The sequence below is a fragment of the Carassius auratus genome, chromosome 20 (genome assembly GCF_003368295.1).
Source record: "Carassius auratus strain Wakin chromosome 20, ASM336829v1, whole genome shotgun sequence".
NCBI lineage: Eukaryota > Metazoa > Chordata > Actinopteri > Cypriniformes > Cyprinidae > Carassius > Carassius auratus.
Window position 1 is genome coordinate 20,131,286 of NC_039262.1, and position 144,179 is coordinate 20,275,464.

Sequence of the window (144,179 nt, forward strand, 5' to 3'; positions counted from 1 at the left end):
AATAGAACTGTCCATTCAGTCAAAACTATAAAGACTAGAGTCTCCTATGATCTAATGGACGTGTAACTTCACACGTGAGAATGTGATCACTAATCGTGTGGGTGAATGGGGGATATAAACTGCACTCTTACTCTGCAGGATGTCCCATAAAGTGTAGGAATCCAGTTAAAAAGGTCATGACCCATCAGGAGGCTTTCACAAACACCTGGCGTTCTCCTCCTCATCTTCAGCGGGACATTTACGTTTGGAAGCACAGTTCCTGTTTAGGGAAAACGTGTTTATTGCCTTGTTGACTAGACAGCAGCAGGTGATCTAATGTTTCGCATACATTGTTTAAAGCGGTTTGAAGGGTGAAGTGAAAAGAGAGGCTTGTGGCAGATTTACCATCTGACAGAACAAAATCTGCTTTTTATATCATTTTGCCATATCCAGTGCTGTCAGAATGAGTGTTCAAACAGCTGATAAAAACATTTTTGTAGATCTTTTTGTTGTTGTTATTGGATAGTTTGACTTGTACAATTGTAAACACTTGATCCGTGCTTAAGATCACTTTTTCATTGGAGGAACAATATTATAAATAGAGGACTCATATTTAAACAACTGTTTAAAGTTACAAATATTTTAATGATGCAGTTGTTTCATGCAAACACACAGATCTTTGTTTTACAACACATGAACTGATGGACTGGGTGGTGTGGATTGCTTGTGGATTATTGTGGTGTTTTTATCAGCTGTTTGGACTCTCATTCTGACGGCACCTATTCACTGCAGAGGATCCACTGGTGAGCAAATGATGTAATGCTAAAGTTCTCCAAATCTATTCCGATGATGAAACAAACTAATCTAATCTTAAGTCGACTGAAGGGGAGTACATTTTCATTTTAGGGGAAGAACTCCTTTAACTGTAAAGAAGATTAAACTAAAACTCATCCTGGTGCACGTATGGTCTTGAAAACACATGTAATACAAAATAAAACGGCAGCATCCACTGTGGACACCATTCGGAAGTAAATTTGACCTCTGGTGAACTCTAATCTCCAGGACACATGGCAGGTGTGACCTGTGTCACGGTGTTGGAAGTCTTCATGACTGTAGGTAAACACCTCACTGGGAAAGATTGATGCTTCCTGCTCCATCGCGTTCAGCAGCTCAGCAGTGACTAATGCGTCCGGAGACATGGATGCTTGATTGAGGTCTGTTCTGCAGTCAAGGTCAGTTTGAGATTGATCAACTGCACCGGGAGTAAAGGAAACTGGAGGGAGGGAGAGAGAGAAAACAGGGCACGTTTTGACCTTCTCACCCTCAGGGCTTCATGTCACGAAAAGCATCTTGGACAAAGATTTAAAGCTCTGTGTGGCCCAATCACATCCATTACATTGGACAATTAAAAGGAAGATAAAATACTTAATAATAATATTTAGAATATTGTCTGTAAACTTTTGGTTGAACTATTCTGTTAAGCTAAAGTAAAATGAGAAATGTTGCCTTTTAGTTAACGATATTAACCTTGATGTGTATAAACAGGATAGTATGGATCTGCCCAAGTGCTTCTGGGACTCATCTATCACTGGTTTTGCCATTCATCCATCAGCCTTGCACCATTCACTCCTGTCGTTTACAATCCTTTAACCAAGTCTGGATTTCCATTGAGCACCATCCCATCAACCAGCCTGCCACCATTCCATATACATCCCGTATGAAATACTCAAATGTCCATCTAGAGGCCTTGACTAAATCTTCTGTGACTCTATCTCTCCTGCTCCCACTCTCAGGACGTCTGCTCATCTCATCAAGTTCATTTTAGCCGTTTTCATCGTGCTCCAAACCCTGGACTCTGACTGAGTGAATAAACATTAGGATCAACAGACAGATAAATATTTCCTTTTAGTGACATTTGAAGTCAAAGGTAATAAATCTGGTTCTTCATAAATTTTGGAATATACATCTTGGGTGTAATGATCTGTGTATTGATGTTATATATGTAAGCCATTGCTTCTTTTAGTTTCTAAGCATGTTCATAAGGAGAGATGTTAGAGGTTAAACTGGACAAATTCTGAGAGCACAGCTTTATAACTTACCTGAATTATGAACTTAAGTGTCCCATAGGCACATTAAATTAACCTGAAGGTCAAAGGTCACAGCAAAGCAAGACAGCTTTATAAACAGGGAAGGTTAAGAAATATCCTGCTATTTCGTAGAAATAGATTACTGGACAGTTCCATGTTAAAAAATATTGCTGTTTTGATTCGAAAAGCAAACATCTTGAGGCCAGTGACTTGGAATATTCTGAGTGGAATATTCAAAGTCATCCATGGCTTTCTCATTGTTTATGTGCTGATATTTCTCATCATTTTCCCATATCCTTCACTGTCTCACAGGAATCTGAAAATGAAACAATTGACAAAAGTCTGAGGTAGTCAGTATATACACAGATCTTTGCACACTCAACCTGTTGTGCAGCTAAAATAGACCAGACCAGATTTGTGCTCAAAAGACACATGCAAAGGAAACTTCACTTCTATGTCTGTAAATGCTTCCTTGCAGGGGATTTAAGTGCTAAAAGTGTGCACCTTGGAGAAGGACCTTTGGAGGGACACATCACCTTGTCTTTTTCACTTTGCGAAGCACCTTTTATCCCCTTGTGAAACATTTCTCAAAGTTGCCTGTTTTACAGATCATGCCTCCTGTAGCTCGCAGGACACATTCCGGGCCTGCTTACAAAACCATTTCTCCTCTAAAGAGCTGCATCACTCTGCGTTTTGTTCTTATTCATGTGACAGGATGATCTGAATTTATTGCTTCAGACGTTCCATAAATCATCTCAAGTCCTTGGTTATTTTTAATGTTTGTTTAAAGGTGTATGTCATATGATGCGATTTCAAGTTTTTCTTTCTCTTTGGAGTGTTATGAGCTGTTCCTGAATAGATAAGATCCATAGAGCTGCAAAGCCTAAAGTCTCAAACCCAACGAGATAGCCTTAATGAAAGTTTAGACTTGTCCATGCCCCCCTGAAACGCCACACGCCACAGATTTGCATAATGCCGCCCAAATGTTCACGCAAAGAAAGAAGGCGTAACTTTTATTCTTGTTGTTGCCGCCATCATCATGTTGTGAAGACACTGTGTGTTTCATTGTGAGAGAGAAGACTACAATGGCATCTATTCTGACTCACAGTCTGTAAGTACGTTTACATGTAAAGGATTTGCCACTGATGATTCCAAAGTGAGTTTTCAGCACTGTAGAGTAGCACTTGTTCTTTGTTGTTTCTCCGATCACAAATGCAGACATGGTTTTATGTTTACATGACGCGAAATACAACGCAACATGTAAAAAGACAGTATAATACAGTATAATCCAGAATTAGGTCCCCACTGAATGCAACAAATGGCTTGTTTGCAATGGGTTTTATTGTTATTGTCTCTTCACACCGGTGTTCTGACCGGGACATGACATCACAGTATGTTAAGGGGCGTAACATTTCCGTCACAAGCTTGTGCTATTCGGCCAATCAGAGCACACCTCACTTCTCAGAACCATGAGCTTTGTAAAAATCTACGTCTCAGAAGGTGAGGCATATGAAGAAACAATGTACATTATGTGGAAAATAATGATTCTTTTGGCCACTTAAAAACCACTTAAACCACTTGAACATATTTCATTACACCAAATACACAAAATAATGTTATTTTTAGCAACATCATATGATCCCTTTGTTTCATCAATCAGTCAGGGAATTACATAAAAAAAGAAACAACCTAAGTGTATATAACATCTTGTTTTTTTTTTTCGTTTTTTTTTTTTGTTATTCCCATACGTTCACCAAGGCTGCATTTATGGGTCCAAAATGCAGTGAAGTACAGTAACACTGTGAATTATTCACATATAATGTACAAATGTTATAATGTTAAAACGCAGTTTATTCCTGTGACGACAAAGCAGACTCCTGTCTTCAGAACTCGTTCTGGTCATCTAATCAGCATTACTGTGATGACTCACTAGATTAGTAATCACTCTATGACTAATAGCTGAGCTGCTTGTGATGATGATGAATGTGATGATGATGTTGATGATGAATGTTGTATATTTTACAATTTTACTGGATAAAGATAGGTCATGAAGATAATGCTTTTTTAGTTTTTATTATTATTAGATGACGATTTGTTGATATTATGATAATCTTTAATTTATTTATTTATTTTGTACAGGAAATGATTGTGGTGATGATTTTTATATTATTTGTTGTATTAGACGTCGACGGTTTTTCATTATATATTTTTTTACTTTTTTCTTTCTTTTTCTTTTTTTTTTACTAGATGATTTTTAAAATCTTATAATAGAAAATGAAGATGGTGATGACGGTGATGATGATGTGTCTGCAGGAAACAGTATCCAGCTGTTCTGACTTCCGCTTCAGAGCCGAGCGAGCGAGAGACATCGGTCAGCACCGGTTCGGATCTGACACTGTTAGCGGGACAACAAACGCGGTTCTTCCACACGGGAATCCACAAAAGCAAGCTCTCAGAGGTAGACTGGCCCGAGACGTGGCTCGTGAGGCCTGTGTGTGTATGTGATTGTGTAGCGGTCAGTGATGTAGCCAGAGGTGTTAGCAGTCATGCTAGCTGTCATTTCATCTGTTTTCACTTCAGCGTTTCCGTTCCTTCACAAATCTTCATGTTAACGCGATCATTTGATTTCATGCTTGTTGTTTTTCCCGAAACCTTGTTTTACCATTTGCTTCGATCTTTAATGTTTATGAGGTTGTTTTGACTAGCATGAAGCTCTGTTTAGCAGGTGCTGTACAGGAACATCTGCTGTTTTATTAGAAATGATCGGTAATATGCAGTCAGTCGAGTGCTTCATTGAAAACTAGTATATTTAAGAATTGTTTCGTTTAATAATATTAATAACTGCCATCATGCTGAAGCCCATATATACGGCATGGCGTGATAACTTGCCTTTCTAACGAATGAATGAATATACAAATGAAGTAACGTTAATGATGTTGTTTTTCAGTGTCATATTGTTCTCTGAATTCTCAAAGTGAGTGAATATTGAGTCTATCAGTTTCAGTTTCATGGTTTCGTCTCTTCTCAGTGATTATGTTAGTCTCATTGGTTTAGAATCGGATATTTAAACAGTCTTTGATTAATCCGCGGTTGTTGATGTCTTGTTTCCTGAATGACGGAAGTCCTGTCATGTGTTAGTGATCTCAGTGTTTCTTTCAACCGTTCCCTGACCTGTGTGTTTCTAAAACGTGATGGAGAGAACACTGGAATAATGCCTAACCTGTTAGTGTTGTTTGTGATCTGTTCCTCAAAAGGGATCATATGATGTAATTTCAAGTTTTCCTTTCTCTTTGGAGTGTTACAAGCTGTTCATGAATAGATAAAATCCCAAAAGTTGCAAAGATTAATGTCTCAAACCCAAAGTGATAGCCTTCATAAAAGTTTAGACTCGTCCATGGCCTCCTAAAACACCTCTTTTAAACACACCCCCACATGTCTACATCACAATGTGGGAAGATTTTCATAACGCCGACCAAATGTTTACGTAAAGAAAGAAGGCATAACTTTTATTCTCTCTGTTGCCGCCGGCGTCATGTTGGAGAGACACTGTTTTGTTGTGAAAGCGAAGGTACTTTGTTTGGTCTTCCAAAAGAGGACACAACTAGAAATCAGTGGTTAAGTTGTGTTTACAACACTGCTCCAGAACAGTTCAACCCAAATATTCAGGTTCGTAAGCTCAAACAAGCTTTATTTTAAGCTTTATTTCATGTAAACCGGATTAGATCGCATCTTTTTAAGCAGAACTGATTAGGGTTGGGACGATAGATGATGCCATTGTCCATTGCCGATGGCTGATAGACATCGTGGTGTTGCGCCGGTATATTTATTATAATCATTATTTATGTCCCCACTGGATGCAACAAATACGTCGTTTGTAATGGGTTTTATTGTTATTGTCTCAGTGTATCGGTGTTCTGACCGGGACGTGCATGCCAGTATGTTAAAGGGGCGTTACATTTCTGTCACACGCTTGAGGTATTCAGCCAATCACAATACACTGGATAGCTTACGATTCAGAGCACACCTCGCTTTTCAGGACGATGAGCTTTGTAAAAATGCATTTCAGAAAGGCAGGGCATAGAGGAGAAACAGTAATGTACAGTATGTGGAAAATAATGTGTTTTTTTTTATCTTAAACATGTTTAATTACACCAAATATACAAAATAATGTTCTTTTTAGCATATGACCCCTTTAAAAACGTGACGCATGTGAGGGTTAAATCAGTGTGTGATCATTTGTGAAGTCTGTAAACATTCTGCTATCAGAATGCTCATTGTGGTTTTGGTGGTTTGTATTGGAAACAGCAGGGGCAGATTTGTGCTTTTAGTTTTCATCCCAACTCTGTTTCAAACACCTAAAAATGGTCTCCCATCCATCCATCTTTCTATGCATCCATCCAGCCATCCGTGCAACCATTGCATAGTTGCAGAAAAAAAATCTGCTCATTTCCATGTTGTTTTAATGAGCAACTGTAATTTAACTTGCATTCCCCATATATATATATATATATATATATATATATATATATATATATATAGATAGATAGATAGATAGATGTATAGATATATAGATATGTGTGTGTGTGTGTGTGAACTGTGTATATTTATTATGTATATATAAATACACACATAATAAAAATACACAGTACACACATATATTATGTCAACAAATCTTTTATTTTGTATACAATTCATCGTTTGAAATTCAAAAAGTATCAGAGTGGTCTCAGTGGATGATGGTTAGATTCTCTCTTTATCTTGGCATTACTTGTTTCCCTTTTCATGCTCTTTCTCTCAAACCCCATGTGTCCCTCTCTTCTCTCCTTCTCGTTCCCTGTCCCCAGCCCCTCTTTCCCCCTCTGCTGCTTTCTGGAAAAGCTCTGCCGTGCTCCTGGATAAAGGAGAAGCCTTTTTCCGACAGCTCTTCCAGCAAGAGAAGCAGAGAGCAGTCTCAGAGAGAGGACAGTGGACTCAATGGTACTAGACATGGAGATTGGGTTGAGTGTGTGAAGGAACCAGTTTTGTTTTGCCTGTTAACGAAGAGAACAGATCATATTTCTTAACAATAGCATGAATTCATGAATATGTTTTTTGTTTTTTTTGTTTTAATAGAGGCACATCTGTTCAGGACATCATCTATTATTTACAGGAACACCTTTTACATAAATGTTTATCACATATTACTCACTCAAGTACTGATTGTTATGGAGTAACTCACTAAAACTAGGGAAAATGCAACATTTAACTACAATCTAATAACATTTTCAGTAGAGTTACTGTAAAATTGTGTAGTTTTTCTGGTAACAAGTTAGTATTTCCTAATCAGAGTAATGTGATGACACTGCATCTGTGTATTATGTCACATTGTAATGTGCATTAGTCATAGTTCTTTACTGGAATGTTCTAGCTTGAATGAGGCCTTAAATCCCGGAAATGAGTTCCAGTTCTGTCCCAAAGTCAGGGTTTTATGTGGAACACGTTATGTAAGGTCTGTGTTGTAAAAAAGATCAAGATATTTTAACTTTTTATCGATTTGTATTTTCATTTTATTTTTTCACTTCTACCAATGTATTTAGGCATAGAAATTCATAAAAATTGTGTTTATCGATTAACAAAACATATAAGAATTATAAACATTTGCTGGTTACAGAATATATTTTTTTCAAAAATCAAAATGCCAGGGGAAAATGGCCAATGGCTTTTTGTCAAGGGAAACAGGGTGATGCTTAAAGGGTTAGTTCACCCAAATATTAAAATTATGTCATTAATAACTCACCCTCATTTCGTTCCAAACCCTTAAGACCTCCGTTCATCTTCGGAACACAGTTTAAGATATTTTAGATTTAGTCTGAGAGCTCTCAGTCCCTCCATTGAAGCTGTGTGTATGGTCTACTCGCCATGTCCAGAAAGTTAAGAAAAACATCATCAAAGTAGTCCATGTGACATCAGAGGGTCAGTTAGAATTTTTGAAGCATCGAAAATACATTTTGGTCCAAAAATAGCAAAAACTACGACTTTATTCAGCATTGTCTTCTCTTCCGTGTCTGTTTTGAGAGAGTTCAAAACAAAGCAGTTTGTGATATGCGGTTCGCGAATGAATCATTCGATGTAACCGGATTTTCTTGAACCAGTTCACCAAATCGAACTGAATTGTTTGAAACAGTTCGCGTCTCAAATACGCATTAATCCACAAATTACTTAAGCTGTTAACTTTTTAAATGTGGCTGACACTCCCTCTGAGTTCAAACAAACCAATATCCCGGAGTAATTCATTGACTCAAACAGTACACTGACTGAACTGCTCTGAAGAGAGAAATGAAGATGAACACCGAGCCGAGCCAGATAACGAACAAAAGATTGACTCGTTCTCGAGTCAAGAACCGTTTCTGTCAAACGTGTCTGATTCGAGAGCCGAGGATCTGATGATACTGCGCATGTGTGATTCAGCGTAAAACAGACCGACACACAGAGCATCTGAACCGAACTGATTCTTTTGGTGATTGATTCTGAACTGATTCTGTGCTAATGTTATGAGTTTGGGTAAACCGAAGGCTTGAATCAAGGGCAATCATCACCAATGATGCCATTATGTCGAGCGCAAAAGAACCGGTGAACCATTTTCTTCAACCGGTTTATTGAATCGAACTGTCCGAAAGAACCAGTTCGCAGAAAAGAACCGAACTTCCCATCATTACTGGTGATCCGAAAACCGTTGCAACCGGTTATTGACTCGTGAACGAGTTAGTCTTTTGTTCGTTATCTGGCTCGGCTCAGTGTTCTTCTTCAGTTCTCTCTTCACAGCAGTTCAGTCAGTGTACTGTCTGAGTACATGAATTACTCCGGGATATTGGTTTGTTTGAACTCAGAGGGAGTGTCAGCCACATTGAAAAAAGTTATCAGCTTAAGTCATTTGTGGATTAATGCTTATTGGAGATGCGAACCGTTTCAAACGATTCAGTTCGATTTGGTGAACTGGTTCAAGAAGATCCGGTTACATCGAATGATTCGTTGGCGAACCGGATATCACTAAACTGCAGCGTTTTAAAATCTCCCAACAGACACGGAAAATAAGTTTCAGTGGAGGGACAGAAAGCTCTCGGACTAAATCTAAAATATCTTAAACTGTGTTCCGAAGATGGGAGGTCTTACGGGTTTGGAATGACATTAGGGTGAGTCATTAATGACATAATTTTAATATTTGTGTGAACTAACCCTTTAATTTCGAGTTGGCCTACAAAAGTCTGTCATCGCTGCACCGCTCTATAGTTTTCCTAGAAGTCCCTGTGCAGTCTTGCTGTTATATAGTGAATATTGCTGTTATTATTATGGCTTTGTTTAAATTACATAGGCTCAATATAGAATTTGGCAAACTACAATTTCAGAATGACTTTATGATCAATGTGAGAGTGTCAGTCAGAAGGTCTGTATGTGGTCCCGTCATTGTAATTCCATTGGTAAGGTTTAATCTGTCTGGTAGTTTCAAGATGAAAACCTGCTGTGGCTTCAAAGCTAAAGGCAACAGGTTTGTAAAAGAACGACCAAATGGTTTAACCATACATGAACAGCTGTGTGAATTTCAAGCAAATACACACTGAGGAAAGTTATGACTTTCACATCAATTGCTGGAGGTTGTCTTAAACTGCTCTGTTTGATGTTTGCAAGCAGCACATTTCAGTCGGTGTGGCTAGATTGATCCCCATGACCAAAAGAGTTAAATATTACCGGGTGGTCTCTCCCCAAGTCTGAATTACAACTGGATTTACTTAAAAGTAGTGCAGCTTTTATGGCCCAGAGTTCAGTCTAATGAACCGACCAACAGACTCCGATATATGGCCATTATAATTAAGCTTTCTCTTAAGTAACGGTCTGTTCTAAATTAACACATAAAGAACAGATGGTTCCAGCTCTGAAATCTGATTGGATCTGCTAAATGCACATCTGTGACAGTCAAATTCTGTAGTATTGCAGTGGTGCCTAGCAAGAGTCAGCCAAACCCATCCTACTTTTAAGCTAATGAAGGATATAACATTATTATTTGGGATGAAATTATTTTATGTGTGAAGAATGAGTCAGTGGAGTGACTCAAGATTCATAAACCTAGTCAATAACTGCTGTGTTTCCTGTGTTTGCTTGCAGAGGGAGCCAGAGCGGGAGGAGCATTTCGATCCCAGCATGCCCCCTAAATTTAAACGGCATCTGAATGATGAGGAAGTCACCGGCTCCATTCGCAGTGAGCGGGTAAGTCACTGAGGCAACAGTGAGTCAGTTCTTACCATATAGATTACCTGGAGATGAGAGGTCTGAAGATGCTCTTAGCTGACTTGCAGATTTCTGCACTTTACAACCCCATTGTGCTCCATGATCTGTTTATGTTGTTTACTGGACGAGTAAACAGCTCTGTCCTCAAGTTCTTCAGCGTCTGCAGGCCACAAAAAAAGTCTAATTTATATAACAGCCCATCTAAAACAGCAGTGTTCATGCTATTACACACAATCACACATCACATTTCAACTCTGTGTTGTGCAACACATCAGAGAGCAGTTTGTTCTTAACAACAAGCAGTTGCCACATGTCATAATAGCAGCGGATAAATGAGGTGGAAAAGAAATTAAACCGAGGGAGAGAAAAATATACAAAAAAACTCAAATAAAACAGAACATGATTTTGTAGAAATAAACAGACATAATATATAAACTGGTTTCTTTAAATGAAAAAAAAGAGTGTTTGTGGTCCATTCATAAGTCCAGGGTTCATACAAGGTGTTAAAAGTACTTGACTTTTTGAAATTTACATCCTGGAAAACCCCTGAAAACATACATATTTTTGAAAGGTACTTGAAAAGTACTTGAAGGGCAGTATATATGAAATAAGTGTTATTTAATTTCCTCTATAAAAAAATATTTTTACGCAAAATTAACGACACAGTGTGTCTGATATAAATACAGAGCCGTTTTGCCTGTTTTTTTTTGTTTTTTTTGTAGTGCACAATAGTGATGTGCGGGTCGGGGTTTTTTCCAACCCGCGGGTCCCACTTCTATGAAATTAAGTGGCCCGTCCCGCAAATAAAGTAAAATTTCTTGACCCACATCACGGAAGTTACATTGCTACTTAGACCTTCGTATCGTAAACTTATCAATATAGGCTATAATTGCACTATGATGGTTCGTTCATGAACAAATCTTTTATGTGAATGAATCGTTCTCGTTTACGAAATCCACTGACCATAGACAGTAAAAGACTAATTTCTCGTTCAATAAAGTTCCTCCCACAGCAGCGCGGCGCTATTAGCAGCGCATGCACAGCTTTTGAACAGCTCTGTGAATTTGAAAGAACCAAAATTTCCACCACTAAATTCCATGCAACATAAATAGATTTTTTTAAATTTTGTTTTTAGCCCACCCCACAATAAAGTGCCAATTTCTTAACCCGCGCATCACTATTGCACAAGCTCTTGCTATATTACTCCTTGAGGTGAAAAGTTGTGTTTGTGATAAAACTATAGTGCTTGCATTATATTGTTAAGTCTTTTATTCATGTATTGTTCGTTTGGGTTTCATTTGGCAATGCATATAAAGTCTGATGCGTTTTGTGTTGCACTGTTATCATTTACAAGCGTGGAGCGCATCTCCATCCCAGCAGCTCGGGACACAAACTCTTCCTTTGAATATACTGGGAGTTTGGGTTGGTTAACATTTATCTGGGAGAACAGTAATTGTTATCTCACTGGATTTTTAACTTAATCATTTATAACCTATGCCACCAAAGGAAAATTCATCAACATATTTCTAAGTATGCGAAGTAATTGTACAACGCAATTTCAAATTAAAAGTCCAAACCCTCGCTCTGAGTTTGCATGTGGCCAGATATTAAAATTACATCGAATTAACATCCTTGGATCACGCTGTAAAATGAAACATTGCCAGGCCATTGACGCCGTCTGCAGGTGTTTGCTATAATACATAATAAACTTATGTTAATTATGTTCATATTTTGTGTAGACATTTTACATTACGTAGGCCTATTTTATCAGGGTTGTTCAATAAAACAATGCAATTACTTGGTTTTGATACTTTATTCGAACCAATTATTATTGTCTATTTGTTAGTTTTGTAAGGGAAACAGGTCAATTTAGCTCAAAGGGAATCATTTAAGATTTTAAAGGGAATTTGAACAGAATCACTGTTTCACGGCTGTTCACGGAGACGCGCCTGCGGTTCAGTGAACGAGCCGTTTAACATCAAATCTGCGCTGGATACTAATATCCAAACTATAGTGAAAACACTATCAATTAGCACAGTAACAAGATCGGCAGTTTAAGACATTAACTTGTAAGCACAAAACACAAGATACTTCTCTTTTCAATATGAATAAGGCTTTATTAGATAAATCTTAAGACATATAAACTAATCTAACATATAAACGCACGCACGCACACATTCACACAAGTTGCAGGAAGGTTGAAAGTTAGGGAAAGATGAGTTTAAGAGAATGGAAATATGGAATCCCAAGTTTACAGCAATACGTTAAATTGCATAGACATGAACAACCATCAATCACGTAATTAGCGCTCGCATTGAGTTCCTCAATTTGACTAAAATTATATTAGATACACCAGCACAACAAATATCTGGGGATACGTTGCCTTAGTTTCCTGTGAAAGGGACTCCCGTTGAAAGGGGTATCCCGGTGTCGCTGATTGGCTGGAAGTTCAGTTGGCTGAAGTGACGTCTTGGGGAGCCCGTGCTTGGGCGTTGGCTGAAGCTGGAGTTGTGTGGCTGGTCAGAGTTCAAACGCGCAGACGAGGTCGACGTTACAAAACTTAACTCAGAACACGAAACTCTCAAACGGAAAAGAAAAGAAATAAAGTTTGACGAGACTAGGTTGTGTTCCTTCTCATTGTGGCATAAGTAGCAGCAGGCAGGCACGCTGGAACCGCGCTCAAAGAACCATGATGACTAACCACATGGCTAGATGCTACAAGCTAAAGCTAGGTAGCAAAGCTACAAGCTAAGAGCAGGCATGACTGATAGCACGAGCAAGGCTGGAACTAAAAGCCGACATGGCTAATAGCAGCAGGCAGACTAGAACTAAAAGCAAGGCATGACTAAAAAGAAGAAAAAATTACATCGTGTCCAAAGTATTTAAAACTTCCTGTTGGCCACCCCTCAAATGTTGCCTTGACCAATCAGATATGTTCTTGAGTCTTGGGTATCATAAATCATTTGTTTATCTTCCCAAGCATGTGGTTCTTGCCTCACAGGGTCTAATTTTGGACATGATTCCTATAACATGATTATGATATATTTTACAAATAAATGATTGTCAGGACAATATCAAGCAAGAAAATGCGATTATTTCAATACTAGACATGACTATCTATCCTATAGTTATCAAAAGACATACACAATAAGTGATTATACATGATAGTCAAATGTGTGGGTTACACATAAATGAATATGGAGTTAAGCAATGGAATGATTCAATCATAAGTCTTTTTTGAGTTCATTCTGGTCCATATATAATGTATAAAAAGGGTTTCTTTGCCATTCTCTGGCAAAGGACTTTTCTGTGAAGACAAAGGTTTAAAGCCCTTCCCCCTTAGGAATTTCAGTCTGGTTTCACTGGCTGGGGGGGGAAGTCAATGCAAGTATTTAACTTGATCTCCTGGGTTTACATGGGATGTCCAGCGTTGCATTCCAATCACGAACAATAAATTTGACAATCTCTTCTTTGAATTAAAATTGTCAATAATTGTTCTATTGGTGTTAATGTTGAAAGCTGTTGTGTGAACAAGTTGGTTGGTTGGTTATCTTGTTTGGTTCCTGTGGCACTAGAACTGATTTATGACTTCCTGAGGAATTCAGCTCATGTTTCAATGCACACAGCTCTGATAGACTCTTTGATTTGTCTGATTTGACTCATTTCTGCTACATATATCCCCCTTTCGATCGGCGAGGTGTTTAGGTGAAGACATCGTCGATCGCTGGAGAAACAAAGGCAGAAGAAGCAGACAAACACAGCAAACAGCAAGACAACACCTCCATGACAGTTACTGTACTGGTGCAGGCATCAGGTTATTTAGGTACACGTGGTTAAGTTCAATTAGTCAATGTAGTTTAGCACATTGAGGATAGTTTAGATGGTCTTGGAAATTGTTTTTATTTTGATTCATCAATCAAATTTGTGGTTAACTTTGTTTGGTTCTTCTAGGTTGTCTTACTTTACATGTTTACCATTAGTTTTCTAGTAATTTCATTTTCAATTCAATGGATTGACCTATCATGCATGGAGCTCTCTGGCTTCCATTCAGTTTAGAGTGGCTGGCGGATATTAGGTGTTGCGAGTCAATCCTAATATCAGACCTTCAACCCTCGCAGGGTGTCTAGGCATTTCACCTACTCAGGAAAGAGGGGAAGGAGAAGGATAGGTAAAAGAAGAACAAAACAAAACAAGGCTGCTGTGGGTTTTCCTAGCATGTGTTACAACTACTATTGAGCTAGGATGTCAGGTGCAGCTAGTGTGTCGTGAACCTTAACTTAGTGTCAGGTGTTCTACCTATTGTGAGGATGGCTGCACGTTTCTTCATGGTGGGTATGTGTAACTTTGTTACGCTAAAAGTTGGATATTCTACCTGTGGGAAGAATATGTTTGTTGACTGTGTTATCAGTAGATGTGTTTACCTCTGGGTGTAGGTAATGTTGTGTATTACTGGTGTAGTGCATGTGTGGTCAGATCTGTTCAAGTCTGTGTTGTCTCCCCCTTTTTCTAGCATGTCACTGAAGACTGGCTCTCTGCATCTTTGGCTTGGATGAGGGCGTGTCCATGGTCTAATGAGGGGTCAGTCCAGCAAGGCAGGAATTTCTTTAGCACGCCGTCGGAGGCAGTTTGGCATGGCTGTGTGAAGCTGAGTTGCAAAACTTGTCTCCTATGTTGCATTCTTCTTGTGATGCCTTCTGGCTGTAGCAGACTTTCTGACCTTCTGTGCTCTGGTGGTTGCTGTTGCACAGACAGGGAATGTGGTACTTGGAGTTGGAGTTCATTTGACAGTTTGTTAGTGACTGAGGTGATGTCCTTTAGTACCTCAGATTTTTCATCAACAGTTGGCCGTGAAAGACTTGTTCATTCTGGGTTGTTGTTGAACAGGTGCTTGTCATCTCTGATGCGGTGCACCAGGTGATCACCGGCCTTCCGTTCTGTCGCTGGTCACAGCGAGCATGACTCAACTTTGTGGTCACCTGCATGTAAATTGTCTTGAAGGAACTCTCTTAGTTGTTCCATGACTTGTTCCGTGTCTTCTAATGGTAAGCGGTTATGTTCTTGTGCATACTCAGCACTGTGCATGTCTGAGTGGTGCTGAGGTGGGTTTTGTTGTCGCTTACCCACACGAGTTGCTCTTGGATGAGTCAGGTGATTACCTTTGGATATCTGGTTAGGTTTCCAGATGTTATCCTTTTGGTTTCTTGAGAAGCGTGGCTGGTCCCATGGATTTTTCCAGCAGTTGGGCTGAAAGCGGTCGTGGATATGGGCGTCACGTTCTCTGTGCTCTTGATGGAAGACTCTGGTGTTGTGATGCCACTGGGTGTCGTCCAGTGCAAGGCTTGAGTCTTTGTTGACAGAGTTCAAGAGTGTGGATGTTTTGTTACCTTTCTTTGAGGCCAACTTCTGCTTGTTATAGGCCTTCTGTGTTAGGTCACGCAACTGTTGGATGGTCATGGAGTTCGGACAGGCCATGACACCTAGATGGTGACTTACTCCGGGGTGCAGATTCTTTAGGAAGAGGGTTTTGAAGTTCACATCCTCTTCAAGGTCAGGGCTGTTGTGTGCACCAAAGTAGGCTTGTCGGAGTCGGTTGTAATAAGCTTGTGGAGTCTCTTGACGACCTTGTTTGGTTTCCAAGGCAGTTAACAGTCCATGTTCAGACTCTGGGTCTGTAAACTCTTTAATCAGGACCTCACGAAGTCGCTGGTAGTTTGACTTGGTTTGACTGGGCTGTCGATCTAGAAAGTTTCGTACCTCGGAACTGGACGTGGCTCTAAGGAGGTATAACCAGTCTCTGTCAGTCACATGAGGTCTCACTTCCAGGTGAAATTCGATATCTCGCAGATAAGCTTGGATGTCGGGGCTCTCTGTGGAGTTCGGGTTGAACCTGCTGATGTTTTTAGACAGCTTGTTGAGGTCTTTGATGGTCATCCCGTGTGCAGCTTCAAGGCCTTGGACGGGAGGTTTTCTTTCGTTGGCAGGAAAGGGTTGTGTGGCGAAGGCAGGTGAGGTTTTGGGTTGTGGCCCTTCGCTCCTTTCGTCACATGCCAGTTCTTGGACGTGGGACTCTGCTCTGCTCAGCAGTGATGAGGCTAAGAGATGTTTCTCTTTTCTTGGCTCTAGTTTGTGCTTGTAAGCATTTTGGAGTTCTTTTCTGACCATGTAGAGCTCATCGTTGGTATCATCTAGTTGTTGGGTCAGATTGTCCATTTCAGTTCTGTACCTTTCAAGGTGGTCTTTCAAAGCACTGATTTCAGAGTTCTTGTTTCTGATGTCTAGCTTGGCTTTCTCTAGTAGCTGTTCAGCATACTGGAGTCTGTTTACCAGGTCTTTCTGAGCAGCCGTTGCATGTCGCTGGTCGAGCTGAGCTGCTGCCAGGGCTGCTAGGAGCTTCATAACTTGTTCTGTTGTATCCTGCTCCCTCTCGCTGGGTGCTTTGAGTTGATTTTGAACTTTCACTTCCAGCTTGTCTATGCGATGTTGAGCACGTGCCAGCTCCTCTTGAAGGTGGGTGATGTGCTTGTCGCTCAGTTTCAGCTGGGTTGTGAAGGCATAGCTTAGTGAGCTCGTGATCTTGACTAGCTCCTCGTGGTTGTTGTTCTGGCTTGAATCTTGTGTCAGGAATCTTCTCAGGATTAGGATTATTATTAAAAATAATAACAGTTCAAATGTCTTTGGAGTGAGGCTGTCTGTTATGCCTCTCAGCCAAATGTTCACATCTTCCCCATGGGCAATGGGGTCTGCAGTCTGCGGCATGTTGGCACGCTGGGGAGAAGAGAGACTGACACAGATCTGTGTGGAGTAAAAGCCTATGTGTGGTGGGACAACTAAGTGTTGTATCAGTGATTGTGAACCACTAGTGAAATGTGGTGATGACTGTGTTGGTCTCAGGGTGTCTAAGTAGACTAGAGATGCGAAGACTTTGTCACTCTAATGAGGAAGAGGAAAAGAGAGACAGAGGTGAAAAACAAATTCAAATGACAAGCAAAATTTCTGTTTTTCAAATGAGGAAAATTATTTTTTCCAATTAAATGTTATCAAAAACGTAAATAATATTATTATATTTCTTGCTTTGGACAAAAGAATACAATAATAATTCTGATATCTCTTTTCTTAGTCTGACAGGATTGACACCATACACCTTTCAGTTGGACCGCTCACCAGGGAGTCAGCGAAGGCGACAGTTGCTCAACACGTATCTCTATTAAATTGATCTCAACGATGGATGAGATGCTAAAACTTGGAATGCGTTTCCAAATGTAGGGAGGTTAGGAAGAACAAATGAGAGGATGATTACAATCAAATTCATAAGGATGATTCGTCGTCTTTGGCACGATTGTGTATTTACTTCACTTAGAATTGATTGATGGTTCTTACATGTCCTACAAATGTAAAAAGAGAAGAGGAAAGTAAAGGAGAGAGAGGACGGAGATGGTAAGTCTCAGAAGCGGTTACCTCAACTACAAGGAGAGCGTTGTGTTAGTTGCTGCACAACTAATCAAACAAAATAAACTTTAAATGAAAGAGAGTTGTCTTTCTAATTTATTTGAACTCGTAGTGAGGGATAACAATGTCTCCTTTTAGGGCTCAGGTTTGTCGTTCCCAGGCTAGGATACACAAAGTAAAGAAATGGTAAGAAAAAGTAAAATTAAAAAAATTAATAAATGGGCAAAATATGCAAAAATGAAATAAAAAAAAAAAGGAAATCAATAAGTAAAACAATAGTGGTTAAGTGTATAACCAAAATAGGAAGAGGGGTAAAACGCATTCAAATAATTAAAGGTCTGAATAGCATATATTCAGATGGGTAATAAATAAATTAGGAAGAATAAGTTTACTTAAACTTCCAAAGTTCAAGGCTTATTCATTCCTAAAATAATAAGACCCAAAAGAGAATACTAGAAATAAAAGATCATATGAAATGATCTGAGAGGGAAATTTTAAATGATTCAAAATAAATTTAATGTTTCAATTTGACAATTAATAATTGTGAGTCAGTATTTCCCTTTCTAGTAAAATGAAAATAAGTGGTCTAGTGAGAAAACAGAGCGATAAAAAGAAAGAGACTAACAAGTGTTAGTTAAGATGTTTAAAATGGTTAAATCACGTCAGCGTTGCCCAAACACACATTATTCTACCACTGGATGGTAATGCTAACGGCTAACCTTTGAGGCTAGTGGCTTTAGTATAGACTTCAATGTAAATGCAATGGTTTCGTTAGCTTAGCGACACCGCAGAGTTTGTGCGCTGCGCGTGCACAGTTCAGAGTTGCTCCGGAAGTACGTTAGGCTTCCGGGTCACGGTCGTCACTATGGCAACCAAAACACATTCTAGTGGATCAGCACATGAATCGTTGCATTGTTGCAAATACAGTTAAGCATGTTACATGAAATGTCGGCTCATTTCAACACTGTACAAATAACAACACCGCCTTTCAGTTGGTTTTGCGATGTGGCACTTAAACTCTCAGTTTGTATAGAGTTAAATTTATCTTAATTCAAATAGCAGCTTCCTGCTGTAGTTATTATATCAATCTCAGCAATTTGAATCTCCGTGCCAGTTTTTCTGGACACAAACATAAAAGTTTTCTTTCGCTGTTGGTACACAGTTAAAATTTACTTGATCAAGCTTTTAAAACACTCCCATTCAAATTACTCTCGGGCACACGCAGTGTTACGCGAGATTGCATTCACTTTGTGAACGGATACAAATGGACAAACATTGTTCTCTAATGTTTAACGTTAACTTAGGGGAGTCGAATATCAAATTTGATTCGGCAGTGGAACACGCACTGGCAATCAAACTATATGAAATATGAATACGGGGACTTTGATAAATAGATTGAGGAACCCGCTCAAAACTATTCTTTATTCACCGATTTATATCCCTTTTGAAACACTAACAGTTTAGCTCCGTTCAGCAAACAGTGACTGAGATAGCGTTTGAGACACTGGAACACGCAGTGAAATCAAATCAGCTATAAAACAAGGCATTACACAAATGAGGAACACGCTCAATTTCTACCTTATTGTACGATCTCAGATGTTTACTTTTAAGTTCACTTACTGCTGTTAACAAAGGGGAGACGGACTCGAGTTAAAGTCTCCTCTAGCTCCTTTCATTCAAGCGGGAGGGCGCGCGCTGCTTTCGTCACGCGTCACACACACATACTCAGGTCTCGGAAGCTTTTCTTCCGTCATTCCTTTAGCAAAATCAAAGATTAAATAACTTGGTTTATGCTCACAATTTAGGTTAAACTGCCCGCATTCTCCACCATAATAAATGTAAGGGAAACAGGTCAATTTAGCTCAAAGGGAATCATTTAAGATTTTAAAGGGAATTTGAACAGAATCACTGTTTCACGGCTGTTCACGGAGACGCGCCTGCGGTTCAGTGAACGAGCCGTTTAACATCAAATCTGCGCTGGATACTAATATCCAAACTATAGTGAAAACACTATCAATTAGCACAGTAACAAGATCGGCAGTTTAAGACATTAACTTGTAAGCACAAAACACAAGATACTTCTCTTTTCAATATGAATAAGGCTTTATTAGATAAATCTTAAGACATATAAACTAATCTAACATATAAACGCACGCACGCACACATTCACACAAGTTGCAGGAAGGTTGAAAGTTAGGGAAAGATGAGTTTAAGAGAATGGAAATATGGAATCCCAAGTTTACAGCAATACGTTAAATTGCATAGACATGAACAACCATCAATCACGTAATTAGCGCTCGCATTGAGTTCCTCAATTTGACTAAAATTATATTAGATACACCAGCACAACAAATATCTGGGGATACGTTGCCTTAGTTTCCTGTGAAAGGGACTCCCGTTGAAAGGGGTATCCCGGTGTCGCTGATTGGCTGGAAGTTCAGTTGGCTGAAGTGACGTCTTGGGGAGCCCGTGCTTGGGCGTTGGCTGAAGCTGGAGTTGTGTGGCTGGTCAGAGTTCAAACGCGCAGACGAGGTCGACGTTACAAAACTTAACTCAGAACACGAAACTCTCAAACGGAAAAGAAAAGAAATAAAGTTTGACGAGACTAGGTTGTGTTCCTTCTCATTGTGGCATAAGTAGCAGCAGGCAGGCACGCTGGAACCGCGCTCAAAGAACCATGATGACTAACCACATGGCTAGATGCTACAAGCTAAAGCTAGGTAGCAAAGCTACAAGCTAAGAGCAGGCATGACTGATAGCACGAGCAAGGCTGGAACTAAAAGCCGACATGGCTAATAGCAGCAGGCAGACTAGAACTAAAAGCAAGGCATGACTAAAAAGAAGAAAAAATTACATCGTGTCCAAAGTATTTAAAACTTCCTGTTGGCCACCCCTCAAATGTTGCCTTGACCAATCAGATATGTTCTTGAGTCTTGGGTATCATAAATCATTTGTTTATCTTCCCAAGCATGTGGTTCTTGCCTCACAGGGTCTAATTTTGGACATGATTCCTATAACATGATTATGATATATTTTACAAATAAATGATTGTCAGGACAATATCAAGCAAGAAAATGCGATTATTTCAATACTAGACATGACTATCTATCCTATAGTTATCAAAAGACATACACAATAAGTGATTATACATGATAGTCAAATGTGTGGGTTACACATAAATGAATATGGAGTTAAGCAATGGAATGATTCAATCATAAGTCTTTTTTTGAGTTCATTCTGGTCCATATATAATGTATAAAAAGGGTTTCTTTGCCATTCTCTGGCAAAGGACTTTTCTGTGAAGACAAAGGTTTAAAGCCCTTCCCCCTTAGGAATTTCAGTCTGGTTTCACTGGCTGGGGGGGGAAGTCAATGCAAGTATTTAACTTGATCTCCTGGGTTTACATGGGATGTCCAGCGTTGCATTCCAATCACGAACAATAAATTTGACAATCTCTTCTTTGAATTAAAATTGTCAATAATTGTTCTATTGGTGTTAATGTTGAAAGCTGTTGTGTGAACAAGTTGGTTGGTTGGTTATCTTGTTTGGTTCCTGTGGCACTAGAACTGATTTATGACTTCCTGAGGAATTCAGCTCATGTTTCAATGCACACAGCTCTGATAGACTCTTTGATTTGTCTGATTTGACTCATTTCTGCTACATTTATATATAAATAGTCACACTAAAGCCCGTTTTTCGCTTAGGTCTATTTGTATTACTAAAAAATATCAAATTACTCAGTTGTCAAAAAAGAATCTGTAGATTACTTGATTGCTAAAATAATCATTAGTTAAAGCCCTTGACAAGTTAAAATATTTCAAAATACAACTGCATTGTTTTGATTTGTGTGAAAAAATGACAAATATTTTGCCATTAAAAAAAAAGAATCTTTAAAATAGTATAAAAATGTTGTCTCATTTTAGTGAACAAAGTATCTGTATATCTCATGAGCTAAGTGCATTACCCTAGTGTTAATAAGTGGCAATAAAGCTCATAATTTCCAAGGTGTATGATACAATTTTCATTCTTCAGGTCAATCATATTCATGAAAAAAAATAAATCAGTTTGAATAAGGAAAGTGATAATTTTGCCATAATATCCTTTAAAGTGTTAAAGTTGCCACTGTCATTGCATACTTTTGTGCTGCACTTTATTTGTGGCATTTGTATTGTAACTTAATTAGAATTTGAAAGATAATAACAATATATATATATTTTTTTATCAAATAAATGCAGTTGGTGAGCATGAGAACTTCTGAATGGTAGTGGAAGTCAAATTGTCATAGCAAGCCCCACTCATAATAAATCTATATTTTATTAACTAAATCAGGCACTGAATGGAAAAGACCAGAAAAGATTATTTGAAAGTGAAGACTAATGTCATGATGTAACAGGCATTAGCTCAGGCCGGGGGTAATAAACTAGCAGAGCCCTACCCAAGAACCTGTCACTACCGATTTCATAATTAACATTCAATGTCTCCATCTTCTGCCAGTATTCGAGACTCATTTAAAAACCATTTTAAAAACCCTGCCAGACCTTACAGTCAAAAGCATGTATGTCTATGCCAGGATATGATAAATATGTGTATTTCATTTGGGTACAACTCCCGATTTGATGTATGTTTGGGAAAATCCATTGGATGGTTCAGACTTTAGCTCATCCAAAGAAAAGTCTTTTCTAATTTGCCTCACATTGAAGCTTGAACTCAGCAACAGTGAGAAAACAAAAATGTGTAATAGAGTGAAGATGAATGTGGCTTTCCACGTGCCGGTTATGTAACACTGTTGACCGTGACCCAAGGAAGGACCTGGTTCTTGTGTTTAAATATCCCCTTAGTAAAGAGCCAGTTGGAAGTGAGGAGTTGCAGGGTTACTTGCAGTCACAACATGAAATCTAAATTCAGGAGATCATTTCATTTATACTCAATCATTTATATGAATTATCCTAAAACCCAGCAGATAGAGTCCAGACCCAAAAATGTCAGTTCCTAAAACAGCAGCTTACATATGACGATGAGAATCAATCCTAAAATGCTTTAAAACACTCTGAGACACTGGTAAGTTTCATGAATAGCTCCTAGATATTGGGCAGTAAAATGAAATGCTAGCCTTAATGTTCATCATAAATCAATTTTAGTGTTTTTTCTGTCTTTTTTTTTATACAGTTTTGAACTGTCCAACAGATTCAATAGTTCAGTAGTGTATCTGTTGGACAGTGTTATAAAAATGTTACTTCTTTACTTAAAGCATATTCCCTCCCAAAACATTGGCTATAAATGCATTTTAGCTTTAAGATGGTCATAGTTGACATTAGTAATGATTTGTGATTCTCATCGCCATTCAGCCAAGTAACTTATGAACTGATGTAACATCATCCACCAACATCACAAGACTCATTGATTGTTGGAGTTGTATGCTTTCTTTTCAAGTTTATAGCTTTTTAATACATTAAAATGCTCAGTTTATTTGAGCATTATTTATTCTTTTGCTAAACACTTCATTTTTCTTTGGTAAGGTTGACATTAGCATGGACTTGTCCAGATTGAATTTTAGAGGAGTGTCACAGGTCTGGATGCAGTTATGGAGAGTTATATAACATTAGTCATCGAGATGTTGAAATGATCCAGTGAGGTATTTGTTAAATGTGATCAATCATGGACTTTTAAACAAAACTAATGGAAGGTTAACTAGATACCTCCTGATCTGTGATTCATTGCTCAAAAGATCAGATGGCACAAATGCAGACCAAATGGAGTTCATATGTCTTGGGCATCAGCAGTGTCTCCTTGCAGGAGATTGTGTTCTGAACGGTTTTATCTCCAGGTGAATTCCGTTCCGGGAATACTGCGTCACAAGCTGTGCCCACATTGTGCCCTTCAAAGGGTTCTGTTGTCCTTCACTTCTGGCAGACGACTCTATACTCTATACACAATAAGATCTTTATAAGTCTCAGTCTGGTCACTCTTATGTCAAACACCTGGTCTCAGTTCAGATGGAATTTTAGATTAAACCCGGCCTGCACCAGCTCTGACCACACTGACACCCTCATCTTCTTAACTTGCAGAGGAACCTTCTAGAGGAAGACTCGGATGAAGAGGAGGACTTTTTCCTGTGAGTCTGCATAATCATCCATATACATTGACAAATAAACAGGTCTTTAAGCAGCTATTTTTGTTTGCAGGCAATTTTCCCAGCAAAGGTGATTAAGACGGTTTTGTTTTTTTTCTTTGTTTTTTTGCAGGAGAGGCCCAACAGGACCGAGATTTGGAGGACAAAATGACAAAATTAAACAGTATGTATAAGTTTGTAGGAGTAATTTTTTTCAGCTTGCCCAATTTTTTTACTTGCTTTGCCTACATCTTCATTTTTAGCATCAAATGTTTTATTGTATTTTATATATAATAGAAATATTTACGTTAACAGTAAATAATGTTTAGCAGTAGTTTTCTCTTTACCTTTAAAATAAATCCAAATCTACATATATCCATAAAGCTGTCAGTGTTGCAGTTGAGATTTGAGTTTGAGTCAAGGCAAAGACCAGAGATGGTTGAGTCCGAATCAAGATCAAGACAAGGAGAGGGTCAAGTCAGAGGCAAGAGCGAGACCAGAAGAGGGTTGAGTCCAGGTCAAGACTGAGACCAGTAGAGGGTTGAGTCCATAGGCATTTTCACACCAGGGGAACCTTTTCATAGTTCCTAGAACCATTGGTAGTAGTTCCTGCTTTTTAGGAAGGATCTGGGAACTAGGAGCGCTATTAGTTAAATGAGCTCTTACTTCAGAATAGTGTCTTTTACAGTTTTATAGGAACTACCAGTGACATATGTGCACACTGATTGGTCAAATGCCTACTAAAATTAAAAGCAGTGTAAAAATATTTATGCCAAGAATATGGAAAACAGCGATAAGAAACATTTACCTATTGTCTGCAGCATTTTGTTCTTTTCTCAGCATTAATGATTATGATGATGTCAAGAACTACATGGTGCAACTAAACGGTGTAAAAGCGCCTTATGTCAAGAGTGAGACAAATATTGGTTTGAGTCCAGGTCAAGACTGAGACCAGAAGAGGGTCAAGTCCAGGTCAAGACATCCATGTCAAGACTGAGCAAGTAGAGAATTAAGTCCATGTCAAGACCAATACCAGTAGAGGGTCGAGTCCATGTCAAGTCTGAGATCTGTAGAGGGTTGAGTCCATGTTAAGACTGTCTCCAGTAGAGGGTCAAGTCCAGGTCAAGACATCCATGTCAAGACTGAGCAAGTAGAGAATTAAGTCCATGTCAAGACCAATACCAGTAGAGGGTCAAGTCCATGTCAAGTCTGAGACCTGTAGAGGGTTGAGTCCGATTCAAGAGCAAGTCTATGAAACCGATTCAAGAGCAAGTCTATGAAACTACATGAAAATATAGTCTTGGGCATGAACTAAAGGACTGAGACCAAGAAAATATGGTGCAAAACAAATTCTGATACAGCCCGGGTCCTTCTTTCAATGTGCTTCTGTAGGCCATTTTATCATCTGCCGGGTGAAAGCTATGCCTGATTCCTTTGTAAAGCAGTATCTTTCAACAAGCTGCACAGTTTGAGGTATCATTATCTTAGGGTTAAGGGGTTATTTTCAGAATTGAACAATTAGGGATTTACAAATACTAGGATGGGCTCAGTTCAGAAATGTGGAGAGCAATCATTTCCATTGGCATTGTGTTGTGGAAATCACAGTTATTGACTGTGCAGGCACTGCCCGTGCCATTGTCTCCTGCAGAGTTTATGTAACTCGTTATAATGACATCTGTAAAAACACCCACCCACAAACATGCTTCCCGTCCAAAAAGAAGGGAGGCACTGTAACCATCTGGGTTTCTATGACACAACATAATATTTGCAGGCAAAAGTAAACAGCTTCTCCCAATATTCGAAAGTCTGTGTACTGACGTAGCTGTAGTAGCCAGACTGTGAGCCTTTCTTTGTTCTTTGTTATGAAATTTGGTACATACTAATGCATTGCAGTAATTCTCCCAAGGGGAAACCCAAGAGAGCTTCGCCCGGTGTAAGCAGCCACACAACACCAGGTTTACATAACTATGCGCTGCACGGCGAAGTAACACATAAAACAATGGAATTTAATAGGGAACCCTTGGAACGTGAAATTTCCATAATTTTTTCTTTTTTACCTTTCCATGGAAGTCTTTGATTCTTGAGGTTACCTCATTTGTATCTGTGGGGTTTTGAAGTTGAAGGTGAATCACATATGGCAGCCACCCTCCCAGGTGTGAGGTATGTGGAAGGTTCTGCACGACTGGTAGTTTGGTGCAGATCATGGTGTGTTGTCCTAGGCTGGTATCCAAGAACAGAGTCAAGAGTCAAGAGTCAAAACATCCTGTGTTCAGTTCATTCACAGGGTAACCTGCGTCTCAAAGTCATGTGCCAGGTGTATGAGAGCAGCTAAATACCTCACCAGCTATTTAGTGCGTCCTTTGCATGTCACGACTATGAGATCAAATAGTTCAAACTATTTGGATGTGTCTAGACCATGTCTAGCGAAACGTTCTCACCTCCCCTCAACATTGCAGGGTCAACAGATCGTAGTCATAATGATATCTTAGAAATATTAGAATCACGGACTCAAACATGTGCTCCTAAGCTGTAAAAATGTTCTGCTGAATCAATGAAAACACCAGATTGTTCCTCTCATGTTATCCTCTCTGTCTCGATTGCCCTTCAGGGTGCAGTCTCAGGTTGATGAGGTCATCGATGTCATGCAGGAGAACATCTCCAAAGTGATCGAACGTGGGGAACGGCTGGATGAGCTGCAGGATAAATCTGGTAAGATGGACATGGACGGATCACTATGAATTCTTAAGCACTTTGTGATTTGGTTGGATTCATAGGAATCGAGACAGAAATAATTAATGAAACCTTACAGATTTTGAACAGCAGATCTTCAGAAGTTAAAAAGCTGGGTGGAAACATGAAGGGTTTTTAAATATTAGCTCCCCAAAAATTGCAGTATAGTTTAATTCAGTTGTTTATTGCAAATCGTCCTCTGATTATTTAAAAGCATGTGTGATATATTTCAGGTCCAGATTGGGAAGCCATGTGTAAACGAACTATTATTCCAAATTAATCATATCCACACTATCCAGCTCACTACTCTGGACCAAACTTGACCCAGAGAACAGTGGGAAAGTGTTTAAATTCCAATGCCATATGAATAAACCCTTCCATTAATTTAATATTTCATTATACCTGAACCTCTATTGAGTCGGCCCCATTTCTGTTATTCCATTTGTGAACTGCCTAGTGGTTAAAATATCCCGTGTCCCACAAGACGGTGTGGAATTTTTCTCATTTTAGGCCCAAATGTGAAAAATACACCACCTGTGTGCACAAGATGATGCAGATGGTTTTGTTTTCAAGCTGATCTGAGATTAGCTACTAGTCTCATAACATTAAGTAGTGGAGATAAATGAACTAAAGCAGGTTCAAGCACAGCATCCCTGTGATAAAAGCCACATGTCTGGTCCTGTTTTTGTATTTAGCTGTATATGAAAGCACTTTCTGAGACGTGCATGATGATTGTGAGGCTAATGTAACGGGAGCCACTGTGTTTAGAGTTGTGAATTATGAGCAGTTTTGCATTGATTTGATTTTAAAGAGGAAAATAAAAGAGGTGACGTGTGTTACTGCCACATTTCAGAGTTATTTTGGTTTCCATTGGTTAAGCCAGTGTGACTGTTTTAAACTGCTCGGGTGCTCAGATATCTTAATACACGCGTAATATTAAATGATGTTGTGATTTTTAGCGTGTCAGTGTTCCCAAGTGCATTCAGTTAATTGGAATAAAGCATCAACTATTAAAGATATGCTGTCAAAATTAAATATAAACATCAGATGAAAAAGTTAATTGAAAGATGAAGAAAAAAGTTAGTCTTCGCAAATAACTGAAATGTATAAATATAAAAAGATATAACTCAAGTTAATAACTAAAATAAAAATGAAGCATTAAATGTACATTTAAATTTTTACAATTTAAAATATTAATCAATCCTATAAAAGTATATAAACTATACTAAAATAAAACTGGACTGGCATCGAATTGAAAATAAAAAAACGTGCTGAACATTTACAACAAATTTGATACAGAAATGTTACGTTACGTTGTTAAATGATGAATCTTTGCATGTCAGTATAAAATCAAAACAGGACTGTTCTGAGCTCAAATCCATTGTCTTTGTTTATTATAATTACTGCGATTTGGCTTCCTTGCAGAAATTGAAACAGATTGTTTGCAAATAGAGAACAAGTAGCTTTATAGCGCAGCATCTGGAAGACATTGACATTACTAAGGGGAATGTTTTCCATATGGCGACTGCAATACTGTCTTTGTGCTAAAGTTCAACCTGAAGACTGATCCATAAGATTTCTTTCTTGAATTTTTAAATGTTTAAATGTCTAAATCACCTGCACCTGGGTTCTTTGTATCTTTCTGTCTCTACACACATTCATCTTCTGGTATTGTTGAATGGCAGTTGGTATAAGCTCAACTTTCTTGATTCTTGTTCTTGCACTAATGAAGCAAGTTTTAGTTGCTCCCAAATGTCGTAGATCTTAACATCCCAAAACAGCATTATGAAAGTCAATAAGCATCTCCTGGAGAAGAATATAATCCACATGAAACAATCTCAGTTGTTTAAAGGGGGGGTGAAATGCTATTTCATGCATACTGAGTTTTTTACACTGTTAAAGAGTTGAATTCCCATGCTAAACATGGACAAAGTTTCAAAAATTATGTTGTACGTTTGAAGGAGTATTTTTGTTCCCAAAATACTCCTTCCGGTTTTTCACAAGTTTCGGAAAGTTTTATTCGAGTATGGCTCTGTGTGACGTTAGATGGAGTGGAATTTCCTTATATGGGTCCTAAGGGCACTTCTGCCGGAAGAGCGCGCGCTCCCGTATAGCACAGCACTGAGAGCGCAACAGACGTTCACTGATCAGAGCGAGAGCGTCACGAAATGTGACAAAAGTAGTGTGTTTTTGGTTGCCAGGGCAAGACAACCCTGCACAGATTACCAAAAAAAAACAGCATTAAGGGACCAGTGGATGGAGTTTATTTTTACAGAGCATCAACGGAGTTGTGCAAGTGTTTTTGTTTGTTCCCTGCATTTCGAAGATGCTTGTTTTACAAACAAGGCCCAGTTTGACTACGGATTTGCGTATCGTTTATTTCTTAAGGATGATGCAATACCAACGAAAAAGGGTCACGATCATGTGTTGGAACCGCATGCAGTGAGTAAAACTGCTTAAAATATCTCTGCCTTCTTTTTAGTGCGTCCCCTCCCATCGGAGACCCAGGTTCGAGCCCCGCTCGGAGCGAGTCATTGCTTCTGTTGCTCTCGTTCAGTTTCAGCCTCGGGATCTGATTCTGGATCATAAATATACGCTGAATCTGACTGTTAGCCATGGTTTGTTTTGGTTGGTTTTGTCCTCACGGTGTCACAGCTTCCAAACGCTCTCAACGCCAAAGCCTACTGGCGCTCATGATTCTTTAGCTCCGCCCACACGTCACACCTCCAGCCGGTCGTGTTATTTCCGGGAAAAATCGGTACAGACTATCTTTTTCTTATGAATATAATAAAACTAAAGACTTTTTGGAGTTTTGAAGGATGCAGTACTACTCTATATGTACTCAAGATTAGCAGGATATTGAGTGAAAACGAGCATTTCACCCCCCCTTTAAGATTGTTAATAGTTATATAATAATAAACATGTATGGAAGTCAACCTTAGTTCTGATCCTCTTTTGACTTTCAGAAAGCCTTTCGGACAATGCATCGGCATTCAGCAGTAGAGCCAAGCAGCTCCACAGAAGGATGTGGTGGAGAGACATGAAGGTGAGCCTCTATCCCGATGGCCTTATTTGATAAGGTTGTTGTTGTGTAAAGACACTCTTTGGGTTCAGAAACTATAAGATTTTCTACATTAAATATATATCATTTTCCCGAAGGTGTGCCTTTAGTCACATTGTACACTATATAATTTTTGCCTTTGGTTTTCTCTTCTATCCCCAGATCAAAATGATTATAGCATTGGTGGTTGTCATCCTTCTCCTCGTCATAATCAGTAAGTCCACTCCAGACACACTCGCTCATGCTTACAATAATTAAACCATATGCTGATTTTGCATCCCTCTTCTTTTTGCAGTTCCTGTGATCCTGCGGAATCGCTAGTGTCTGGCCGGGAGGTCAGAGGCATGATGTACTCTTCCTCCCTCCTTTCCCTCATCTCTCTGCTGCCATTCCTCCATACCAGAGGGGGCGCTGCACAGGGTTGGGCTGCCAACTGTATTTGCCTATTTTGGCAGGGTCTGGAAACATAACAAACAGAGGCAGAGTTAATATTGTACGTGTATGACAACACAACATATCAAGCTCTCAAAATGAAGGCACAACACTGGTGCAGACCAATCTCTTGTATGCGCACAAACACAATGGTTATTTTGTTGTATATGCATTCAGAAATTTAAGAAATACTATACGCAATGATACATGGATTTAAAATTGTAGTGGTGGTATATAGTTCTAGTTAATTAGACGTTTGAGTCGTTCTGCTTAAACCATGATACCCATGTATAACAAAAAATCTGGATCCATTTCCAAAATAGGTAAGGTCTTCTCAGGTGGGTGGGGCCAAACAGGAGTTACGCTGCACCGTGGCTGTGATGTCATCATCTGTTTGTATGACTCCTGAAAGTTTTAACATGGAGAAAACATTGGGCATAATGTTACTTAATATTTGCTGCTATTACCTGCTGTAATGTTTTTTGCATATTTGGCTACTAAGTTTTAATCGACTGTGGTTAATTCTGTTGGTTGGTTATTTTGATATGAAGTTTATGTACAAATTTGAGTCATCTTCACTGGTGTAATTTTAACAGCTTGTATTGGTCAGTATTGTAATAGTTGTGTGTGATGATGATTTGGTTGATTTGCTGAAGATGACCTGAACACACCTGAACACTTGGTTTAATCCATATTTTACTGACTGTTTTCTTTTTTTTTTTCGGATATATTTATTTGTAAATATCTATTCCCTAAACAAGTCAGCACTGGCTTTCCACTGGAAGACAGTGAAATAATCTTTCATTTAAATAAAGTGCTTTTAAAAGTCATCATATCTGATCTGATTCATCGTTTTGGAATTGAGGTGCCTTCAATTAGGCATGATTTGACAGGATTACAGTGAGAAGCCATTTATCAAGCAAGAATCAACGATGACAAAACACTGCCTATCAAAACATTTTCTTTGGTCTTGTTTACAAAGACTAGTATTTAACTAGTGTGCACTCGCTTCTTTGGAAGCATTTCCCTTTCTAAAAAGGTAGTGCTCAAGTTACAAAAAGTCCAAAAAAAGTAAAAAGTTTTCTTTTTAATTCCACTGCCCTGTGCCTTTAATTTTTCAATGAAAAAAATATGTGTGTGTGTGTGTGAATGGTATGGAGCCTCTAAGTGGACATAGAAGTAGAAAAAAAATAGAGAATGGAGGGATTCTTTTGTACTCTGTCTAAAATTACTTTTTTTTCTCTCTCTCTCTCTCTCTATTCTGTCTTTTAGTTTATATCATGCAATTCTGAGAAAAGTGTTAAATTCTGAGAAAATTGATTTATATCTTGCAATTTTAACAACTCAGAATTGCGATTCTATATCTCAAAATTCTGAGAAGGCAGAATTGTGAGTTTGTATCATACAATTCTAATAAAAAAAAGTCAAATTCTGAGAAAATAAAAACACTGAATTAATATCTTGCAATTCTGATTTATCTCAGAATTGTGAGAAGTCAGAATTGTGAGTTTGTATCACGCAGTTCTGAGACAAAGTCAATTACTAGATGTAAGCTCGCAGTTGTGAGAAAGAAGTCATAACTGTGAGATAAAAAGTTGCAATTACAATTTTTTTATTATTATTATTATTATTCATTGGCAGAACTGGGCTTCCAGAGTTTCCCCAAACTCTGTGAACGTGGAAGTTTTTCAAGCAAATTTACCAAGGCAAAAACGTATTATTTAAGTCTTTTTATAGCACCATGTATTATATTTCCTTCTTTAAAGCTGAAAATCAACTCCCTGGTCAACCCTTAAAAGTTCTCCATTCAAACACCAGCTCTGAGTTTTACTGTTTTTACTCCCCTTTGAGTATCATTGCATTCCTCACACTGAATTACTTTTCTTGCAGTCTTTTATCCCTCCTTTTTTCTGCATTTTTAAAAAACTTTTTCTGTTCTTTTCATCTCAGTCATGCACTCTGGTTTCCATGTGTTCATGGCAGACAGCTTCCCTCCATCTGTACTGACTCTGGACAGAAACAGGCAAAAAAATACTGTAGTGGTAGACGAAATAATGAGCATCCAGTATCCAAGGCTTTCCAATAATCCCCCATCCCTGTGTGGCTCATCACTTCCAGTGAAGTCATAATGTACCAGAAAGGAAAAGTTCAGTGCAAGTAATAACTCGATTTTTTATGCTTTACTAAGAAATGCGAGTACTGTTTGCAGGTGCAAAAATCTAAAAATCACCATCACTATCAGCTGTGTGATTGCAGGGTGTTGGTGGTTGCTTATGTCTGGGTAAAATTTGTAATTCTGATACAAGCATGATTTGATTTCATAATATCATAATGTTTTGTGTGTGTATGTATGGAAATATTTAACTTGCATGTTGTTGGAGTGTCACATTATTCTGGTTTGTGTCAGCAAATTCCCCAAGAAGTCTTTAATGAGAGATGCTCTTCATGTCAGCAATTAATTACCTAACTAATGTTCTTCCGTTCACTTCTTAGGCAAGATGTTTTAATTGTGTGTGTGCATGCTACTCAAACCAGGCTTTGATCCTCTACAAACACAAAACAGACATTTTGCAGTCTTTTCGCATATTGTTTCAGACTTTTGCGAGACCGGAACATGCATGTGAATGGAAAGATGTATGTATAGTTGCAGAGTCAATAAATGCTATTGAAGATTTGTTGCAGATCTACAGTTCTGAACTTGCTGGAAATGTCTTCAATACACAGAAACAAAAGGCTAACAAGATTTTTTTTTTTATGCTCTTTTGAGACATATATCATAAATCCGGAATCCTATGTTTGTATGGAGCTTGTAAAAGACATAAGTGGGATTGCAGATATTGACTGGATAGGTGGAGAGAATGTTAAAGAATGGCATTGACTGAAGGAATGCACGCTTTAATTCTGGACCATCCTTCAAAGTAAGCATCTCCAGTTACTGCCATAGATTGTGCGTTTGACAGGAAGGATTTAGTTGAACATGATTTACAAGCATGGTCTTGTAAATACACAGTGTTTCTGGTAAATGTCAGTTTTCTGCAATCTCCAATAAATCTGATGTGGTAATAGATGAAGTGAAGCCTGCAAGGTGAAAGCTGAGAGCTCTGATGGTGGTCCTGAAGAGTGGCCAGAAGGTTGCAAGCAAAGGTGTTGAAAACAAAAATGATGTTAAAACTTGCATTTCCACTTAAGACTGATGTCATAACATTAACAAAATCCACGTGCTGTTCATTTTAAGACCTCAGGCACACTTTTCAAGCAAAATACCTCACAATAACAACTTTGACATTATAAAATAGGACCTTTGCACAAAAAATTATTCTTGTAACTATAAAATTAAGGTTTTATAACTGGTGTCACATGGACTATTTTAATAATGTCCTTACTACCTTTCTGGGCCATGAACGTGTCAGTTGTGTTGCTGTCTGGAGGGCCAGAAAGCTCTCCTATTTCATCAAAAATATTTTAATTTGTGGTCCAAAGATGAACAAAGGTCTTACAGGTACATGAGGGTGAGTAGTTAAAGACAGAATTTATATTTTTGGGTGAACTATCCCTTTAAGAAAGTATTTTTATGAGCACTGACAGAAGCAAGGAAGAGTGGTACAAGTTAAGTATTTTGTATTACTCTTCACAGAAGACTTCAGACATCACATGCAAACAAAACAAATGGCCACCATGAAGACGGATTCCAGTCCTGAATATCTTTGCCATATTATAAATAAATGAGTGTGAAGGTGTTTTGAGCAACCAGCAAAAACACCAAGTGACAGACCTATTGAGAGAAAATGAGGTGATGAACTGTGGAGAGGAGAGGGGTGAAAATTGCAGTTGCATGTCATAAGTAGATGAGAAAAAGAAAACTAAATATCAAGGGATTGTGAAGGTTGGTGACAGAACGAGAAATGGGCAAGGGAGCATGTTGATTCTGAAGACTGAATATTGAACCGTTACAAATGCCATCATCAAGCATGTAATATTTCAAACAAGCATTGACCTCTGTTACTGTTTGCATCACGTTCTGACCCCTTTAGCTAAACGCCACATGTAAACCAACACTGCAGACCTCCCCCATAGCCTGTCCGGTAGGGGTAACTCTATCCAAACTCACTCCCCCTCTTAGCAGCCTGTCTTGGGTTCCCCATAGCAAGATCCCCGGCTGTGAATCACCAGCAGCAAACCGATAGGTCTACATACACCGCAACACCCAAATTAGAAATCAGCAGAAAAGGTATGCACTCCCCCAGTAGTCACCTTCTGAAACTCTCACACACACGTAGCTCGTTTGTTAGGTACATTACATAAGTAATCACAACAATACCCATTGGGAAAACGCCTGAGCATACAACCCATTAAATAACACTGGGACAAAACCCCCTGTGTTCACCTGTGGTCGCCCTCGCATTCCTAGACACAAAGCTAAACAAACAGCACACAATCAATCCCACACATGCTCTGATATGCCCTCCAAGAGGAGGTGGCAAATGCAGAACTCTGGAAAGATCTTTTTGTTGGGGCAATCCCTCAAGCACACAGCATCCCTCCTTTTCTTCCGTCCCTCTTTCAGTCTCTCTTACTCCTTCCCTCCCTCCTTTTCCTCCCTGACTGTATAAATATGTCCCAGCGTAATGTGCCTGGACTCAGAGAAACTGCCTCCAGACCTGCAGACACAAACTGTGGGATCACAGACATCAAAGAGAAAATTCAACCACCAATCGAAACGAGGCGCTCCGATCAGTCCCTCAACTGAGAGAAAGTCAGTGGGAACGGAAGACTGAATAGACTCAGGTGAGAGGTCATCAGTGGAACGCCACAGAAGTGAGCCACTCTGGTTACGCTTGTGAGGTAAAAGGGAAGGAATAGATTAGTGCCGGAGCTAAAGAGGACAGGGCAGACAAGTGATATACAGAAAGAGTAGATTCACCTCTGCGAAAACCACCTTCCTGGAGGAAGAACCAGATAAAGACAGAAGTTTCCAGGTATCTGTGGTCAAGCTCAACATGTATTTCTTGGCTATGTTGTGGGCTTCCTGCCTACTGATGGGCACCCATGCTCAGGGCAGCGCAAGTTTTCGCCGGGCGAATGCTGGTAGTGGACGTTGCCAATACACCTTCATGGTGGACAGCCCTACAGAGGCCAGTTGTCCATCAGCAGGTTCAAGTCCCGAGGTAGAGGCACTGAAATCTCGCCTGGGGCTGTTAGAGGCACTGGTCGCCCGCCTCGCAGGAGGGGAAGCCATGTCAGAGTCGTCACATGGCTCCGGATCTCAGTCAGGTCTCCAGGACGCATACAACCAGGCGATGGGGGAGAACGCCCGGCTCCAGAGAGAGAAGCAGAGACTGGACAGACAGGTTCAGGACCTGCAGCAGAGGATGGAAGAGCTCCGCCAGGAGGCTGAGAGGTTGAGGAGCAGACCATGCATGCAGCAGCCTCCTCCAAGAGTGCCCCAAAATGACAACAGCTTCAGACCAGGATCAGGTGAGAACTGACAACCAAGCACCAAATTGTCTTTTAGCTATGTTTGGCCAAACGTTCAAAATGTTCAAAATTTGCAGAAAATGCACAAAATACAACAACTTGTCATTGGGGCAGTACCCTCAAAGGGACAACTTTGTACCTTTTTTTACATTGGTACCATAAGGGTTGATATAATTACCTTAGTACTCTAAGATGCTAAAATTGATTCTTTAGGGGAAAATAAGGTACAAATAAGGTACTGTCCCAGTGGAAAGTCGCTGTACCCATAAAGGTAAAAATTGTGCCATTGTGTACATTCATAATAAAGTGTGAAAGATTGCCTATACCTATTTTGTTTTGTCAACATACAGTCAAATACTGGTAATGATGGAAACCTTCACTTATTTTTGTAAACTAACAAATAAAATGTTTAGAACAACCAAGCCATGACAAGTAAATAGGTGTGGTGTCTGGAAACATGGAGGGAGTGAGCGAATTGGCATGCTAGTCACTGGCACCATGGAAAAAAACTCATACAGTTTATGTGTGTATTTTCACAGTTATACCTGCCTGGAAGTGTGAGTAGGTCACCGTGTTCATTTTAAAGCAGGAGGGAACAGAGAAGTTTGAACTAGGTGACAACCCGCTGTCATAGTAAGAGCAGGGCAACAGAAGCAAGATAGACATGAGGGTGTAGGGGCAAGCTACTGAAGCAGTTAAACATAAGTACTGTGCAAATACTCAGCAGTAAAGTCTTACTGACAGCTCCCAGCAGACCACTGACGGATGCTGCATGAGAAAGGGTGGAGGTCAGAGGTAACTGATCCCAACTGGGGTTGTTAGTGCATGTGATGGTCCCTTAAAAATGGTTAAGCTTTACTGACATATTCCGTTAACAAAATAATATTTAGGCAAGCAGCCAAGTTGCTAGCATGATGTATAGTGTGATGCCACAGTTCTGTGGTCCACCTCAATTTCCCAAATTCATTTTCGTTTAACAAGGTTATATATTTCTCCCTACCAGCTTCTCTTTTCCATGTGCTGCCATATTTGACATCTGTTCTACTTCTCACACTGACACCTGTGATCAGCACCACAGCTCTACACATCTGCACCATACATCATGTAAACACTTGAAATATAAAGAAGGAGTTTAATAAGACAGATTAGAGAAGCAGTGGACTTTGGAGACACTCTTTGCAGAAGAAAGACAGATTCTGGCTCTTTGAGCAGGAAAAGAAAACAGGACATCTGTCATGCACATCCTCACCCTCTTGGATTCAGTGTTTTTCTTTCAGGTTTACAGTCCCTTTAGCACCATAAATATCCTGCCATGCAAACGTACACTCTCAGAAAGGGGCTGAATAAACAGTCATTTTTCTGTGGGTATAAAAGCTTTATTTACGTTGGCTAATAGCAAGGTTCAAAGGTGCCCATAATACATGTTTATGATGCTCTGTTGTTTTGGACTAACACTTAGCAGCGTGAATGTAGTCATGTAAAAGCAAAGATTTCCTGGTACTTTTGCTGCAGTTTTTGTACAATTGCGAAATGCACCATTTTAATTTAGTATTAGGGTAAAAGTACTATTTATTTAAGTATAAAACATTTTAATGAGGAAAAATGAGTAGTGAAGCTGCAAAAAAAGAAAAGATCAGGAAACTTGTGCCATTTGGCCATGTGGATGTTGTCAGTGTCACCTCATTAAGTACAAACTTATAAATGTATAATCCTGCTGTCTTGCCTCTGGAGATTGAACTGTTTTGGAAATTTTACCTTTGATGTTTTAAAATTTACATGAATGGAATTCTCATTTAGAATTATAATAAGCACTGGCATCTGCTTCACAGTCTAGAGTTGCAAAAAACCAAAAGCATTCAAACACTACCAACCGCCCCCCACCCCACACCTAAAACTCCAAAATCTTCAAGATGAGTTGGCTATGGCAAATAAATTTGCCTGCAACACACTACCAGCTGGTCCGGAGGGTTCTTGAAGTTCTGCTTGATCTCTCTGGGAACCATTAGGCACGTTATACAAACATTGGGAATTATATGCTTTTGTTGTCTTGTAGTGACGCATAGACTTGTATTCATAAGCATTTGTTGATTATAGGGATAAAGGACAGTACCTACAGACCCTCCCATTGCAGGTCTGAGCAGGCTATCATCGACAGCAGCCCTTTTTAACCCTATTCACAGCAATGCATCAAAGTCAGCTTCCAGATGTTAATGTCTCCAAGTGTAATCTGGGCCATTATAAAAGCTGGTAAACAAGTTAGCACATGATCAAACTTTAATGATAATGTGGCACCACAGTTTAACAGAAGCCATTTAGTTCTTGGCAATAAAATGAAGGGAATGGGGGTAACGTGGGAGTTGTTCAGGTCCTTTCTGCATTTTAGTGGAGACCAATCAAAAGTACATACTTTCCAACAAGTTACCCCTTCTCAACCATCTTCCGCTGTTTGATATTTTTACATCAGAAAACGACACTAAAAATATTAGCCATTTTCGTTTGAGATTGTTTACCAAGGGGGTGTGTATTTGCGCCCTGCTGGAGTGCACGTCTGAGTTTTGGATATGTAATGGGAGGTCTGGAGTCTGTCAGGCTCCGGGACAGCTGGGAATCTACTCAGAGCTGTTTATTTCCTTCTGTTAGATTCCTGACTGTCAGTAGAGCTGCCAGTCCCCCAAAACCATGCAACATACCACTCTTGGGCAACTAGACTTCCGTTATGGCACTCTGGGATACCAGTGGTTGATTATCTCTTCTTAACCAGTCTATCTTCTCATTATCTGGTTTCTTTAGACTGCAATTAAGGTACCGTAAAACATCATTAGACCATAATGGCATCATGTGTCTTTGCCTTTTAGGACCTGCAGTCTCCCAACTGGTATCAAGGCCTGGGACCACACAAGGAGACAAAAGCAGTTTAAGAGGTATGGGGTAACAAGGGTAAAGTTACGTTAGCAGAGAACAAAGTTCACCACCATAATAGATGAATCCACTTCCCTAATACACAATGGAAATGGTCTCCCAAACAAGAGTTCTTTGATATTCTGACTGCAACGTCATGGTCACTAGTTGCCATTCTTATAGTGAAGGCTTGATAAATGTAGACCTCAACACCTTCACAAGCACGTCTCAATCGGAGTATGTGAATTTCTGTCCTCTTGCGCTCCTAGATCCTGCATGGCATTACGAGAATCCTGGATACCAGGAGGTGACGGCTGTGATCACTGAGGTTTCTGCCCCAAATCAGGAAGGTCCAGCAGACATCCCAGGTGAGTCACACCCTAACCCTTCACTCAAAAGTGACCCGACCTACTAAATGTCCTCCGACACTGTCAAAGCATGTGAATTTATAAATACATCATGCCCCTACATCTCAGCTGCCTGAAAAAATGACACCGTGCACATAGTATTCATTCCTGCTGACAGCACCAACACAAATACAGCTATTTTTACCAATTCGTTTGCATCTAAAATAATCTAGTATATAAAAGGAGCTGTGTATGTTTAGTAAGGCGCCAAAATGGTAATGCGAATCACTTGATAGGACCATGTTTCTAAACAAAGACATCAAGGTTCAGGTTATTCCCGGGAAGTCCTTTGAATTCTGCCAACCATCCCTTTCCCCAGTACCTCTCTCTTACAGGGTATTTTAGGAAAGGGTAAGTTATGCTTCTAATCTTTTACACTCAAAGGAATGGTAGGACAAGGTGTCCTCACTTCCACCTTTAGGAGATTTTGGTTTGACAGGATCTCCTTGCAACCAGTCACTGGCTCCATGTGCAATCTTAAAATAATTTGGTTTTCCCTCAATTGTCCAATCTCTTGATTTTTCAGGCTGTGGTGATCTGGTGTGGGTAAAAGAGCCAGAGGTGCACCGCAAGGCTGACAGCATTGCTGGTAAATACGGTGTCTGGATGCAAGACCCAGAAGCTAAAGAACCTTATGGTGCAGAGATGGTATGGCGCATTGATTCCGTAGGGTCTGAAGTGCGTCAACTCTTCGGGTATGAAAACATGGACCAGCTGTCACGTGGCTTCCCCACTAAAGTCCTCCTCTTGCCCGAGTCTATGGAAAGCACAGGTGCCACCATGTACAGAGGCTCCTTGTACTACCAACGGAGGCTCAGCCGCACCCTTCTAAGATACGATCTACTCTCTGAGAGCATTGCTGCCCGCCGTGATCTTCCCCATGCTGGCTTCCATGGTCAATTCCCCTACTCCTGGGGAGGCTACACAGACATTGACCTGGCAATAGATGAGAATGGTCTATGGGCCATTTACAGCACCAACAAAGCCAAGGGAGCTATTGTCATCTCCCAGCTGGACCCTCACAACCTGGAGGTGAAGGGCACCTGGGAGACTAAAATCCGCAAGACATCCGTGGCTAATGCTTTTATGATCTGTGGCAAGCTGTACACTGTTGCTAGTTACACCTCACCAAACACCACCATTAATTACATGTACGACACCGCAACCAGCCAGGGTAAAACAATCTCAGTGCCATTCAAAAACCGCTATCGCTACAACAGCATGGTAGACTACAACCCAACGCAGAGAAAGCTATATGCTTGGGATAACTTTTACATGGTATCTTATAATGTGAGACTAGGCAAGCAAGAGTAAAGTGAAGACATAAGCGTAAGTTTCTATATCACCCAGCTTATAGATGCGTTTTGTAATGTCTTAATATTTTACCATCTGAAGGGACAGATTTTGTTGGATTTACTGGAATTCAAGACAATAATAGAGAACTGGACAAGAATCGACTATAATTATGCTGATGACATTATTCCTAGCACCAGCAGTAGGTATAAACCGTATAATGAATACAGCAAATATAACATTTTCCTGATCATATTCAAGTACAAAGACTTCTATATAGACTTATTTTCAAGACAACAGACAATAAACACCAGTGACTACATTGCAAATCTTCACATAAAAAAAAAATATATATATTTTTGCATCTTTAAATGCTATAAAAGATATTCCATTGACTAATGAATTCCAAAATGGATAAAGTATAGAGTATATCAGGTTTTTAATAAATTGAGGCCACATTTACGTCCTCAATGATTTTGTCCACTTAACATGTTAATAGAGAAATTATTTTTCTACCTTTATAAGTAATGTCTCGTCTTTTTTGTTTACCGCACTGAAAATTTCAAGGAAGGGGGGAAATATAATGGCATGCAATTCATTACAGTAGGCCTGCCTCTTGATTGATAGATTGCACAGAGGTATGCAACTTTAAAAACCATAAAACTTTGCTTGTGTACATGCTCCTTACATAATTATGCTATCGTAACTCTGTATATGTTGAACATTTTCCCTTCTCTCTTTTGAATTTGCTTCAAGCCTTGTGTGCAGCTTGAGACGTTAAGATTGAAATCTTGTGGCTATGGAAGTGTATTAACTTATATGAAAATAAAGATTTAAAAAGTCTGCTTTTCTTCTGTTTTGCATACACGCACAGAAGTATTTTAATGAACTCATTGCCTCAAAACCCAAAAAACTGACATCCCAACCACAGCTCATTTTTACAGCATATTTTATTAGTTTCTGTAACCAAACCAGGAGAATGTAAATAAGACCTTACATATTTTAATACAGCGATTTAACCCCTGTACAAGTAAAACAAAAACAGAAACCAAAAAAAAAAAAAAAAAAATCAATTCCCTCTCCTCCCCTTCTGTTTGCAGTTTCTCATTCCTACTAAACAAGAAATGGGGGCCGTACTGAAACCCTTGTTCAAATGCAGGCCCCTTCTATGCAAAAGCAACCCAAGAGGAGTGGTTTGGAGAAAGACCTTACGTACTCAGGCCTGTGGTCAACGTACAGAGTAGTTCAAGACTTTCATCACTTTTGTCCCAAACCCCCCACTGAGTCTGGCAGCCTCACACTTGACGTTTCTCTTCTAAACTTGCAGCTACGCTCTTTAGTACTGAAACTAAATTGCTTGACCACTCAGCCCAACCCAAACCTCGCCACCCCTCTGCAGTGATTGGTCAGGAGAGTCAGAGCTGGTCAGCAGCATGGTTGGGAGTTGTGTGGAGAGGCTAGAAGGTGAAAATATGGAGTTATAGAAGTGGGCGTTTCTACATCTGTTGAAAAGGGGAGAAGCGTAAGCTGGGGACACGAACATAGGCCTGGTCTGGAGGAACCGTTTACAAAAAAAAAGAAAATATTCCATCATAATTCTACTATCTGTTGACCAGGCAGAGCAGTCTTTGTCAAAATCATATTCATCTTAAAAGGATTCAGGTCTCTTGACACCTAACCTTTGGCTAAAGATTCAAGGGTATTTTGCGCGCACACGCAAACACACAAACTTCGATTCTTGAGACCGAGAAGGCAAGAGGGTAGGCTCAAAGTGGAGACGGCAAACGATAAATTAATTGGATACATCGGTAATCAACTCCTAATCTGCTGAAATAATGTTCTATGTATTGTTAAGGCCAATACACATGGTTGAAGTCAAAGTAAGTGTGAGTGTAGGTAATGTTGACAGAGGGGTACACACAACATACACACGATAAAAGGTATGCAAGAGAGTGTGTGTAGACATTTCATTGTATCTTTATCGCTGTAACTGAACTGTTGCATGAGAACATGAGCAAAAATATAAAATTATGGGGGAAAACATCTTCAATCAAAAAAAGGAGACATTTGCCTGCCTAAAATGTGTTTCTCTACTCGAGGAAATGAGAAAGTAAATCATACTGCTATAAAAATGGCATTCTCAGCAGCAAGTTTAACTCGTGTTGATGTCTACCTTCATTGTTCACGGAGGATGTACAGTTCACACAATGGAGTGGCGCTTTCTCTGTAATGCCAACCACAGCAGAGAAGAGAACAGATGGACTGATAACAAGCATGAGGAAAATGGGCACAGTAAGTGTGAGAGAAATGCACAGCACCTTGTAAAATTAACATCCATCACTCTACTTCCCTACACTTCTCTGCCGCTTTCAGGTGCTGTAGGACGTACCAACCCCCCACCTCCCCGGCACTCGGCCTCTCTGTCCATCCTTCCATCCGTCGGTCTTTTCCGAAGCAGTAACGACTATTTGCTCTCTTCTGGTTTGATGGCCTGTGGTTTGATGGGACCCGTCCGGATGGGTTTGGTTGTTGCTAGAGGTGCAGGTTTGTCAGACTCTGCGCGGTCAGATGGCACCCCCTGGTGATTTGAAGTGATGTTGTCGGTGGGTTTGCCTGCTCCTTCTATGCGGGTCGGCTTGCTGACTGGAGCCTTGAGCTGCTGTTGCTCAGAGAAGAACTTGTGGGTGGACTGTAACACCTCAGCTCTTTGCTTAGCCTGAGAGAAAAAAAACAAAAACAAATTGTAAAGCCAATATAGAAAACCTCATATACAACCCCTAAAGTAGAGCCCCTCAAATTTACGTTAACTCCAAGGACCCCATCGCCCAGAAAACCATAGGCTCTATGACTGGATATGGACACTGGACTAAGAATAAATGTATTAGGCAATAGTCACTTTACAGTTAGTGACGTTATAAAACTACACTTCACATTTATGACCATCAACAAATAATTTAGCTGAATGTATAATTTGGAGTTACTGCGGTCCTATTTCAATCCCCCCCCAAAAAAAAAAAAAAAAAAAAAAAAATCACCCTATTTACCTTGTGATAATGCTCACCTTAAGGTCCTGTTCTGCTTTCAGGGCAGCCTGTGTGCCACGTGGTGCCAATGAGGGACCAGAAGGTCCACGTGGAGGATGCTGGGGTCTGGGATAGGGCATCAGACCCCCACTCAAATTAGGGGACATAGGTGGACCCATTGGTGAACGCTGCACCCCTCCAGGAAAGGAGTTTACATGGGGTGGACGCACCAATGGAGACACCATGTTAGCCTGAGACAACATCTGTTTATGTGCAAGAGACAGGAAATGCTGTTAATGTTCAACAAGTGTCATCAAATTAAGATTTCCAACAACTTGCTTTAAGCCTGTAGTAACTGACCTGTGGGTTGAACTGTCCTGGGAAGTGCTGGGCAATGCGCATTCCTGTGGTGCCCGACTGGAACTGTTTGGGATACAGCATGCTGTTCATCTTGCCAGACTGACTACTGGGGCTTGTGGAGCTTGCCCTAAGAAAGCAATCAAGGAAGCTGTCAGAAAACACACCAAATATGTCTGCGACACATTGGGGATATGCATGCAGCGTGCATGAAGGCCATGACATCAAGGATGGTTGGTCCTTACACTACCATTCAAATGTTTAGGGCACCAAATCAGCATATTAGAATGATTTCTAAAATCTGGGAGTAGAACAAAAAAGCTGGAAAATGTTACATCGCTACATGCTTTTGGATGATGTTCGAGCCTATAGCCTACACTCATGCGGCTTTGTTCCGGTTTGACGGTTGGTCATGAATTTCCACAAAGTCAATAATATTTAGGCATCGTTTCTTTCAAAATTTTCACATCTAACTAGGGCTGTCAATGAATATTCTAAATTCGAATATATATTTGAATAGTAAAAAAACCCAGAATAATCGAAGGTGAAAATATTCAAATAAAAAAACCGAAGTAGTAGAGGCTTGGCTGTCTGCTTTGTGAGTGGGCGCGCTAGCGCGCCTGAGGGTTCAGGGACAGGTCACAGGAGTCGCACTGTCTGGCACAGCATCACTGCTGAAAGATGATGTGTCTTCATGGAAGATGACAGCAAATGCAGAGCCCAGCTCAGCCGCAGCAGAGAAAGTGAGGTAAAATTGTTGACCCGTGAGATAACGTTTTATGCAAGCTATTTAAGATATAGTTAGCATACCATTCGACAACTAGCTCGCTCCAAGCATTCAATGTCAGTTCTATATGCAAAACTTCAATTAATATTAATAATATTAGTTTCAATCACTGAATAAAGCCTGCTATATTTGGGACAACAGTCGCGACCTTCAATTGCTTGCACAAAACTCAAAACTTAAGTTGCTCGATCAGCACACAAAATGTGTTCGTTCATTAAAACAGTTATGCGCAGAGAACGTGAGGGTGAGAGAGCGTGAGGTCTGCAGTCTTGGACATTAGTTGATTTCCTTGTTTTTGTGTAGGTAATACATTGTCAAATATGTTTAAACTTAAATAGACTACCTATACAAGTAGTTATGTCTCTGTATTATTTTGGCCTATAATGTGCGTCATTTACAACATGCACAACCAGATGTTCGAATAGTTCGAATATTCGTGTTTTTTAGAGGGAATATTCGAATGTCATGTTTGAGCAATTTTTACAGGTTTATTTTATTATCTTTTACTTTTAATCACAGTTTTTGCATCTCCTACTGTGGTAAACATGCGTGAAGGGGAAAGAAAAGATTTCATGAATTAAGAATTTGTACGATTTATTATTTTGTTCCCTCAATTCAGTTAACTCATGGGTTAAGGAACAAAATTAATGAAACATGAACAGTTGCCACAAATTAATAAGTCATAGGAACGAATTAAGTTGTAGGAATGAGTTTAAAATCACATTAAAAGCTTAATTTGTACATCATGAAAGATGTGGGTTTTTTTCAGGCTTCTTTGCATGCACACACACCTATAAGGGCTAGAAGTGGGTGTAGTGCTTCTGGCGCTGACAGGTGGAGTTCCAGGCTTCATATCCATTCCACCAGTGAAGAGCTTCAGATCCATCTCACACATCTACAACAGATAAAACGGTTTCAATATACCCCATGTATGATAAGATTTAGACTACAAGAATATTTCAGTTTCAGAAAAAGATTATATTGGACTAGAACTGTGTGTTTAAATCATTTTCCTGAAATGTTAGTTTAATTTGACAAAAAAAGGACACCTCACATTTAAGCTAAATAAATGATTGTTACAATTTACTTAAAGGTATCCTTACAGTAATTATATATTTAAGTACAGAGTAATATTAACTAAATGTACTTACCATATGGCTAGGATTAAGATTTGGCTTAGGGTTACGTGCACGTAATTATGCATAATTTAAGGCTAAGTACATGTAACAAGGACATCTTAATAGAAAGTGTTACCATTATGTATATATAATTGGAATCAAAACAGCAGATGGGCTGAGTAAAAATACAAATTCACTCTGACGGTAGGTGGCAAAATACAGGGGTTATTCTGTACAACAGTGATCCTCAAGTCTGGCTCGCGAGATCCACTTTCCTGCTTTCCAACCCTAATCAAATAAAGCTACCTGATATTTTCTAATGATCCTGAACAAATTGATTAGCATTCTCCAGTGTGTTGGATTAGGGTTAGAGCTAAACTCTGAGGGAAAGTGGCTCCCGCGAGCCAGACTTGAGGATTAGGGCTGTACACAATGCAGTGCTGTGCTTATACAGACTAATTTATTATTAGGAGAGAATCTGTAGGTTTACATTCAGTAACTTGATTACTACTAGTAAATTAAATTAAGTTAAATAAATTAGTTTGAAAAGGTAAAAAAGTAGTACATTTTTTAAATAAAAAGAGATCAGTGTATGAGCATCTGTGCACAAACCTTATTGGAATGCTGCATCATACTGTGTGTATTCTGGCCAATAAGGCCACGATAGGGCGGATTGCTGGGGGCCTGGCGGTTGAGGCTGGGGGGCGGGGCTTGTGGAGGGGTCGGAGGTAAGGACTGAGGCAAAGCCAAGAGTGGCTGACCACCACCAGAGCCGAAATTGGGCAAAGACAACTGTGAACCTGGCATGGAAACCGTCATGTGATGTAGGGCAGAACTGGGACTTTGTGTTGAGCTGTAGTAGCTGCTCTGCTGCTGGACTTGTCCAGAGAACAGGTTTGAGTGCTGACTCATTCCCTGACGCTGTGGATCATCACATAGTGAGAGAGAGAAAAAAATACACTTTAGCGGGCTAAATATAAGGGCAAAGAAATACTAGATCACCATCTAGAGGAATTGAATTCTGACCTGCAGTAGATGCGTGTCTATAAGCTGTGATCCTCCCATGCCAGAGGGCTGATTCAGCTGGGGCTCAAACAGGATGGGGATGTGTTGGGTGTTTGAAGTCTGCTGGAAGGCCAGGTTGGATTGAGGCTTGCCCAATTCTGGGGGCTGCACTCCAGGGTAACTGTGCAGTGGCGTCCCAGACAGCATCATAGGAGACGTCTGGGAGAGGCTGTTCTGCATGAATGCTTGCTGAGACCTGTGAAAGCACAAGAGCATACAATAAATGTACTGAGATATTATGCATTATACAAAAAATGGTTGGATGCTATAGATTTCAGCAACGTGGCCTGCAATACCTGTAGGGCTGCATGGAGGAGCTGAAGAGGTCTTGAGGTTGAGACACCGGAGGTCCAGCGTTGAGGCTCAGCTGGGCCTGGTGCTGGTGCTGCCCTTGCAGAGGAGCGTAAATAGGGATGGGGATCTGCTGCACTGCTGTAGGCTACAGAGACAGAAATCATAACGTGTCAACTAAACTCAAAAACTTCAGGGAAATGAGACCACTAAAAATATTAATCATATCATGACTTGAAATTCTGATTCTGCTGGTGGGGGACACTGTGTTTTAGACCTGTGAGAGTCCGGGCTGAAAGCCTTGCTGCTGGGCTATAGAGGGAGGAGCCAAGCGAGGATGGGGCGTACTGAACAAGTGGCTGGTGTCCATGTAGAAGGCCGGGATTTGGGCCGCAGAACCTACACAATTTAAAACAGCTGTTGATTTTTTTTTTTACAGATTAATACTTTTAGTCAACAAGAATGCAAAAAATTTATGAATAGAGAGATGTAGAATGTTGCAAATAAATTATGTTTCAAATAATTGTTTAACTGACGTTCAACAAAATGTTATGAACTATAAATGTATTTACCTGCTGCAGACTGGGATACAAACACCTGTTGGGTCTGTTGCTGCTGCTGTTGTGGTAACAGAGAAGGCACGCAGCCCAGCTGGGAGAAGTTAGTGCTGGACATTCCTGAACTCTGCAGCTGCTGGGGCTTTACCTTACAGATGTTGGGAGGGTCCGAAGCTGATGTGCTCTTCGTGCTGAGAGAGGACGTTGTGTAGGTTGCAGATCCTGTATAACGGAAGCCCACTATTAAAATTCCTATGTCTGTTTTTTTTTACTATCAGACCCAGTTTGGTGTTCAAGCATGAACTTTTACCGGACAGTGAGGTGCTGGGGGTGACCGAGGCCACAGGTATCTGAGGCACTGAAGCACTGGAGAAGGAACTGAAGGAGGAACTGCCTGCTCCTCCTCCACTGGTGATTGGGGAAGCAGAGGAGGTGACAGGAGAGCTCTTTTCCACAAGACTAGGTGAGTTCTCCCAAGCCTTGCGCGCAGATTCCATCTGCAAGAAAACAATGAGGAGCAGTTTAAAAGATGCTCCGGTAATTATTTGTATTCACATACTTATGTCAAGTTAATTTTGACTATTTATGGTATGGAAAAAAAACAGCATAACATTGTATGCTAATGCTTTTGCTTTGAGGATAAGGATTTGTACATTCAACATTACATTTCTGACTGTCAAATGAATAATTTAGTGGGTGTGCCTTTACTTTAAGTGTAAGGTCAACAGTAGCAGGAGAGACAGTGGCAAGGCTGGAGCTCTGCTGCAGGGCTTCTCTTCGCTGAATAGGCAACGGGTGCGGGAGCGCCACCTGAACCAACAACCAAAAAAGTGATCAGAACACACACACACACACACACACACACACACACTACAGTACTGAAGCACTCACAGGTGTCACAAGGCTCTCCTCCATCTTGGTCCCTGCAGTGGGGACATTGTCTGCTAACGAGGAAGATGGGATCGTGTAGTCAGTCACCGATTCCTGCATAATAAACACATACATGGTCAGAAAATGCCTACAAGTGAACAATTTTTGCCTCTTCTATAAAATAAACAATACCATTCAAAAGTTTGAGGTTGGTAAGGTTTAAATGTTTAAAACAATTCTCTTAAGCTCACCAAGGTGTAGGAGTAAAAAACAGTAATGTTGTGTAATAAGATAAACAATTTAAAAAGTGTATTTTAAAATAAGACAATAATGGTGTCATGATGTGTTGGTTTGTATGTTGTGTTATTTTTTGTATAATAGTTTTAACTTAAGAATAAGACAAAGACCAAAAATAAATCAAGAAAACTGTTATTTTAAAATGCTACACTGACAAACAACTCACTGACCCAAAACCTTTGAATAATAGTGTGTTAATGACTGAACTGAAGCACTAGGATATTAAATTGCACCTTAGTGCTGCTGGAGTATTCTGCTGATGGAGCAGTGATCATGCCCTCAATGTCTCCTCCCAGCTCAGGAACTTTGTCTTTAGCGGGTGAGCTGGAGTCTCTGTCTCGGCTGCCTCTACTTCCATTTTTATCCAGGCCCTCTCCATCGGACTGACGCACATCTTTGGCAGCTTTCCGGTTCTTGAGCGAACGCTCTTTACCAATGGGACCAGGTTTATATTCCTTGTGCTCTGGAGGGGGGATGTCAGGTAACTGTGGAGGAAAATGTAAGTTTTAAACAATGTATATTATACGCCTATATAGAGATGTCTGTAAAGACTGGGACCACTAGTAAAAATGCTTCTATATTGTGTATCAGCATATAAACTTTTGCCTTAATTACAAAAGCAAATTTAACAGCCCCTTTTCATTAATCAAACCATAATAAAATCAAGTCCTGTGCCACATCTTGCAAAATGTTCTGTATCATTGGAAAATCTGCTATATTATCTGATGCAAATGCTAATGTATGTTGGTTTTATTTTTAGATAAAATAAGGGACTACCTTCTGAGGTTTGACAGGTCCAGCACGAGGCTGTTTTTGTCTTTGCTCTTTGGGTTCGGGTAGTTTATTATCAGAGGTTTTCTCTAGCAGGGCGGGCAATCCGTCACTGTCAGTGCTTCCTGCTGAAGAAGGGGCACCAAACTGGATGCTATCCATGCCCAGATCAACCCCACCTTCTGTTCCCGCTTTCACACCCTAAAACACACACCCACAAAAACACCAGCACTTAAAATTCAGAATATTCAAAATGGTGTTGGTCATCCAGCTAACAATAGCATGTTGGAAAACAGCCTTGTTTTAATATCCTCTCACCTCAGGTGTAACGGTCCCAGTAAATGAAGTGAGGGGTTTGTTCCAGGCACTGACAGAAGGAGGCTGGGGAGGGCTGATAGGTCCAACTGTAATAGCAAGACAAATAGGACGACCATCAGAGGCAGAGCTGCCACTATGTTTGGTAAAAATTAATGAACAAATGTCAAGAAAAATCTCACTGGCCTTTTCTTCATTAACGTTTACAAGTTTCTTGAACTAAAAATGCACATAAACATAGTGAGGAACCTACGTGTCTTGACATCAGAGACAACAGCGGAGCCAGCCACCTTGTTCTCCCACAGTTCTGTACCCAGGGTGTTGTGTGCCTGACTCTTGGCAGGGAAGTCTACAGGTGTGGGGGTCAGAGGAGCCACAGCGCCCTCAAGAGGCTGGGGTGAGCTAGTGCTCTGGTTGGAGGCAGGAAGGTTGTGCTGCGACACAGACATAGCCGGCTGTGGTTGAGTCTGCTGAGGGACAGCCTGGGTCTGTGGAGCTGGAGCTGATGGCTGCTGCTGTCCTGCTGCCAATCCTTGCTGCTGTTGCTGCTTTTTGGCAAATCGCGGAGGGAGTTTAGAACCACCACCTCCCCTGCCCTTCTCTCCAGAGCCTTTTTTACTCCAATTCTGTACAGCATAAGCAAAAACAAAGAAGACTTCAGATGAGATATTGGTTTGTGTACCAACTGCCATGATGCAATACTTGCAACACATTGGAATAAAGTCATTCCCTCCTCTCCTCACCTGTGCAGTCTGCTCTTCTTTCTTCCTTCTTTCCTCATCCTGCAAACGTTTCTGCTGTTTCCGTGAAACAACCTCTGTAAACCCGTCATCATTCATGTTAGACTGAGGGTCCTCCAGTGTTGTGACCTCTGGGTGGTCGTCAATGATCACTACACCTAGAAAAGGATGGAAAGAGGACAAACAAGTGTCAAACTATTTTATTAAGCTTACTAATAGACTTTGGTCATAAATAGTAGTGATAATAATGAAGCAGTAATTACAAGTAATTTATAGCTAGCCAAAAAGTTACTAAAAATAGTTTCACTATTAAACATTTTCACTACAAGGTGTACCAAACAATACAAAAAACAAAACAAAAAAATAACTAACTGGCATAATTGTTGAGATCGAACTGAGACAAAGCATTTTCTTTCTCTTTGGGTTTTTTGACAGCTTGCTTCCCTTCCTCTTTCCGGCGGCTGGGAGCAGATTCTTTCCCAGTTTTCTGACCTGTACTGGCCTGAGTGGTCTCTGCATTTTGAGAAGCAGCACTGCAGGAAACAGAAAATATGAGCTCAGTAATAAATTAGGATCTGAGGGTTGTTGGGGGAAAAAAACAGCAAGATAAAAGTTGTCGGTTGAATGAGAGACGGTCTAAAAATACATGTCTATTTGGAGGGCTGTCAAGACAAACTCACAGGCAATTATCACCTACACAGCTGAATCAAAACAAAGCTCTTAAAAAAAATAAAAAATAAAGAAAATTAGAGGAGCAGAGCTCAATGTCCTAAAGCTCCATTCTAAATAAATGTCTGAATAATAGAAGTGATTGCCATGAAATAAAGTTTAGAAAAGCATAAAAGAGCACTGCTTTTTACACTGTCTGAAGAAAACGGGAGTTGCTAGTTCCTAAAACAACTGTGGACAGCTATGAGGCTGTTATGTTCTTTGCATGTTGCTATGCATTTATTAGGGTGTTGTGGTTTCTCTGTGGTCCAAGTGAAAGGGCTTACCCTCATTCTGGTCCATAGCTATATGGTTTTTACCAGGCATAAATTAATTACTTAATCTCAAATTGCCATTGCATAAGTTTTGTTCTGAAATGTAATTCTTTGAGGAAGAACAATTTATCCAACCTGTATACTTATCTGGATGTTTTAAGTAATTTTGAAGATCCCAATTAGTTGGTTTAATAGTTAAATTAAGGCTCTACACTAAACTCTACAGGACACTGGCCCTTCCGGAGCAGGATGGGGCACTCATTGTATAAGCAAAGGGATGCCCGCTGTAAGCCTTTAAAGTTTCTTGCGTTCCTGAAGACCTTGATTAGCTAGATCAGGTGCGTTTAATTAGGGTCAGAGCTAAACTTTACAGGACAGTGGCCCTTTAGGAGCTGAATTCAACAGCCCTGCTTTAAACCATGACAGATGCTTTTCACCTAAAATCTGCTATATTCTAACTCTTTGCTGCCTGGGACAAGACCGTTTAAGACTCACCCCCTCCGTCCTGATTTGGCTCCAGATCCTCCCCTTCTTTCGCTCTTGCCTGCAGGGTACCCTCGACCTGTTTTAGGCCCATTATTTCCTCTTCGGTTCTGCCGATCCACAGGCCGCTGGCTAGAGAAGCTCCTCTTGGCTGCCGAGGCCATCTCCCGTTTTGAGATTGCCGCACTTTCTGTGGGTGATTTGTTCTGGCCCCCAGAGATCTGTATGGGCACAGAGGAGGAAGTAGTAGTGATGGCAGTCATGGCTGCTTCAAGCTGCTTCTTGTCCTCCCGCTCTCTCCTTTCATTGAAGTCGCTACTCTCAGAGGCCGTCTCCCACTCCTCATTGGCCTGGTCAGAAGAGTTCTGATTGGACAAGTCAGGTGATTTGCTGCCAGCAGCAACTACAGTGGTGGCTCCCATTTCAGGATCAACAGTCTCTGTGACAGGAAGTTCAGGAGGAGTGACGTCAGAAGTGAGAGAAGGAGCTGTACTGGTATTAGCCACTCTTTCTGACAAAGCGACCAGTGCTCCAGGAGCTTTAGACAGTGTTGGGGAGACCGATGTAGGTACTGGCACACCAGGAGTAGCCTCTCCAGCAAACACTGCAGCCTCACGTTCTTTAAGCCTCCGAAACCGTGGAGGCTTGTCCTGTCTGGGAGGACGGGCTGCCCTTGGTCTCCGGGGCCTCTCCCGAAAGCTTTGTCCACCCTCTCCAATTTTCTTGTTGTCATATTTGGTGTGCCGTCTTTCAGAGGGGATGCTATCAGTGCGTGAGGTCTCTGCTTCCTCTGGCCGAAAGGTCTCCATGGGCTTCGAGGGCCACTGTGAGGACTCTTTAACTGGGGGCCGTCGGAAAGGAGCAGATCTGTGGCCACCTCGTTCCCTGCCACCACCTCGTCTGCTGTGCAAGCCTCCCTTGCCTCGCCGTGTGGCCTCACCCTTTAAAAGAAAACCCGGTTTAGGTCGCCCATCCTCATCTCGAGGCCCAGGTTTTTCTGAAAGATTTCCAGTTGCAAATCCAGAGGCTGATTTAGAGGAGCGAGATTCCGGCAGCTCGCGACGAAGCGGCCTGCTCGGTTTGGAGCTGGGCTCACGATCTGATGCTCCGGTGTCACTGGCAGATTCTCTGCCTTCACTTTCAGAGTCTGTGTCCGAGCCTCGTCTGCGTCTGCGCTTGGGCAAGACTTCAAAATCTGAGCTCTCGCTACGGGTTTCACTCTCCTCTCTGCCATGGAAACTAGCTGTTCCTGTGGCACTTAATGGCAAGTCTGAGCGTGACCGTGGCTCTCTGTAAAGGTAGTCACCTCGACTCCGACCACGACTACCTCTGCCCCTCCCACCATAGCTGCCTCTGTAACTCCGGCCACGGGAATAGTACTCTCCCCGACCACGGGCTTTAAAATCAGAAGGCCAGTCCCTCTCTCGTTCCACATCTCTGTCCCTCTCTCGGTCTCGATCTTGGTCTCGTTCTCTGTCTCGCTCCCGTTCTCTGTCTCGCTCCCTCTCATCTCTACGGTAAGCTCTGGGAGGGAGGTTGGAGTCTTTGCGAGATGGTAATTTGGGTTCAGGACGTTTGTCATTAGATAGAGGTTTGTCTGGTTTATCCTCAGCAACAGTTGTGGCTGTAGGGCATACAGCTGCCTGCAGATCTCTGGACTTCGTTCCAGCAGTTGATACTCCGACTTCAGGTTCTACCACGACTTTCTTCTCATCACCAGAGGGCTTCGGTCCATCAGATGCTTCTACAGTGGATGAAGCAGCACCTTTGGGAGCAGCTACTTCTTTTTTGGGTCGCTCCCCTCGTTCGTGCTTTTCTTCTTTCTCTCTTCTCTGTTCCCTCTCTTCCTTCATGTCTCGCAGCACAGGTTTCTTAATAGGTCCAGATCTCCTCACTGGCCGCTCCCCTCCGGTACCCTCTCTCCTTCCAGATCCAGATCCACGGGATCCCCAGCGCATCTCTGACTTCTGTTTGCTGGGTGCAGGTAAAATAAGCTTGTCGGTTTTGTTCATGCCATCATTAGCTACAGGTGGCGTGGAACGGCTGTTGATTACAGACCCTTGTCCAAATGGCTCCTTTCTGGACTTGTCCTCTGGTCTTTCAACGGTATCAGGGTAGTCCAGGTTTTTCTGTACTGTGGTAAGTCCTTCAAATCTGGGCTCTTCCAGTTTCAGAGAGTGACTGGAGCCTTGCGAGATGCTTCGTTTCAATACAGCCTGTCCAATGGCTTCAACCTCATCTGCACCAGAGAGGTTAGCCTCCTCGGGTTCAAAAGAAGGGATGACTGGTACTCTGTCAGTCTGTAGGAGACCTGGAACCTCTTCCGAAACATGACTAAACGCAGACAAGGTTTCAGAAGAATTCCTGAAGAAGTCGCCTTTGCCCCTGGGCTCTAGTGGGCTATGGTCCCGAGGATAGACACCTGATAGACCTCTATCCAGCTCCAGACAAGCATCCAATCTATTTTAAGAGAGAAAGGGAAAATAAAAGGTCTTAATACTTGATCAACAAGTTATTTCTAACACTTGGGAAATAGCTTTTTATTTTTTATCTAAAACCTCTATAATAAAGCAGTCTCACCTTGTCTCCTTGCCATCTTCACGCCCTTTTATGGCTGCAGAAGAGGACAGGGGCTCTGTTGATGGATATGGGTCAGAACCCCAGACCATTCGAGGTTCATTGGGAACTCCGTGTTCTCTGATTGGTCGGGTCAGATGATCAAAAGTGTCTGATCCAGAGCTGCTGTTGTCTGTTGGCTCTCGTCGTAACAGTTGCTTAGGAGGCATTCTCCCTAATGTTGAAATACAAAACTATTATTATGACTTAACATACTACAGAACTCTCAAAAAATGTATAAATGGAAATGAGAAATTATCAGATGCAACGTTTGAGTGTAATGTCTAGTGACTAGAGAAGCATTTAAAAATGTGGGCTTAAAATGGGCTAAACTGAGGAGATGAATCAGCAATACATCAAAACAACATTAAGTGAAAATGTGTTATTGTATCTAGTAAATGTGTTACCAAGTTACTAGGAAGGAAAATTTTAGTTTGCAAGACACACCGGGGTGCATAGGAGGCATATCTATTGGTGGCCGCCCAGACATCATGCGAGGATCCATGTAAGATTGCATCATTAGCCAGCGTGGGTCAAAGCCCATTGAAGCAAGGTGTTGGTGGTGGGGGCTAAGAGGTTGGTATAAGGATCTGTGCTGAGGAACTGAACCGCCTGAGGGAGAGACTGGACCCCCTCCACCCTGCTGCTGCTGCTGTTGTTGTTGTTGCTGCTGCTGCTGCCACTGTTGTTGTTTAAGCTGTTCCTGGAGAATTTAAGAAAATAAAATTTACATTACCATAAAGCAGGAATTACTACAAATAATACTAGTTCTCATTTTCATCATCGAGGTTCAAATTAACAATGATTCTTAAAGCTAGGACATTGTGTGAGTACCTGTTGTCTAAGGAACCTTGGTGGTAAAGACTTCTGGAACTGTTTTGAGTATCCAGAGGTGACAGAAGGGCGAACAGCAGTCCCAGTGTCTCCCTCATTTTCCAGTTGAGACGGAAGAGGTGCATCTTCACTAAGAGAACGATCCAGTCTGGATAACGACGACTGAGGCTCCTCAACTGAAATAAAAAAATAATAATAAAAAAAATGTTTTAAAATGTATAACTAGCATTTTTATTAGAAAAAACAAAAACAACAAAAAACCAACAACGTGCGCACACCTGGCAGATTTTATCCAAAGCGACAGGGAATTAACTATGACATTGGCATTGCCAGTGCCATGCTCTTTTGTTTGAGCTACACTACAGAAAAAGTATATATGCATCAAACCAGGTGAGCTTAATTTAGGTTCTTGTCGCACTTTGGTTGGTCTGAGTTTTGACACCCTACCACAACTGTAATATTTTCATGTTGTACTTTAGGCTCTGGATTAAGATAAGTTTAAATCATTAACAAGGGCATAAGCTCCAGCTGAACTTTTTGATTCTTTAGATTTACAACCAAATTGTCACCTCAACAAAGACATTTGCATTTATCTGATAGAAAGTACTTTAGAATTTTAATACCTTTATGATTTTTTTTTTTTTTTAATCTATTTACATTTACCTCTGGGCTCTTCAGTACTGAAGTAGTCTCTCATTGGGTGTCTCTCCACTTGTCTATGCACCTCCTCAGTTACAGCAGTATCAACCTTGCTTTGGGGTTCTGGGGCAGTCCTATGGACAGGAGGGCTAGGTTGTCGGGTAACAAACTGTGGCACCTCCTCCACAGTGGGCTCTGTCCTTTCATGGGTTTGCATGGGAGGGCAGGGTTGCCGTGCAGGGGAAGGTGGTGGTTGAGGCTGAGGGGGAGGGGTTTCAGCAGGTAGTTTAGGCACAGTTTCGGTCAATTCCTGGTGATCACCATGAGCTTGCGTGATTTGTTTAGTAGTTTCTGTAGTTGAAGGTCGTCGTTTCTCCTCCAGTTGTTTGAGTTTCTCTTTGCATGCAGCAAGTCTCTGTTCTTCCATGCGCCGTTCCTCCTCTTCACGCCGTCTGCGAGCACGTTCTACTGCTTCCGAGAGCTCTGACTGCTTCTTCCGTTTCTGTCGCCATGCTTCAGATTCCTCTTCACCAGCGGCGGGTGCTGTTGTGGGTAGCTTTGTAACACGGGGACCACCACTTCCCACAGAACGTCCAACAGTTTGGCCCTATACACACACAAAAAAAAAACAATGAAGCAAAAATATGGAGAAAAATAAAAGGACCAACTCTGTGAAATCAGTAAGACAATTGACCCTTCTCAAAAACCCACCCTCCTTAATTACGGTTTCTACCTCTGAAAAAGCAATGCTGCTCTCACACTACACATTCTCGTGCAGTAATATAGATTGCAGAGCAAAGGGAAAACTGACAATACGCTGACAGACAAGACAGAGCATGTTACTTCTTGCATGAAAACAAAGTCTAGGCTTTTAAATTGTTTTAAGAAATTCAAACAATAAATAAATTTTATGGATCGTGACGGATCACTGTAGCCCTAAGCTTCACTGTAGTTCACACACGTGAACCAATTGTCTTTTCATATTTCCTTAAAGCACGAAATAAACAAAAGAACATCAGAACTTATTTTATTTCAAACACACAAAGACAACAAAAAAATTTTTTTTTAAGTTTAAGTCCACCAAATTTAATCTACCATCCTGTGTGACTTGTTTGTCAACCAAGATGTCAGATTCTGCCTTATGAATGGTCAGTCAATCAAGCTCTTTTCAAAGGGTCAATTGTTCTAGTGCACACCATACCTGTTGTTCTTGTGGAGGAACCGTCTTGCTATAATGGACAATATTGCCAGGGGAGGGAGCCCTGGGGTCTCCACTTTCAGCCCATGAGCTCTTGCCATCACGCCTCTCCTCTTTTCCTTCCTTCCATGCCTCCTGAACATCAGCGTTTCTTGACCGCATGCGATCAACTTTAGTCATCCACTCCCTGTGTTTCAGCAAGAAAGAGTTTTATAGAGCCAATGTTCATTATTCCCAAAAAATTTAGTATAAAATAAGTAACAAAGATGAGTGCTTACCAGTTATCGCCTTTCTCCTTAGCCGAATGGTTCTCCTCATCATCACTAAAGTTCAGTTTCTCAGTATAGTCAACTTCCATTTGAGCACCTAATTAACAACAAAAATGGTGAATCAATTAACAAATGGTTTAAATATAAAATGAAATGTGGAAATAACTAATTACCCAATTTATTCTAAACTTTATAATCACTTTATCTGATTAATTTGTAACTTCTGATTTGCTTCCATGACCTACTGAACATAAAAGTATTCATAACATAAGTACTTACATCAGTGAAAAACATTTCTATATTTTACAATGTAAATGGCGCAGAAACCTTGACCAACTGACGATTTCTACTGTTGCACTGTACTAAGGATGCCACAAGGAAATCTAGATCTTTACAGATTTCTTGAAAATTATTAATTGATTATGAATAATTATTATTCACAACAACAATAAAACAGTAACACAATAACTAACTCAAACATACTTAAAGCAAAAATAAGACAGTTGACATACAGAACCCCACAGAAAAATCAATGTGGCCAAAAATTAAGAAATTGTTCCTACAACTTCAGCAAATTTAAATGAGGGAAATGAATTTGTATGAGGCCATAATTTAATATAACAAAAGCTTTCAGTTTTTAAATTTAATGTCTATTGTTTAACTAAACAAAATACCTTTTATTTCTATTGAAAAAAAAAAAAGATCAGAACAATGGTGGGCAAGTCATTGGCCACGTTCACACAGCAGCAGAATACGGTTGTCAGTCCTGATTTTGATTCCTTAAAAAGGTTTACATTCACACACAGTTCGGGTTATTTATGGGTGTGATGAGCGAATTCTGTAACCAAACTCACACCTGTAAATTTTCAGGATTCACAACCCCATTCTCGGAACACACGCGCTGTGTGAACAGAACAGGACTAAACAACTATTTGTCTGTTGCATCATACAGTGCGAGAGAGTTGCTCTGCTGCACACATGCGTGTTTAATGTAGGATACGAGTTTTCATATGTTGATTCGGTAGCTTACAGTGATGGAGAAATTATCGGTGTCATCTGAAAGTTTTAGATTCAGTCAGTTTTCCACCAAAACCACACCCATCAGTTTTGTGTTCTGTGCATGACTCAAATATGCTCTGCTCTCTACCCAAATTTAAAAGCTGCTGTCGGTTACTGAAGATTTGACGGAAGAACTTGTGGCTCGATTGGACTCCTGTCATGTCAGAATTCTCAGTATTGACGTCGCCATCTTTGATTTTACTTCGGTCACTGTTGCTATGGTTACTGGTAAAGTAATACTGGCTTGATTGCTGTTGCACGTTCATACAGATAGTTTTCCCAAACGCAACTGTAAGCTGCTGTGGGAACAGGACATCGAGACTCAGACCTGTAAGTAAATGCGGCTGTCAATCCCAAAAACTGACAGTTTGAATGTTGCCATTTAAATGGTGCATGGCCAACCACCATCTAATACTGATAATACTAATAAACTACCTTGGGAAACCTACAAAGATAGAAGTAAACATCGCCCCCATCTGAGGGTTGTCCCCCCTAAGATGAGAAAAAAAACGCTGTGTATTGTAAATAATAATGCTGTATACTTTAAATTGTGCAAGTAGTAAAACACCACAAACAGAGTAAAAATGCGTTTTAAGTTTAGAAAGATTTTTTGTCTCCCCCTCCCTTGCCTCACGATGCTTTGGTAAAGTGATTATTTTCTCTCTAATACACAATGCCAATGTATTTTTCGAGTGGGGCCCCCCCTGTAAAAAGCATGTTCCGGGTGCTAAAGCCCAATTCCACGGGAAAACCGCAAACTTGGACTTGGCAACACAGTGACAGATATTTAAGTCTACAACGGACACAGAGCGCTGTCTCGGCATAAACACAACAGCTTGAAGTTGTCTAATGTGTAATAGTAGCACGGCTTTCCTCTGTGTATACATATCCTTACAAGTAAAATTTTTGATGGATTATTTGTGTCCCCTTCAAAAATTGCTTGAGAAATGTTATGTTTATTGTCGAAATTATTGACATTAGACGAAATGTATGTACCTGCCAACAAGTGTATATTCTACCCAACCCTTCTGTAAACCATAAAAAATAAATTACAACAACAAAAAAACATCCAAAAGTCACTCTCACCTGCCCAACCCTCATCAGCATCAGTGTCCAGATTGTCTAGCTCTTTTAGTTCAGTGGCACTAACAATTGATGGCCTGTCTGGATCCTGCAGCCATGGCTGCGAGGGAGGCTGGGAGGGTCTTACACCAGACCGTGGACCCCTAAGTAGAGAAAAGAGAAATATGAGGAAAAATCTAGATTTCACAACGCTCCTAATATCCTGGATGTATTCCAAAATACCAGATTGCTTGTCTTAATAAAATTTCACTTTCAACTGCTTCCATTTTTACTTAACACTTTTAGGCCAATAACTAGTTAGAACTGTAACTTCAACTTTAGACAGCACAGCATCAGATTCCTCAAAATAAATCATTCTTTCAACCTTAGATTCTAGATCTAAGCCCATTTAAGTTCAAACCTTATGGGATCACTTACTTAGACATCTCCTGTTGTCCAGGGTACCTAAAGCTGCCTTGTACAGGAGGAAAGGGCCCTCGAGGATAAGCACTGAACATCTGAAAAGATAAAGCACACATTAAAATAGCACTGCAAAATACACTACACAAAATCAGTACCAAACAAAACAATACATAGCAGCATGTCACATTTCAGAAGGTAAATTTAATTATAAACAATGGCTCAATCACTCACATATGGTGGCATCATGCTCCTGAACTGGGCAGCATGGAACGGAGATGACATTCCTCTTGCGGTTTGCTGGCCACCATTAAGTTTCTGCTGAGGGGCAGTAGGTGGGAGCCTGTCTCTGGCATCTCTCTTTTCTCTGCCCTCCCCAGCAGAGGGTTTCCCTGTCTCATCGGAGTCCCCAGAGGGAGATGGTGTGCCTCGACCCATGCCTGATTCCTCAGAGGGCTTACCATCAGTCTCTGAAGAACTGGGAGCAACGTTTAAGTTCCTGCCTCCACCTTCCCGCCAGCTACCCACATCTGAGAAGGGAATGGAAATGAAAGGCCAGAGTGAAGGTGATAATTATATTTAAGAACTCTCTCTCTGAATATATTTTCTTCCCTAAATAGTTGCAACCCAACAAATGCCCCTATTATGCCATTTTAAGTTTCCTAAAATTGTTTTATGAGTCTCTTAAAACAGGTTTACATGCATGCAAGTTCAAAAAGCATGTTAGTTTTCTCAAAATTATTTAATTTCAGCGTATTTATAAATGATTCATAAACGACTTGTGCGAAGCAGTTCAAAGAAACAGTCTCTCTAAAGCCCTCCTTTCTGTGAGCCCTAACTGCTGTGTTTGGCCAGATGGTGCAGTCCTTTGTGATTGGTCTACAGTGAACAGCGCGTGTCGGAAATGAAACTGACATTGCCATAAGGGAATGACAGCCCTGGAGTCTTGTCAGTACATAGAAAAGATGGTATGGATTGTACCGAACCATTTCTGATGATGAAACAGTTGAAGTGGCTGATCGACAAGAGACTCATTCACAAGAACGACTGGAGCAGGATGTTGTTGAAGTGTCAAGTGTTAAAGGTCATATATAGGATTGCCAGGTATTGCAGTCCAGATTAAAAATATTTAAAATTGCAGTCCAGATTAAAAATTTGTTTATTTTTTTCCCCAGGCCCCTCCTAAAACTTTACGACACAGCAGGTTGCCATATTGACGACACCAACAGGAACGAGCGCACATTGCGGTGAATGAAATCAAATGCGCTGTGTTTTCTGCCAGCTGTGGCTGTGGGGGGGTTGTGCTTGAAACATGAATCCTTATAAGTGAAAACAACTAATGATTCCTAACACCGTGTCTACATCAGATGTGAGCGGCGCGATCTGACAACATCATGATGTCTATCAGCAATCAGCATAATATGGGCACTTTATCAGAGCTCCTAAGTAATGGTGAAGGATGATGGTCGTACTCTGAGGCCTGAGGCTGGGGCCTGGCCCATAGGGTTCATCTTCCTGATCGCCTGATTTCTCCACATCACCCGCCGCCTGCAGACTCGGAAACTCCTGATGGAACTCACTGCTCATCCGAGGAGCTCCTGCAGACACAGTGACACTTCAGCACTCGACTTCAGCAGTTCAAAATTCATGATAATTAAGATAAATCTGTGACTTAAATTTGTTTAGAAAAAGATTTACAGTTCACCGAATAGCATTCTGAGAGTGAACAACAATTTAAAGGTTAACAGAGGAAACGGCTCACCGTCCAGCTGCCCAGACTGTCTGCTGTTGGCCCAGGAGCGGCTGCCTCCCAGAGGGGCATCAGAGGTCTGGGGCACAGTTGGCTTAGGCTGTGGTGGAGGTGTCTCTTGTTGCCTATAATCATAAAAAAAATAAAAATAAAAAAAAAAGTGCCAGTGGAACAGAAGAATCTAATGACTGCAACACATGCAAGACAATGTGAAAGAGTATGTTTGGAACATCTAAAATAAATTTTTCAACAGGAACAAGACCTATCATTTAAGAATGTGGAGTTTTACCGTTCATCTCCTGGTTGATCTTGTCTGGAGGCCCATCCACTGCCATCCTTAGGTACAATGCTAACATTGGGATCGTTGCCTTTGTTCTCAGCTTTTAAGCTGGGCAGGTTAGCTGGAGGGGGCATGCGTCGACTGACCGCAACTTTGCCCAAACTTTGGAGCCCATGTCTGGCAGCAACTAAATGGAAGAAAAGAAAGGATTTTCAGTTTTCTGTTATGGAAATTTTTTTATTTTGATAATTGATTGCATTAATCTAATTTAAGTATCTTTTTTAACATACAATGTTCAAGGTAGTATATATAATCCATATGGACATAACTTGTGCACATAACTGCTTTAGGTTGAAAAACAATATTTAAGGGGAAACTGCGTACCAGGGATGGGAAGTTTTGAGAGTAACCAGGCATCTACGATGTAACAGATATGCAGGTCATCGATTCATGGGTTCAATTCAAGCCACAAATGAAACCCTGTTTGTACTAAACGCCTGGCCTGGCGCCAGCCTCATAATGATAGGATAATGTTTTCGTGGCCAGAGAATATTTTTCCTTGAATTATAAAAAGTGATATCTTTATTGAAAATTGATAGGTCAATCTGGCTTGCTGGACAATCCACTGTTTGATCTGCAGTAATTTACAGTAAGAGATATCACAACAATTGATATGAAGAATGGAATATTGACATATTAATGAGTAAATTACAGTGCCCTGTGATTAGTATTGGTATAGGCAATTGAGCTATTTTTCATAATCAATAAAATTTAATGTAACTGCCATCTGAGATATATATTAATCAAATTCCTGATTAATAATTCAAATTCCCTATATATCATTTGAGTTAATTACTATGTAAAACTCATTGTTGTTACAACGATGTAATGTGCATGTGTTATGGTGTGATGTGCACTGAGTAACATGATTGGCTTAAAGTTCCTTCAATGTATTTTTTTACATACTATAAAAAGTGGGCTGTGGTCTGTGTGTTGTCTCTTTTCACACAGATTCAAGCTCTGTGTAAAGCAGATCATTCTCTGCAGAGAATTAAAGCAATACAAAGACAAAACTCTGTTTGGTTTTTCATTCTCAGTCTCTACAAATTGTTATTGAATTAGAATTTCCACGACATGACCAAAAGTCATTTACATTTAGCAGACACTTTTATCCAAAGCAACTTACAAATGATGACAATAGAAGTGATCAAACCTCCCACAAAAGAGCAATAATATGCAATGAAATTAAAAATTTGTACAGGAATACTGTTAATATGAGCAAAAAATGTTCTTAGGCAGTCTCTATCTTTAAGCTCATAGGAATGCACAGCAGTAACTCAGTGGACAAAGGCTGCTTATTTGACCCAGCGATGCAAAGGAGGCTGATCAGGGGGCTCAATGAACAACAGTTCAAAGACTCCAGTACATCACTTGACACTCTACTCAATGAACCATTCTTATTTTAAGAATTAGACAGCAAATCATTACAAGTTAGCCAAGTCATGTGTAAGTCACGAAATGTCGCAAACATTTGTGTAGACTGTCTGTAAGCTTTGAATTAAGCATGCTGTAAGCATTTTTCTGTTTGCTTCATCGTATTTATGCAAAAGCAATTCACCACTTTAGGTTAAGGAGAAATGTAACTAAAACATGCTCTTGACAGTTTTTGAGGGATTCACCCCACCACAGGGAACTTCGTAATTAACAGCTTGTTTGTAAGAATGGTCCCTTGACTTACCTGCAGTTTTCTGGGTCTCCAGAGACTTGCCCTTGTACGTGTTGAAGAGGCTAAGGGTTGCATACTTGGTCTTGCCATCCTTTGCCTTGGTGCTCTGCCCTGACTTCTCGGACATTTCGCTGGAAACTCATTGAGTCTGGTCCTGCGGCCTCACCCCTCAGAACCAGCCCTTAGAAGAACCCAAGAAATAAAATATTCAATGAGCAGATGGTAAACCAAATACTTTTTCTAACATTCCACCTGCACCTCTTAAGCATTTTAAGCAGTATTTCCTGTCAGGCTTAAGAGCAGGCTACAATGCAACACCAGTAGCCATTGTTGAGGAACTACAGAGAAAAACCGACAAATGTTCATGTGAGCAACCAACCCTCCCCAAATAAAGCGTATGCTTATGATAGCCTATATACTCCTTTCACAAACATTACTAAATTAGATTCAGTGGCTCAAACTGGAATGTTTATTCAAGGCCATGCACCAAACATGCAGAGAAATCATTAGGTGCATAATCAAGCTTTTATCAGACTTTCCAACCTCCAAGTTAAGGCAGGATCTTATCTGTCAAATGTATTAAATATTTACACTATGGGTGGTCCGAATACCAATTCTTTGTATCCTCGGTAGTAAGAACATTTAATATTCAAAGCTTCAAAGGGATGGGGCTGAACATTTTCTTCTCTCTAATAAAAGGCAGGAATCTTTGCGTGTATGTCTGTTTGCATTTTTATTACATTGAGGGCTGGTGTGTTGCTGTGGACCCAATGGGGTGCAGTGTTGCATTTTGGTGCAATATAGACACGCAACATTCAGAACTGATAAAACTTTTAATAAACTACAGAATAGTACAAGCCCGCAGTGGCACACCTCACGCGGCCAGGGCTTTATAAGCTCTAGTGATAGAGAAAACACAAGTCTGTTAAAAACAATAATTTTAATATAGTCAAATTATTATTACTTTTATGACTTTCGTTTTCACAAGTATTTTCCAAGCAAATTGTGATCATTTTTATTGTGTAATCGGGTGTTCTGAAAGGCGCCATGAAATAAAATGCATTATTATTATTATGTATTTCATAAGCTCAAATCAGCTCGAGTATGGATGAACCTAAGATAAAGCAACAGCCCTCAAACCCATTTAACACGGTCATTTCTGGGAGAGTTAAAAAGGCCAGTAATGCCAAATCAAAAACATAAAGAGTATAAAACTTACATCATGCAAACCAGCTCTACATACACACACAAACTAAAAGTCACATGATAAGACAGAAGGTGTAATTAAAGTGAAAGCAGTCATATTTTAATTTGGGTTATCAGGATTTACTTACACAAACATTTCATTAAGGAAAGACTTAGTGCAGCTTCACTGGTTAAATGCCAGCTTCCTCTCAATCTACACCTCCAAAAATGTAATCTTTTAGCTGGCTGGTACATTGTAAACGCTACAGGTAGTAAAATGCAACCAATGGGACTATGCAAAGGACAGATCAACATTCAACACTCTTTACTTGAAACTGCCAGGACACCAATGAATAGCTAAAACCCCCTAAAGCCCTTGTGTCAAACTCAAAGCCCGCTGGCCTATTCTGTCCCACCACATCATTTTGTGAGACCCATGAGACAATATGATTGTCTTAAAATAAATATCAAATTATGAAAGTGCGCATCAATAGCACAAGTTTCTGTTTATATTTGGCTTTCTATTTATATGCATTAATTGACTTTGGTGTGTATATGATACTCAATGGTTAGGATTAGGGGTGTGGGGATTTTCCGTTGATGACTGTTTGGACTGTTCAAAGGAATAAGTGTGAACCTAAGTGCTAGAGCCCCACCGACAGAAATGGAAAAACACAATATTCTACATTCGTGTCAATAATATATGAAAATAATCATCATAATTTTTGCTATGAGATCAACCCGCAAACTCCTGGAAAGTCTAAAGATCCAGTATGCAAATGCATTCAAATGGTCCAAAACACTGACAATGCAGAGAAAACATGGCCGATTTCATCAGAGATGGCAGAGATAATAGCACTCATGTACAGGTCAGAGAAAAAAAAAAAAAAAAAAAACACACCCCAGCAGGCTATTTGGCTTAAAAGCACAAGTGCTTTATACTGGATATTGCTGAAGGCGTTTTAACCAATGCAGTAGTCAGTGTTTTAGTAAATCTGGATCAGTCAGGTCAAGGTAGCTATTTAGTGGTCTTTTGGCATCATCCTGAGCGCCGCATACACCCAAAGCATGAGCGCTAAAGCCTGTCAAACAGCGTCTGATTACCGAACTAAGTTATTTTGAACTAATTCTGTCAAAACACACAAGGCTTACATGTAGACTCAAGTTGATTATGTCTAAAATGAAAGTAAACCGTTAGAAAACTGAAAAACGTAAACTTGCCTTATATCAGATGCCTGCAGGTCTTAAAGTGACAATAGGCCTATTAAACATGAAGCCTTCTGTCATTACTGTCAAGGGATACATCATAAAATTTAATTTCTGTCATTATTTACTCACTGTCACATTGTCCCAAACCTGTACTAATTGCTTTCTTGTGCTTAACACAAAAGAAGATACATTGAGGAACATGGAAAACCAAACAGTTGCTGGTCCACATTAAATTTGATAGTAGCAAAAAACACTCTGGAAGTCACTGTGGGCCAGCAACTGTTTGGATTTCCACATTCCTCAAAATAGTATTCATGTTCAGAAGAAGAAAGAAACTCATTCAGGTTTAAAACCACTTTTGAGTGAGTAAATGGTGGTATAAATATAAAACACTATGACAGAATTGACAGACAGAGAGCTGACAGAATTATTATTTTTGGGCTAACTATTCCTGTAACGTTAACAAAAAGAGAAAAATCACTCACTGCTCTTGACTGAAGAAACTGAATACAGTTGCTTTAGGAATCAGCTAATACAGTATTTTATTTTTATATTTGTTCATTCAATTTCTTGAATGCTCCTGCTAAATACACCTTATTGTACCCAAAAATAAAGCCCAGTTTGTTTTATTTGTATGTGTAGTAGTAATGTGTATCTTTGCCATTCATATATCCTTGTTATTAAAAAATAAGAACAAAGATTTTTATCTCCGCTCTCTTTGGCCTAAATATCTGCCCTTTTTTTTGGTTACTTTGAATGGCTTTGTCTTTATAATAGGGAAATTAGTTTGGCTGTAATGCTCAGACAACTTGCAAAATAGTAAAACCAGCATGACAAAGAATTGTTATAAAATTGTGATTTTTATATTATATATATATATATATATTATATATATGATATTATATTTTTTTCCATATCACCATATGCCATTACCTGTATTGTACTGTGTTACAGTTATGGAGGCCTTCATAATAAAGAGGTAACTGCCTGCTCTGCCAATAGACAGAAATGTCACTATAGTATATTGTGTTTAATAAACAGCTGTTTTACTAAATTCTGTTGAGGTCAAATTAGGTGCAGTCATGTATTATGATGCATATCATGACTTTGCTGGTGATAGCAAGCCTAATAGTTATTATTGTGTAAACAATCATTTATTAAGTACTGATGAACTTGATTGAGATGGATTTGAGATTTCAATTAAAGATCTTTATTCTTTCAAATCAGTCTACTAAATTCAAGCCAATCACTGCTTTCCAGAGACATTTCCAAACGAGCATGCAAGGAATCACTGGCATTGAGCTGCAGCCCCTGAGGGATGAGAAAAGTCAATATCTTTTCAATAGATTGGTGAGGGGCAATCCTTAAATCAATGAAGAACATACTCTTATATGAAACCTCATAGCACAACCAGATCCAATTCAGTGTTCCCAGGAAGCCTCAAAACATTCACTTGATCTCCGGTTCCTGTGGGTCTGTTTCTTTCTTTGTTAAAAGCATCCCTTAAGTCTTGTTTCATTTCAACCAATGGTATTCTCAGTGGCATTTCCTTTTATGAATATGTAAAGCTCTTTAAGTGGAAGTTAAATGATCAAATCTTCCACTAATGACACTCACAAGTGCCCCCCCTCCACTGTGATTAATCAAATCTAACTTGTTCCTGATTCTGCTGAAAGACTCTTGTTGTGCTTTGAGGGCAAATGTTTCGGTCTTGATCAGTTTGTATGCCATTTTCACAAAACCTCATGGATCTACATGAATTTTCAAGCCCAATGAAACAACATCATACATACAGAAGGAATGAGAAATTTGTGACATGGATCACAAAAGAATGAAGTATACATTAAAATAACAGCCAGTTGTATAAGACCCATCAAGCCTGCAATATATAGTTCTAGGCAGAAAAATCACATTTTTATAGAACATTTCAATTTCACAGAAATAATATACAAAAGTTTGCGCATGCTTTATGTACTGCATCATATTAGACATCAGGCTTTTATGGCCCATACAGTATGATACAATGAGAATGTGGAGCAACTTAATTAATTCAGAGGCCCAAACTGAGCAAATATATGCAATTTATTGCAGATTATATTATTTATATATCCAAAAGTTAAGATAAATTCTAACAGCTTGTATATCAAGGGTTTTTTTTTCTTTTAGCAGTAGAGCAGACTACTTCCAGTAAATGCATACAAACATCAGTTGTCACTCTATACCCCTCATTAATATGTCTCAGTTAGAGGATTAGGTTTTATGATCAAAGCTCTGTAGTTTTAATGGTTTAGACAAAAATGTAATGCAATTCACTGATGATTGAGACAAACAAAAAAAAAAATCAAAAAAAATTATCTATAATTTATTTTTCTTGCCAAGGATGTATAAACTATCAATCTGTGGGCAGGTAGTAATTAAAAGATAATGCACAACCGGGTTTTTACCATGCTTATAATTTTAGATGCTTTAGTTTCACGAATCAAAAACGAAACAGTAGAATTTCCAGGATTACATATTTGTATTTTTTATTCTTTATTGTGTTTTTTTTGTTCTGTCGCTGTTATGTTGCACTGCGGAGCTTCTGTCACGAAAACTAATTCCTCGTATGTGTGAACATACCTGGCAATAAAGCTCATTCTGCTCATAAGCCACAACATAAGCATAAATTAAGTCTGACGGGGACTAAGCATGCAATTCTACAGAGTTACTTTTAACACACTTGCATGTGGTAGTTGTATATGTTCAGTTGCATGCACTGATTTTAATGTTTTGTTTGATGTAACGTTACTTGAAAAAGTCATGTGAGCCATCACCTTTGGCTAACCTACCTCTGCACCACAAAACTACAGGACAACGGGGAACTACTACCTTCCTTCACCTCGAACTTGCCTTTCAGATTTAAAATGCAATAATATAACCATCGGTTTGAAGTCGTGTGGATGCATCAAACAAACCAAAGAATTCTCTAAAACAGCCCCAATAGTATTTTACCGGCAAAATGAGTCATTTATCAAAAATGGCTGTTCAACTGGGCCCTGTGAGGTGGCCTCCAAACCCCCCATTCACCCCAAATTCTGCCTCAGGCTATCCGGATATTATCTTTCAGCAAAGTATAAACTAAACCTGCCCATATTAATACCGACCTATGTGAGAGAAAAGAAAACTGGGGTTGGTTGCGTTATTTGTCGTTTCTCATGGCAGTGCTAACATTAGCCAGACTGATTCTTTTCTTCTAAAAAAGCAACAGCAGGAGCAGCACGCTGACTAACCGTTAACATAACTTACCTATCTCCGCCGGTCCTGTCTCTCTCTTCAAGTATATCGTTTATCCCGTCCAGAAGGTCTGTGTCCTGGGCCTTTGTATTGTGTGGTTGAGCGTGTGTGTGTGTGTGAGAGAGAGAGAGAGAGAGCGAGGCCGGCTGTGGATTACAAAAGCTCGTGCTATGCTAGTCCCAGCTAGCCGAGCGGTAAGCGACCCACAAAAATCTCCTCCTCAAAAGAGAAAGGAGCGTTTATGTCCCTCTCTCTGTCGTTTTCTTACTCTTGTGTGTTTCTGGTCGCGCCGCCGGTGTGAGGGGAGCAGTAACGGGCGGTTGGCGGTTTCTCGTGCGCTCGAGAGAGGGCCCCGCTCGCGCCGCGGCCTGTCGCACAATCAAAGATGGCAGCGCGCCAATCCACGAGAGCCTCACGTCACCGCGTACAGGGCAGGCGCTCCAGCGGCTGAGGAAGCGTCTTTAACATGTGAGACAGCAGATGCGCCTTTATACATTTTGAATAACTTGACTGTCCTATTTTGTATAAAAGTATACAAATGTGTAGGCTACACCAAAGTGCCAGGGTGTTCATAGCAATCATTAATTGATCAAAAATTCGAATATATATATATACATACAGTACAGACCAAAGGTTTGGAAACAATACTATTTTTAATGTTTTTTAAAGAAGTTTATTCTGCTCATCAAGCCTGCATTTATTTGATCAAAAATACAGAAAAAATGTAATATTGTGATATATTATTACAATTTAAATTAATTGTTTTTAAATGTATTATACTTTAATTTATCATTTATTTCTGTGATGCAAAGCTGAATTTTATGGGTTATTATCACATGATCCTTTAGAAATTATTATTCATTATCAAAGTTGGAAACAGTTCTGCTGCTTAATATTTTTCCAGAACATGTGATACTTTTTTAGGATACTTTGATGAATAAAAAAAAGAAAAAAAAGAAGCTATGTTTTTAAAATATAAATATTTTTAATAACAATATACACTACTGGTCAGTAATTTGGGGTAAGTAATTTTTTTCTTTTTCTTTTTTTTTTTTAAATAAAATCAATACTTTTATTCAGCAAGGATGTGTTAAATTGATAAAAAGTGATAGTAAAGAAAATATATTATTAGAATATATATTATTAGAATTTTTTTTTTATTTTGAATAAATGCAGTTCTTTTTAAGCTTTTATTCATCGAATATATTAGACAGCAGAACGGTTTCCAACACTCATAATAAATCAGAATATTAGAATGATTTCTAAATGATCATGTGATAGACTGGATGTTACATGTGACACTGAAGGCTAGAGTAATGAGGCTGAAAATTCAGCTTTGCATCACAGGAATAAATAATTTTTTTAAAGTATATTCAAATAGAAAACTTTTATTTTAAGTTGTAATAATATTTCACAATATTACTGTTTTTTTCTGTATTTTTGATCAAATAATTGCAGGCTGGATGAGCAGAAGAAATTTCTTTCAAAAACAATAAAAATAGTAATGTTCCAAACTTTTGGTCTGTACTATATATATATAGAATATATTTTCATATATTTATAAAATATGTCAGAGAGTTTTACACACCAGTGAGTTATTCTGGCGACATTTCCACGCCCTGAAACATGACGATGAACTAAACGAACTGTGATTGTTTGTTTGACATGCAGGTCAAATGGCCTCATGGGCGGGCCTTGACCAATGGAAGCTGCCATGAAGGTCTGGCTATGGACTAGTTGGATCCTGAATATTTCAGAATTTTCACAAATAATCAAAATTATTTTTATTGGAATTGTATACATACAGGTGCATCTCAATAAATTGGATTGTCATGGAAAAGTTAATTCATTTTCGTAAATCAGTAATTCAATTCAAATTGTGAAACTCATGTATTAAAGTGCACACAGACTGAAGTAGTTTATGCTCACATTTAACAAAAACCCACCAATTCACTATCTCAACAAATTAGAATATGGTGACATGCCAATCAGCTAATCAACTCAAAACGCCTGCAAAGGTTTCCTGAGCCTTCAAAATGGTCTCTCAGTTTGGTTAACTAGGCTAAACAATCATGGGGAAAACTGTTGATCTGACAGTTGTACAGACAATCATTGACACCCTTCACAAGGAGGTAAGCCACAAACATTCATTGCCAAATAAGCTGGCTGTTCACAGAGTGCTGTATACAAGCATGTTAACAGAAAGTTGAGTGGAAGGAAAAAGTGTGGAAGAAAAAGATGCACAACCAACCGAGAGTACCACAGCCTTATGAAGACTGTCAAGCAAAATTGATTCAATAATTTGAGTGAACTTCACAAGGAATGGACTGAGGCGGGGGTCAAGGCATCAAAAGCCACCACACATATGTCAAGGAATTTGGCTACAGTTGCAGTATCTCTCTTGTTAAGCCACTCCTGTGCTGCAGACAATGTTAGAGGCGTCTTACCTGAGCTTAGGTGAAGAAGAACTGGACTGTTGCCCAGTGGTCCAAAGTCCTCTTTTCAGATGAGAGCAAGTTTTGTATTTCATTTGGAAATCAAGGTCCTAGAGTCTGGAGGAAGGGTGGAGAAGCTCATTGCCCAAGTTGCTTGAAGTCCAGTGTTAAGTTTCCACAATCTGTGATGATTTGGTGTGCAATGTCATCTGCTGGTTTTGGTCCATTGTGTTTTTTGAAAACCAAAGTCACTGGACCATTTTACCAAGAAATCTTGGAGCGCTTCATGCTTCATTCTGCTGACCAGCTTTTTGAAGATGCTGATTTCATTTTCCAGCAGGATTTAGCCCCTGCCCACACTGTCAAAAGCACCAAAAGTTGGTTAAATGACCATGGTGTTGATGTGCTTGACTGTCTAGCAAACTCACCAGACCTGAACCCAATAGAGAAAAAATGAGAAACGAGACCAAAAATGCAAATGAGCTGAAGGCCACTGTCAAAGAAACCTGGGCTTCCAAACCACTTCAGCAGTGTCACAAACTGATCACCTCCATGTCACGCCGAATTGAGGCAGTAATTAAAGCAAAAGAAGCCCCTAGCAAGTATTGTGTACGTGTACAGTAAATTAACATACTATCCAGAAGGCCAACAATTCACTAAAATGTTTTTATTTTATTTTTTATTGGTTTTATGAAGTATTCTAATTTGTTGAGATTTGTGAATTGTTGGGTTATTGTTAAATGTGAGCCAAAATCATCACAATCAAAAGAACCAAAGATGCACTTGTATATCAAAATTATTCATCTTGATACCTGTTTACCTTCTTATATTATTTTTTCATTCAACAGTCATGGCCAAAAATATAGCCACCCTTGGTAAATATAATCAAAGAAGGCTGTGAAAATCAATCTGCATCCTTTTGATATTTTATTTAAAAAAAAAAAAAAAAAGAATTCACAAAAATCTAACCTTTCATTGGATAATAATAATTTAAAATGGGGAGAAATATCATTTATGAAATGTTTTTCTCTAATACACACTGGCCTTTTTGAATCCTTCATTTGCCGGTTTAACAGGTCTAAATGTTCTCCTATAATGCCTGATGAGGTTAGAGAACACCTGACAAGAGATCAGAGACCATTCCTTCATCCAGAATCACTCCATATCCTTTAGATTCCCATCTCCATGTTGGTGCTTCTCCTCTTCAGTTCACTCCTCTCATTTTCTGTAGGGTTCAGGTCAGAGGACTGGAATGGATATAACAGAAGCTTGGTTTTGTGCTCAGTGACCCATTTCTGTGTTGTTTTGAGGTTTGTGTTTGGGTTGTTGTATGGTTGGAAGATCTACATGGTCCATTATAAGATTTCTAACAGAGTCCGTCAGTAACAGATTTTTTATTTGTTGGCATTTCATAGAATCCATGATGCCATGTATCTAAACAAGATGTCCAGGCAGCAATATAAACCCACAACAATAAAAATACAGTAGTATATTTTATTGTACACATGGGGTACTTTTGATCCCATCTTGAGTGTTTGCTGTTAAAAAGCTCCTTTATAGTTTCATTTGACTATAGAAGGCAGTCCCATTTTGTAGTTCCAATCATGTCTGATAACTGAATATGCTGGAGTTTGTTTTTTGAATGAGCTAGGAAAATCTTTCTTGAAACCCTCCCAAACAAGTGCAGCTGTGGCCTAATGATTAGAGAGCTGGACTCTTTAACCAAAGGTTGCCAGTTCGAGTCTTGGTGCTGTCAAGAATTGTAGGTGGGAGGGAGTGAATGAACATTGCTCTCTTCCACCCTCAATACCCCTGGCTAAAGTGAACTTGAGCAAGGCACTGAACCCCCAGTTGCTCCCTGGGTGCTGGATCTATAGCTGCCCACTGCTTTGGGTGTATGTTCACTTATTGCTGTGTGTGTGCATTTGGATGGGTTAAATGCAGAGCACCAATGTATGGGTTACCATACTTGGCAAATGTCACTGCTTTCACAGACTTTTAGTTTTTTTTTTTTTTTTTTTCTGAACCCGAGACTCAGCTGTGGTCTTTTGAGAGTCTTTAGCTGCTCAAACTCTCCTCCTCACCGTGCATTAGGACGATATAGACACATGTCCTCTTCCAGGCAGTTTCGTAACATTTTCTGTTGATAGGAAATTCTTAATTATTGCCCTGATGGTGGAAATGCAAATTTCCACTGCTCTAACACTTTTATTAAAGCCACTTCACTAATTTGTGAAGCTCAATTATCTTTTGCTGCACATCAGAAATATATTCTTTGTTTTTTCTCAGTGTGATGAATGATTAACGGAATTTGGGCTTTGTTTTCCCTCCTCTTTCTATTTCTGTGAAACAGGAAGCCATGGCTGGATAATTTCATGTTCATAATCACCCTGCACTGCTCAAAATTGTAAATATGAATGAGAATATACTTTAAATAATTTATAGAGGTGACAAATATTCATTTCATAATGATATTTCCCCCCATTTTAAAATCTTAAAATTTAGATTTTTATGCTTTTTAAAAAATAAAAGATCAAAAGGATTAACAATGCAGATTAATTTTCACAGCCTCCTTTGATCATATTTACCAAAGGCGGCGATATTTTTGGCCATGACTGTATGTATAATTTTCATGAATACCCCAACCCTGCTAACACATGACGTAACAGCTACGTAATGTTGTTAGAAGGGAAGCTTTAAATTTTAAATTATTTGTCCTCAAAAAACTTAGTAGATGGTTCAGCTATTATAATATATCCCTCATAACATATATTTCAAGAAATAGTTTCCTCACCAAACCTATAACTCTCTTTCTTCTGTGGAGCACAAAGTTTAGCAGAATGATGACGCTGCTTTTTGCAATAAATCCAGGGCATTTTAAGCCTAAAACGCATCATAAAAGTCAGCAGGGTTTGTTTAGAGGTTTGTGAGAATTTTTACTTTGTTTCTCAAGAAAAATGTAGCTAGCTAACTACTCATTTGGACATGAGCGAAGTAAAGCTCCTAATAGCGACCTTATAACTTTTATAGCCTATCCTTGGTTATCCACAAGAAATGTGCTGTCATGTGTCAATTTACAGCAGTAAATGTAAACATGCACACCTCGCTTTTTTTAGGCTTACTACACTGCAACATACAATAAAAATCATTTACAATGAGATGCACTTGCCTGTGAGCTCAGTAAACTAAACGTTGTTCCACGAAAATGTATACTGTTATTTTTATTGACTTATTTTTCTCATTGATACTACAACCGAGAGGGTCATTTCTTAATAATACGGTAACATTTTGATATTACTTAAGTTGGAACAAACTGAGTATACTCAATAGTTAAAATCAGTTCTGTAGAAGTGAATAGGTTTATATTTATACCTTTTTTTTATTTAATGCTCAAAGAGTTAAAAATACTGTATATGTTCTAAAATTACTGTATTGTTTACATTTCTAAAATGCAGTAGGCCTAATAGCTGGAATAGCATGATTGAACTACACATAAAATCACTTTTATAATAAAATGTGTGTTTAAAATGTTAAGGCACATGCTGATAAAACAAAATGTGAGAATATCATACACTACTTTTTTTTAATCATTGTTACGGTTCAGCCTAGTTGACTTGTGCTTTAGATTTTATACAGCTGATTCATATAGATCACTGTCTGGTCAGTGGCCATGGTATAAAAGCCCTGATCTTGTCCAGGAGTGATGAAGGGTCTGCTATAAGTGTGTGCAGACTGGCTCTGCTGTAATACAGAGCAGAGAGCAGCACTGCAACAGACACCGAGAATACGAGTGAAAGAGAGGAGCGCTGAGACTGCGGCTCTGGTGTGCAGCGTGTTCTCAGGGGCTTGTTGACTCGATCCCACTGAGACAGGATGGCCTGACGAGCACCGTCCCATCGTCCCGGTCCGTGAAGACGAAACTGGTATGGGGTGCAGGGCCCAAAGATGACGTTCAGAGCCAGTCTAGGGTCTGTCAGCAGCAACTTCAGGATAGAAGGACGGACACTCACTTCTTTAGCCAACTCATCCATGTAGGGGATGTAGTCCACCTGGATGGTGTGTCTCTGGGCGGCCACATACCTGCATGAGAACACGATTAAGATCAAGACCCGCTAATATACATACATACTCAATACATACTTGAATTGTAGAAATTGTGTAAATGATGTGTTATATTTTCATGTGAGATGTTAAGTGTGGAGAACCTTCGAGCCATAGCTTCCTCTTTTGCTTTAATGTCCTTCATCATTGCACTCACTGGAGGCAGTTTGCATAGACCTAGTGAAGATGTCACAGCTTTGTTACATACAAAACACTGTATACTTATGAACATTAATAATGCTCTTACATGTTTATGTTTCACTTAAAGATAAATGTTTTTAAGGGTAATGTCATGAACAAAATATAAAGGGTTTTATTTACATTATATACAAGGGTTTGACGTATTATGTAGATAAACTGTAACTGCAAAACTCAAAACTTCCAAACTAAGAAGACCAAAATATGCTGGAAGAACATCATAGATGTCTTAAGCTTCAGTAGCATTCGTCTAAATCTACAGATAAAAGGGTAAATGTTTTGTAATTAACATTTTGTCATATTGTAACAGTTTAATTACCATCTTTAATAAAATTATAATGTACAGGATTGCAGGTGGACATCTCATATTTTTTTTGCATACACTCATAAAATAAAAGTTTCAAAAGGTGGGTTTCACAACAGTGCCACAGAAAAACCATTTAGGGTTCCTCAAAGAACCTTTCAGTCAACAGTTCTTAAAATAACATTTTTTTCTTAGTGTGAAGAACATCTATTTCCTCTATAGAACCTTTTACACAATAGAAAGTTTCCATGGATGTTAAATGTTCTTCATCAAACCATAAATTCCTTTGAAGAGCCTTTATTTTTTAGCATATAGGAGGTCAGCGTCATGTTTGATACCTTTAAAAACACGAGTGGCCCAGCGCGCCTGCATCTCAGAGATGGGCATAATGGCTCCCAGAGGCTGAATCAGACCAATCACGGCTAAAGTTGGCCGCTCCAGTCCTGGGGGATATATGTATTTGTACAGGGATACTTTGTTCTTGGAAACAGGAATTACATGGGATGACAGGAAGGGGAATGAGAAAGTGTAGCCTGTGGCAAACACCACCAGATCAATGTCATCTTCAACAGTGCCATCCTCAAACACCACACTTGACCCACGAAACTCTTGTATGTTCGGCTTGACTGAGACGGTACCGGAGAGGATGCGGTTTGGTAAGTCATCATTGACCGTGGGATGTTGGCTGAAAACTCTGCCAGATAAAAAAAAAACACACACAAAACAGCACTATACAACACGATATAATACTGAAGAGAATATGCTTCATTTAACTCCAGTGTTCACAGTACCTGTGTGCAGGCTGCAGCCCATAGAGCTTGTGGTCAAATCGTTTATTGAGTTGTTTCTCTCCTAGTTTGTTAAGAAATCCAAGTGGCAGACATCCAAGAAACAACATTCGCCCTCTGTTATTAAACATCATATCGAAAGGAACACCTTTTCTCCTACACGATTAAATATCCAAGCTCCCTTTCGGGTGCTCAGATAAACCTGAAATATAACAAACAATTCAAATGCTTTTTTCTGGTACTTTTGTGTACCAGAAAAAAGTTTTTCACAGTGAAAAGAAATTGTAACAAAATGGAAAATCATGAAGGTAAGAAAAGAAAGAGTTTCATTTTTGGAGTCATCATTTATTTAAAGTAAAAAAAAAAAAAAAAAAAATATATATATATATATATATATATATATATATATATATATATATATATATATATATATATAAAACAATGTAATTGGTGTAATGTAATATTGATAAAATATGTCATGTGGAATAGTAATTCATACACTATAATTATTTATTCAGTTTTTGTTGCATATCACCTGTTTGGCCATTCTGCTCAGCTCCACAGCAATATCTCCTCCAGAGTTCCCAATACCAATCACAACAACCCTCTTCCCTCGCCATTCTTCAGGGTTTTTGTAGTCACGACTGTGGAAGAATTTCCCCCTAAATGTATCTATTCCTAAATAGATGATTTTAAACAGGTAGTCACTATAACATGGAAACACACATATATGACTATTGCATCCATGAAACTCCTGCTTCTACTGATTCTGCAGCCAGTGAGCTTATTTTTTCCCCCAACATTTAGCCTAGATAGTTTGGTTCAGTGTTTACTGGAAGATGGCCCTGCAACTACTAGAGTACCTTTGAAACCCTCCACCACCCCCAGCTCCACATGTCTATATCTGATGATTTTATGATGCCCATTTAGCCTGTTTAGCTCTATGTTTGTACTGGAAGCAGCAACATACTTGCTCTGGAGCACCAGCAGCATTAACAGCAGCGTCAGAAAGTGTAGCATATCCGATCAACTTAGACCAAATACTGTAATATTGTCATATCCATTAACACGTAAAACTATTTCATTAACATGGTGAGACTGTCACTGCCTATCACCAAGTGTATTGATGATGTAACAGTCATAAAGACCATCACTGTCTGGGACAATCAGAAGCCGTGGATGATATGGGAGGTCTACAGACTCCTGAAGACATGGAACACTGCCTCCAGAACTGGAGATGAGGTGGGCCTGAGGACAGCTAGGGCCAACCTATCCTGCGGCATCAGAGAGGCTAAGAGACAGTACACCAGGAGGACGGCCCATTGATTCAACGATAGCAGAGACACTCAGAGCCTGTGGCAGGGGATACAGACCATTACGGACTACAAGCCCCCACCGTGGACTGTGACAGCACCATCTCCCTGCTGAATGCCTTCTTCGCTTGCTTTGAGGAACAAAACAGCACCACTGCACAGACGTCTCCACCTCCTCCTTGCGACCAGTTGATGATGCTGCCCCCGGACAGCGTGAGGAGATCCTTCAGCAGAATCAACACATCCAAAGTCCTGACAACATTCCTGGAACATAAACTGAGATACTGTGCAGTGCAACTCACTGATGTCTTCACAGACATTTTTAACATATCACTAAGTTGGGCTGTTATCCCCACATGTTTCAAAGCTACCACCATCATTCCAGTCCTGAAGAAGCCATCTCCATCCTGCTTCAATTACTACCATACAGTTGCTCTGACTCCTATTCTCATGAAGTGCTTTGAACGGCTAGTTATGCACCATATCAAATCTCACCCCTCCCTGGATCCCTTCCAGTTTGCATATCTGTCCAACTGCTTGACTGATGACGCCATCGCCAGTGCTATCCACTCAGCACTCACACATCTAGAGATAAAAGACTCATACGTCAGAATGCTGTTCATACACTTCAAAAGACTTCAAAACATTCATCCCTCAACAGCTCATTCACAAACTGATTTAGCTGTGGCTCAACACTTTGCTGTGTAACTAGCTGTTGGACTTTCTGACTGGAAGACGTCAGGCAGTACGGGTCGACAGTAACACATCCAGCACCAACACACTGAACACTGGGGCCACCCAAGGATGTGTGCTGAGCTCCCTCCTCTTCAGTCTCCTGACACATGACTGCATATTGTCACACAACTGGGTCTCATTAGCAACAGAGATGAGACAAAGTACAGGAGTGAGGTGAGTCGCCTGGCCAGGTGGTGCAGTGACAACAATTTATCTCTGAATGTGGAGAAGATGAAGGAGATTGTTGTTGACTTCAGGAGAGTGCACACTCAACATGTTCCTCTTACCATCAATGATGCGACTGTGGAGAGAGTGAGCAGCACCAAGTTTCTGGGTGTGCACATCAAAGAGGACCTCTCCTGGACTGACATCACTGGAGCACTTGCCAAGAAAGAACAGCAGCGTCTCTACTTCCTCCGCAAACTGAGAAGAGCCAGAGCCCCAGCCCCCATCATGTGCACCTTCTATAGAGGCACCATCAAGAGCATTTTGACGGGCTGCATCACTTTGTAGTATGGTGCCTGCAATGTGTCCTGCCGGAAGACCCTTCAATGCAGATCTTTGGTGTCTCTCTCCCCTCATTCAGGACATTTATGGAACCCGTCTCAACCCCAAGGTGATCCCACCTGCCCATCACACAGCTTCTTCAGTCTGCTGCCATTAGGGAGGAGACTGCTGAGTCTCCAGGCAAAGACCAGCAGACTGAAGTGCAGCTTCATTCATCAGGCAGTCAGGAAGCTGAACTCCCTCCAGACCGTGCCCCCCCTGCCCTCTTTTGCCCCAGTCACCACTGAACTCTGAACCCCTGCCCCTCTTTTTGCCCCCCCCACCACATCCCACATCCCCCATCCCCAGGTCCTTCCACTCCCCAGCTCCAACTAACAAACTGTGACCTGCACCAGACACTTTGTGCAGCATTGGTCTGCTCACTACCTTATTCAGTAAGTTTAAATAAAGAACTGCTCTCTGAGCTTTTTGTCACTTTAATCAGACAGCTCTTTTGCACTACAATCTTTTTATCTACACTGTTTGTTTACTTCATTGGTTTGCACTAAATCTGCCATGTGCTGCTTTATTTCACTTTATTCTTATTTTGTAATTTTTTGACATGCCCTTATTTTTATAGTTGTATTTTATATTTAATCTGTATCTGTGTTTTTACTCTACTGTTAGTTATCTGTATCTGTATGCATCCAGGTTCTGAGAGTAACACAATTTAAATTCTCTGTATGTATGTGCTGTACATGTGGAAGAATTGACAATAAAGCAGAATTGACTTGACTTGATCTCAAGAGTTGTCATGACTGAAATCCAGTTATATGTAATGTAGCATTAAATATATATCTTTTTATAATAACTTTAGTGTCTCATTGCATATGCATATTGAACATGAAACAACATATAAACAACATATAAACAAAGTTCAGGAGGTGCATGTTTAGACAGTCAACCAATTACCACCAGATAGAAACATTCAAATAAATTACACAGTATGAGGTATATGTACAGCTGACTCCCTCCACCATATCAGCTTTTCTCTCTCAATTATAACTATCCCAGATAAGGATGAGGAGGAGTATTCTGGGATTGGGCTAAATCGCAAGCTAAGATCCCTTCCCCTCAGATAGCATGCCAAATATGCATACCCTTCGCTTTATCTGATTATATGTAAGTGAGAACTCACGAACTGATGTTGAATCATTATTTGCAAGCCCTGTAAACTTACTAATCATAAATAATATTTCTATTCAATGTTAAAATTACTTCACGTTAAAAGGATTTTTCACTTACAGCACAGTTGTGATAAAGCCTAATGACTCTTGTACACCAAAAGTTTACTATGAGTGTTTGGCCTTTATTGACATAATGCTTTTGCACTTTGCACATACACTCTGTTTGCTAAGTCATCATATGTACTGCACCTGGAAAGTCCTGCAGAGGGAGATGAGGGTGACAGTGGTGTCCAGTGCAAACCATCACAGCATCAAACACCTGCTTCTCTCTATGACCATCTTTGGACTCCGTTTCTACATCCCACTGTCCAGAGTGAGGAAAGTCTGGCCTTGGTGTAACATGAAGAACTTTTGTCTGGGAAACACAAAACATGAACTTGTGGATCTTTCAAAACAGTATAGTACATTAAAACTTAAGAGTTTTAATGTGTCTTCAAAACCTTTCAGTTCTGACCTGGAAGCGGATGTGCCATTTGAGCTGGAAGTGGTCAGCGTACATGCGGAAGTAGTCCATGATGAGGGAGTTGTGCATGTAGTTTGGGAAGTGGGCAGGGATGGGGAAGTCACTGAAACACATCATCTCCTTTGAAGTGTTGATAATCAAAGAGTGGTAAATGCTAGCACGATCTGGATCTGGGTTTTCCTAAGATGGAAAGACATGAAGAAAATTGGATCTGTTTCTAGGAGCATGTTGTTTATTACTTCTCTGCAACTATCTGTGCCTCAGGGATCAGTGCTTGGCCCCTTTTTTTTCTTCACATCCACAACTTCAGTGGACCCAATCATATAGAGATTTCTCACCTTAAACCTCCATAGTCCTCCAATGTCATCACTAGTCTCAAAACACACTGGCTCCAGACCTTCATCCAGGCAGCATTTGATACAGGCAAGCCCAGAAGTTCCTCCTCCAATCACAGCAACACGTTTAGCCATGATGATCCAAAATAGTCAGACTTTAGGCAGATGCAGGAAGTAGAAATAAATTATAATATTTATACTTTGTGTATTCATTACACAGTAGATAGTATAGGCCTCCAATTCTTGCATGCATATGGCCCTGTTGCTTCATCACTAGTGTATCCTATGTCAAAATGTAAAGTGTAATCGACCTGCTAAACACTGACAGTAGCTTCCAAATGTAACATACAGCTTCCTCTTCAACTATTTGCATGAAATAACAGATAATTGTTTAACAAAAAACTTTGGGTAGCACTTTATTCTACAGTCCTGTTCCTCATGTACATACTATGTACTTATTATAGTTATTACAATAACTATGTAATAACTAGGTACTTACCCTGAACCTACCCCTAAACCTAACCCTACCCCATGTAGTTACCAGAACTTTCTTAGATAAATACACTGTAAGTACACTATAAGTACTTGTTAGTACACGTACTGTAAAATAAAGTGCAACCAAACTTTGTAATTAAATGTTAACTGGACATTAACTACTTAGTGTTATTAGTGTCAATAAAATGTTTGTGGCATTGTATCTTACCAAGTGCGAAGCAGCGAGTGAATAAATTTAATTTGTTCAGCTCAGAGTAATGGGAAAATTTCACCACACCCCCTTTAGGGTTGTATAAGAGGCAGGGATTCAATTATTTGTAACCCTATCTGGTCAATGTTCAACTAGATAACGCTGGCATAGTTTTAGATATTAAGGTCTAGTTTCATCACCACACAGTCCTGTTATTCATATGAAACAACACATTGCCACAGAAACACAGAAGTGTTAGCCAGAATGCATGGCATAAATGTATACGTTTTTGTTTATTAGTTTTGATTTCATATTACAGAGCTCCTCTACATGATGAAAATTTATATTTCTATGTTTTACTTGTAAAAGTTTTTGAGGGAAGACAATTGCATTGAAATATTTTTCCCTAATATCTCATACTTTTTCTATCACATTGCCCCCTTGTAGTTTCTTTATTCTAGTTAATATTAAAATGTGTTAACAGTTCATATTGCTCTGCATACTGGACCTCACACAGTGCACTTTTATACAGGCAGCAATAACATCTCAACAGTGTACTGATAAGAGCAGTAAACACACAATAAACATAACATTAAAATAAGATAACTTTTTTGAAACACAACAAAAGACTATTAAAACTTTAAATTTGGCATAAGTGCACTATTTAAAACAAGTTGCCTTTCATTTCATTGATATTTATCTATGAGTACATATATATTTAGAGAAAATTAACTTGCTAAAAAGACTCGCTAACAACTGCTTAAGTTGAAAGTGGTGCATGATTCTAGTTTTAACACAACGAGCATCAGTTTGTTGCTAGTGAATTAAAACCACACAATTATATTATAATGATTACATACACATTACAGGCAAATATAATCAGCTATTTCACAATCAAATTAAATGCTCATTATACACAAACTGTTATAAATGATAAGGCACTTGCTGATAAATATCAAGCATATGCATTGCCAATTTAGACATTTTCATGATGTTGACAATGGTTTACCACAACGGAAAGACATTTCTTCAGATGTCTTTTGACTCCTTTAGCATGATCACTGTCTGGTCAGTGGCCATGGTATAAAAGCCCTGATCTTGTCCAGGAGTGATGAAGGGTCTGCTATGAGTGTGTGCAGACTGGCTCTGCTGTAATACAGAGCAGACACCAGCACTGCAACAGACACCGAGAATATCAGTGAAAGAGAGGAGCGCTGAGACTGCGGCTCTGGTGTGCAGCGTGTTCTCAGGGGCTTGTTGACTCGATCCCACTGAGACAGGATGGCCTGACGAGCACCGTCCCATCGTCCCGGTCCGTGAAGACGAAACTGGTATGGGGTGCAGGGCCCAAAGATGACGTTCAGAGCCAGTCTAGGGTCTGTCAGCAGCAACTTCAGGATAGAAGGACGGACACTCACTTCTTTAGCCAACTCATCCATGTAGGGGATGTAGTCCACCTGGATGGTGTGTCTCTGGGCGGCCACATACCTGCATGAGAACACGATTAAGATCAAGATCCACTGAAAATATGTACTTTAAACCGTAGAAATTGTGTAAGTGCTGTCTTTTATAGCCTCTTTTTAAATCAAGTGTGGAGAACCTTCGAGCCATTGCTTCCTCTTTTGCTTTAATGTCCTTAATCATTCCAGTCATTGGAGGCAGTTTGCACAGACCTAAGTGAGATTATCACAGCTTAAGCACAAAAGCACTATACTTAATGCTCTGCAATATTCATATAGGTCATGTACAAGTACTACAGTATGCTGTCACTCTATAACTTTCAGAACTCAAAACCAGTCCAAACTGATGATGATGAAAAACCAAATGATTGTCTGAAATTCTTTGTTTAATTCTACAATTGTAAAACCCTAACGATAAACTGGGTTACAGCATTCTGGTGAAAACATACTTTAGAAACACCCTGTATTTTTCTGTGTAGAAGGTAAGTGCATGTTTGATACCTTTAAAAACACGAGTGGCCCAGCGCGCCTGCATCTCAGAGATGGGCATAATGGCTCCCAGAGGCTGGATCAGACCAATCACGGCTAAAGTTGGCCGCTCCAGTCCTGGGGGATATATGTATTTGTACAGGGATACTTTGTTCTTGGAGACAGGAATTACATGGGATGACAGGAAGGGGAATGAGAAAGTGTAGCCTGTGGCAAACACCACCAGATCAATGTCATCTTCAACAGTGCCATCCTCAAACACCACACTTGACCCACGAAACTCTTGTATGTTCGGCTTGACTGAGACGGTACCGGAGAGGATGCGGTTTGGCAAGTCATCATTGACCATGGGATGTTGGCTGAAAATTCTGCAGAAAAACAATATACATCATATAATGTAATTGATTGCAGCAAAAAAGCTTTCATGGATTCTGTCTTGTATAAAGATGACCTCCTCATGCTTAAGTACCAACACTAAGAATGGCCAACATCACCAAAGTCTTATTTCTTCTAGTGTTCACAGTACCTGTGCGCAGGCTGCAGCCCATAGAGCTTGTGGTTGAACCGTTTATTGAGTTGTTTCTCTCCAAAATTGTTGATAAATCCAACAGGCAACATTTGAATAAGCCAATTACTCATTCTGTTATTAAACAACATATCTGATGGAACACCTTTGTCTCCTACACGATTTAGTATCCAAGATCCCCTTCGTGTGCTCAGATAAACCTGGAATTAAAGTAAAAGAAACGATGTGGAAAACAGAGGCTTCAATAGGAGTACAATTATTAATACACTGTAATTTTTTTGTTCTGTTTTTGTAGCATATCACCTGTTTGGCCATTCTGCTCAGCTCCACAGCAATATCTCCTCCAGAGTTCCCAATACCAATCACAACAACCCTCTTCCCTCGCCATTCTTCAGGGTTTTTGTAGTCACGACTGTGGAAGAATTTTCCCTTAAACGTGTTTATTCCTAAAGAAAGGATTTGAATGAGGCTTCAAACTGGTTTGAATGACTCATGTACACCAAAGCTTACTATGATTGTTTGGTCTTTATTGACATAGTGTTTTTGCACTTTGCACATACACTCTGTTTGCGAAGTCATCATATGTACTGCACCTGGAAAGTCCTGCAGAGGGAGATGAGGGTGACAGTGGTGTCCAGTGCAAACCATCACAGCATCAAACACCTGCTTCTCTCTATGACCATCTTTGGACTCCGTTTCTACATCCCACTGTCCAGAGTGAGAGAAGTCTGGCCTTGGTGTAACATGAAGAACTTTTGTCTGGGAAACACAAAACATGAACTTGTGGATCTTTCAAAACAGTATAGTACATTAAAACTTCAGAGTTTTAATGTGTCTTCAAAACCTTTCAGTTCTGACCTGGAAGCGGATGTGCCGTTTGAGCTGGAAGTGGTCAGCGTACATGCGGAAGTAGTCCATGATGAGGGAGTTGTGCATGTAGTTTGGGAAGTGGGCAGGGATCGGGAAGTCACTGAAACACATCATCTCCTTTGAAGTGTTGATAATCAAAGAGTGGTAAATGCTAGCACGATCTGGATCTGGGTTTTCCTAAGATGGAAAGACATGAAGACAATTGGATCTGTTTCTAGGAACATGTTGTTTATTATTTCTCTGCAACTATCTGTGCCTCAGGGATCAGTGCTTGGCCCCTTTTTTTTCTTCACATCCACAACTTCAGTGGACCCAATCATATAGAGATTTCTCACCTTAAACCTCCATAGTCCTCCAATGTCATCACTAGTCTCAAAACACACTGGCTCCAGACCTTCATCCAGGCAGCATTTGATACAGGCAAGCCCAGAAGTTCCTCCTCCAATCACAGCAACACGTTTAGCCATGATGATCCACAATATTCAGACTTAAGACAGCCAGAGATAATAGAAAAATCTGAATTAAAGGAACAGTTTATCAAAAAATGGTCACCAATTATGAACAGCCAGAAGTTCCAAACCCATGATTTTCATTCTATTATGGAACTTTTTCATCTTTTCAGAAGCATGAAATTATCCAGCAGTGTCATGTCCATCATATTTCAAATTATGCATGTTTTGATAGCTTTCTGTGGCGGAAATGAGATTTTATTACACACAACAACATTTTTGCATAATTTAACAAACTGAAATTGATGCAGAGAAAATATTCTGTTCACACATGACATTTTCCTTTTATATCTCAAGCTTAATGTTCTGTGTACTTTATACATTAACAAGCATTAGGCTATGTAGTAATATGCCAGCTTGATCTTCTTAACTGGTTGGACTGCATCTACACTCCCATCCATGTTTAAAAAGCCATGCATATTACATAACCTGTTGTGTATATCATCTTAAGTAAATTCACATTTATTTGATGCTGCCTTGGTTAAAGACGTAATAAAGCGCCTCCAAGAAAATGACAAAGACCACCAGAAAGACGGCCATAAATCGGGGAGAGACACGTGTATTCCAGCGGATTAATTCATGCTATGTTGTTCATTAAATCAAGTAACCACAAGACAATTTTGGTGTTTTTCGAGCTGCGAGAGCAGAATAACAATTGCAAAGCCAAGAAAAGAAGAAAAGGAAGAACACGCAATAAGTTGACAAATAAAGTTCTTGTAATGCAACCTTGTCACAATAAAATAGCAAGCGTTACAATATTTCACATATATACTTGTAGCTACAATGATTTAAATTTTGACGTTACAAAACCAAACCAAACCAATCCATTTCAAATACTGTTTGGTCATCGCTAGTGCATGCATATGTAATTGTGAAACCGACTTGCTAAAACGCCAACAAGAATATAAGGAAATATAAAGGTCTCGACTCGGACGGGCAAACCGCTTTGCCGTCTTTAAATGATGTTACGTAAACACATAGGAGTTATGTTAAATGTTAATAAAGGTTTGTGGTGTGCCATCTTACCTAGTGGGAAGTTGTGATAGCAGATAGTGTAAGTTCAGATGTTTTTTCACTACACTACACCACACCCCTGTGTAGACGTAGATGTAAATGAAGGGGGCGGATATGGAGTCAATATAATGCCGTATATATACGTAAAAAAAAAAAAAAAAAAAAGTTTTGCAAAAGAAAATAAAGTTTTGCAAACAAAAAAGAAAGTATTGAGTAAAATATTTTTGATTTTTGCAAACAAAAATAAAGAATTGCAAAAGAAAATAAAGAATTGCAAAACGTGAATGAAACAGCGCGAAAGCAATGATTTTGCAATACTTATTTTCCTTAGTCATATCTATTAATTTATTTGCAACACTGCTTTTATTTTGCGTGCCAGTCTAGTTTGAGCTTGCAATGCCGTTTTCCCTTTCCGCTTCATTTTTCTGCATGTCTCTCTTTGTGACACTGTTTTGACGTGGGGGTGGAGCCAAGGGACGGGGGCATGTACAACATGCCTCCCTTTAAGTGACGTCATTGGCAGAGCCGGATAAATGGACTACACAAGGCAGGCTGCATTTTTTGGGCCCTCCTCCATTGATGTTATTTATGAATTGAAATCTGAAACTGACCAAAGTTACTAATAAAAGTTAATTCACATTTTCCATAGCCTAGTCTTTGGTTACAAATTGGTTGTGTTATATATTAAACAGTCTATCAGACTATTTTTTGATATTCATCATTATTATATTATTATCATTATTATTATATTATTATATATTATATATATTATATATTATTATATACGCCATTACAAGGCTCTATTAAATGCTATTAAATTATAGGGAAGTCGTGGCCGCAGGAAAATTGTAGGTGGGGGGAGTGCATGTACAGTGCTCTCTCCACCCTCAATACCACGACTTAGGTGCCCTTGAGCAAGGCACTGAACCCCCAACTGCTCCCCAGGCGCCGCAGCATAAATGGCTGCCCACTGCTCCGGGTGTGTGTTCACAGTGTGTATGTGTGTGTGTGTTCACTGCTCTGTGTGTGTGCACTTCGGATGGGTTAAATGCAGAGCACAAATTCTCAGTATGGGTCACCATACTTGGCTGAATGTCACGTCACTTTCAAATTCACTCATCCATTGGGAGTGTCATTGTTAAGGCAATAGTGCCAGTAAATAACCAGTAGGTGTCAGTAAACTATGTAAACAGAGCAAATAAGATAAACTTTATCTTAATAGATAAAGATGATATTATTTGCTCTGTTTACATTTAATCATTTTCTGCAAAATGCAATAGCTTACAACAGTGGTTTTCAACCTGTGGGTCGCGGTGGTATTGCAGGGGGGCCGCCAATTATAATAGCTATTGTTAACATATATAAAAATGTCTAATTCATAACATAATAACATCATTTCATATATATAATTAAATAACAAAAAATAAATATAAAACTGTAACTTTGCTTCCACTATTCGAGCTGGCTGATTGGTTTAAGAATCAACCACCAATTTATATTTTTCCAGCATATGCTACAGAACAACAAATTCAAACATGAATAAATGGCTGTCAACATGTTTCCTCCTGACCATTTGCCCTGCTGACTGTCTACCGCTGCCGAGCTCTGCCTGGATTTGGTTTTCCCGTTTTACTGAGCAGTGCAGCCCAAGTTATTTTCTGTTCATTGCCAGTTCATTCTGGGGCTGAGCGATTAATAGAAATAGTCATAAAATCAGATCCAATCAGAATGCAACAAAACAGAACAGACTGGGCATATGCCTAACTCCAGGTTCACACATTGTCTGTGATGCGCCTTTTTTCCGAGCCCATGTTAACGGATCAGAGCGTTCACACTGCACGCGGTAAAAGGCTAGAAATAAAAACGTGCGAAAATAATTAATATCTAGCACATGAGCGTAGATAGAGTTGTGAGTGCACAGGACGCTGTTTGAGTGACTGGAGACATGTTTTAAGTGCGCAAACTCTCTCCGGGCGATAGCAGAGTGTATCTGAGCAAGCACGTCTGGTTTTGTGACAGAGAAAAAGGAAATCTGCGTGCGAACAGAGAGATTCGCACTCGTGCATTATTTTGATGTGCTTTCGCGTTACAATAACGCACTCTCACTGCTGCTTCTGAACCGCTTACACAGTATACGCACTGCAGACGGAGTAGGCCTATGTGTGAATCTGTATAACAAATCTATTTTAACACCTGAGGCACCGCTACAATTAATGAGCTCTATGAACAATGCATTGCATTGCATCTTCCACCGCGTTTTCGGGCCGTGTCTCCCGGCCTGGCTCGGCCTCTGGCTCTGAGTGCTGACTCGAGCAGGTTCACAGCTGTCGGATGGCTGTCCGACAGAAATTCTGTAAAGCCCCCGCTGTCTCTTCTTTTGTTTCTCTTCATTTTTTTATGTTTCGCCGCACTCAAAAGCATCTTGAATGTTAGCCTACTCAAAACACACCTGCCTGCTAGCTTTGTTGTCCCGCTCCGACCTCTGAGCGCCGCTGACGTCTCCTCGGATTTAACTATTATACATACAGTCCTGGGCTGGCGTCAATGTGACGTAATGTAACAGTCTATGGTTAAGATAAACATCGTCACTATTTTTAGTTAACTAATAAATATTGATATAAATTGTAGATAGGACATTTGTAAATTTTATTTTATTTTTTATTACTATAATTTTTTTTTTTTTTGTGCCTCTGTCTGGGCCCCATCCCGCCAATCGGGCCCTAGGCACGTGCCTAGTTTGCCTTTGCGTTAATCCGGCTCTGGTCATTGGTGCGAGACAGCTCACTGATCCAGGTCCTGTAATGATGAGCAAAGGCTTGCGAGTGGATCGTTTCTTTTTATTCACTAGCATTAAAACATGCATGTTTTCGTTTTATTTACTTTATTAACACATGTATGTGTTTATTAGCAGTGTTTGCTGAAGTTAAAGTTGTTACCATGAACATCTGCTGTTTATTTTTCTCGATGTGCACACTTTTATAGCATTAATTGTTTCACAAAGAACGCTTATGTGTGCTGCCGTCCCTATCACAAGTTAAGTGATTTTAAACAAACACTGTTAATACACATGCAGTTAACCAAATGAAACAAATAATGCTATAAAAGTGTGCACATTGAGAGAAATAAACAGCAGATGTTCATGGTAACAACTTATTTAACTTGATCAAACACTGCTAATACACATATACATTTGTAAATAAAGTTAATAAAACGAAAACATGCATGTTTTAATGCTGAATAAAAAGAAACGATCCACTTGCAAGCCTTTGCTCATCATGACAGGATCTGGATCAGTGAGCTGCGTCTTGCACCGATGATGTCACTTCCAGGGAGGCAAGTTGTACACACCCCCGTCCCTTGGCTCCACCCCCAAGTCAAAACAGTGCCACAAAGAGAGACGTGCAGAAAAATGAAGCGCAAAGGGAAAACGGCATTGCAAGCTCAAACTAGACTGACACGCAAAATAAAAACAGCATTGCAAATAAATTAATAGATATGACCATGGAAAATATGTATTGAAAATCATTGCTTCCAAGCTGTTTCATTCATGTTTTGCAATTTCTTATTTTTGTTTGCAAAACATTATTTTTTTGCGGTTATATATGGCATTATATTGACTCCATGGCGGAGATCATAATCACTCGCTTTGCTCAGTAACGTTGAATTAGTTGAAAAATGTACAAAAATCACAGCAAAGTCCTGTTTTATTTCGCTGCCTACGTCCCAAGGCTTAATTTTTATTAAAGTTTTTATTTTCTTTTTTTTTTTTATGAAGGTGAAGATCACATTAAAACTGTCTTGGAAAAGTGTTTAAAATGTACTCCTGCCCCAGACTTCTCCTGTCCCTGTCTCACAAGCTTAAACTGAAAATCTATTATAATGAATAGTATTATTTTACACTTATTGTGTGGAAAGGACACCCTGAGAAATATTGACTGTTTTCTATTTTTCTCCACTACAATAATTTTTTTTTCGTAGTCATATTTAAGTCTCTAATTATTTAAAACTAAATGATATGTAGGCATGGTAATAATCATCATCTCATCTCACAATCACAAAATACCAGCCCTGACAGACTCAGGCTTCTTCAATGACTTTATATTTAAAAGTACATAGACTTCGGTGATGATTGTCAAAAGACATACTATATTACCTGGTTGAAAACCAAAACAAAACACACACACAAAATACACTTGTACAGGTTGCTTGTAATTTACAATATATTGGATTATAAAAGATAATGAACTCCAAGAATTAGATTAAGAAACAATTAGGTAAAAGTTTAAACGCAAAGCAGAGGTACCCAAAATTGAGTGTTGGATATCTATGGGATCTAATCAATATTCAGAAACAGTGGGAACTTCTTTTGCATTGCCATTAAAGCAAAAATCACTGCAGCCCCTCCTGATAGGCCCAGCCAAAAGAATAAACTGAAGGATGAAGATTCTGGAATGGGACGTGTCTTCATGGGTTTGGCCACACGATCCCACTGGGTAAGGATGGCCTGACGAGCACCACTCCAGTGCCCCGGTCCGCTCAGTCGAAACTGGTAGGGAGTACAGGGCCCGAAGAAAACCCTCAAACCAACGGCTGGGTCCCTCAGGAGCAGCCAAGCAATGTTGGGACAGACACCCACTTCCTTTGCTATAGTGTCTAGATAAGGGATGTAGTCCACCTGAAGGGCAGCCAGTTTGGGACAGGGGTAACTGTGGAGAGATAACAGATTAACTGTCAAAATAAAATCTATTTGAAATGATCATCCAGGTGAATGAACATTTACCTCTTTAAATAGGCTTGTATGTCTTTCTCAATTATTTTATCCATTTTCTCAGCTGGAGGAAGATGGTTTAGTCCTTGAAGAACAGGCAAATTACTTTTTCTTTTTTTTTACCAATAATCACAATATGTTTCATATAGTTCTCTATATTTATTTCACCGTCAAATCACAAAATTATTATTATTTTTTATGGCTTATTATGGTTGCTCATTACCTGCAATGACTCTGGTGGCCCAGCGTGCCTGTAGCTCTACAGCTGGCATGATCGGACCTTTGGTCTGCAGCAGACCCATGATGGCCAGTGTTGGATGCTCAAGAGATGGAGGGAAGACTCTTTTGTAGAGTTTCATATCTCCATCAGAACCAGAGTTTAAGGAGGCTGGGAGGAAGGAGAATTTATAATCATATCCTGTGCATAAGATCACTGCATCAATCTTCTCTTCAACAGTCCCATCATCAAAGACAACCGTTGAGCCTTGAAACTTCTGCACATTTGGCTTCATCACCAGTTGTCCTACCAGAATACGACCTGCAAGGTCATCGTTTATAATGGTACGCTGATCGAGGATCCTGGAATCACAAAACATGGGTAAAGGTCACTGTGAATCATGAGGTCATTTTTTAACTCCCAGGGCTTTACTTTAATCAACAACAATGAAAAGAGTTTGGTTAAAGAGTCTTTAAGGAGAATGTTTTGACCCTTCACCTGTGAGCAGGCTGTAGTCCATACAGCTTATGGTCGTGTCTCTGATTGAGGGTTCTCTCCCCAAACCAGTTGAGCAGAGCTCGAGGCAGGAGGCTGTAAATCAGATCTCGAACTCGTCTGACCATTGTCATATCTAGAGGAAGCCCTCTACCAACCATGCGACCTATGACCCAAGCACCTTTCCGGGTACTCAGGAATGTCTAAGAAAATGGGGAATAGGACGAACAAAGCAATTTTAGAAATGGAAACAGAATTAGTAGATAGACATGAGAGAATGAAAGCTTGTCAAATAGGATAATATTAAAGAGAAACAATAGAGTAACCACATATTTAGAAATTATGTGGTAAAATGGAGTTAATCATCAGCCATATGGACACAGATTTTAATGACATATTGTACATTATTTTAAAAGGGGTAGATCTACAATGAACAAAATTATAAAAACCAGTCGGTAACTGGTGTGAGCACCATTTGCCTCACGCTGTGCAATACATCTCCTTTGATCAGATTGTTGATTGTGGTCTGTGGGATGTTGGTCCACTCCTCTTGTTGCTGGATATTGGCAGGAACTGGAACACGCTGTTGTATATCCAGAGCATCCCAAACATGCTCAGTGGGTGACATGTCTGGTGAGTATGCTGGCCATGCAAGAACTGGGATGTTTTCAGCGTCCAGGAATTGTGTACATATCCTTGCAACAATTGGCTGTGTACCATCATTCTGCAACATGAGGTGATGGTCAAGGATGAATGGCACAACAATGGGTCTCAGGATCTCGTCACGGTATCTCTGTGCATTCAAAATGCCATCAATATAATGCACCTGTGTTCATTTTGCATAACATATGCCTGCCCATACCATAACCCCACCACCACCATGGGCCACTCGATCCACAGTGTAGACATCAGTAAACCACTAACCCACACGACACCATACACACTGTCTGCCATCTGTCCTGTACAGTAAAAACCGGGATTCATCCGTGAAAAGAATACCTCTCCAAAGTGCCAGATGCCATCCAATGTGAGCATTTGCCCGCTCAAGTCGTTTATAGACAAACTGCAGTCATGTCAAGACCCCGATAAGGACGATGAGCATGTAGATGAGCTTCCCTGAGACGCTTTCTGACAGTATGTGCAGAAATTCTTTGGTTATGCAAAACGATTGTTGCAGCAGCAGGTTATTGTAGACGTTGTTGCAAGGAGGAGGGTAAGTTATTTTGATGCAATATTACAAGGGGATATGAATTAAAAAATAACTATTATGTGCATAGATACATTATAACAAACTGCATTACAATAAAAAAATATTTCATTGGAAGTTTAATGTACATAATTTATATACATACTATTTTGTGTAAATTTATATTACTTTCCTTTGCTATATTACCCCGCAAATGTTAAAATCTCGCTTGCCTTCTCACATGTCCTGCTGAGCTCCACGGCAATGTCTCCACCAGAATTCCCAATCCCAACCACAACAACGCTCTTCCCAAGGTAAGGATCAGGGTCCTTATATTCCCAACTATGAATTATTGTCCCTGGGAATGTGTCAATACCTGCAGAACATAAAATTACAGTTAAAATGATTTAATATACTGATGTTTCCATATACATATTAAATCCATTATACAGAGCCATGCAGGGAATTATCCTACACACAGTGCTGAATGCTGTGTAATCATATATACAGATTGTAGAGTGCTGTAATATCAGATGAGCACCTGGGAAGTGTGAGAGGGGTTTGATGGGTTGTGTGTAGTGTCCTGCACACACTAGCACACCGTCAAATACATGTGTCTCCTCTTGTCCATCTCTGTCCATGGTCACCACCTCCCACTGACCAGAGTCAGAGAAATCAGGCCTTTGTCTCACACGGCGAACTGTGGTCTGAAATATACCCAACCACACAGAGCCTGACTGCTCCCTGTCATCTTTACACAGAGAATGCTTTTTCAAACACTCAAAAAATATGATAGATCCTGAAAAAAACACAATTATCTGAGAATAATTTTCCCGAGCAAGATGTGTTCCTAGAACATAACTGCTGTCAAATAGTCCTGATCAGTTGAAAGGTATATTTGCCAGTACCAGTGAGGATTTAATGCAAGAATATTTAAGTGAAATCTCAGCAGCTGTGATGTCATGGTGTTAATTACCTGAAAGTGAATGTGTTTGAGCAGGTTGAAGTGCTTAGCATAGAGTTTGAAGTACTGGATGATCATAGAGTTGTGCATGAAGTTGGGGTAATGATCCGGCACAGGGAAATCACTGTAGCACATCATCTCTTTAGAGGTGTTCACTATAACAGAACGATAAATGCTGCAACGGTCTGCTTCAGGTCTTTCCTGTGAATAAACGGGGGTATAGGGTATTGACTTCGAAAGGATTAGCTTTGTAGCTTTGTTTAAAGATAAAGCGTGTAATATTGTTTATTGTTAAAATACTTATCCCATCATAATATGCAGCAGAAATAATTCGTTAGCCAACTGAAGGATTATTGTCCCCAAAAATGTAAACAAAAAGCAACTCAGTGAATAGTGCGTGTTTGGAGGTGGGGCTATCTGTTTTTTGACCAATGGTAGTTGGCGAGAGTGTTAAAGACAATAATAATAATAATAATAGTAATAATACATTTTAATTTTTGATTTTACTTTCCATACAGAAAATACAAGTTAACAGGTCAGAAAAAAAATGTTTAAAACTAAAAATAAATTACCATAAAAAGAAGGTGTTCCAACAATTATTACATTATTACATTTACACTACTGTACTTTAATTCTGATCAAAAGTGACAGTAAGATTAAAAAAGATTTATATTTTAAATAAATGCTGTTCTTTGGAGCTTTCTATCCATCAAATAATCATGAAAAAATTTACTTGGTTTCCACGGCATGAATATCAGCATGACACGGAAGAGTGGAGTAATGGCTGCTGAAAATTTAGCTTTTCCTTTACAATAACACTTCACAATATTACTATTTTTACTGTATTTCTGATCTAATAAATGCAGCCTTTGTGAGCACAAGAGACTTCTTTCAAAAACATAATCTACCCCAAACTTTTGAATGTTATTGTATTAAATTGGCAGTGTATAAATTAAGGCATGGGCTTCAGGCACCTCATCTTGTATTGCTTAGATTACAATGAGCTAAAAATCAATCTAGTCAATTATCATTATATTAGTAATTTTCCAAATCATTTGCGTACCATGGATGGCACAGAAATTACACACTTCCCCTTTATTGTTCAGCTGTTTAAACTCCAAACATTAAATGTTCAAAACGGAATTAATTTTCAACCTTAAACCTCCAGAGTCCTCCAATATCATCACTGCTCTCAAAGCACACAGGCTCCAGCCTTTCATCCAAGCAGCATTTGATGGAGGTCAGTCCAGAGCTGCCTGCTCCAATCACAGCCACACGCTTAGCCATGCTGCCAGTCTGCACACGGATCAATCACTTGAACAAAACAAATGGTGATAATGCACGCGTTTATGAAAAACATACTGTTACACTAGTGTCTCCTCAGTTTTGCACCTTTGATGAGGCATTCCAGGATTCATTCACACTGTTTGGCATGGATGTGCATCTTTATTCATTAATCATTAAACCATACACACACACACTCACTCACAAAACAGACACCAGTCTAAAAATATGCTGCAAGCTTAGCATATAAATCTTACCTTTAAACTGAAGATGGTGTCAAGCCCTCAGCATTCAAAAATGCCAAAACGATGTTTTTCTGTTCCAAATAGTTAGAGCAGCTTTCCCTGGCAACCGTCTCATTGAGATCAGCCTGTAAACAATTGAGTGTTTCTGAAGTCTGAAAGAAGAGGGTGGTCTCAGCTGCCACTAGTTTAAGGTGGATCAAACCGGAATGAAACATTATGGGGAAAACATGTTCAAACATTATCACAGACATGCAAGTCTTTATCTTTGGATGCTGTCATAAATGTTATCAGAATACCAAAGATGAGTCCACTGGTTTTTCGTAATAGTATAAAACCTGTAGTTAATGATAAAACAAACATTTTATTTGCAGAGGTCGCCTATATTAAAATAACATTAAAAATGCATATGTTTTGTCTATGGTCAATAACGACATGCATCACGTGTTTGTGTTAGTTCACAAGCTGAACTAAAGCTGAAAGCCCATGAAGAATAAGGTGAAAGGGCTTTAGAGGGTGGGGTGATATATGTCCCAGGGTTAACCCTTTACTTCAGTCATATGACTGCAGAAACAAATCAGTGTTTAACATTGAATATCAGATGTGTGCCAACTGACTACCCTTATGAAAGGAACATATATTTACCCATATATTTCTTAAAATATATTCTGATATATTGTAATATATTATTTTCCCTTTTTATTTTCTAATATTTAATATATTTAAATACATAGAATAATATATTGATGATACATATATTATATAATATATTGCAAAATATACAAATGATTGCCGCTTTCAATATATTGCAATATATTGAAAAAAAAAAAAAAATTAAATCCCATATATAATAATATATGCCTAATACATTACATGATATTTTCCAATATACTGCAATATATTTTTGTTTCATAAGGGTAGATATTTGTATTTAATTTAATACTATAACCTGAGATCACATCTACCCTTCTAAATGTCTGAAAACCTGAAAGTCATGGAAAGCACATACGTTATGTTAGTATTATGTAACTTGGAGGAAGTTGCCTCGTTTTCTCTCTGAGAGTCTCTTTGTGGTAAGAGAAGAAATTATAATAGTAGATAAATTTCGTCAACATCATCATCATTATCATCATCATCATCATCAAAATCACTGTGGTTTATTTAATTTCATGAGAAATGTTTGTGAAATTGTAAAGGGATAGTTCATAATTGATTTACTCATGTTGCTCCAAACCTGTATGATTTCTGTTGAACATAAAGTGTGCATAAAATGTCAGTGGCCACTAAAACTTTGATTGAAGTAAGTCATACAGGTTGTCCTATAATGTGAACAAAGCTATACAATTATTTTACTAATGTTTACTAATAATTGGCCGTGTAATCCTCATCATTTCCAGCAGAGGTCATTGCAGCATTACAAAAAAACAACATCTTTCAGTTTAGTACTTGTAACTATCAGTTTAATTAGTAGCAAACAATGTAAGATACACATTTCAAATAATCCTGGTTGCTATGTAACAGTAATATACATTATTAATTACAGTAACTACAGTTGCCACCTTAGAAAGTACACTTAAATTACTTAAAGGACTTAATACTGGCTTAAATTCCATAATGTTCATAATCATATCTTTCTGTTATGTTATCAAAAGTTGTGATGATGACAAGTGGACAAACTGAAACCACTAAGCGATGAAGAAGAAGAATTAGTAGATAACTACTGTTAGCACATCTAGTGGTGATCATGTGAAGCTACAGGTTTAAAACTCGAGACAGCCTCACAGATTTATATTATTTTGTCGTGGCTCGATCCAGAGATGGGCATAAATACACATTTTCAGTATATGATTTTAATAAAGCATGCACAAAAACTGCCTGCCATTGTGTAAGTGTGAATTTAAACAAATTTAATAAAAAACAACCACCGTTTAACTATCAAAACTGCTTCGCTAATGCTATTTTCCCACTTGTTGGTGCGCTATGTTCTTCCAACTCAAGGCAGATATGAATGATGCTTTAATCAACAAGTGCAATTGACCATGACATCCACACCTTTTCTTGTTCCAGAAAAGTGTTTCACCCAATGCCTAATGGAGTTGTACATGAATGTTTGGGTTGGGGTTGAGGGGAGGGGTCATGTGTGAACTAGTTGATGCACAAAATCAGCACCCCAGAGGTTAAGAGGTTGTCTGGCACCAGGGCCGTCCTTATGTGGGGGTCACTGGTGTTGACCCTCTGTCTTGTCACTGTTTAGACAAAAAAAGTGTCAAATTTCTAGACATCTATTTTTAATAACATATATAATCAGAGAAAGGCCACATTGACCTCAGGTTTTGAATGTATATAACATGGGTGACATCTGTGTTAAAGTAAAAGTTGATACCAAGTAAAAGTTTAGACCAAGAGGATAGATGTAGATGCTAAAAAGGGCCCATAACTGAGCCTTGAGGAACACCAGATTGCACAACACCAATATCAAACCTGCAGCACCGACAGCTACAAACTGCTTTCGATCTAAGAGATAGGACTTAAACCAGCTTACTGCAGTAGCAGAAACACCAAAGACAGACTCTGAGTAAGTCAATCTGAATGATCAACAGTGTCGATAGCAGCACTGAGATCAAGAAGAATCAAAATAGAAAGGCAGCCAGAATCAGAAGTTATAAACAAATCATTAGTGACCTTAAAATGCTGTTTCAGTGCTGTTTTTACATGTTTCTGAAAACCCGGTTGAAGGCCAATCAGTTACCAAACATCAGATATCAGCTATTGAGTTTCAATGCTCTGATATTTCTGATATTTATACTTACACAATACATCAGATAAGACATCAGATATCACCTATTGAGTGTCAATGCTCTGATATTTCTGATATTTATACTTACACAAAAGATCAGATAAGTAGTAAGCTAGCAAATATGAACACTTTTTTTTTTTTCTTTACTTTCACTTTTCATTATGGTCACTAAGAAATTTCTAGTAAAACAATTACAGAGAAACAGCAGGCAACACAAGTGAATATGAAATATGTAAGTATAGAAAATTTAAATAGTGTCTGAAATAGTGTTTTTTCCCCTTATCTTTAAAACCTCCAATATGTTGTTTTATTTACAACTTCTAAAAATCTTTTTGCGTGTATGTGTAATCAGTCCTTTCCTCCTGTACTCAAATGCACCTTTCCATTTACAGTGTGGGCTGATATGTCATAAGTGTCTGATAAACACTTAGGAAAATAATTCCAGATACCAATAAATTTCAAAGAATCATTCTTTAATAAATTAGTTTACTCTGTTCAGACCTTAAGACTCATTCTCTGAATGATTCATTTGTGACAGAGACAGTTTTCTGATGATAACATCTAATATCTGCTTTCAAATTCAATCTTATTGCAAAGTGTAAACATTTTTTGTGCTGCTTATTATTGTAAAATGAACAGACCTGTATCATTTATCATTTATTCTGCGTGATTTACACCAACACAACTCAAAAGCCTGAAGTGCACTTCGGTTGTCTAGTCTTTCAAACATTTTCCCATGAACACACTCTGTTATTTGATATGGGACCTGTCAAAGAAATGATGTATGCACTAAAATACAAGGGCAGAAAATAAATATTTTGGTACAAGCTTGAACATAGTCTCAAAGTAAGGGTTGACAGTTTATATTGAAACAAGACAAAAATACATTCTTCAATGGTTTTCCTTATATTTCAATGACTCATAACACTACACAATAGAACAAGATTATGTGTTTGGTTATTTGTTCAAACACGGGTTTCTTTATTAACCTTTCCCACACCTCCGTATGGAAACACTTACAGCAATAAAACATCACATGCTGCAAGTGGTGCAAGATATTGCCGAGCTTCTTATCTTCTGAGTCAGAGCTTACTGTAAAACACATATCACGCTGGAGTTTCCTGCTTTACAGTGACAAAGATTTACTCATGAGATAAGATGTTCAAAGAAAAAATGATTCAAAGACACAAAGCTTAGATGTCTTCATATTTATTTAGAAAATACAATCACATTATGATGGATGTAGAGTATATTTTACATCACACGTATAATCAACAGTCATAGCAGGCACCACAATAAGCTTATGAATATCCCTTGTTAATTTGACTTTGGTGAATGTAAATTGCCACTTGTCACTGCAAGACTACACAATGATCAGATGTCAGATTGTGAAATAGCTGGTGAAGCCATTTAAAATGACTGTACACCCAAAACCCGTGAATTAAATAAAAATATCTTCCTAAAGAAAAAAAAGAACAAGCATGGTACCTAGCAAACAACCATCACTAAAACAGCACAAAGTTATTGCAATTTAAAAATAACATTATTGGTTGCCATATGTCAACTGTGATATTGCACAGAGGATCAAAGAATTCACTTTGAAGAAATAACACCGTTATTGCGAAGGAAAAATATGCATATGGCTCTCTTAAAACAGTCAAAATGCCCACAACCTTCACCAGAAATGTATTACTGTGAATCATTCTGAGTGTGTGTGCTGTCAGAGAAGAAATATTTCATATCAAAGAAAGAAGAAAAATCTTTTGTTTTTGGGGTGGATTAGTCAAAATATCTTTGATGCCACAGTACTTTAAAAGAGGAAGACTTATGACTGGATAAAGCCGACAGTCAGCCTGACAGTGTTTCAAAAGTCTCTTTCAACTGTTCAACCAGCCTGAAAGGGTTAAACAGAATGTGAGAAATTCTCATTAAAAATACATGCAGACATTCACATGCTGATTAAAACAAACAAAACAACCGAAACAAATGGAAATGACAGAATTAACACCTGCTTGAAAAAAAAAGTGGAATGAAAATGAAATGGAAAAAAATACACTATTGTTATCACATATACAGTATAATGCAATATAGAAAGACACTGTACAATACAGAGTTATCAAACTCTATATTGTCTATATATAATCGTTATTTTTCCTATTCAGTTCTTCTGCACAACCAGTGGAATGTGACAATAAGATGTACTATATCTAAAAATATGTAGACACTTAGAAATAATGGGTTTGGCTATTCCAGACATTTCTGCGAGGACAAACTGTTGCTGCAATGTTGGAAGCCAGTTCTTTATAACGTCAGTGCATGTGTAGCATTAAGACTGTGCTCAGTGGAATTAAAGGAACAGCCAAACCTGGTTATAAGAGCGTACATATATTTTTGGCCATATAAACATACATGAAGTAGTAGTAGAGTGACAGTTATTTTCAATTGTCAACAACTAAGTCTTAACATTTGTAAAAAGTCAATGCAAAAACGCAAATGGGAAAGTCACCCCCCCCCCCCCCCCACTGTCTTAATCACTTAAGTAATTACATTTGAAAATTTCTTCTTTCACAAACATAAAATTGTTGGTGCAATTTAAACCTGCTTATTGCAACCAAATGGTCATTATGACAGGTCCTCCTGTGATATATGGCAACAATTTGCAGCATATCACGTGATTTATGGCTCTACAGCTGTGGCTTTAACCCAATTAAAAACCAGCAAATTTGAATTAGACCATAGCAAAATACAGCAAACATCTATAGAATAATAAGATTGACTCAGAAAGTGCAATAGAATTTAACAGTGGTTAACACGGTCACAATAAAAGCACAGCAAAATAAACAATTTCACTCTTTTGAGACACAAACACAGAACAGAGCTTTAAAACACACACAAAAGACTTTTTCAGAGGATTGATATCAGTGTAATGATATAGAAGCCAGAGGTCGCCCCACCCATCCTGCTTTGATAAGGACCAACCCTCAAAAGAGCCAAACAGGATGGCAGCTGATTCATTAAGACTGACAGTACTGACAGAAGAAGGAGAGAAACAGCTTCTGAAACCTGTTTACACTTCTCCAACTTAAACTCATTCATCTGTTCAGTATGATCTAATGTGAACCTAAAACCTTGGATATTACTGGCAGATGATAGGTGACTTTACATTCAAGAAAACGAGATAAGCTCAAATAAAGCAACTTGACAGACATTATGGAATTATTACCGGCATACTGGCAGCAAACGAATGTGTCAAGATCCTCAAATAATGGGGACCTCAGTCTTAGCTTCTCACTGAAGCTGTCCAATCGCGCTTTGCAACACGACTGGAGACAACCAGAGCATCTCAACCAAATTATATTGCCAATAGCCCATGAGGAAACCAAACGCGACGTCCGTCACGTGATGCCGTCCGAGTAGGACTCTAGAAAAACCAACAAATGTGGCCCAGAGCAGGACAAGAAAGCGGAGTGGGGCCGCCAGCACCAGATGGGCCAATAGAAAGCGGGCACACATTGCAGCACGTGTGGCATGGCCTGATGGGAAGGAATAGCCGTCCACAGAGAACGTGGCAAACATGTCCATACGGTTATGGGCAGGACGTCGCCGCCGTACTATAGCTTTCATCGCGCCGACCAGGACCAGGTCCAGAACCAAGGCTGAAAAATAAATTATGAAAACGTGAGTCAGGCCAACTTGTACCCAACCTAAATATAAAACCAAAACCAAATTTTTAATTACCCCATGATCTAGTCACCCTCCAGCCAGTGTACATGACTTTCTTCTTTCAGACAAACATAATTGAATTTATATTTTTAAAAAATGTCCTGGCTCATCCAAGCTTTGTAAATGGCAGTAAATGGTAGTCAAGATTTTGAAGCAAAATAAAGTGCATTAATCTATTATAAAAAGTGCTCCACATGACTCTGGGGACTTAATCAAAGCTTTCTGAAGTGAATTGATGTGTTTGTGTAAGAAAACTATCCATATTTATAACTTTGTAAACTTTAATGTCTAGCTTTCGCTAACTGTGGTACACGTTCACAAGAGAGTGGATCTCCAGTGGACGACGTAGGACCATAGACTGTTAAAACACATGTATGTAGTGTCTGTGACGTCATCTGTAAGTTTCCAACTTGACGGCAGTGACAGCAGCGACAATCCACCTGTCCCTCAAGTGGCCACGCACTTAATTATGCAGAACTTTAAGACTTAATATAATTTAAATGGATGAGTTAGAAAAAAATTCACCACCGTAACAGTTATCATGAAGAGCAAAATTAGCTATATAGACCAAACTATTTTTTTGAACCAGGCTGTAAACATGTTTTTTTTTTTGGTGTAAAGAAGGGCATTTTAACATGGGATTGACTCCCTTTTGCAGCCAGTCTCTAGCGGCCAGTCGATGAATTACAGTTTAAGTCACTTCCGTGTTAGTCTCAACCTCAGACGTCATGCCCGCAGACTGTTGGCTAAACATCTGATGCAGATGGGACACAAAAGTGGAAACACTTCAGGAGTGTCGAAGTCGTCATTGGATTGGTTGAATTCTACAGGATTTCCGGGAAATGTGTGTTTCTGCATGGAAACGAAGATACTGTGGCACCAAACCCCCTCATGAAAGAAAAGAAGCCGTAGTGTTTACAACGAAATGTTTACAGCAAAACGAATGTCGGTCAATTGGCCTCTTCGGCGGGCCTTGACCAATATGAGCTGCCATGAATTCCAGACCTTCAGCCATCAGTCTGAAGGTCTGGCTACGCGAGACTACTTCTGTGTTGGCTTTACGAGAGAGAGTGGGAAGTGGCTGCTTGCATCGGACGTAGGTAAGAAGTGACGAATGCAGAGCAAAACAAAACAAAACACTGGCCATGAATTCAAAGTACAAAACGAGTGTTTGTAAAGATAATGTTGGATGATTTTGAAATAAAACCAAGAGAAGACAACAACAAAACAAAACTTGGTTCTCGCAATACTAGCTTTTATGCCACTCTCTCGTGAATGTGCGTACAACTGTTGGCAGAAGCTAGAGATTACGGTTTAGAAAGTTTTAAATATGGATATCTCTCTTACACAAATGCATCGATTCACTTCAGAAGGCCTTTATTAACACTTTTTATGATGGATGTATGCACTTTCTTTTGTTTCAAAATCTCGGCTCCTATTCAGTGCCATTATAAAGCTTGAAGAGCTAGGAAATTTTTTAATTACAACTTTACATTCATCTGAAAGAAGAAAGTCATATCTATGATGGCCTGAGGGTGAGTAAATCATAGCGTAATTTTAATTTCTGGGTGAACGATACGTTTAAGGCCAGTTTACACTGCATTGAAAGACACAGACCTATCCAAGAGTCAATAGATTGCAACCAAAAAAAAAAACAAATGAAGATCAACGGCTACAGGCGTTGAATGAAACAATGCACTGATCTGAAAAAACCTGATGAACATGTTTGTTGCCAATTGTCTCTATCTGTCATGCAATGTGAACTGGCCTTTATATGATGCCATAATAAAACGTGTTTGAAAATGTGTTTGTAGAAATGTCACATACATGTGCATAAAGTCCACTCAATAGCTCCTTTGGTCTGTCCTCAAAGAATAGTTGGGTTAGCGATTTTGCTAAATTAAGGAGATGCTGCAAGTCCAAAAAGCATTGTATGAACCTCCAATAATAATGCCATAATTAGCATATATAATCCTGTTTACAGCTGCTCATGAAGCCGTGGGAACTGAAACCCGATAATGGTAAGGAACATAACATTTTCAACACACATTCTGAGTGACGGACCAATCAAAATACCAGCTGACCAACCAGAGCAGACTGGGCTTTTCAGAAAGGGTGGCTTTAAAGAGACATTTCAGTCAGTGGGAATATTTCTGGATCTCTCTTCAGCAACAAACTAGAAGCCAGTTGCATTTTAAACGGATTGCCAATAAGCCACATCGATAATGGAAAGCTCAGCTGAATGGAAACATGATTCACCTGCAGGAACACCAGGCACTGAAAACATCTGATTAAAGAGAGGTCTAAAAGAAAAAGTCATATGGAAAGTGTGAGGAGATGAAGGTGGCTATATGCGTCTTGCATCATTGAAGAGAATGAGCCCGAACTAGAGCCAGAAAGAGTGGAGAAAATACATAAGAAAACTAAATATGAAGCTAGCCTATAAGTTTGATATAAGTTGACTAAACAAAACTGCTGATGGAGATTTATGGACAGCAGTGACAGAGCTTTAAAGAAATGGTCCAGGTCCACTTACAAGGGGCCGCAAGAGAGTGCAACGGGGTCTGTGTAAAAATCAATGTTACCAGAAAAAAAGGAAAAATATAATAAAGATTTGTGTGAATAAATATTTTTCTTATTAAAATAAAACATTTATTAAAATATGAATATATAAAAAGCCAAACAAAATGACTAAAATAATACATTTAAATAAAATAATTCAACTGATTAAGATAAACTTAAGACTTAAAAGACCAATTAAATAAAAACTATTGATTAGCATAAATAATTGATAATAGTAAATAAATGCCTTTTTATTGACTACTTTAATACATCTAAAAGGTGCCATTTTCTACTATTTTACTATGTAACGCAATCAAAACGAAATAGGTTATAAATAATATTTTACAAAAATTTATTATATGAAATTTTCATTTTAATAATATAGCCTTTCACGTTTTAGCATGATGCCTCTCATGAAGATGATCGTATTTCGGGCGTCCGTGACATCTAACAGATCGACCACCTCTGTTCTATTATAAACTGATTTGGATGTCGAGCGCTTCATTAGTAAGCAGCAGTTAAAGCGCATTACCCATGAGCAGGTTCAGCATGACCTCCTGACCGGCGGCGCTGTCGCTTTTGTACAGGGAGTATGCGGCACCGGCCAGCCACGGGATCCCGTGTCCGGAGATCTCGACGAGCTTCATGAGCGGCCGCACGCTGCCCCAGGACGCGTCCTCACACGCGCACACCCCGAGGCGCTTCGACAGCCACAGGTCGATGGCCAGCAGAGACCTGAGCGCGATCCCAATGATGGACGGGTTCAGTTTCATACAGTCTTCCTCCGGTAACTGCTGCCCGCCGGTGGAGGAGTTGGACGACCCCGAGCCGCGTCGCCGGCTGGGGCTCTCGGAGGCTCGGAGCCGGGCCGCAGTGGGATCGGAGCCCTGCCTCTGCAGCAGGTGCGGCGGGGGAGTCCGGCTCAGAGAGATAAACTCGTAGCGTCCGTTTCCACCGGCGCACGGAACACTGCCGCTGCGCGCCGCGCCGCTCCGCGCTTTAGGAGAAGGCATTTCACTCCACTAACGCTAAAACGGGCTAGTCCGACAATATTGGAATGTCTTCTGTGTTATAATATAGCTTTTGGATCTATCTTTTTCAGGTCATAGTTTTACAGACGACAACAGAGAACTGGTCATACTGGACTACCGTGCAGCGCCATCTTTAAAAAGCAGCTCTCTGCGCAATGCACACTGGGGGAAAAATTGTATTCTTTAGCCATGCATGTGACTCTACAAAATAGAGGGAATTTCGAGGCTGGTAAATCCTGCTCTGTCGTTGTATGTAAATCCTAAAATATGTTCTGATATTGATAGGGCTTTATTTAAGTTTATCTGGAAGAATAGAAATGAATATGTGAAAAAGAAAAACTATTGTTAGAACTTTTTCAGAGGGTGGGTTTAATGTCCTTGATTTTAGCACTCTTAATATATATTTTTTTAAATCAATTGGATTAAACATTGTTTGGCCCAGAGTAAATCTATATAGTTGTATATCCCCAATTTGTTTTTGAAAATTGTGGTGGATTACGCTTTCTACTATCGTGTGATTTCAAATACAGTAAACTTCCCATAAAATTATCTAACTTTCATAAGTAATCATTAGAAGCATGGAAAATAGCCTTTAAGCATCATTTTTCTCCACATACGTGCATCCTTTGGAATAACCAATTTGTATTGGCTGAAAACAAGAGTATATTTAAAAAAGAATGGTTTGATAAGGGAATTATATTTATTTCAGACTTATTAAATATTGATGGTGAGATTTGTTTCTTTTTCAGGGATTGAATCTTCCTGTAGAAATTATAATTTGGTTGTGAAAAGCATTTCCCCTAAATTGCTTTGCCTTGTGAAAGTAAATCTCATGTATAATTCAGCTGTCCAACAAATTCCAAATCTTGTTATTGGAGGTATTAATATTATGGATATTAAGTGTAATAACTCACATATTAGGAAATGTCTTACTCGTGATGTCAGCTGTTACCAAAAAGCACTCATAAAGCAAGAATAATGTCCATTACTCCCTCCTTTCAATTTTTTTTTTTTTTTTTTTTTTTTTTTTTTTTTGCAAAGGACTCATTGATTTCAACTACCAGGAACAAGAAATGTATAAAAACATCCCTCATATAAAAAAAATTCATTTGTAAACTGTAATTTTTTTTACTGTCCATGATGTATATATGTTATATGTATCCCCCTTAATAAATAAACTGATGCAGAAGGCGAGATTTGTCATTGCTAAGGTTTTACTACTACATCAGTAGTGGTTTCTGCCATATTGCAATGAATATTTAATAAAGCAGAAAACACATAATTGTATTTTGCTACATTCTTTTGACTAAAAAGTCGTGAAGAAAAATGCAGTTGCGTCTTATCTGCTCAATACAATATTTTATTAATGATGTCGAAACAATAATAGTAAAACATGTATTTTAAAAAACGCAGAGTTTTCTCAAGTTCCGAGATATATGGTAACCTAACATGTCTATATGATGGATAGGCTTCTATTGCAAGTTCCTCGTTTAATCTTTGAACTCTTGAGAATGACAGGGTTTCATCCAATCAGAAGCGTCGCCCCGCCCACTTCTGTCTTCCTGATATATATATATAAACCACATCCCATGGTCACACGTGCCGACTATAACACAGTCAGTACAAAGAAAAACAGCCATGCCTGGGATTCTGTTGGGAGACGTGTTACCTAACTTTGAAGCAGAGACTACAATCGGCAAGATCAAATTTCATGAATTCTTGGGAAATTCGTAAGTCGCTAAATATATTAATTTTGCTTCTGAGCGAGCAGGCCTAATCGAACACGATCTATCTGCTTTTATTGCGGTTTGACACATTTACGCATGATTAGGTGGCTGATGTGCTAAATGAACATGACCCGATACTTTATTAATACAACTGGTTATGATGTGGCATATGGCGGCTTACATCCGCTTTACATCCGACATAGATGTCGAGGGTTAAACCGAATGCACTCGTCAATCTTAGTAGTAATAGTATAAATAACTTATAAATATGACTTCTTGCAGTAGAGTTAGCTTAAAGGGACTCTGAAAGACCCTTAAGGTCAAGTTTAAGCAATAAAGAATCTGCAGTCAGGAATCTTTAGGAGTCTATGATAGTGTAAACCCTGGCTTTATTGCATGGGATGACATTGCTGCAGAGGAATGCACTTATTTGCACAAACAAACTGTTGTAGAATTCTAACTAGTGCATTATGTTAATGCAACTATTTTAAAAAGAGTTCCAGATATGAGGTCAAGCAAGAACCTTAAACCAATTGACAAACAGCAAATTTCTCAGTGATGTCAGTGTTCGGTTTAAACCAGCTTTGATGTGTTTACAAAGTGTTTGGGATGGGGGTGTAAAATGTGCCTGGTCATTGGCTGCAAGATTAACAAGGTGGCTTTTGTTGAGATTTTGGCAAAGTGTTTGGAAGTCCACCCATACTGTGCCAACAAATTCAGTTTCATTTCATTTTTACTTTAAATGTAATGTCTTATTTTATTTTTTTTATAATTCAAGTCAGTATTATTACTGTTGCACAATACACATAGGTTCAAAGCCACTTTACAGAAACTCATTATGTTAATGATTTGTTGTTCATACTTTGTTGCAATAAAACCGCAGATTAAATCTGTAATAATATAGCTAACATTTTGCGGCCATGTAAACCGTCACACCAACGATTTAGCTATATAGAATTTATTGCTTTGCATAAGGGTACTATATGGATGCTGGTAATTTAGGATGTGCTATATATCCACATTTAAATATTTATGGGTGATGATCATATATTTTATACTTTGCTTTGTAATGTGTATAGTCTGTATGTATGTATGTATGTATGGAATATAATGGGCATCTACAACCCATGTACTGTACATGTGTCCAGCAGTGTATATACATGGTATAATCTGTTTTAAATCGAGGAAAAAAAAAAAAAAAACAGGAAAGCAGCATGAGCTGCTTATTTTCATAGAGTGGAAAAGTTTTGCTAAGCAGACTGAGGTCAATGAACTGACCTGAACAAGTTGCTTTCTTAATACTCAGATTGTGTAACTGTCCTCATTTGTCCCTTAATGTATTATTTAACAGAAGAGCACCGGAGTCTGGTCCTCATTTCAAACCAAGTGTCCTCCACCATGTGTTTAGGAGGTTGTTCATTCAGCCGAAGATGCTGAAATTGAAAGCGTGTAGCAGATGTCGTGATGAATAAGAGGGGGTTTGGCAAACCTTCATTCTGTGTTTCCCAACTGCGTAAAAACCGGTTTCCCGAAACCTTCTTGTTTTTGACCATTTTAAATGTCACCTTTTGAACTTCGAATGTTGTGAAGAGTTTGCAATTGTTAGAGTTTCCTTTCATTGTGGCGATCATGTGACGTGATATCCAAAGAGTTTGGCCTTGTGGCTTTAACAGCAGTCAAAACAGCCGTTGGCCTTTGAATAAGAAGTGCTGCTCTGTGCATTTCTACTAAACAATACTGAAAGTCTAATGTTATCTTTTGTCTAGCTAATGGAAGGGTCCCAGAACTTCCCAGATAGTAAAAGAGACATGCTCAAATTCACGTCTCCAGGGAGTGAATGATTCTTTTATAACTTGAAAAACATGTGACATGGTTACACACTATGACTAACTGTCTCTACAGTCAGATGGTTTCCTGGCACAACTGTTTTGTATTCTGCCACTTGTTACTTTTTATCTAGTTCCAAAACGAGCATGAATTTGTAATCGATAACCATTTAATCTGAATCTTCCATTATCTATTGCACTTTTCATTAAATTGCCAATTTAGTGCTGCCAAGAATCTGCTTTTTAACTGGTGATGCAGTGTATTACTAAAAAGAAAAAGGGCTGTGCTGTTCTTTTTTGCCTAAAAGGTTGGAAGAATTGAATTGCCTATAAAGACAGTCACAATCCAACGGCCTGTGAGGTGGGATACAAAACAGCAGAATTATGATCTGATGGATATTTATTTATTTATCTTTTTTCTTTCTTCAGATGGGGAATCTTGTTCTCACACCCACGTGACTTCACTCCAGTGTGTACAACTGAGCTAGCCCGTGCTGCAAAACTTCACGAGGAGTTTAAGAAACGTGACGTGAAGATGATCGCACTGTCCATTGACAGCGTGGAGGACCACCGCAAATGGAGTGAGGTCTGCAGATTATTACATGCATGCATCCTACAAAGTAAATCTTGAACTATATATTTTTTTTATTTTTTACCCCTAGTATTTTAATATTATTAAAATAATCTTAAAATTATTTTAATCTTAATTTTAGTTTACATTGTAGTGACTTAACATTTTTATTGCTTCATTAATCTTTTTTTTTTTTTTTTTTTGTCCTAACCTCAATCCCATATGCACTACTATTGGAAAGTTTGAGGTTTGGGAAAAAAAAAAGAAATGTAACATTGAAATTAATGGTTGCATTCATTAAAGGGATGGTTCACTTTCAAATGTTTGGTATGTTTTAGCTTACCTCAAGGGTTTTTAAAAAAAAAAAAATTGTTAGGTTTATTATTTATTTGTCTGTGACTTTAATGGAGGTCTATGGTCACCACTTCAAAGAGCATGCACAGAGGAGTCCAAATTAAACAATTCCCCATCGTAAGTACCCATTGATGACCTAAGACACGAAACGAGTGGTTATTTAAATTGTTTTTTAGCTCTTGTACACAACCACGTCCAACTGATCTGAGTGCGTGAGTGCTTCCTGATGTGACGTGCGCACGCGCTCTGGCTTAGTCTGCGCAAGCTCAGAAAGCGCCGGAAGTGATCTCTCGTGTGAACGTCACTCATTGTTTACACTTACGGTCTTTGGTTTACACAGATTTCGGAAGTGTTACCTTTCACTGTGAAGATTTAAACCTATTTAGACGTACAGGAAATTGCAATGGAAGACTATTTCAATATATCAACAGACAACGTTGAATTTTTTTTTTAACAACCATATTTATTTGAAACCAGAATACACATCAGCTGCAGCAGCTGCGATATCTCTTCAAAATTGGTGGTGTTTTAGTAGCAAGTGTTGTTAGATGCCAACAGGAGTGGGGAGCATATGTTGTCACGAATGGAACAACTACAAGACGAGGACGAGGACATTGACAGTATCGCATCACACACCTACCTGCCTGACTGAAGATCCTGAGTTTTCGCCGCTGTTGAGATGCAGCGTTTTGCATGTTTAGTTTGCCAAGTATAAACTGGAGGCGCTGTCCAATGCCAGAGGGACTCAATGGGACGCTGTCAATAGAGTGAATGTGTTGTCTTTTTATTATAATCGGAATGATTATAGGGTGCATTATAAAAAAATTAATTACAATTACTGCATTATATTTCAGACAGTGCAGATTGGTGTGGTAAACCATGAGTGACGTGCATGCAAGAGATCCGTGGTTGCGCAGACTAAGCCAGAGCACGCACGAAAGTCACATCAGGGCACACTCATATCAGTTAGACGTTGTTGTGTACAAGAGGTAAAACGATTTAAATACTGTTCGTTTTCTTACACAAACTGCTCGTTTCATGTCTTGGATCATCAATGTGTACTAACGATGGGGAATTGTTTAATTTGGACTCCTCTGTGCATGCTCTTTGAGGTTGTGACCATAGACCTCCATTATTTGAGTCACAGTCAAGAACGGTTTGACCTAAAAACATCAAAATGGAAACTACTGCGGAAACAAAGACTAAAACATACCAAAATTTAATTTGAAAGTGAACTATCCCTTTAAGGATGCATGACATTGATCAACAGTAATAGTAAATGTATTAAGAATATTTCAAATGATTTCGATTTCAAATGTAAGCTGTTCTTTTGAACCTTCTATTCTTCAAAGAATCCGGAATAAAATACATCACTCTTTTCCCAAACTATCAAGCCGCTCAACAGATTTCAGTGTTTAAAATGTCTTAAGCAGCAAATCCGCATATTTGAATGATTTCTGAAGGGTCACGTGACACTGAAGACTGGAGTAATGATGCTGAAAATTCAGCTTTGCAGCAAAGGAATAGATTTTGAAATTAAACTAAATCCCTAAATTACATTTAATTTGTAATCCCAATGCCATCCCTGAAATTCTCACTGGACAGTTTAACAAAAGGGCTGATTACGTTACAAGACATCTGGCTTTCCAAGGGTCTGAACTTGGCCAAATGTTTCATCATAACTCATGCATTAAGAACTAGTTTGTAAAGCATTGAGGCACATTATTTTACGGTTGACTGTTTTAACACTAACTCTTGTACTGGATCTAAAGGCATGCAGTACTTTCACACCCTCATGTGCATTTGGCTGAACTTGTTTTCTAATTCATGTGAATGTTGCATACACCCGGTTCCCACAAGAGAATGGGTTTTGTGCGATGTTAGTCACTGGAGAACCACAACACCCTTTACTCGTATACGAATATCCAGATGTGTATATATGCTGTAATGCTATTAATTGTAAAACATATTTTAAATGATGATTTTTTTTTTTTTTTTTTTTTTTTTTTTCAAAAAAAAATTTATTTGCCGTTTCATCCAACAAGGCTTCACACGTAAGGATGACTGACTGAAATCTGAAAAAACGGTGAATATGACTTGATATTTCTGTATCTCTTGTTCTCTCTAGGACATCATGTCTTTTAACCAAGACAAAGCCTGCTGTGCCATGCCTTTCCCCATCATCGCAGATGACAAGAGGGAGTTATCGGTCTTACTGGGGATGCTGGACCCTGATGAGAGGGATAAAGATGGGATGCCCCTCACTGCCCGCTGTGTGAGTTTCCACCGCAACCATGCTTTAATTGTTCTCAACAGGGTTTTTGACGTTAACAAAAACTTAAACCAAGTTTGTTTTTTTGTTTTTTGTTTTGTTACTTCAAATGAAATTACAATCTAATATGTAACTAATTTTATTTCAGCTAGTTGCCAAAGCAGCACTTGTAATTTGTATAATTGTATACTAAAATAACTATATAAAAAAAATGAACTTGATATTTTAAAACCAATATAAATGCAAAAATAAATAATCAAGTGCTGACACATAATCTGCTTGATTTATTTGTAAAGAATTTCAATAAATGTTACATTTTATAATGTATTTATTTTTTATTTTTTTAAAAGGGGATTTATCAAAATTGCTGAAATATTTTTTTAGCTTTATTATATTAATTTCTTAACCAAAATCTCATATGCACTACTGTTCAAAAATGAGTTACTGAGAAAACGGTGAACTGAATTTTATTTTTCTAGTTGCCAAGGCAGCATTTCTTATTTCCATGAGGTTGTGTACTAAAATAACTAAAAAAAAAAAAAAAAACTAAAAAAAAGAACAATGCAGACATTTTTAAAACAAATAATAATGAAACATTTTCACAACAAAATGGCTTTAAAAATGTTTAAAGTAAAAATGGAAAATAAAAGAATTAAAAATAATAAAATTCTAGAGCTGTAACAGTATCTTCGTGATACCAAAATAACACTGGCTCATAATCAGGGGGTCTCAATAAGTATTAATTTATATTTAAATATTAACTAGTGGTGGGCATAGGGTTTTTTTTTTTTTTTTTTTAATTCTAGATTACTCTCACTGTAATCTTGGAATTAATCTAGATTAAAATGGCTCATTTGTATTCTGCTGAAGGCATTCAGAATATGTGTGCTACCCAAATAAAATGACGACTGAAAGTAAGTCTTTGAGAAGGGGTTTCTCAAGACAGGTGGTGTATTAGACCAGAGGCTCCTCTCCTGTTTCCAAAATGCATCACAAACTGCTTGAGAAAGGTGTAAATGAATTCCACATTGCGCAAGGTGCAAACAACCTTACGCCTGTTTTGCACATAATCCGTCTGCAGTGCGTATGCATTGCGTATTTTTTCTACGCACCCATGTTAACGGATTCCAGCGTTCACACGGTTGCGGTCCATCAGTGTGTTCCAAGAGCGGTGCATCTGCAGCAGTGCAGCGATCGTTTACGTACCGAGTGGTGGACTGAAAAAGCATCCTGTGCGTTAGCACAATGAGTATGAGTCCGTGCTGCTTCAGCACCACATGAAACGCACACGGACTGCATACACACTGCAGACGGAGTATGTGTGAAACCGGTGTGAGTCTTGTCGAGGTTTCCATTGGGAAACTTCTTAAAAAAATACAATTAAAATAATAATAATTTCCCTGAAGCAAACCTGACGGTACAAGTCGGTTTATAAATGACGTCTAAGTGGGATTTGGAGTCAAAAAGTTTGCGAACCATTGCTTTACATGTCTTGGTCGAGGCCAATGGCTGAACAGGACAGGTGATTGTGAAACTGTTGATGTTCTGCTGCATGTAACGCTTCCATTGCTCCATGTGCCCGCAGAATTGATCTGGTTTTTGCTACAGCATGTACTTTAGCAATTTAACAACAAAAGTTGTCAATACCAGAAAACTCTAAGAAACCTGCCAAAAGAAGACCGATCTATATCGGTACATCAAGATATTTGATGCTGTTGTTTATACTGTTATATGGTCACTGAATCGGATTAGTATGGTGTTTTTTCATTAAGCCACCAATTATGAAACTAAGTGTTTTATTTCTATCTGCACTTACCATATTCATTATATTTCAGGTGTTTGTCGTTGGCCCTGATAAGAGGCTGAAGCTGTCCATTCTCTATCCAGCCACTACAGGGCGCAATTTCGATGAGATTCTCCGTGTCATAGACTCTCTACAGCTGACTGCAACAAAGAAGGTGGCCACACCTGTGGACTGGAAGGTAAGATACAGCCTTTCTTCCTTTACTGTATGTAAGAGTCCCTAATTTCATTTTTCTTATGTGGTCAGAGTGGTCAAAGTAAAATTTATTTGTTTTTTTTTTTTCTTTTTGTTTAAGCCTGGTCAAGAAGTCATGGTCATCCCTTCTTTGTCAGATGAAGAAGCCAACAAACTTTTCCCAGCAGGTTTTACCCTCAAAGAGGTGCCTTCTGGGAAAAAATACATACGCTACACTAAACCGTAACTGATATATTGGGGCAATACTGTAGAAAAAGCCTTTACCAGTAGCCTAGAGTTTGACTACATGACCCATCACCTGCTACAATCCAGAGCGAAATCAATAGAAATTAGCATTTTAAGGTTATAACATACAATTCAAGTACTGTACTGTGCCTTAATCTCAATAAAACTATGATCCTTTTATAATTTAAAAAGATGTTGATGAGTATTCATTTGGACTGTTGAGATGGATATGAATAATGAATTTTCATTTTAGTTATGACATGGTTTATGATGGATTTATTGCAAATGCAATTTAAATATGTATCTGGTTTGACCTAAATTGATTGTGTGAGCTCCTTTATGTGACCAAGCTGAATTTTCAGCAGCAATCACTCAAGACTTAATTTTTATTTTATTTTAAGGATAATTTGATACTGGAGACTAGAGTAATGACTGATGAACGTTCACATTTGCCGCAGAAACAAGTTTGCATATAGTATTTACATTTAGTAATTTAGCAGACACTTTTATCCAAAGGGAGGACAATGGAAGCGATCAAAATCAACTAAAGAGCAATGATATGCAAGTGCTATAACAAGTCTCCGTTAGCTTAATGCAGTACATGTAGCAAGGTTTTTTAAATTATATAATTAAAAAAAGATAGAATAAGAAAAGAAGAGCAAGCTATTGTTGGAGGCCTTTTTTTATTTGTTAACTGTAGTAATTTATATAAAACAACCTAGCTAGAATACAAGAAGATAAGAGAAACTAGGGATTTTTTTTTAACTAGCTGTTAGTAAACAAATAGTGGAAGTCTTAAAGGGGCATGCTTTTTTTTTTTTTTTTTTTTAAATGAAGAGTTAGAATAGAGTGTGCTAGAGTTAGAGGGTCAAAAAAGGAAGATATGTGTTTTTAGCTGATTCTTGAAGATGACTCAGCTGCTTGGATTGAGTTGTGCAGGTCATTCCAGCAGGAGGGAACATTTCATTTCAAAGTCTTTGAAAGTGACTTTTTTAGCCCTTTTAGGATGGCACCATAAAGCAACTTTCATTTGAAGACCGCAAGCTTCTAGAGGGCACATATTTCTGAAGTAATGAAGTTCGGTGAAGGGGTGCAGAGCTAGTGGTGGTTTAGTTGGCAAACATTAATGGCTTTAATTTTATGCGAGCATCTATTTGTAGCCAGTGCAAATTGATAAACTGATGAGTGAAGTGCATTATTTTTGGTTCATTAAAAATTAATCTTGCTGCTACGTTCTGGATTAATTGTAAAGGTTTGATAAAAGAAGCTTGAGGACCTGCCAAGAGAACATTGCAATAGTCCAGCCTGGAAAGAATAAGAGCTTGAACAAGGAGTTGTGTAGCGTGTTCTGAAAGAAAGGGTTTGATCTTCTTGATGTTGAATAAAGCAAATCTACAAGACCAGAATGTTTTAGCAATGTGGTCTGAGAAAGTCAGCTGACCATCAATCATAAGCCCAAGGTTTCTGGCTGTTTTTTAAGGAGTTATGGTTGATGTGCCTAACTGGATGGTGAAATCGTGATGAAACATTGGGTCTGATTGAACCACAAGCAGTTCTGTCTTGGCAAGGTTGAGTTGAAGGTGATAGCCCTTCATCCAGCAAGAAATGTCTGTTAGACAAGCTAAGATGCTCATAGTTATGCCAGTAGGGTTGACGGGAGGATCTGGTGGTTAACATCAAAAGCAGCAGACCGATCCAGCAAGATAAGTATTGAAGATTTGGAATCCGCTCTTGCCAGTCTTAGGGCCTCAACAACTCGGAGCATGGCAGTTTCGGATGAATGCCCACTTCTGAAACTAGACTGGTTGCTGTCAAGGAGGTTGTTCTGTCTGAGAAATGCAGAGACTTGGTTGAACACGGCTGGGGTGGTATGGCCTGGCCTGGAAGACAAGGGGCAAACAGTGTCTAAACAAGATGTAAGAGTGGAGCAGAAAGTATCAGTAGCACTGTTAACATCAAGAGATGCTAACTGCTTAAGGTGAGGAAGCGAAGATGAAACCATAGTTGATAGCCGGGAGGTTGAAAGCGAGCGTAGGGTAGGGGTATGTGTTGTGTCAGGAACCATGTTGAGGTTAAGGGTGAGGAGGAAGTGATCCGAAGTGTGCAGTAAAGTAACCAGTACATGATCAGTGGAGCAGTGTCGTGTGTAAATAAGGTCCAGTTGGTTGCCTGATTAGTGAGTAGCAGTAGTAAACACCCTTGATATCAAAAGAGTGTGGACGTCTGCAGCCTGAGGTTTATCTAACTGGAGGTTAAAGTGTCCAAGCATTACTAGGGGAATACAATCCTCATTTACATTTTAAAAGGGTGGGTAATAGTGACTGAATGTGATTCTAACGAGCTGTTAATGCCCAGAGAAGGTAGAGGAATAAACTTCCAATCATTAGAGAAGCAGACCAGAAAATATTGGAAAGTGCTGCTGGTGTATCAGTGTGAGTGACTAGTAATAGATGTAATGAAATCTTTATTTACTGCAGACTGACAATTCCAGAGAACAATAGAAAAATAAAGTAGTCTATTAGCAGACATAGGCAAAGTGCGCAGGTTGTTATTGCACTGCCTTTAGTTTGTGGTGCATGGTTTGTGAGTGGTAGTAATAGTATGGATATGGAAACACATAGTAAGAGTTGGTCATTAAAACTGAAACCGAAGTGAAGCAAGGTGTAGAAAAGAGGATGAGCAAAAAGCGATCCCATGCCAGTGTCCTTGAACGGTAGAATGGTCTAATAATTTTTTTTTAAAGGTTAAATACAGATGTATACATCAGATATAAATAATTGAACCAAAATAAATTGATTGAATTGATCCATTTCGGATTCTCATAAGGGCTGGGTTTTTCTGTAAATTCAAGTGAAGTGATATTTTTAAAAATGAATGGCAGGTAAAGATGTGTGGCATGTTCAGCAATCAGTAGGATGAATGTTACATGGGGTGACTTTATTAGTCTTATCTAAAATTAGCAGTTACCTAAAATGACCCTGAAAATAGTATCATAAACAGTTATCCGATATTCCCTTGCACCACCTGTAATATCCAATAGGTGGCGGTATGAGATCTCTGCTCGAATCTCTCAAACTAGAGCAAAGGGTCAAAGTTTTATTTGACAAGTTTTACAAGTCATGTATGAAGATGACAAATTACATGTCCGTCATGTTGGTATGTTGCTGAACTTTCAAACCTTGTTGAACAAGCCCAAAAGCTACAAGGAATTCTCCAACCGTGACTACAAACATCAATGCTGGGTGTCAATGAGGCATGAAAGGAAGCCTTGTTATCACAAGCATTCAGTTTGTCCATTTAAACTGCGAAAAATGTTCCCACGCAGGCATTTAGCAGAGTAAATCATTGACACACAATCCTCATTCCTTGGTTCCCAGCAGGAAACGCTCTCCTTGGCTTTGGCCCTGGGCTCTGAAGAGCAGGTGAGAGCTGTAGAGATGAGAGCGCAGAGACTAGCGTGGGGTTTGGGTTACCACAACTATTCAGCAGAGGTTTCTGCAGCTCGTATCGCAGGGTGAAGGTCATGGAAGCTATGCGACTCGACAGCGAGGGCCAGATGCTCTTTTACTTCAGAGTAGAGGACAGATTTCCAATCTTTCTCCCTCCCTCCCCAAGAATGTCATGAAAACAGACAGGGATTCCCCTCGTTGTCCGTGAAGGACGGTAAAATGCAGATGGCATGTTTGATCGGAACGCCACATTTCCTGGATACAAGACGGACGAGCCAATGTCAGTGTCTGTTACCTTCTCATTACACCCGTCAACTCTTGGCCTTCAGAGACCTTTTCCAACAGTAAGTTTCAAAAAATACTTTTATGAGAGAACAAGCAACCACTAGATGGCAGTAGCAGTTTGTGTTGAAGGTTTTCTGCACTACATAAGTCACAATATTAATCTTCGAATCAATCTAGTGACTTGAACTCTGTTTTAGCGTGATGCCACTCAAGGATGGATCATGAATCAAGTCAGGATCATCAAGCATGGATTATACGGCCTCACAATGTCAGGGGCCTCCAGCTGAGGGGCCCGAAACCTGGAGATAAACTACTGCAGATGTAAAATTCATATCAATTGCTTGATTATATGCTTGTGACAGTTGCCTATAATGTGAAATAAACAAAGAAATGAGAAAAGTTATCTCTTCCTTGGACGTGGTAACCTTCTAAAATGTTTAAAGTGAGTTTTGTTAAACAACAACAACAAAGAAAACCATGGAGAAACGGGAAACCAAATTTGTTCCATAAATATATTAAGCTTGGTGGTCTGTACACTGCTCAACATTAATACTTTTAATACCATTTTTTTTTTGGGGGGGGGGGGGGGTTTGTCCATAGTGATAAATTATTATATCTGTATGGGGGGTGTATTTATATAATAACTTAAACTCACTTAATCAATGTCATGCTTCATTTTAAAAGTTGATCTTCATGGATAATAAGCTATGATTGATGGACGGAGTGATCTACCAATGGACTTTCTGTTCGTTGTAAGCTGTGGTCACACTAGACTTCATGCTCCATTCGCTTCCATTCCTATGGACATAAACGTGGGAGACCAGAAACGCTCATGTGAAAAGGTATTATCTTCCATAGCGCACCAGGGTTCACATTTGGTGAACTCTGGCATGTGGATTTACGTAATGAGTAGTCATTTAACCCATATCTGACCTACATCTGAGCATCTAAATGTCGTAGATTTACCTTGTGGCTAATTTCAACACGCAGATTTAAAAGCGATGTGGTTTGTAAGTTATATCGGATAATTAAAGTCTAATGTGACCACAGAGTTCAGGTTACATCTGAATATAGATATATAATCTTTGCAAATAGTATTATAATGTTACCTGTGCTAAGAATTTAATGGTGTTTGACCAAGATCAATACAAGTTAAACTTGGCTGACAGCATGTTGATGAAAAATAAAATAATACAAAACAAAAATCTAGATGAGGTTCTCCGAATGAAAGTGAATGAGGTAAATTATTTGGAAGTTTTAAAATAAATTTGATTGCAAAATTTATGAAAATCAATTAATCATTCTGTTAAATGTATTTTTTTTTCTTATTTCTGTATTTGTTTGTTTTTATTTTACACAAAAATGGTTAATGTGTATTGTTGGTGTTTTGTGGCTATACTATTGAAACAGTATTTTTACATTTTGCCCCCATTCACTTCCAAATGCAAGTACTTCACCGTAAAACCAGATTTTAGCTTTATTTTTAACTCAAAAATAAGATTTTGTGCTGTTGATCTAGCTTACCTTCCACATATCCTGGAATATTCCTTTAAACAAAGTTTCCAGCAAACAGCATATTCAGTCCAGTGCCTTTCTGTGTTCATGTGATGCCAAAATCTCATGTTTGTGATTCAAGCGATAACCGAAGACCTTCAACAATAAGCAGCCGTGGTGTTAAAGTGGGGATGTGAGGGGTTAAAGAGGGGTTTCTTACAGTCACATGCGCTCACACTTCATATCACATACGCCAACGAGTTGAGATGTCACTTCTACGGATCAAACCCATTTCTCACATACCAGACCACAATGGCAAGTGTCAGAATATTGCGAGTGACAGATGTAACCTCTTCTTTGTCACCGAACTCTGTCTCGCACACACCAAAGAGAGTCAGACCGATGGTCTCCATAGTGTAACTCCTTCGGGGGTGCTCCTCTCTCCCCAGAATAACCACCGTCTAGCCAGTCTGCATGGGGGACGAGGGCTGTGTGTGTGTGTGTGTGTGTGTGTGTCGGTGGTGCCAGCAGGCCAGAATACGGGCCTAGTGGGACCTGTGCTTATGAGAGCGCATCTTTTGGTGATCTGTGAGTAGTAACGCTCCTAAAGCGTTTGTGTGTTTCAGTGCTGTGGGGACGCCAATCTGACACGGTGCCAGATGTCAGCTGGTATCACATATCAGTCAACAACAGAGAGTCCGCTCCCTAAAGACCTCGCCGTGCTTTCCACCTACTGTTTATCTGCTGCTGAACAAAGAACAGTGAAAAGGGATTTGATTGCATTACTATATACTACCTTCGTTAAACAAGCTTCAGTTTTTGGGCTTGTGGGGCAATCCGACCACTTCCAAAACTGTTTTGCTGCAGCTGTCATTAAATACTGAGGGTCAGCCGAGGTCTTGAAATATTTCATATTGGCTGTGTATTTTGTCATCATATCATAGTGAGGAGATCTGCAGACCTTCAATGACTTTATAAAGGTCAATAAGTCTTCTAAAATCTCAGATAATGAAACCCTTTAATGACCAGCCAAAATGAGTTCAGCCTGTTACATGATGTTTATGAAGTAATGATTTCTGATAGTTTTGACAGTCTATTTAAATTAACATTTAAAACCATTGAAAATAAGTGCAATCATATTCAAGGTTGACTGAAAAAGAGAGAGAATACACACACACACACACACACACATACATGCACACATACATACATGCATGAATGAATATATATGTATATATATAATTTTTTATTTTTATTATTAGAAGTCAACATTTGAAGTGGATCAAAAACGTTAAAGTTGTCCTAGTCCAGAATGCTCTTAAGGTTGTAGGGCAACTTTGAAAGGTTTTCTTGTGTATAGTTTATAAGTAATATTAAAATAACTTGCTCAGAGGTGCACTGATATCTTCTAAAACTACTTCAGGAGCAGAAATGTCCAGGGAGATCTGAGGAAGAGAAACCCAAACGTGTACATGGTTATTAGACAGTCACTTTAGCAGAGCACTTGTATGTCTTTGATTTGATTTGCTCATGCACGTCACTTGTGTAAAAACAGTGAGGGTCAAATATCATTCTTGCCATTTAAACCGTGCACTATGTTGCACTTCTTAATAACATTATCAGCCAAATGGCCAGCAATGTGTATATATATATATATATATATATATATATATATATAAAAAGGTGCTTTTTACCAGTTACAACAATTTTAGGAAATTTCAATCTCAAGCACTCAAAATGGTGATTACTGATTACTGCACAGTCGACAACAACAACAACAACAAATACATTAATCATCATGGCAATGGTGATATTAATGCATAGCATGAAAAGTAGACTCCGTAGAGGGAGATATTAGCCATAATTACATTCATAACAATATCAATAGTTAAAAACCATTCATTTTGTTTGTCATATTTGTATACTCAAACAATGCTGGCCCCATTGGGGGTGCTTTAGCTCCTCTGAGAGCTCCCAAACTCCATCCATGACCTCAGAGAGACACCGGGTTTGGTAGTTTCCAGATCAGCCCAGTGGTAGAAAAGGCCTGTCAGCTTTGTGCTAATGTGATTATGTCTGGTGGCCTTGATCATTTTATTTTCCTCCTATCTGGCAAATCGCTTGCGGCTTATGAGTTTGACCTGGGTAGAAATAACAGGCCATGGCTTGGGCTTGGAGAACAGCGTGGCTGTTATTTGGGTAAATTGTGATGCTCATATATGCAGGTTTTCTCCCACATGCCATATTTCTTAATGCTTATGAATTTCAATACCACCAAAAAAAAGGACTGTAACAAATCACTCCATCTGCTTGGCGAGAGGAATTTCGTTTCAATAGGCATATGGTTTCTTCATCCAGCGTTTGTGGTTTATAGTCTTCACTTTCTGGGGAGACTCTGCTGCTGTTGCTTCACGAGAGAGAGATTTTTAGGGGGTTTTCTGTAATTTAATTGCTCTATACTGTACTAAAATCTGCAGTTGAGTTGTCCTTAAGTCTAATGCTGGGCATGATCCATGCTGAGAGGTTTGCAGATGGAAATGAGGTCACTCTAACAGTTTCTGATGGTTTACTGTGTTAAAGCTATCTAACGAGTGCCACTGACTGGAATTCATGGGCGTATCTTAAGTTCATTGGTTGACCGATTTGATATTAAAGAAACCGGTTACCCAAAAATGTAAACATTTTTTTTACTGTTATTTTGAATTAATAATATAATAATGATTTAGTACTGATTTTACTGTATTTGTCGTTACATAAATACAGCTTTGGTGGGCACTGGAGACTTCTTTCAAAAACATTTAAAAATCGCACTGTCCTCAAACATTTGAACGTTGATGTATATGAGTTTAGGCACTGCTTTGGCTAAGTATTTGCCATAAAGTGACAACATGCTAGAAAAAACTAAAAAGCCTTCATAAAGGTAAGAAATGCCCTGGAAAATGAATTTCTGGGATCAGAAACCCCTTAATAGACAAAGGGGTACATTCTGGCACTGTTGTGGGATTTGTGCACCTGTAGATGTTTTCTAATCCATGAATTTGAGTTCAGCCTGAGCCAGGTGTCTCCAGATCTTCAAAGCAAAGAGCTCTTTACAGCAGACGCACAATCACCCTCCTCTTCTTCTGTTACTCTCTCTACCTTTACAACACCCCACATGGCTCATTACTCTCCTTCTCATGCTATGTGACCTTTTGGGTGCACATATACACCCTGTTTCGACTGTTAAAGGAATAGTTCACGTCATCTTTTTGTCATTTTGCCTCTTGACAGCTTTGATTCCAATTTACTTCTCCCATGAAAAAATTAAATAAATAAAAGGCGAGAACATACTCCAAAATTTCTTCAACTGTTTTTCACCGAAGAAAGTCTTTCATACGAGATTTGGGAGGACACGAGGGTGAGTAAATGATCATAGAATTGCCGTTTTTTGGCTGAATAATCCTTTTAAGACCCGTACTTCCATCATAATTGAAGTGTTCTGGAAATTTCTACACCGAGTTCCCTGCAAACACACAAAAGCAGACTCACAGAATGAGAGATTGATAACGGTGAGTAATACTCTGGATCATGCGAGATGTTTTACTTCGCAAAGGTACAGTAGAGAGCTGTGAATCTGTAGAGAAAGCATAAATCATGATATGAAACACATACGCTGTTACTGTTACTGAGCTTATTTCTTTTCCAAAATAAATCCGCCGCCCATTGCATAGAACTCTGGTAATGAAAGTAGTCATGACAAATTAAAAAAATCGTTCTTTCCCAGACCGCACACACACATCGACGTCACACACCACCACAACCCATTTCTCAGGCTGATCGCAAATGGCACACATCTATAATCATGACAAAGAAACCCTGCCATTAAATGCAGACTTCAAACGGGAACATTAGCGTAGAGAAAGGCGTCCCTCTCCAGAGAGAGTCGAGAGTGCCTGGAAAGGATCTTCATTATGCACCCTTCATTATATATCACAGCCAGATCTTCAGAACCGAGAAAATCAGGCTGATATTTAATGAAAAACACCACTGGTTCTGCACAAAGAGTGATTGGAGGCACTTTAGGGCTGATTAAATACAATAAGTGCAATGAATTAATCTGATATAAAAAGGCAAATCTATAAATCCCTGGCAAACAGAGGGTACCACCACACTGTGTTTGAAATGTGGAACGTTTAAAGCCTAAAACGTAATCCATACCACTACATTAACATAACTTTTAGCTGTTATTCTACAGTGTCCTACATTTTGTACTAAACTGCACGCATACAAAATCTTGATGGTTTGTGTCATGAGACTGACTTCACTGCACGTTTAGTGAAGTGCCTTGAACACTGGCTAAAAAGCAACATGTTACTTTTGTATAAGGCTATTTTTAGTAATAGTCACTCAAGTGTATGACTGGTCATGTGGTCATACGGTCAGCTGGTCATGTGATGCCAACATAGTGGCAAACAAATGATAAAACAGATTTTCCTAGAAATAAACGGTCAAAAGTCATATCGTAGTGGGAGTGAACCTAATTTGAATAAAACTTCTCAATGTTATTTAATTAGCAAAAACAAACAAACAAACAAAAAACGACTTTTACTTTCAAGTAAGTACAAGTTAGTGTGTTTTAAGTGCTCTACCAAGCATTCATGTCGGTTTGTACAAATGTAAGCGTTATTTTAGTCTTATTTATATACTTTTATAATATTCATATTTTGTATTAGCTTTTGCTTTTATATTTTTTATTTCTTCGGTTTCATTAATTATGTAATTTTTAGTACTTTTTAATATATCTATTTGGCTGTAATTATTTTTATTTGATTTCAGTGACCATTTTTTTTTTTTTTGTACAATTTTTTATTTTTAGATAATAATAATAATACTGGCAATTGCATAATACATGTTTCTAGCGCACAACTCAAAATTTGTCTTATTTAAAAATAACCAAGATTGTTCAATCCGAAGGCATGAAATAAAGGCAACTAAAGCAACATTCTATTGGTTATTTTCAAGAATATTGAGGTTGGAAGTGGGAAATTTCTACACAAGTTTTCCTTGGCATCTGGAACATGTATTAAACCATTCATAGTTACAGTATCACTGAACGTAGTAATGGACAAAATGTATTTCCAATAGTGCAAGGTCAGTATCCAATGCATTTGGTTTTGCATATGAAAATGGATGATGTAAGAGTGCATTTGTGTGTTCTGTGTTTGGGCACCTAAAGTAGTTCGTCACTGTGGCCATTTGCCCAACAATACGTTTTTAAGGTCAGAGAAAATATATGAAGTCACTCCGATGAGTGAGTCCATGTGCTGTGTGTGTGTGTGTGTGTGTGTGTGTACAGGGGGCATGCAAAAGAATTCCCACAAAAACGGGTTGCTATGGTTTCTGTTTGGGGCTTGGATCAGGTTCCTGACCACAGCAGAGCGATTTGGGCAATAAAACACAGGGTACTAATGAAAACAGCATGCTCCTCCTGGCACTGCGTGTGTATGTGTGTTTGCTTGAGGAAGAGAGATGGCTGGAAAAGCATGAGAATGAGGAGGCTGAGACAGAACATTTGGTTCTGCTCTTGAGTACTCACTAGTGTTGTTGTTTGCACACATCTGCAGTGTTTGTGTGCTGCAGGCAAGCACACGTGTGTGTGTGTGTGTGTGTTGTTTCCTGGCCGGTGTCCATAAAGTCACATGACATGGCAGTGTTTGGTGCGGTTTTAGTAGGAGGAGATGCAAGCACATGTTTTACTTTATTAGTTGTTTATGTTCTCGGAGTGATTTTGGGCAGACTCACAGGGAGCAATCAATTATTGTCGAGATCATAAAGCCAGCGGTGATAAAAGACACTCGCACATTTCACAAAGAGAGAAAATAAGAGAGGGTGTGGTGTTGCCAGTGGGGTGGTGAGGAATTCTTTTGCAAGATTATTCAGGAAAATGCAGAGGAAAGGAACATTTCTAATCGTTTTAACATGAGACTGAGCTGTGGAAACGTGATCTAGGAATTACAAGTCCACATATTACAAACTTAGGGAAGATGAGTCATTTTTAAGTCTTAACCAGTGTATGAAAAGCTACTTAAAATGCTACCTATAGCTCTATAGTTATGAAAAAGGACATTGCAGACTACAGTACTTACAAAATGTAGCTAATTACATTGAAACTAAATAAATGTGATGATAATTTCATCAGGCAATGAGTGTGACCGCATTAAACCTAAACTAGAATACACACAACTATACCAGTTGAAAACAGTGTTATATTAGTATTATTTAAAATAATTAATATATACATATTTTTATATTTTTAGCTTTAATTTTATAGTTTCATTTTTTATGTATTTTTTTGTTTTATTATTTCTGATTTTTTTCTACTATTTAATTTCAGCTGCAAAGGCACAATTTCAAATTTGAATGAGCTTTTTAAATTCAATATTTTATTTTATTTTTTATTTTATTTATGAAATAAAAGGATAACTTTACAGTAAGGTCCAATTAGTTAGTTTGATAATGCATTATCTACCAAATACCTAACATTGAGCAATACAGTCATTACAGTATATGTTTGTTTATTTGTTCGTAATAGTTAATAAAAATACAAATAATAGTCTCTATAGTTAATAACTCAGGTCTGTTTAATGATATTAAAATATACAACTTTTGATTTTAATTATGCATTAGTTCACTTTGGAATCAACAAACTAAGAATAATTAGAAGTATGTTTTTATTGTTCATGTTAACTATAGTTAACTGATATAAAAAATGTAGCATTATTGAACACAATTTTACCATTATTGAGCAAAATTGAACATAAAGTGTTACCCAATTTTTCATAGTTTTAAAGTTTTAGTATGACTTAACAACAATGGTCAAAAATAGTATTTAACTTTAGTTAAGTTAATAGCATTGCTTCTTTTATTTAGTTACTCTGCAACACTGATAACAACAAGCATTTACAGTAAATCAGATTTTACGGTTGCCGTTTTCAGGTAACAGATTGTTGTGACTGATTCTTGACTCCCTTTCAACAAACCTAAATTTAAACTCTCACCTCAAGATTCAAGATTTTTATTTGTCACATACACATTTATATATAGCATATATAACCAGCAGTGAAATATGAGTGTAGTTCAGTTATTAGCATAACTAGTGTTAAAAATCATTGAATCACTACACTACTAATTTATTGGACTCTAGCTGTGGTTTAAGTGCAATAAAGGTATTTGTATGCATGTAAGTGTATATTTTTTATAAGAAGGTTAGTACATTTATGGCAAGGTATGTGAGATATTTGCTCTTTACCTTGAATGAAGTCCAATGGGCAGCATCTGCTCGAAGGCAATATGCAGACCACTGAAATTCAGGAGTTGACCATGAAACCCACTTAAGTGTTTATTTAGATTGAACTGCTTATTTATAGAACTTCTAGCCATTTTTTAGGCAAACAAAGCATCTTTCCCTTTCCAGTTCTCTTTTCCCATCAGAAACACACATGACTCACGGTGTCTGGGGAAGGTTTTATCTGAGCAGGAATGTCTCACTCCATCACGACACAAACCAACGCATCAGATTCAGCCCACAACCAATCTCACACTTAAAGTTGAAGGTCAAGGGTTCAGGTGATTTAGGGTTCACACACACACACACTCTCCCACTCTTGGCAATTTTGCAACCAGCCAAAAAAGTGGAAAATAATAAATAAAACAAGTAAAGGCTAAATGTCACCCCTGGTTGCTGGCAAATTCATACATTTTCTGCTTCTATTTTTAAAATCTTTGTTTGATTGGTTGTTCTAGTATAGAGGCTAAGAATGAGTGCGCTGGCTTGTGTTGATCAGGTCGGGACTGAGCAAGAGCTGTGCCAAAAACCTTTCCCACCATTCCCGCAGAGTTCCCAACAATGCCAGGATTTCAGATAGTGGAAGACTGAAAGAACAGAGGATAAAAGAGATACAAAAAAAGATAAAAAACCATGTATACAAACCATGGAGAACAAAAGCCTGACATCACAAATGAAAATTCTTCTATTTCATTTTTTCCCCCTGAATTAATTTACACTTTAAAAAAAAGAAAAACGTAAATAGTATTTTATTGTAAAACATGTTCCAGTAATTTTGTGTAATTTAAGTTTGTTTACCTTCATTTTTTAACATTATGATAACCAAGGCTGAGCAAAATACAGAAAAAAACTGTAATATTGTGAAATAACTGTAATTAAAATAACTGTTGTATTTTAATATATTTTAAAATATAATTTATCCCTGTAATGGCAAACTGATATTTCGCCATCATTACTCCAGTCTTCAGAGTCACATGACCCTTCAGAAACCTTATATGCTGAATTGCTGCTCAAGAAACATTCAGAGTTATTATTAATGTTGAAATAAGTTGTGCTGCTTAATATTTTAATGGAAACCATTTAGTATTCATTGATCGATAGAAAGTTCAAAAGAAGAGCATTTATTTGAAATTAGATGTTTTTAACAATGTAAAAGTCTTTCCTGGTATTTTTGATCAATTTAAAAACCTTTGCAGGCTTTTCAAAAGTAGTGTATCTTTGCTTTAAGTCATACACATCCTAAAATGTTTATTTCCAGTTTTAAATGAGACTTTCAATCTCAGATTGTCAGTGTGCTCTCAGACTTTTGTATCCCGCTGTATTTTAAATCGATGTCAGGGTCATGAACCACTGCGATGGGCCAAAAGAGTATTGGGGAACAACACACAAGAATGCTAATCACAAACATACTGTAGGTTGAGAACAGAACATGAGGAACTACATGCTTTTCTGAAGCAAGTATAAAGTATGCTACAGGATTATGCTTTTATTTAGTGATATTAATAAATGGGTACATTAGAAAATACAACTCAGTTCTCAGAATACACAGTAGATATTTGTACTTGCACATTTACACACACTTGGAAGGCAAAGCTATAATGACTTGTAATGGATTGCTGAATAACTAGTGGCGCTCGTTAATGCGCACAAGCCTCAGCTGGGATCCCTACCGTGTGTGTGTGTGTGTGTGTGTGTGTGTGTGCACGTGCATTTATAGCAAACTACTGTTATAAAAACAATGTTTCTAACAGACTTTAACAAGCAGTAATGAACTTGGACAAAATGGTTAGCACAAAGTCATCAGATTCCAGTATTTTGTGTATGGTTTCAGCTGAGGGATTCCCCCGGCCTAAACTCTGGGCCCTATCAAAACGTGGCGCTAGTGTTTTTGCTAGTTTCAGCCCAACGCAAATTGTTTAAATAGCAATTAAAAAAAAAAAATGTTATTTAAAAAGGAAAGAAAATGCACCTCTGGGCGGGTCAGAGAGATGCGAAACATGCTAAATATTAAAAATGAAAGGTTTACAGTGTAAAATAATATTATAGTGTAGGCTACATAAATATGAAAATGTCATAATGGATAGTCATTGCGTGTATCAGAATTAGCCTTCCCAGTTGCTTGCGCACGAGCAGATCCATTTTATCTCTGGAGACATGTTCAGTCCTTGTGCTTTAATATTCCACTGTTTAAATAGTGAATCCGCCATGATACGAGCGCAACCCGCTCTTAAAGGGAATGGGAGATGACACTCTAATTGGCTTATTGCACTTTATTCCCCAAACCACACAAATTACTCATTAATAAGAGAACAGGGACAACCCTTTTAGACCATGTGCGCCTACTGTGTTTCCCGTCGTGGATTGAGAAACACCCTGAGTGCATCTGCTCCATGCGCTTTAAACCATGCGCTTAGATCATTAAAATAGGGCACTCTATTTTACACTGTGCACATACTACACTTTGTGCTCCAATCAGTTTAATGTTTTTTAAAGAAATCTTCTCTTCTCACCAAGCCTGCATTTATTTGATCCAAAGAATAGCAAAACAGTACATTTTTAGAATCTTTTTACTATTTAAAATAACTGCTTTCTATTTGAATATATTTATGCATTTATTCCTGTGATTTCAAAGCTGAATTTTTAGCATCATTACTCCGGTCACATGATCCTGAAGAAATCATTATAAATATTCTGATTTTCTGTAAAAAAAAAAAATTATATATTATTATGTTTATTTGATGAATAGAAAGTTCATAAGTACAGCATTTATCTGAAACAAATATTTTGTAATATCATAAATGTCTTTTATAGCATCACTTTTGATCAACTTAAAGCATCCTTGCTAAATAAAAGTGTTAATTTCTATAACCCCCCACCACCAAAAAGAATGACTCCAAGCTTTTGAATGGTATAGTGTTTAGTTACGAAAGCTTTTTATTTCAGGTAAATGCTAATCTTTGGTTGGGTGGAATCCTGAAAAAAAGTACTCCACTGTTTTAAATATTGATAAGTATAATACAGAATGTTATCATCATATTAGAATGATTTCTGAAGGATCATGTGACACTGAAGACTGGAGTGATGATGCTGAAAATTGAGCTTTGATCACAGGAATAAATTACATTTTAAAATATATTCAAATAGAAAACAGTTATTTTAAATAGTTAAAATATTACTGCTTTTGCTGAAGTTTGGATTAAAAATAATTGCAGGCTTGATGAGCAGAAGAGAATTCCTTAAAAAAAAAAAAAAACATAAAAAATCTTACTGTTCAAAAACTTTTGACTGGTAGTGTACGTCAAACTAAAACATTTTAGGAGAGATCTTTTTTATGAAAGATAAATAAGTGCTGTCAAACAATTAATTGTGATTAATCTCATTCAAAATAAAAGTTTTTGTTTACATAATATATATGTGTCACATCCACACAAGGAGAGGAGAAGACGGGTAAGTATTTTCGTGAAGCTTTATTAGCATAGCACTATAACAGAGCAGGTAAGTGTGGTCACAGACGGTGAATCTTCAAGCACTGATCAACTGGTGAGTTCAAGTACAGAGCTAAGCCAGTACAACAAAGAGTCACTTCCCTTAATCGATGTGTCTGAATCTCCACAGAGTCACAACTACGGTCCACAAGGAGCAGGCAGAAGATCCACAAAGAATGTCCATGCAATCTTGATTCCAGCCGGTGAGTGAGTGAGTGAGGTGAGTATTTAAAAGGTGTGGTGATTGCTGGTGCAGGTAATTAGTATTCAGGTGACGGTTCACGTGGGCGGTGCATGGGAGATCGAGTGGATGGTGACTGGCAATGGTGACTGGGGCTGAGGGAACGAGCTGAGGGTGTGACACTACCCCCCCCCCCCCACGGGTGACTCCAGGCACCCTAGAGCGGCGACGGGGACGACCACGACCTCTGGGAGCCGGGCGGTCTGGGTGTTGTCGGTGGAACTCTTCGAGGAGAGCCGGATCCAGGATGTCATTGCGTGGTACCCACGACCTCTCCTCGGGACCGAACCCCTCCCAATCTATGAGGTACTCCAGGTGGCCGTTCTGCCGCCGGGAGTCGAGGATCTCTTGGACCTGGTAGATGCTGTCTCCGAGGATCTCGGGTTGGTTTGGAGGGGGAGGCGGTTCCGGTTCTGTGGAGGAAGGAGAAACTGGATCAGTGTGACGTTTTAACAGTGAGACGTGAAACGTGGGTGAAATCCGGTAGCGTGGTGGTAGGTCCAGGCGGTAGGTGACGGGATTTATCTGGGAATGGATGGTGAACGGCCCTATGTAGCGGGGACTCAGCTTTTTGCAGGGCAGTCGGAGGCGGATATCCCGAGTGGAGAGCCAAACCTTGTCTCCAGGTAGATAGACGGGATTAGGCGATCTGCGGCGGTTAGCGGTCTCTGTATGCCTCCGAACTGCCCGTTGGAGATGGATGTGAGCTGAGTCCCACACCCTCTCGCTCTCCTGGAACCAGTGATCTACCGCGGGCACCTCAGAGACTTCTCCTGACCAGGGAAACAGCGGTGGTTGATAGCCTAAAACACATTGAAAAGGGGTTAAGCCTGTAGTGGTTTGGCGAAGGGAGTTTTGGGCATACTCAGCCCACGGCAGATACTGGCTCCAGGTATCCTGGTGTTGGGAGCAGTAAGTACGGAGGTACCGTGAGATTTCTTGAATCTTCCGCTCGGTCTGGCCGTTGGTCTGTGGATGATATCCAGAAGATAAACTGACGGATGTCCCGAGAAGTTGGAAAAACGCTCGCCAGACCCTGGAAATAAACTGAGGACCTCTGTCCGATACAATGTCCTCTGGAGTGCCATAATTCCGGAACACGTTGGTGAAGAGGGCTTCGGCGGTCTCGAACGCTGTGGGAAGACCTTTTAAAGGGATTAGTTTGCAGGATTTAGAAAAACGGTCTACAACAACCAGAATGGTAGTGTACCCCCGTGAGGGGGCGAGGTCAGTGGCGAAATCCACCCCTAGATGGGTCCAGGGTCGGCGAGGAATGGGCAGTGGTTGTAATTTACCCACGGGAAGTTGACGAGGTGTGGTGGTAATGGCGCAGACCGAGCATCCGAGGATGTACCGGGTAACGTCACGAACCATGTTCGGCCACCAGTACTTCTGCTGGATGAGCGAGAGGGTTCGCCTGCTGCCAGGGTGTCCTGAGCCAGGTGACGTGTGCGCACTTTCCAGTAGAGGGAGTCGCTGGCTTGTGGGCACGTACATAAGACCCGTGGGAACCTCCGGAGGTGCAGGCTCCTCGAGGGTGGCGGCTCGAATTTCCTCGTCGATCTGCCAGAGGATGGGCGCGAGGAAAACGGAGGGTGGCAGAATCGAATCAGGCTCGTTGGTGTCTGGTTCTGGTGAGTACATACGGGACAGGGCATCTGCTTTAGTGTTCTTGTGACCGGGCTGATACGTGATCTGAAAATTAAAGCGAGCAAAGAAGAGTGACCAATGAGCCTGACGAGCATTGAGTCTTTTGGCGTTCTGCAGATATTGGAGATTTTTGTGGTCGGTGACAACAGTGAATGGAAACTGGGCTCCCTCTAGCCAGTGCCGCCACTCCTCAAGGGCGAGTTTAATGGCCAACAACTCACGGTCTCCGATACCATAATTGCATTCGGCAGGAGAGAGTTTCCTAGAGAAGTATGCACACGGATGGAGTGAGCAAGGTTCACCAGACCATTGGGATAACACGGCTCCAATGCCGTGATTGGCCGCATCAACCTCTACGACGAAAGACTTGGACGGGTCAGGATGTCGAAGAATGGGTGCTGAGGTGAAGAGGTGTTTAAGATGGCTGAAGGCCTCTCGAGCTTGGGATGTCCAGCGCAGCTGGCGCTGACCTCCTTTTAGGAGGGATGTTAGAGGAGCCGAGTGCAGGCTGTAGTTCTTGATAAAGCGTCGGTAGAAATTGGCAAAGCCAAGGAAACGCTGGAGTTCTTTCACCGTTGTGGGCTCCGCCCAGTTGGCCACAGCATCCACCTTGGCAGACTCCATCTGAACTCCCTCCGCAGAGATCACGTATCCGAGGAAGGAGACAGTAGTGCAGTGAAACTCGCACTTCTCAGCTTTTAGGTAGAGGTGATGGTCTCGGAGTCGTTGTAAAACGTGGCAGACATGGGTTTGGTGTTCTTCTATGTCCCGGGAGTAGATCAGGATATCGTCTATGTAGACAATGACGAATTGGTGGAGATAATCACGGAATATTTCGTTCATGAAACTCTGGAAGATGGATGGACTGTTAGCAAGCCCATAGGGCATCACCTGATATTCGTAGTGCCCGGCAGGGGTGATGAAGGCAGTCTTCCACTCGTCTCCCTCTCGATACGGATCAGGTTGTAGGCACTGCGGAGGTCGAGTTTGGTGAACACCTTGGCTTCGCGCAGTTCCTCCAGAGCCGCCGGAACGAGTGGTAACGGGTAGGCGAACTTGACGGTGGCGTCATTTAGCACCCGATAGTCGATGCATGGTCGAAGTCCGCCATCCTTTTTGGGGACGAAGAAAAAACTGGATGCAGCTGGAGATGTGGATGGTCTGATGAACCCCTGATCGAGAGCCTCCTGGATGTATTCCTCCATCGCCACCTGCTCAGGACGGGAGAGTGGATATATTTTCCCATGCGGTAGCTTGGCACCTGGCAGCAGGTCGATACTACAGTCCCAGGGCCGATGAGGCGGTAATCGGGTGGCTTGTTCCTTGCTGAACACATCGGAGTAGGAGGAGTAAAGGGCAGGTCTTCCTATGGAGGTGGAGTGCAATTGAAGGTGCGGTGGCGCAGACTGTGAACTCTGGACTGGTGAACGGTGAATGTGACTCTGGCATTCCGGGTCCCATGCCTGGATTTCCCCTGTGCTCCAGTTGATTTGTGGATTATGTTGGGCCAGCCACGGCCTACCCAGGACGACGTCAACGGTAGCGCGAGGAAGTACGAGGAGGGCCAGTTGTTCCCGGTGTCCGTGGGGCAGAACGAGTTGTAGCTCGTGTGTCCTTCTAGTTATTTTGCCACCGCCTAATGGTGATCCCTGAATGGTAGTGATACGGTAAGTAGTCTCATTCTGGATGATGGGAATACGGTGCTTGGTTACGAAGTGAGATGAGATGAAGTTGCTGGCGGCTCCGGAATCCACCAGGACATGGATGGAAAGATTACGTGAGTTAATTGTTATCTGGGCTTTGATATGAGGTATGTGAGATACTGATGGGATAATCGAGACTGTACTCACCATTGGGCGAGGCGGACGGACTGGGCAGGCGTGGATCAGGTGAGTGGCCTCGCCACAGTATAAACACAGCCGCTCCTGGATACGGCGCCTCCGTTCAGAGGCATCTAGGCGGTAGGAGTCGGTGATCATGGGTTCCTCCTGGTCTCGTTGGGGCGAGGGCGTTCTGGCCGATGGAGAGATGGCATATGAAGCCGGTGAGGCACAAGCCGAGAGGTGCTGAGCAACATTTATTGTCTTTCTAATGAATGTCTCTAGACTGACATTATCGTCGTAAATGACCATTTGCTTTCTGATCTGGGGTTTTAAACCTTTACGGTACGCAGCTAGTAGGGCAATTTGGTTCCAACCACTGGTGGCGGCTAATGTTCGGAAACGGAGAGTGTAGTTGTGTATTTCAGCGGCTCCCTGCCGGAGATTTAAGAGTTCATCATGGGTTGAGAGAGGAGTTAGAGCCACCCCGAACACTTCCTGGAGGTGAGTGACGAAGGCGTCGAATGAGGATAGAACTGGACTTTTGGAGCTCCAAAGAGCCTCTGCCCATTGTAGCGCTCGTCCGGTGAGAAGAGAGATCACAAAGGCGACTTTGGTGGCCTCATTGGGGAATTTACAGGTATTTGCGTTGACGAACAGTGAGCACTGCAGAATAAACCCACTGCAGCCACTCGGTTCACCCGTATAGCACGTGGGACGTGCAAGGGGCGTGCTGTTGGTGGCGGAAGCACCGGTTTCGGTGGGTGGTGAAACTGACTGTAGTACTTGGCGGAGGGCAGTCACCATTTCGGTGAACGGGTCCGGAGCAGCTCCCTGAGCTGCAGCGTTAACATCCATGGGAGATATGAAGTTCTGTTTTTGGGGCTGGAATCCTGTCACATCCACACAAGGAGAGGAGAAGACGGGTAAGTATTTTCGTGAAGCTTTATTAGCATAGCACTATAACAGAGCAGGTAAGTGTGGTCACAGACAGTGAATCTTCAAGCACTGATCAACTGGTGAGTTCAAGTACAGAGCTAAGCCAGTACAACAAAGAGTCACTTCCCTTAATCGATGTGTCTGAATCTCCACAGAGTCACAACTACGGTCCACAAGGAGCAGGCAGAAGATCCACAAAGAATGTCCATGCAATCTTGATTCCAGCCGGTGAGTGAGTGAGTGAGGTGAGTATTTAAAAGGTGTGGTGATTGCTGGTGCAGGTGCAGGTAATTAGTATTCAGGTGACGGTTCACGTGGGCGGTGCATGGGAGATCGAGTGGATGGTGACTGGCAATGGTGACTGGGGCTGAGGGAACGAGCTGAGGGTGTGACAATATGTGTGTACTGTGCATATTTATTATGTATATATATATATACAAACATATGCGTGTATATATTTAAGAAAAATTTTACGTTTATATATGATATAATTTATATGAATATAAATATATATATATATATATATACACATAAAAACATGCAAATATTTTCTAAATATGTACTGTATGTGTGTATTTATAATACACATCATAAATATACACAGTACACACATATATATTATGTAAATAAAACTTTGCGATTAATCGTTTGAAAGCACTAGTATAAATAATAAAACAATATTATTAAAAACAAGACTACTTTGAGCAAATGTTTTATTAATGTTACTAGAAGAATGTTTGTTCTTTGAGAAGACATTTCCAGAATTTTACATAAAGTTTTGTGAACGATCCCTGAATTTAATAATTTCCAGGTTTTTCAGCATATTTGTTTTAGAATTTGTAATAATATATTTTATTTATAATTTTATGTTGTTTTAAATAGCTCTAAACCAAACCAACACAGCTCTAGCAATGGCAAAGCGGTAGGTTCAGGCAACACACATACTGTACTAGTAAAATTGATCCAAAACAACTTAAATTAGACTCAGGGTATACAAGTAAAATATTTTAGTTCATAACTGTGTAAAAAAAAAAAACGTCTCGGTTATGTACGGTAACCCTCATTCCCTGAAGGTGGGAACGGAGACGCCATGTCGGTGACTGACGCAAAATGGGATATTGCTTCGATAGACCAATCTACTTCGAGTGTAAACTAAACAAGCCAAGGCACGTTGGCATGCAATTATTGCATCCAGCTGCAAGAAGACAGCAAGTGCAATGCATTCCAGGTTTTCGCTGAGGAGCCCAGCTGGGGACCCGGTCGCTCAGCGGCGGTACAGCGACCATGGTGACGGGACGTGTTGTCTCCGTTCCCTTTTCAGTCGGTCACTCTCGACGCCACGTCGGTGACGATGCAAAATGGGATCTACCAAAGTGCCATGGGTGCTGCCCCTTCCAGTGCCCTATACCAGCCACTTGCGGCCCTATTAGGTGTAGGCCGGGGCTCAGAACAAGTAGTTCCACCCACCATTGTCAAAGCACTACCTCACTGGGTGAGATTGGATTACACTGGGAAAGCGTACCCATTCCGCTTGGAACAGGGATGCTGCGGAAGCCCCATCCTTCCCGAAGGAAGTCTCGGGGGCAAATACACATATAGCATCCGTTTAGGAGTATATGGAGAAATTTGAGGTGATTAAAACCCTCTTGGGAAGGCAGAAGTCTGCCGGGGAAACACGGGCTCTAAGGCTATACCGTGGACTAAACACATACAAGTACCGCTTAGATCTCAATATGGAACCCAGCCTTCCATGGTTCTCACGGATACATCATGAAGGCCTAGGGTGATGGAGGATCTCCACAGGGTCTACAGTACGGACACTCTGGAGCAGTTTAAGCAAGCCGACACTAACCGGGGCCTCTCAGTGCCACTGCCCGTTTGAGGTAAGAACACAGGAGGATACCGGCTCTACACGAAGGCTATAGAACCTAGCGAACGTGTTAGGGGTCGCCCAGCCTGCAGCTCTACAAATATCTGTCAGCGAGGTGCCACGGGCCAGTGCCCAGGAGGATGCAACACTTCTAGTTGCAACACTATATATATAAATATGCCTACATGTCATAATGGATAGTCATTGCATGTATCAGAATTAGGCTATCTATTTGCTCGCACGCGAGCAGCTCTGTTTTATCTCGGAGATGCATTCTGTCTTTCCTCTTGCCAAATTTCGTCATGTAAATAGCAAATCCATCATGGCAAGAGCGCAGGGAATGGAAGATGAGACTCTGATAGGTTTATTGCACGTTATGGCCAAAAAACACCCATGATTCATTAATAGAATAGGGAAACCCGTTTAGACCATGCACCCGGGCGTGCCAACCGTTTTTCCATCGTTAAAATCGCAAAAGTGGATTTAGACATGCCCTGAGTGCATCTGTGCCATGCACTTTACACTTTGTGTTTAAATCATTAAAATAGGGCCCAAATTGTATAATATTCTATAGTAAAATAACATAATGAAGTGATGTGATGTTAAACCATTTACATTAGTTTTTCAACTAAGGTAACTTTCCGATAATCAGTTAACAGGTTTTTACTGTATTGTAGCCTTTTTATGTAAAAATTGCATATTGTTCATGGCATTATATTCTGTAGCTTTCTGTCTTTTACATTGTAAAATTGGCACAAATTACAACATATATAATTACACTGATTTTATATTAAGATACAGAAAATGTAATCACATCTGAACAACTCTACCCTTAAAAGAAAACTTTTGCATTTATTGAATTAAAACAACGGTACACTTTATAAATCATGTTTACCTTTGAAAACAGCCCCAAATGTCCCCACAGGCAGGTTTTGTGTGATAACTAAAGCCCAAAACACATAAACACTGCCTCATTTAACTGTGTGTGGGTTCACTACATTAATCGTGCTCAAGAATAGACTCTAAAATCCTCTTAACGTGCCATTCCATACCAGATTCACAACAAACACACACTTACTCTACCCACACACTCTCTCCTTACAGTAAATCTGGAGTCTATTGTAAAGCGTGTGAGAACGTATCACATTTTCACAGCACAATAATGGTGTGCGATGTTATTTTTAGCTCGTTTTTGACAACGCAGGGGCATTTTAGGCCATGTGCCACTCGGATCTGACACACTTAGCAACCGTCGCCTTAGCACAAGGGTAACCCGGTGAAATCTTCTGGGGTTTTGGTGTGTGTATGCCACTGACACCCATACGGCGTTGCTGGAAAGGTGGGGAACACATGGTGGGATTTCCCCTGTGTCTGTCAGTCAGCGTCCCTCATCTAAATTTAGGAGTTTGAACCTATGAGGGTGATTCCCAGCATACCAGAGCCTCAATTCCTATCTCACACACACCTTACGTGTAAATCATCTGTCGCCTCCTGTCCTGAATTTCAGTCTGACCTGCTGTCGTATGTTTTGAGCTCATTATTGCCGTCATGCCTCGATGACATCAGCGCCATGTGTTACCCCCGCTGAGCTGGTAGGATGGTTTTGGGGGATTTTAGATTGGATTTTTTTACAAAGCCGGTGGCACATGCCACACATGCCGTAATCCTATCAACAAACCTTCACATTTACACTGTCTGGATTAGAACTGGGGCAAATTTGTGTAGTCTGGCTTTCCATCCAAAGAAAACTTGTCTTTGCTTTTCATCAAGTAGCATTACAGAGTTATAATTAGAACTTTTGCATTAGAATACGCATTATTCCAAGAATAGACTTTTCAGTTTGAATCTGTTTGATCCAGAAAGATTTATACACTGAATAAAACAAGGCTTTCTAATGATGTACACTATTAGATAAATGTTTGGTATCATAAGGTTTTTGAAAAAGAGGTCTCTCATGCTCATCATGGCTGCATTTATTTGATCAAAAACATACGGTAAAACAGTAATATTCTAAAATAAGAGTATTATGTTAACAGTTTTCTGTTTTAATATATTTCAAAATGTAATTTATTTGTGTGATGGTAAAGCTGAATTTTTAGCATCATTACTCCAGTCTTCAGATTCACATGATCCTTCATTTTACCATTGCTGCTCAAGAAGGATTTCTTGAAAATAGTTTTTGATTTTAAATTTTTTTACAATTGTTTTTATTCATTTAATATTTGGTAAGAACAAGAGACATCACAGTGTCTTAATGATTCCAAACATTTGACTTGTAGTGTTATTACATTGCCCAACTGCTATAAAGAAATAATAGTTTTAAATCAGAAAGAAAATCTGATTTTAGCAAGATGCTCTTCTCTAATGAGCTGTGGACATTGAGCGGTTTTCTTGAGGCAAATGTAACTTCAGGTTTTTATATTTTCAGTTTTCATTTTAATTGTAGTTCATGTCTTAGTAATTTCGTTATGTGCTTTTGTCATGTTTTTAAATATTTCTATTTAGCTTTAATTTTTATTGTAAGTTTGGTTTTAGTAATTGTATATATTTCAAATTAACGCTTATTTCAGTTAGTCGACAAAGCAACATTTCAATTTTCATTCCAAGTTTAATTTAAGTTTTTCATCCTTTGATTGTATATTATTTCAGCATTTTGTTTGATTTAGATTAGATTAGATTCAATTTTATTGTCATTATGCAGAGTACAAGTACAGAGCTAATGAAATGCAGTTAGCATCTAACCCGAAGTGCAAGAATATAGTGCTTTATATATATGATATACAGAATGTACAGTGGAGTTGCTATATACAATATTGAGCAGATTATATACAGAATATAAATATGAATGCAATGTAGGGATTGTATGTACATTATGAACAGAGCAATGAAGGATTATATATACATTATGAACAGCAGGAACGGTAAAACAGTGGTAATAAATACAGTTGGATGAGTGTGCAAAAATATTGTTAAACAATGTATTCTATTCAAAATAACAATAGTGCAATTATATTTTTTATAGAAATAGTTTACTGTGCTTGTACAGTAACAACTTTAGATAGTTTATAGTGTAATAGCTTTAACCATGTGCAGTCTGTGCAAAATATGAATAATGCAAATACATGTATGTAAAGTAATGTGACCAGTGCAGTAAGAGCTCTCGGCTCCTGTAACGCCTGCCGGATGGAAGGAGGGTGAAAAGTCCATGGTCAGAGGGTGAGAGGCATCTTTGATGATGTTTCTTGCCCTGCCCAGACAGCGCTTGTGATAAATGTTCTCGACGGAATTTAACTGGGTGCCGGTGATCCGTTGAGCAGTTTTCAGATGCTGAGCAATTGCTGTACCATACTGAGATGCAGTTCGTGAGTATGCTCTCAATGGTACAGTGGTAGAATTCAGCAAGGATCCTGGGACTCAGGTGAACTTTCTTAAGGCTCCGTAAGAAGTAAAGGCGCTGCCGTGCCTTTTTGACCAGGGTGGAGGTGTTTAGGGACCAGGTGAGGTCAGAGATGTGGATGCCAAGGAACTGGAAACTCGACACACGCTCCACTGCCGCTCCGTTGATGTAGATGGGTGTGTGTGCATGATTCCTAGTCCGCCTGAAGTCCACAATGATCTCCTTTGTCTTCTGGGTGTTTAGTTCCAGGTTGTTGGTGGCACACCATCGTCATCCTTGATCAGACCTACCACCGTGGTGTCATCTGCAAATTTGATTGATGGTGTTGGAGCCATAGACATGAACACAGTCATGGGTGAAAAGGGAGTACAGGAGAGGGCTCAGTACGCAGCCTTGTGGCACTCCGGAGTTCAGAGTGATGATGGAGGAGGACCCTCACACTTACATAAACTTGTAATATTTTTAGTTAACAATAAGCTGTTTTATTGATAACCTCTGTCTATGGTTGGATGTTGTGGTTGAATCAGCATTTATTCTTTGAATTTTGCAGTAGAATGCACATTATTTGAAATACAGGTATGAGCGATTTTATTAATAATCTTAGATACATTTTAATAAAAACAGGCAAATTTCTAGTTTTTGCATATTATCATGTTTCTCCATAAAATTGTGACTTCTGTCTCAAGATAATAAAGCATACATTTACTATCTACATCCAACACGCAAATGTAGCATCAAACTTCTTCCTACCATCCAGAAGAAATGAAGCCCTGTTAGCAAATCTACCCAAACTCAGGAACATTCTCCATCAAATAATACAAAAAAGTTATGTGCATTTTATTTTCAATAAAGCAATGCAAGGACATATTTATAGCCATCTGCCATGTTAAATATTTTGAGATTCAGCAGAATGCTGCCTGCAATAATAATAATTTATGCTTGGTCTTTTGTTCTAGCTTAAACACGTGCGTGTGCGCGCACACACACGCACACACACACTCATCTGGCACAAGGCGTATGCTGGTCCTTCAGCGTTGCCTATATTTAAAAGACCACTGGGACTCTCTAGTTCTCCAATCCTCTATTAATGTGGCCTATTGAGATTAGAGCGACCGTTACCATTAATACCTGCATGTTTAGAGCTGCCAGTAACAGCAGGTCCCTATCATTATCCAGACACACTCATTAGAGTCACTCACACAGCGTCCTTTGTGGCTGCTGAGAGGCCATAGTAACTCCTCACCTGAGATCTGCAATGGCAATGGATTGTATCAGTAGAGAAAAACATACTGTATAAAGAAACAAGAATATTTAAACCACTTAATTTAAAGCAGTCATATTGTGAAGAATCAAAGTTGACTGAAAATGGTCACGAAAAACTAAATTTCCACTGTTTTTGGTGCAAGAAACCTTGACTAACAATGTAAATAGACCCAGGGAAAGAACTAAATGATATTGCCACTTTGAATATCATTTAACATCAACATTTTGGAAAAGTTCATGGTCTTTCGTTGCTGTGCTTTACTGTATGATTCAGTATGAGTTTATGAATGCAGTTTGCTGAACACGGAAACCAAATCTTGTAGATAAGGAGTCAATCACAGAGAAATGTCTAAGGTGTGTACGTGAAACACAGTGATACCTTTGTGCTAAAATTATGTTAGATAGCATCTTCTCTTCATGTTGGAGCCTCGGGTGATCAGATAGCAGGCAGATTGTATCTAACAGTGAAGCTTTAACCATGAATCGGTTAATCAGTGAATGGGGACACAGAGGCAAGTGTGTTCGTTTGAGTTTGGAGAAGAAAAAAAAACAGTACAGAGATTGTGAGGGTGAGTGTGTTTGCAAGATTGTACATCTGTAAGCATGATGACCCCAGTGAACTGAAGCTGAAATGTATTATATAAACTTACATAAAAAAACTGTAATACAAATAATGATAAAATACATTTAAAATTAAACCATACATTTAAAACAAAGGATATGTTCAACACTGATAACAATAATACATTTTTCTTAAGCACCAAATCATTAGAATGATTTCTAAAGGATCAAGTTACACTAAAGACTGGAGTAATGTGGCTGAAAATTCAGCTTTACCATCACAAGAATAAATTAACATTTAAAATATATTAAAATAGAAAACAGATATTGTTAATTGTAATATCATTTCACAATAATTTTTATTTGTATTATTTTATTATTTAAAAAAAAAAATATTATTTTTGATCAAATAAATGCAGCCTTGTAAACTTTTTTTTTCAAAAACATTACAAGATATCTTGCAAAGCTAAGTATGCGATGATTGGTTAGGGAAATGCCTGGTTGTCTGCAACTGATAAATGGCTGTGTAAAGCAAGGCCTTTCTATCTCTATCTTTATTCGTCTTTCGTATACAGTGTTCCCTCTTTCAGACTCCAGATGGTGAGATAAAAGGAGACAACAGAGGTTTGTGTGCAGTGGTTTTCTGTAAATGTGTGTTTGTTAGAGAGACGGAAAGGACACAAGACATGGGGATTTTACAATGTTCATTTATCTTTATGGGCTTGGGGCAGGACATTTCCTTCTAGGCCTTGTCTCTCATTTTCTTCCAGAAAAGTGATATCTCAAGGTCACTGTCCTGAGCTCAGATGGTGTACAACAACATGCCCTTTACTTCACTTAAAACTGT

General features: G+C 39.3%; 8 protein-coding genes across 12 annotated transcripts; 3 read left to right on the forward strand and 5 right to left on the reverse strand.

Moving 5' to 3' along the window:
* Window positions 1–4,379: 4,379 nt before the first annotated feature.
* On the forward strand, window positions 4,380–30,933 carry LOC113121139 (vesicle-associated membrane protein 4-like). 2 transcript variants are annotated; one of them, XM_026291391.1, is made up of 8 exons: window positions 4,380–4,524; window positions 10,203–10,304; window positions 23,837–23,883; window positions 24,014–24,064; window positions 26,489–26,589; window positions 29,577–29,656; window positions 29,834–29,885; window positions 29,967–30,933. In XM_026291391.1, the coding sequence occupies exons 2-8, from the start codon at window positions 10,239–10,241 to the stop codon at window positions 29,990–29,992; spliced, it is 423 nt and encodes a 140-aa protein (XP_026147176.1). In that variant the 5' UTR covers window positions 4,380–4,524; window positions 10,203–10,238; the 3' UTR covers window positions 29,993–30,933. The 2 variants fall into 2 exon arrangements, with proteins under 2 accessions (XP_026147176.1, XP_026147177.1); XM_026291392.1 differs by lacking the exon at window positions 4,380–4,524 and adding an exon at window positions 6,911–7,043.
* Window positions 30,934–34,676: 3,743 nt separating this feature from the next.
* LOC113121143 (myocilin-like) lies at window positions 34,677–41,019 on the forward strand. The gene is made up of 4 exons (XM_026291396.1): window positions 34,677–35,578; window positions 38,434–38,499; window positions 38,746–38,844; window positions 39,410–41,019. Exons 1-4 carry the CDS (start codon window positions 35,101–35,103, stop codon window positions 40,195–40,197), a joined length of 1,431 nt encoding a protein of 476 aa, XP_026147181.1. The 5' UTR covers window positions 34,677–35,100; the 3' UTR covers window positions 40,198–41,019.
* Window positions 41,020–41,108: 89 nt separating this feature from the next.
* LOC113121141 (protein PRRC2C-like) lies at window positions 41,109–69,787 on the reverse strand. Its single transcript, XM_026291395.1, has 33 exons — window positions 69,366–69,787; window positions 63,699–63,867; window positions 61,970–62,147; window positions 61,693–61,805; window positions 61,403–61,528; window positions 60,165–60,460; window positions 59,949–60,028; window positions 59,535–59,674; window positions 57,399–57,486; window positions 57,124–57,307; window positions 55,947–56,529; window positions 55,284–55,459; window positions 54,897–55,152; window positions 54,414–54,624; window positions 51,846–54,293; window positions 50,740–50,900; window positions 50,371–50,525; window positions 49,881–50,253; window positions 49,631–49,716; window positions 49,319–49,513; window positions 48,775–49,026; window positions 48,266–48,358; window positions 48,083–48,184; window positions 47,685–47,871; window positions 47,390–47,596; window positions 47,095–47,216; window positions 46,823–46,965; window positions 46,488–46,722; window positions 46,074–46,382; window positions 45,135–45,238; window positions 43,560–43,686; window positions 43,238–43,462; window positions 41,109–42,892 (listed from the first exon to the last, which is right to left on the reverse strand). The coding sequence occupies exons 2-33, from the start codon at window positions 63,811–63,813 to the stop codon at window positions 42,641–42,643; spliced, it is 8,322 nt and encodes a 2,773-aa protein (XP_026147180.1). The 5' UTR covers window positions 63,814–63,867; window positions 69,366–69,787; the 3' UTR covers window positions 41,109–42,640.
* Window positions 69,788–75,236: 5,449 nt separating this feature from the next.
* LOC113121142 (dimethylaniline monooxygenase [N-oxide-forming] 5) lies at window positions 75,237–81,913 on the reverse strand. The gene is given in 9 exon segments (XM_074559975.1): window positions 75,237–75,868; window positions 75,994–76,066; window positions 76,730–77,085; window positions 77,183–77,330; window positions 77,333–77,381; window positions 77,715–77,857; window positions 81,150–81,315; window positions 81,415–81,603; window positions 81,762–81,913. Coding segments are annotated over 9 exon segments (1,686 nt in total). The 5' UTR covers window positions 81,894–81,913; the 3' UTR covers window positions 75,237–75,438.
* A 797-nt stretch (window positions 81,914–82,710) lies between these two features.
* On the reverse strand, window positions 82,711–87,427 carry fmo5 (flavin containing dimethylaniline monoxygenase 5). Of its 3 annotated transcripts, none has more exons than XM_026291399.1 (9): window positions 87,324–87,427; window positions 86,124–86,275; window positions 85,777–85,965; window positions 85,512–85,677; window positions 85,222–85,364; window positions 84,919–85,118; window positions 84,405–84,760; window positions 84,044–84,116; window positions 83,502–83,931 (listed from the first exon to the last, which is right to left on the reverse strand). In XM_026291399.1, the coding sequence occupies exons 2-9, from the start codon at window positions 86,253–86,255 to the stop codon at window positions 83,502–83,504; spliced, it is 1,689 nt and encodes a 562-aa protein (XP_026147184.1). In that variant the 5' UTR covers window positions 86,256–86,275; window positions 87,324–87,427. The 3 variants fall into 3 exon arrangements, with proteins under 3 accessions (XP_026147185.1, XP_026147184.1, XP_026147182.1); XM_026291397.1 differs by having other exon boundaries at window positions 86,124–86,304; window positions 87,324–87,425; XM_026291400.1 differs by lacking the exon at window positions 87,324–87,427 and having other exon boundaries at window positions 82,711–83,931; window positions 86,124–86,255.
* Window positions 87,428–91,388: 3,961 nt separating this feature from the next.
* Window positions 91,389–96,639, reverse strand: si:dkey-239i20.4. Of its 2 annotated transcripts, none has more exons than XM_026291402.1 (9): window positions 96,483–96,639; window positions 96,097–96,237; window positions 94,954–95,142; window positions 94,519–94,684; window positions 94,211–94,353; window positions 92,795–92,994; window positions 92,303–92,658; window positions 92,092–92,164; window positions 91,389–92,017 (listed from the first exon to the last, which is right to left on the reverse strand). In XM_026291402.1, the coding sequence occupies exons 2-9, from the start codon at window positions 96,226–96,228 to the stop codon at window positions 91,645–91,647; spliced, it is 1,632 nt and encodes a 543-aa protein (XP_026147187.1). In that variant the 5' UTR covers window positions 96,229–96,237; window positions 96,483–96,639; the 3' UTR covers window positions 91,389–91,644. The 2 variants fall into 2 exon arrangements, with proteins under 2 accessions (XP_026147187.1, XP_026147186.1); XM_026291401.1 differs by having other exon boundaries at window positions 96,097–96,255; window positions 96,483–96,638.
* A 3,818-nt stretch (window positions 96,640–100,457) lies between these two features.
* Window positions 100,458–107,561, reverse strand: plpp6 (phospholipid phosphatase 6). The gene is made up of 2 exons (XM_026291403.1): window positions 106,082–107,561; window positions 100,458–102,920 (listed from the first exon to the last, which is right to left on the reverse strand). The coding sequence occupies exons 1-2, from the start codon at window positions 106,560–106,562 to the stop codon at window positions 102,553–102,555; spliced, it is 849 nt and encodes a 282-aa protein (XP_026147188.1). The 5' UTR covers window positions 106,563–107,561; the 3' UTR covers window positions 100,458–102,552.
* A 587-nt stretch (window positions 107,562–108,148) lies between these two features.
* On the forward strand, window positions 108,149–115,745 carry prdx6 (peroxiredoxin 6). Its single transcript, XM_026291404.1, has 5 exons — window positions 108,149–108,310; window positions 110,563–110,719; window positions 113,187–113,333; window positions 115,166–115,312; window positions 115,430–115,745. Exons 1-5 carry the CDS (start codon window positions 108,219–108,221, stop codon window positions 115,553–115,555), a joined length of 669 nt encoding a protein of 222 aa, XP_026147189.1. The 5' UTR covers window positions 108,149–108,218; the 3' UTR covers window positions 115,556–115,745.
* Window positions 115,746–144,179: the final 28,434 nt, after the last annotated feature.

Excerpts from the sequence above, each read along its gene's own strand:
- fmo5 (XM_026291400.1), bottom strand. The coding sequence starts at position 86,255 with ATGGCTAAACGTGTTGCTGTGATTGGAGGAGGAACTTCTGGGCTTGCC. Across the intron at positions 85,966-86,123 it reads GAGGACTATGGAGGTTTAAG|GAAAACCCAGATCCAGATCG; the intron begins GTGAGAAATCTC and ends TTTCCATCTTAG. Across the intron at positions 83,932-84,043 it reads GAGGAAGCAATGGCTCGAAG|GTATGTGGCCGCCCAGAGAC; the intron begins GTTCTCCACACT and ends GTTCTCATGCAG.
- LOC113121139 (XM_026291392.1), top strand. Across the intron at positions 10,305-23,836 it reads GCTCCATTCGCAGTGAGCGG|AGGAACCTTCTAGAGGAAGA; the intron begins GTAAGTCACTGA and ends CTTAACTTGCAG. Across the intron at positions 23,884-24,013 it reads GAAGAGGAGGACTTTTTCCT|GAGAGGCCCAACAGGACCGA; the intron begins GTGAGTCTGCAT and ends GTTTTTTTGCAG.
- LOC113121143 (XM_026291396.1), top strand. The coding sequence starts at position 35,101 with ATGTATTTCTTGGCTATGTTGTGGGCTTCCTGCCTACTGATGGGCACC. Across the intron at positions 38,500-38,745 it reads AGACAAAAGCAGTTTAAGAG|ATCCTGCATGGCATTACGAG; the intron begins GTATGGGGTAAC and ends TTGCGCTCCTAG. Across the intron at positions 38,845-39,409 it reads AGGTCCAGCAGACATCCCAG|GCTGTGGTGATCTGGTGTGG; the intron begins GTGAGTCACACC and ends TTGATTTTTCAG.
- prdx6 (XM_026291404.1), top strand. The coding sequence starts at position 108,219 with ATGCCTGGGATTCTGTTGGGAGACGTGTTACCTAACTTTGAAGCAGAG. Across the intron at positions 108,311-110,562 it reads CATGAATTCTTGGGAAATTC|ATGGGGAATCTTGTTCTCAC; the intron begins GTAAGTCGCTAA and ends TTCTTTCTTCAG. Across the intron at positions 113,334-115,165 it reads TGCCCCTCACTGCCCGCTGT|GTGTTTGTCGTTGGCCCTGA; the intron begins GTGAGTTTCCAC and ends ATTATATTTCAG.
- plpp6 (XM_026291403.1), bottom strand. The coding sequence starts at position 106,562 with ATGCCTTCTCCTAAAGCGCGGAGCGGCGCGGCGCGCAGCGGCAGTGTT. Across the intron at positions 102,921-106,081 it reads CATGCTGAACCTGCTCATGG|CCTTGGTTCTGGACCTGGTC; the intron begins GTAATGCGCTTT and ends TTTATTTTTCAG.
- si:dkey-239i20.4 (XM_026291402.1), bottom strand. The coding sequence starts at position 96,228 with ATGGCTAAGCGTGTGGCTGTGATTGGAGCAGGCAGCTCTGGACTGACC. Across the intron at positions 95,143-96,096 it reads GAGGACTCTGGAGGTTTAAG|GAAAGACCTGAAGCAGACCG; the intron begins GTTGAAAATTAA and ends GTTTATTCACAG. Across the intron at positions 94,685-94,953 it reads TCAAACACATTCACTTTCAG|ACCACAGTTCGCCGTGTGAG; the intron begins GTAATTAACACC and ends GGTATATTTCAG.
- LOC113121141 (XM_026291395.1), bottom strand. The coding sequence starts at position 63,813 with ATGTCCGAGAAGTCAGGGCAGAGCACCAAGGCAAAGGATGGCAAGACC. Across the intron at positions 48,359-48,774 it reads AATACTCCAGCAGCACTAAG|GAATCGGTGACTGACTACAC; the intron begins GTGCAATTTAAT and ends TTTATTATGCAG. Across the intron at positions 47,217-47,389 it reads TGTATCCCAGTCTGCAGCAG|GTTCTGCGGCCCAAATCCCG; the intron begins GTAAATACATTT and ends TAAATTGTGTAG.